Below are 144,179 nucleotides of genomic sequence, written 5' to 3' on the forward strand. Positions count from 1 at the left end.
ATATAAAGTTATTTAAAAACTTACTCCTAGACCACATCACATTGGAGAGAATGTCTGCTTGTAGGAAAAATCAGTCGGCTCAATTTGAGTTGACATGGTCCCCAATAATTGAATACACCATGTAGCCCTGTGGGGGGGTGGTAGTTCCGTCTCGGGGCTCTTGAGGCCATCTGTGGCTGGGGCGTTGTGGCTTGGGTGGTTGGCGGCCCTGTGATCTGGGGGGGTGCTGGCATCTATCCTGGGGGGTGGCGGCCCGGGCTGGGGGGTGCCGGGGGGTGGGTGTGGGGGGGGTCGGCTCTGGGTGGGGGGTGGTTCTGCTGGGGTGGGGTGGGGGTGCTGGGCGTCGGGCCCCGGCCGGGTTGCCTGGCCGGGGCGGGCGGGTGTGGGGCCTCGGGGCCTTGGGGGCTGGGTGCCCTCCCGGTCCTGGTGGGGGTGCCCGCTGCGGCGCCGGGGGTGGGTCCTCCCTCCGCCTCCCTCCCCTCGCTGGGGCGGGGGTGGCCCCTGCTGCCGGGCTCCGGGTCTCGCTCACCCCTGGATCAGGGGGAGATGGAGGGCAGTAGGGGCTCCGGGTTTGGATGGACAGCTGACTGGAGATGACCCCTGGGGGGGTTTTTTATGGGACAGGGGCCGGGTGTGTGTGTGTGTGTGTGTGGGGGGGGGGGGGGGGGGATGTGAGCGTAGGTGTATGTGCGTGTGGGGGTGTGTAATTTATATATAAGTATGGGTGTGTGTATGTGTATGAGAGTATGTGAGTGGGGGGGGGGGGGGGGGGGGGGGGGGGGGTTTACGCTCCCTAGCCGCTGGTCTCCAGCCGGGCTCGTGCCGGGCCATGCGGGTCTTAGACTCTGCTCTTCGGCCGTCGGGTGGGGTGGGGGGGCTTCCTGTCCGGGTCCTCTTGTGGTGCCTTGTCGGAGTGGGTGTTGGTCCCCGTGTTCCAGACCGGCCGCTTCGGGGTGGGGCGGGATGGCGCGGGGGGTCCAGCTGGGCTAAGTTCTAGCGACGGGGGGACCTTCTCCCTCTCAGCCCCTCCTACCTTACCATACCATACCTCATTCAACAATAGGGGCCAGTGGACGGGGCCTAGGGTGGGGGGTCCAGGCCACTTAACTGTGGTCTGCCCCTCCCCCGACTTTGCACCGCCCACAATTTTAACTACACTTAGTCACGCAGGGTCTTGAGGGGATCAGCTGGCTTTCGGGGTTCTGCCGCTGGGCAGCGGTAGAACACCCGGGCCCCCGCTACCCCTCCATTTTAAACCGCACCCTAGACACACACATTGCACCACCTCTTCAAAACACAAATACACACATCCACATGCACCCAACACCCCACAGGGTGGAGGGGGGGGTGGGGGCTCCCCCCAGCACCTCCCGCTGTGGTCCCACCGTGTTCCGGGGCGGGTGCGGCTGGAGTGCGGGGGGCACGCTAGCTCGGGCGTGGCGCCTCCGGGGGGGCTGGGTAGTGGTCCTCCCTCCCTATTCACAGTTGTGTTGGTGGAGGACAAGATCCCGTAGTGGCCTGGTGGGGGCCTGGCTGGCGGTCTGGGGAGTGGGGGGCACCCCCCTCCCAACCAAATAAATGTATGTACGTATGTCTGTATATATGTAGATATGTATGTCTGTGTGTGTATGTGTATGCTTGGTGTGTGTGTCTGTGTGTATGTATGTCTGTGTGTGTGTATGCGTATGCTTGGGTGTGAGTGTGTGGGTGGGCTGGGATTAGGTGATGGGGTGGGGGGGGGGGGGGGGGGGTGGCTGTCCTCCGGCCGGGCCTGGCTGGGCCTTCGCTCTTCCTGGTCTGGGGGGGGGGGGGGCTGGTCTGGGGCTCGGCGGCTGGGGCCTTCTCTGTCCCGCCGGGGGTTGGGGGGGTGGTGGGGGGATGGCCCCCGGGGGTGCGGCGGGCTCCGCTGTCGGGGCCGGGGGGGCTCCCTGCCTGCGTGGCCTGGGGGCGCTGCACTGGCTGGTCCCGGCTTGGCGGCTCGGTCGGGGCCCGGGGCTCTGCGCCCTTTATCCTTCTCCTGTGGGCCCCTCTGGCCTGGGGGGGGTCCTCTCTCCGCGCTCCGTCTGGTGCCTTCCGGGTTGGGGCGTGGCTCTCCGGGGGGGTTTGTCGGGGCCTCCCTGGATCCGGTGGGTCGCTGGGTGCCGGAGTGGCGGCGTCCGGCCCTGGTGGCCTTGGGCTCCGGGGTGGTGCTGCGGCCCCCCCACAACAGTTCCATTCACATCCAGAGGACAAACCACACACACACACACACACACACACACACACACACACACACACACACACACACACACACACACACACACACACTCCTCATTGACGAGATTGTTCTGTTAATTATCAAAACCAAGTTGTTGTTTGCTTTTGTTGTTGTTGTGTTTGTTTGTTTGTTTTATTTATTTATTTATTTATTTTTGTTCTATGTCCTTTTGCTTTTTGCTTTTGTTATAATTGCTGTCATTATTTAGGTCTTTTGCTCTGTTGTTGCTCAGGCTGGTCTTAATCTCATGGCAGTTGGAAAATATTTAGATCACTGTGGTTAATGTATTATCAAAAAAAACAACAACAAAAAAAAACAATTGTATGTAGCACTAACAAGGGTATTGTATGTATTTTGTATTTTGTATTTTTTGTATTTATTTTGTTTCACCAAGCCTTTCTCTGTCTCTCCTCTCCTCTCCTCTCCTCTCCTCTCCTCTCCTCTCCTCTCCTCCATCCTCTCACCCCAACCGGTCTGCAGAATGCCGCCACCTCTGAGTCTGGTTTCTGCAAAGGTTTCTATTTAAAAATTAAAAAAAAAAAAAAAAAAAAGAACACGTCACCTTGTCTTTGAGCTGCTGGCACAGCTGCAGGGAGATGGTGAAGAACACCAGCGTGCCGTTGAGCCAGGGCACCACACACTCCACCTTGTGGACGTGGCTCACCTGGAAGCGGTTGTTGTTCAGTTCACTGCAGGGGGCGAGACCAGGTGTGGATCAGGGTGTGAAGCGTACGGCCCGGCAGAGGGGGAACCTTACATTCACACTGTTTGTAGGAGGAGAACAACACTGACTACAGAACAAACATGAAGGACGTGTGGCGGCGACCAGCGTGAAAGAATTGATCAAACATGGACGGTTTCTCACCAATATTTGTCTGGACTTAACATTTATTTTTATTTCAGTACTCTAGTGACCCCTGACCTCTGACCTCTGACCTCTGAGTTTAAACATGGGATTCAGGACTTACAACATGGCTCCAGGGTTGTGCAACACCGAGCTCCCGGCTGGTTTGAAGTTCTGCAAAGAACAGTCAGAAGAAGAGTTTGGTCACAGTCACATTCGACTACACGTTGCTACTTTTTAATTTGATCATGAAGGTGTCACTACTCTATAGGCTAGGCTACTCTTGTAGCCAATCAACTGGCTACAATATAGTGTATAATTGAGTATGTATGGTATATAGTTTGGAGAATATTAGAGATGCAAGACGAAACTGACAGAAAGGTGGGGCTGAGAGAAAATTGTGAAATTACAAATGGGTCTATGACTTCAGCACCACAGACAGCGCTATCCCGTCGGTGGTGCTGAACCGCGGAACTAAAGCCATAAAATGCGCCATAATATAGCATTCTGTTTTTTCAGGATTTAATCAAATATAGGCCTACTGTATGAATTGGGACCAATTTGCTGTATATTTGCGTTATTAGTCATGTTTAATTCATAACTGAATCAATGTACTTTGTCATTTAGACTCACTGTCGCCTTATCGTTTGACATACCACTTTATCACAAATCCAAGCACACATTTGTTTCCCTCTGCTCCCTAGAACTCATTAACATCGATCAATGAATAGCCTAGAAATACCGTGTTACAAAGATATCTGTTCATGTTTGTGCTTTAACACCACACATTCATCATTCTGTTGTAGAGATGGAAGAGAAGTCCACACAAGCAATCGTCTTTCCTCAGCCTCACCTGAATGATGTTCCGAAAGCACAGCTGCACAAGTGATTTGTCCAGGTCGTCACCAACAAACAGGCCCTCGTCTTTAAGTTGGCACAGAAGCTGTATCCAGTATTCCATTCCTTCTCTGCGCAGCATCCCCCACCAACTCTCAATCCTTTGGTTTGTGGTACTTGCTCCTGCAATGTAGCTTTGTTCACCAGATCTACTGTCACCATCACTGCGACGGAGGTAGGTCTGGATGTCTCGGACAACCACATTCTCCGTTCCCAGATCTGTCCGGACGATCCGGGGACAACCACCAAACTGCTCCACGGCCTCCATAAAGTAGCCCCCAATGACGTGGGGGTCGCTGCTTGTGTATGCAGCTTTCAACCAAATGACTTTGCGGGAAAAGCCATCAATGCAACCGTTTATGCAGATTCCATATGGTTTTAACTGATCATAAGAATCTACATGCCAGATATAGTTAGGTCCTTCAGCAAAGCACTGCCTACGGTTAAGTCGCCTGGAGCGCCGCATGGCTGAGGCATGAGGGTCCAGAGCTGCAAGAATCAAACGCAAATCTTCGTTTTTTGCATGAATGCCATTTTCCAAGCATTTGCTGTACATCCACCTGTAGCCATGTAGTCTTCCAGGTCCTTCCAGCTGGTGCATGATGAAATCTATGACTTCCCCGGTGTCCGCATACTGTTTGCGTGTGAGCCTATGCTTTTTGAGCAGCCGGATTAAGTGTCTCTTGCTAAGAATGACTCCATGCCTAACTGCAAGCGCCTGAAGAATATCATTGTAATTCATTCCCAGATTGAAATAAAACCAAATGTATTCAAACTCGTCCATGTTTGCAAGCAGCTAAATGATGATGTACGGAGCCCCTATATATCTCACGCCTTAATAACGCGTGGCCACGACTTATTTATCTCGTTCCCACGCCTTAATAACGCGTGGCCACGACTTATTTATCTCGTTCTCACGTCTTAATAACGTGTGGCCACGACTTATTTATCTCGTTCCCACGCCTTAATAACGCGTGGCCACGACTTATTTATCTCGTTCCCACGCCTTAATAACATGTGGCCACGACTTATTTATCTCGTTCCCACGCCTTAATAACGCGTGGCCATGACTTATTTATCTCGTTCCCACGCCTTAATAACATGTGGCCACGACTTATTTATCTCGTTCCCACGCCTTAATAACGCGTGGCCACGACTTATTTATCTCGTTCCCACGCCTTAATAACATGTGGCCACGACTTATTTATCTCGTTCCCACGCCTTAATAACGCGTGGCCACGACTTATTTATCTCGTTCCCACGCCTTAATAACGCGTGGCCACGACTTATTTATCTCGTTCCCACGCCTTAATAACGTGTGGCCACGACTTATTTATCTCGTTCCCACGCCTTAATAACGCGTGGCCACGACTTATTTATCTCGTTCCCACGCCTTAATAACATGTGGCCACGACTTATTTATCTCGTTCCCACGCCTTAATAACATGTGGCCACGACTTATTTATCTCGTTCCCACGTCTTAATAACGCGTGGCCACGACTTATTTATCTCGTTCCCACGCCTTAATAACGTGTGGCCACGACTTATTTATCTCGTTCCCACGCCTTAATAACGCGTGGCCACGACTTATTTATCTCGTTCCCACGCCTTAATAACGTGTGGCCACGACTTATTTATCTCGTTCCCACGCCTTAATAACATGTGGCCACGACTTATTTATCTCGTTCCCACACCTTAATAACGCGTGGCCACGACTTATTTATCTCGTTCCCACGCCTTAATAACGCGTGGCCACGACTTATTTATCTCGTTCCCACGCCTTAATAACGCGTGGCCACGACTTATTTATCTCGTTCTCACGCCTTAATAACGCGTGGCCACGACTTATTTATCTCGTTCCCACGCCTTAATAACATGTGGCCACGACTTATTTATCTCGTTCCCACGCCTTAATAACGCGTGGCCACGACTTATTTATCTCGTTCTCACGCCTTAATAACATGTGGCCACGACTTATTCATCTCGTTCCCACGCCTCAATAACGCGTGGCCACGACTTATTTATCTCGTTCCCACGTCTTAATAACGCGTGGCCACGACTTACTTATCTCGTTCCCACGCCTTAATAACGCGTGGCCACGACTTATTTATCTCGTTCCCATGCCTTAATAACGCGTGGCCACGACTTATTTATCTCGTTCTCACGCCTTAATAACATGTGGCCACGACTTATTTATCTCGTTCTCACGCCTTAATAACATGTGGCCACGACTTATTTATCTCGTTCTCACGCCTTAATAACATGTGGCCACGACTTATTCATCTCGTTCCCACGCCTCAATAACGCGTGGCCACGACTTATTTATCTCGTTCCCACGCCTTAATAACATGTGGCCACGACTTATTTATCTCGTTCCCACACCTTAATAACGCGTGGCCACGACTTATTTATCTCGTTCCCACGCCTTAATAACGCGTGGCCACGACTTATTTATCTCGTTCCCACGCCTTAATAACGCGTGGCCACGACTTATTTATCTCGTTCTCACGCCTTAATAACGCGTGGCCACGACTTATTTATCTCGTTCCCACGCCTTAATAACATGTGGCCACGACTTATTTATCTCGTTCCCACGCCTTAATAACGCGTGGCCACGACTTATTTATCTCGTTCTCACGCCTTAATAACATGTGGCCACGACTTATTCATCTCGTTCCCACGCCTCAATAACGCGTGGCCACGACTTATTTATCTCGTTCCCACGCCTTAATAACGTGTGGCCACGACTTATTTATCTCGTTCCCACGCCTTAATAACGCGTGGCCACGACTTATTTATCTCGTTCCCACGCCTTAATAACATGTGGCCACGACTTATTTATCTCGTTCCCACGCCTTAATAACGCGTGGCCACGACTTATTTATCTCGTTCCCACGCCTTAATAACGCGTGGCCACGACTTATTTATCTCGTTCCCACGCCTTAATAACGTGTGGCCACGACTTATTTATCTCGTTCCCACGCCTTAATAACGCGTGGCCACGACTTATTTATCTCGTTCCCACGCCTTAATAACATGTGGCCACGACTTATTTATCTCGTTCCCACGCCTTAATAACATGTGGCCACGACTTATTTATCTCGTTCCCACGTCTTAATAACGCGTGGCCACGACTTATTTATCTCGTTCCCACGCCTTAATAACGTGTGGCCACGACTTATTTATCTCGTTCCCACGCCTTAATAACGCGTGGCCACGACTTATTTATCTCGTTCCCACGCCTTAATAACGTGTGGCCACGACTTATTTATCTCGTTCCCACGCCTTAATAACATGTGGCCACGACTTATTTATCTCGTTCTCACGCCTTAATAACATGTGGCCACGACTTATTCATCTCGTTCCCACGCCTCAATAACGCGTGGCCACGACTTATTTATCTCGTTCCCACGCCTTAATAACGTGTGGCCACGACTTATTTATCTCGTTCCCACGCCTTAATAACGTGTGGCCACGACTTATTTATCTCGTTCCCACGCCTTAATAACGCGTGGCCACGACTTATTTATCTCGTTCCCACGCCTTAATAACATGTGGCCACGACTTATTTATCTCGTTCCCACGCCTTAATAACATGTGGCCACGACTTATTTATCTCGTTCCCACATCTTAATAACGCGTGGCCACGACTTACTTATCTCGTTCCCACGCCTTAATAACGCGTGGCCACGACTTATTTATCTCGTTCCCATGCCTTAATAACGCGTGGCCACGACTTATTTATCTCGTTCTCACGCCTTAATAACATGTGGCCACGACTTATTTATCTCGTTCTCACGCCTTAATAACATGTGGCCACGACTTATTTATCTCGTTCTCACGCCTTAATAACATGTGGCCACGACTTATTCATCTCGTTCCCACGCCTCAATAACGCGTGGCCACGACTTATTTATCTCGTTCCCACGCCTTAATAACATGTGGCCACGACTTATTTATCTCGTTCCCACACCTTAATAACGCGTGGCCACGACTTATTTATCTCGTTCCCACGCCTTAATAACGCGTGGCCACGACTTATTTATCTCGTTCCCACGCCTTAATAACGCGTGGCCACGACTTATTTATCTCGTTCTCACGCCTTAATAACGCGTGGCCACGACTTATTTATCTCGTTCCCACGCCTTAATAACATGTGGCCACGACTTATTTATCTCGTTCCCACGTCTTAATAACGCGTGGCCACGACTTACTTATCTCGTTCCCACGCCTTAATAACGCGTGGCCACGACTTATTTATCTCGTTCCCATGCCTTAATAACGCGTGGCCACGACTTATTTATCTCGTTCTCACGCCTTAATAACATGTGGCCACGACTTATTTATCTCGTTCTCACGCCTTAATAACATGTGGCCACGACTTATTTATCTCGTTCTCACGCCTTAATAACATGTGGCCACGACTTATTCATCTCGTTCCCACGCCTCAATAACGCGTGGCCACGACTTATTTATCTCGTTCCCACGCCTTAATAACATGTGGCCACGACTTATTTATCTCGTTCCCACACCTTAATAACGCGTGGCCACGACTTATTTATCTCGTTCCCACGCCTTAATAACGCGTGGCCACGACTTATTTATCTCGTTCCCACGCCTTAATAACGCGTGGCCACGACTTATTTATCTCGTTCTCACGCCTTAATAACGCGTGGCCACGACTTATTTATCTCGTTCCCACGCCTTAATAACATGTGGCCACGACTTATTTACCTCGTTCCCACGCCTTAATAACGCGTGGCCACGACTTATTTATCTCGTTCTCACGCCTTAATAACATGTGGCCACGACTTATTCATCTCGTTCCCACGCCTCAATAACGCGTGGCCACGACTTATTTATCTCGTTCCCACGCCTTAATAACGTGTGGCCACGACTTATTTATCTCGTTCCCACGCCTTAATAACGCGTGGCCACGACTTATTTATCTCGTTCCCACGCCTTAATAACATGTGGCCACGACTTATTTATCTCGTTCCCACGCCTTAATAACGCGTGGCCACGACTTATTTATCTCGTTCCCACGCCTTAATAACGCGTGGCCACGACTTATTTATCTCGTTCCCACGCCTTAATAACGTGTGGCCACGACTTATTTATCTCGTTCCCACGCCTTAATAACGCGTGGCCACGACTTATTTATCTCGTTCCCACGCCTTAATAACATGTGGCCACGACTTATTTATCTCGTTCCCACGCCTTAATAACATGTGGCCACGACTTATTTATCTCGTTCCCACGTCTTAATAACGCGTGGCCACGACTTACTTATCTCGTTCCCACGCCTTAATAACGCGTGGCCATGACTTATTTATCTCGTTCCCACGCCTTAATAACGCGTGGCCACGACTTATTTATCTCGTTCCCACGCCTTAATAACGCGTGGCCACGACTTATTTATCTCGTTCCCACGCCTTAATAACGTGTGGCCACGACTTATTTATCTCGTTCCCACGCCTTAATAACGCGTGGCCACGACTTATTTATCTCGTTCCCACGCCTTAATAACGTGTGGCCACGACTTATTTATCTCGTTCCCACGCCTTAATAACATGTGGCCACGACTTATTTATCTCGTTCTCACGCCTTAATAACATGTGGCCACGACTTATTCATCTCGTTCCCACGCCTCAATAACGCGTGGCCACGACTTATTTATCTCGTTCCCACGCCTTAATAACGTGTGGCCACGACTTATTTATCTCGTTCCCACGCCTTAATAACGCGTGGCCACGACTTATTTATCTCGTTCCCACGCCTTAATAACGTGTGGCCACGACTTATTTATCTCGTTCCCACGCCTTAATAACGCGTGGCCACGACTTATTTATCTCGTTCCCACGCCTTAATAACGTGTGGCCACGACTTATTTATCTCGTTCCCACGCCTTAATAACATGTGGCCACGACTTATTTATCTCGTTCTCACGCCTTAATAACATGTGGCCACGACTTATTCATCTCGTTCCCACGCCTCAATAACGCGTGGCCACGACTTATTTATCTCGTTCCCACGCCTTAATAACGTGTGGCCACGACTTATTTATCTCGTTCCCACGCCTTAATAACGCGTGGCCACGACTTATTTATCTCGTTCCCACGCCTTAATAACATGTGGCCACGACTTATTTATCTCGTTCCCACGCCTTAATAACATGTGGCCACGACTTATTTATCTCGTTCCCACGTCTTAATAACGCGTGGCCACGACTTACTTATCTCGTTCCCACGCCTTAATAACGCGTGGCCACGACTTATTTATCTCGTTCCCATGCCTTAATAACGCGTGGCCACGACTTATTTATCTCGTTCTCACGCCTTAATAACATGTGGCCACGACTTATTTATCTCGTTCTCACGCCTTAATAACATGTGGCCACGACTTATTTATCTCGTTCTCACGCCTTAATAACATGTGGCCACGACTTATTCATCTCGTTCCCACGCCTCAATAACGCGTGGCCACGACTTATTTATCTCGTTCCCACGCCTTAATAACATGTGGCCACGACTTATTTATCTCGTTCCCACACCTTAATAACGCGTGGCCACGACTTATTTATCTCGTTCCCACGCCTTAATAACGCGTGGCCACGACTTATTTATCTCGTTCCCACGCCTTAATAACGCGTGGCCACGACTTATTTATCTCGTTCTCACGCCTTAATAACGCGTGGCCACGACTTATTTATCTCGTTCCCACGCCTTAATAACATGTGGCCACGACTTATTTATCTCGTTCCCACGCCTTAATAACGCGTGGCCACGACTTATTTATCTCGTTCTCACGCCTTAATAACATGTGGCCACGACTTATTTATCTCGTTCTCACGCCTTAATAACATGTGGCCACGACTTATTCATCTCGTTCCCACGCCTCAATAACGCGTGGCCACGACTTATTTATCTCGTTCCCACGTCTTAATAACGCGTGGCCACGACTTATTTATCTCGTTCTCACGCCTTAATAACATGTGGCCACGACTTATTCATCTCGTTCCCACGCCTCAATAACGCGTGGCCACGACTTATTTATCTCGTTCCCACGCCTTAATAACATGTGGCCACGACTTATTTATCTCGTTCCTACACCTTAATAACGCGTGGCCACGACTTATTTATCTCGCTCCCACGCCTTAATAACGCGTGGCCACGACTTATTTATCTCGTTCCCACGCCTTAATAACGCGTGGCCACGACTTATTTATCTCGTTCTCACGCCTTAATAACGCGTGGCCACGACTTATTTATCTCGTTCCCACGCCTTAATAACATGTGGCCACGACTTATTTATCTCGTTCCCACGCCTTAATAACGCGTGGCCACGACTTATTTATCTCGTTCTCACGCCTTAATAACATGTGGCCACGACTTATTTATCTCGTTCTCACGCCTTAATAACATGTGGCCACGACTTATTCATCTCGTTCCCACGCCTCAATAACGCGTGGCCACGACTTATTTATCTCGTTCCCACACCTTAATAACGCGTGGCCACGACTTATTTATCTCGTTCTCACGCCTTAATAACATGTGGCCACGACTTATTCATCTCGTTCCCACGCCTCAATAACGCGTGGCCACGACTTATTTATCTCGTTCCCACGCCTTAATAACATGTGGCCACGACTTATTTATCTCGTTCCCACACCTTAATAACGCGTGGCCACGACTTATTTATCTCGTTCCCACGCCTTAATAACGCGTGGCCACGACTGATTTATCTCGTTCCCACGCCTTAATAACGCGTGGCCACGACTTATTTATCTCGTTCCCACGCCTTAATAACGCGTGGCCACGACTTATTTATCTCGTTCCCACGCCTTAATAACATGTGGCCACGACTTATTTATCTCGTTCCCACGCCTTAATAACATGTGGCCACGACTTATTTATCTCGTTCCCACACCTTAATAACGCGTGGCCACGACTTATTTATCTCGTTCCCACGCCTTAATAACGCGTGGCCACGACTTATTTATCTCGTTCCCACGCCTTAATAACGCGTGGCCACGACTTATTTATCTCGTTCTCACGCCTTAATAACGCGTGGCCACGACTTATTTATCTCGTTCCCACGCCTTAATAACATGTGGCCACGACTTATTCATCTCGTTCCCACGCCTCAATAACGCGTGGCCACGACTTATTTATCTCGTTCCCACACCTTAATAACGCGTGGCCACGACTTATTCATCTCGTTCCCACGCCTCAATAACGCGTGGCCACGACTTATTTATCTCGTTCCCACGCCTTAATAACATGTGGCCACGACTTATTTATCTCGTTCCCACGCCTTAATAACGCGTGGCCACGACTTATTTATCTCGTTCCCACACCTTAATAACGCGTGGCCACGACTTATTTATCTCGTTCCCACGCCTTAATAACGCGTGGCCACGACTTATTTATCTCGTTCCCACGCCTTAATAACGCGTGGCCACGACTTATTTATCTCGTTCCCACGCCTCAATAACGCGTGGCCACGACTTATTTATCTCGTTCCCACGCCTTAATAACGCGTGGCCACGACTTATTTGTCTCGTTCCCACGCCTTAATAACGCGTGGCCACGACTTATTTATCTCGTTCCCACGCCTTAATAACGCGTGGCCACGACTTATTTATCTCGTTCTCACGCCTTAATAACATGTGGCCACGACTTATTTATCTCGTTCTCACGCCTAAATAACATGTGGCCACGACTTATTCATCTCGTTCCAACGCCTCAATAACGCGTGGCCACGACTTATTTATCTCGTTCCCACGCCTTAATAACGCGTGGCCACGACTTATTTATCTCGTTCCCACGCCTTAATAACGCGTGGCCACGACTTATTTATCTCGTTCCCACGCCTCAATAACGCGTGGCCACGACTTATTTATCTCGTTCCCACGCCTTAATAACGCGTGGCCACGACTTATTTATCTCGTTCCCACGCCTTAATAACGCGTGGCCACGACTTATTTATCTCGTTCCCACGCCTTAATAACGCGTGGCCACGACTTATTTATCTCGTTCCCACGCCTTAATAACGCGTGGCCACGACTTATTTATCTCGTTCCCACGCCTTAATAACGCGTGGCCACGACTTATTTATCTCGTTCTCACGCCTTAATAACATGTGGCCACGACTTATTTATCTCGTTCTCACGCCTAAATAACATGTGGCCACGACTTATTTATCTCGTTCCCACGCCTTAATAACATGTGGCCACGACTTATTTATCTCGTTCCCACGCCTTAATAACGCGTGGCCACGACTTATTTATCTCGTTCCCACGCCTTAATAACGCGTGGCCACGACTTATTTATCTCGTTCCCACGCCTTAATAACATGTGGCCACGACTTATTTATCTCGTTCCCACGCCTTAATAACATGTGGCCACGACTTATTTATCTCGTTCCCACACCTTAATAACGCGTGGCCACGACTTACTTATCTCGTTCCCACGCCTTAATAACGCGTGGCCACGACTTATTTATCTCGTTCCCACGCCTTAATAACGCGTGGCCACGACTTATTTATCTCGTTCTCACGCCTTAATAACATGTGGCCACGACTTATTTATCTCGTTCCCACGCCTTAATAACATGTGGCCACGACTTATTTATCTCGTTCTCACGCCTTAATAACATGTGGCCACGACTTATTCATCTCGTTCCCACGCCTCAATAACGCGTGGCCACGACTTATTTATCTCGTTCCCACGCCTTAATAACGCGTGGCCACGACTTATTTATCTCGTTCCCACGCCTTAATAACGCGTGGCCACGACTTATTTATCTCGTTCCCACGCCTCAATAACGCGTGGCCACGACTTATTTATCTCGTTCCCACGCCTTAATAACGCGTGGCCACGACTTATTTATCTCGTTCCCACGCCTTAATAACGCGTGGCCACGACTTATTTATCTCGTTCCCACGCCTTAATAACGCGTGGCCACGACTTATTTATCTCGTTCCCACGCCTTAATAACGCGTGGCCACGACTTATTTATCTCGTTCCCACGCCTTAATAACGCGTGGCCACGACTTATTTATCTCGTTCTCACGCCTTAATAACATGTGGCCACGACTTATTTATCTCGTTCTCACGCCTAAATAACATGTGGCCACGACTTATTTATCTCGTTCCCACGCCTTAATAACATGTGGCCACGACTTATTTATCTCGTTCCCACGCCTTAATAACGCGTGGCCACGACTTATTTATCTCGTTCCCACGCCTTAATAACGCGTGGCCACGACTTATTTATCTCGTTCCCACGCCTTAATAACATGTGGCCACGACTTATTTATCTCGTTCCCACGCCTTAATAACATGTGGCCACGACTTATTTATCTCGTTCCCACACCTTAATAACGCGTGGCCACGACTTACTTATCTCGTTCCCACGCCTTAATAACGCGTGGCCACGACTTATTTATCTCGTTCCCACGCCTTAATAACGCGTGGCCACGACTTATTTATCTCGTTCTCACGCCTTAATAACATGTGGCCACGACTTATTTATCTCGTTCCCACGCCTTAATAACATGTGGCCACGACTTATTTATCTCGTTCTCACGCCTTAATAACATGTGGCCACGACTTATTCATCTCGTTCCCACGCCTCAATAACGCGTGGCCACGACTTATTTATCTCGTTCCCACGCCTTAATAACATGTGGCCACGACTTATTTATCTCGTTCCCACGCCTTAATAACATGTGGCCACGACTTATTTATCTCGTTCCCACGCCTTAATAACGCGTGGCCACGACTTATTTATCTCGTTCCCACGCCTTAATAACATGTGGCCACGACTTATTTATCTCGTTCCCACACCTTAATAACGCGTGGCCACGACTTATTTATCTCGTTCCCACGCCTTAATAACGCGTGGCCACGACTTATTTATCTCGTTCTCACGCCTTAATAACATGTGGCCACGACTTATTTATCTCGTTCCCACGCCTTAATAACATGTGGCCACGACTTATTTATCTCGTTCTCACGCCTTAATAACATGTGGCCACGACTTATTCATCTCGTTCCCACGCCTCAATAACGCGTGGCCACGACTTATTTATCTCGTTCCCACGCCTCAATAACATGTGGCCACGACTTATTTATCTCGTTCCCACGCCTTAATAACATGTGGCCACGACTTATTTATCTCGTTCCCACGCCTTAATAACATGTGGCCACGACTTATTTATCTCGTTCCCACGCCTTAATAACATGTGGCCACGACTTATTTATCTCGTTCCCACGCCTTAATAACGCGTGGCCACGACTTATTTATCTCGTTCCCACGCCTTAATAACGCGTGGCCACGACTTATTTATCTCGTTCCCACGCCTTAATAACGCGTGGCCACGACTTATTTATCTCGTTCCCACGCCTTAATAACATGTGGCCACGACTTATTTATCTCGTTCCCACACCTTAATAACGCGTGGCCACGACTTATTTATCTCGTTCCCACGCCTTAATAACGCGTGGCCACGACTTATTTATCTCGTTCCCACGCCTTAATAACGCGTGGCCACGACTTATTTATCTCGTTCCCACGCCTTAATAACGCGTGGCCACGACTTATTTATCTCGTTCCCACGCCTTAATAACATGTGGCCACGACTTATTTATCTCGTTCCCACGCCTTAATAACATGTGGCCACGACTTATTTATCTCGTTCCCACACCTTAATAACGCGTGGCCACGACTTACTTATCTCGTTCCCACGCCTTAATAACGCGTGGCCACGACTTATTTATCTCGTTCCCACGCCTTAATAACGCGTGGCCACGACTTATTTATCTCGTTCTCACGCCTTAATAACATGTGGCCACGACTTATTTATCTCGTTCCCACGCCTTAATAACATGTGGCCACGACTTATTTATCTCGTTCTCACGCCTTAATAACATGTGGCCACGACTTATTCATCTCGTTCCCACGCCTCAATAACGCGTGGCCACGACTTATTTATCTCGTTCCCACGCCTTAATAACATGTGGCCACGACTTATTTATCTCGTTCCCACGCCTTAATAACATGTGGCCACGACTTATTTATCTCGTTCCCACACCTTAATAACGCGTGGCCACGACTTATTTATCTCGTTCCCACGCCTTAATAACGCGTGGCCACGACTTATTTATCTCGTTCCCACGCCTTAATAACGCGTGGCCACGACTTATTTATCTCGTTCTCACGCCTTAATAACGCGTGGCCACGACTTATTTATCTCGTTCCCACGCCTTAATAACGCGTGGCCACGACTTATTTATCTTGTTCCCACGCCTTAATAACATGTGGCCACGACTTATTTATCTCGTTCCCACGCCTTAATAACACGTGGCCACGACTTATTTATCTCGTTCCCACACCTTAATAACGCGTGGCCACGACTTATTTATCTTGTTCCCACGCCTTAATAACGCGTGGCCACGACTTATTTATCTCGTTCCCACGCCTTAATAACGCGTGGCCACGACTTATTTATCTCGTTCCCACGTCTTAATAACGCGTGGCCACGACTTATTTATCTCGTTCTCACGCCTTAATAACATGTGGCCACGACTTATTTATCTCGTTCCCACGCCTTAATAACGCGTGGCCACGACTTATTTATCTCGTTCTCACGCCTTAATAACATGTGGCCACGACTTATTTATCTCGTTCCCACGCCTTAATAACGCGTGGCCTTAATAACATGTGGCCACGACTTATTCATCTCGTTCCCACGCCTTAATAACGCGTGGCCTTAATAACATGTGGCCACGACTTATTCATCTCGTTCCCACGCCTCAATAACGCGTGGCCACGACTTATTTATCTCGTTCCCACGCCTTAATAACGCGTGGCCACGACTTATTTATCTCGTTCCCACGTCTTAATAACGCGTGGCCACGACTTATTTATCTCGTTCTCACGCCTTAATAACATGTGGCCACGACTTATTTATCTCGTTCCCACGCCTTAATAACGCGTGGCCACGACTTATTTATCTCGTTCTCACGCCTTAATAACATGTGGCCACGACTTATTTATCTCGTTCCCACGCCTTAATAACGCGTGGCCTTAATAACATGTGGCCACGACTTATTCATCTCGTTCCCACGCCTTAATAACGCGTGGCCTTAATAACATGTGGCCACGACTTATTCATCTCGTTCCCACGCCTCAATAACGCGTGGCCACGACTTATTTATCTCGTTCCCACGCCTTAATAACATGTGGCCACGACTTATTTATCTCGTTCCCACGCCTTAATAACGCGTGGCCACGACTTATTTATCTCGTTCTCACGCCTTAATAACGCGTGGCCACGACTTATTCATCTCGTTCCCACGCCTCAATAACGCGTGGCCACGACTTATTTATCTCGTTCCCACGCCTTAATAACATGTGGCCACGACTTATTTATCTCGTTCCCACGCCTTAATAACGCGTGGCCACGACTTATTTATCTCGTTCCCACGCCTTAATAACGCGTGGCCACGACTTATTTATCTCGTTCCCACGCCTTAATAACATGTGGCCACGACTTATTTATCTCGTTCCCACGCCTTAATAACGCGTGGCCACGACTTACTTATCTCGTTCTCACGCCTTAATAACGCGTGGCCACGACTTATTTATCTCGTTCCCACACCTTAATAACGCGTGGCCACGACTTATTTATCTCGTTCCCACGCCTTAATAACGCGTGGCCACGACTTATTTATCTCGTTCTCACGCCTTAATAACATGTGGCCACGACTTATTTATCTCGTTCCCACGCCTTAATAACATGTGGCCACGACTTACTTATCTCGTTCTCACGCCTTAATAACGTGTGGCCACGACTTATTTATCTCGTTCCCACGCCTTAATAACGCGTGGCCACGACTTATTTATCTCGTTCCCACACCTTAATAACGCGTGGCCACGACTTATTTATCTCGTTCCCACGCCTTAATAACGCGTGGCCACGACTTATTTATCTCGTTCCCACGCCTTAATAACATGTGGCCACGACTTATTTATCTCGTTCTCACGCCTTAATAACATGTGGCCACGACTTATTTATCTCGTTCCCACGCCTTAATAACGCGTGGCCACGACTTATTTATCTCGTTCCCACGCCTTAATAACGCGTGGCCACGACTTATTTATCTCGTTCCCACGCCTTAATAACATGTGGCCACGACTTATTTATCTCGTTCCCACGCCTTAATAACGGGTGGCCACGACTTATTTATCTCGTTTTCACGCCTTAATAACATGTGGCCACGACTTATTTATCTCGTTCCCACGCCTTAATAACGCGTGGCCACGACTTATTTATCTCGTTCTCACGCCTTAAACACATGTGGCCACGACTTATTTATCTCGTTCCCACGCCTTAATAACGCGTGGCCACGACTTGTTTATCTCGTTCCCACGCCTTAATAACGCGTGGCCATGACTTATTTATCTCGTTCCCACGCCTTAATAACATGTGGCCACGACTTATTTATCTCGTTCCCACGCCTTAATAACGCGTGGCCACGACTTATTTATCTCGTTCCCACGCCTTAATAACGCGTGGCCATGACTTATTTATCTCGTTCCCACGCCTTAATAATGCGTGGCCACGACTTATTTATCTCGTTCCCACGCCTTAATAACGTGTGGCCACGACTTATTTATCTCGTTCCCACGCCTTAATAACGCGTGGCCATGACTTATTTATCTCGTTCTCACGCCTTAATAACATGTGGCCACGACTTCTTTATCTCGTTCCCACGCCTTAATAACGCGTGGCCATGACTTATTTATCTCGTTCCCACGCCTTAATAACGCGTGGCCACGACTTCTTTATCTCGTTCCCACGCCTTAATAACGCGTGGCCACGACTTATTTATCTGGTTCCCACGCCTTAATAACGCGTGGCCACGACTTATTTATCTCGTTCCCACGCCTTAATAACGCGTGGCCACGACTTATTTATCTCGTTCCCACGCCTTAATAACGCGTTGCCACGACTTATTTATCTCGTTCCCACGCCTTAATAACGCGTGGCCACGACTTCTTTATCTCGTTCCCACACCTTAATAACGCGTGGCCACGACTTATTTATCTCGTTCCCACGCCTTAATAACGCGTGGCCACGACTTATTTATCTCGTTCCCACGCCTTAATAACGCGTGGCCACGACTTATTTATCTCGTTCCCACGCCTTAATAATGCGTGGCCACGACTTATTTATCTCGTTCCCACGCCTTAATAACGCGTGGCCACGACTTATTTATCTCGTTCCCACGCCTTAATAACGCGTGGCCACGACTTATTTATCTCGTTCCCACGCCTTAATAATGCGTGGCCACGACTTATTTATCTCGTTCCCACGCCTTAATAACGTGTGGCCACGACTTATTTATCTCGTTCCCACGCCTTAATAACGCGTGGCCACGACTTATTTATCTCGTTCCCACGCCTTAATAACGCGTGGCCACGACTTATTTATCTCGTTCCCACGCCTTAATAACGCGTGGCCACGACTTCTTTATCTCGTTCCCACGCCTTAATAACGCGTGGCCACGACTTATTTATCTGGTTCCCACGCCTTAATAACGCGTGGCCACGACTTATTTATCTGGTTCCCACGCCTTAATAACGCGTGGCCACGACTTATTTATCTGGTTCCCACGCCTTAATAACGCGTGGCCACGACTTATTTATCTCGTTCCCACGCCTTAATAACGCGTGGCCACGACTTATTTATCTCGTTCCCACGCCTTAATAACGCGTGGCCATGCGTTATTGAGCAATAATTTTTTTTTCTCCGGGGCTCCGTAGAAATGGTATTATGCTTTTGCCGTGTCGAATGATGACGCGCTGTCCAGCTTCTTCATCTTCATCCAAACCACCGTGTATGGCATCGATGTCGGCAAAGTGAAAGAGAGTCCTCGGGTAAAAGAAATCAGAGCAAGGCTTCTTCACTGTGAGGTTTGAAGACCGATACATTTTGACCAGAAATGTACACATGCTACATTTGCAAGGTACACCACACCAGTTGTTCAACGTTGTTTAGACATTTGAAGTTTAAGCATGGATTGTATCCTGGAAGGTCTCTGCCTGGTTGTTCATTTGTTTTTTGTACATATTCCGGTTACCAACGTCACCTATCTCGAGCACATAAAGACTGTGCAATTTTCATATGACACCGATGACCAAGTGTACCTTGTTCCATACTGTAATTATATGTGAGTCCATGCAGACTGTTAATGTGGTGTGGTGGCCATTTAACAAGACTATTTTTCTAAAGAAGTGTTTGCCTTGTGTATTTTTTGTGATAAGTTTGGCGGGTGGTTGTGTTGGTTAAGGGTGGGTGGGTTTATTGGTAGTCAAATTTTACACCCATTGGTCTGAATGCATTGGTATTCAGTGTAACATTTTATTAAAATGACACTAATGTAGAGTACTATTGACACTTCACAAGTGTTGGCCAGTGTTAATTTTGAACTCCCTACAGTGTTGAAATAACTAGCTGAGTGTAAAATCATTAACACTAGTGTTAGTGTTAAATTAACACTGAAAAGAGTGGACGCATATACACACTTTCTTGGTGTTAAATTTAACACTCTCAGAGTTGATCTAACACTGGCTTTTTTGCTGTGTACTAACATCCAGCTTATAGAGCATCTTCCTCCTCCTAACATCCAGCTTATAGAGCATCTTCCTCCTAACATCCAGCTTATAGAGCATCTTCCTCCTCCTAACATCCAGCTTATAGAGCATCTTCCTCCTCCTAACATCCAGCTTATAGAGCATCTTCCTCCTCCTAACATCCAGCTTATAGAGCATCTTCCTCCTCCTAACATCCAGCTTATAGAGCATCTTCCTCCTAACATCCAGCTTATAGAGCATCTTCCTCCTCCTAACATCCAGCTTATAGAGCATCTTCCTCCTAACATCCAGCTTATAGCGCATCTTCCTCCTATCATCCAGCTTATAGAGCATCTTCCTCCTATCATCCAGCTTATAGAGCATCTTCCTCCTATCATCCAGCTTATAGAGCATCTTCCTCCTACTAACATCCAGCTTATAGAGCATCTTCCTCCTCCTAACATCCAGCTTGTAGAGCATCTTCCTCCTCCTAACATCCAGCTTGTAGAGCATCTTCCTCCTCCTAACATCCAGCTTATAGAGCATCTTCCTCCTCCTAACATCCAGCTTATAGAGCATCTTCCTCCTCCTAACATCCAGCTTATAGAGCATCTTCCTCCTAACATCCAGCTTATAGAGCATCTTCCTCCTCCTAACATCCAGCTTATAGAGCATCTTCCTCCTCCTAACATCCAGCTTATAGAGCATCTTCCTCCTCCTAACATCCAGCTTATAGAGCATCTTCCTCCTCCTAACATCCAGCTTATAGAGCATCTTCCTCCTAACATCCAGCTTATAGAGCATCTTCCTCCTCCTAACATCCAGCTTATAGAGCATCTTCCTCCTAACATCCAGCTTATAGCGCATCTTCCTCCTATCATCCAGCTTATAGAGCATCTTCCTCCTATCATCCAGCTTATAGAGCATCGTCCTCCTATCATCCAGCTTATAGAGCATCTTCCTCCTACTAACATCCAGCTTATAGAGCATCTTCCTCCTCCTAACATCCAGCTTGTAGAGCATCTTCCTCCTCCTAACATCCAGCTTATAGAGCATCTTCCTCCTCCTAACATCCAGCTTATAGAGCATCTTCCTCCTACTAACATCCAGCTTATAGAGCATCTTCCTCCTCCTAACATCCAGCTTATAGAGCATCTTCCTCCTACTAACATCCAGCTTATAGAGCATCTTCCTCCTCCTAACATCCAGCTTATAGAGCATCTTCCTCCTCCTAACATCCAGCTTGTAGAGCATCTTCCTCCTCCTAACATCCAGCTTATAGAGCATCTTCCTCCTCCTAACATCCAGCTTATAGAGCATCTTCCTCCTACTAACATCCAGCTTATAGAGCATCTTCCTCCTCCTAACATCCAGCTTATAAAGCATCTTCCTCCTACTAACATCCAGTTTATAGAGCATCTTCCTCCTCCTAACATCCAGCTTATAGAGCATCTTCCTCCTCCTAACATCCAGTTTATAGAGCATCTTCCTCCTCCTAACATCCAGCTTATAGAGCATCTTCCTCCTCCTAACATCCAGCTTATAGAGCATCTTCCTCCTCCTAACATCCAGTTTATAGAGCATCTTCCTCCTCCTAACATCCAGCTTATAGAGCATCTTCCTCCTACTAACATCCAGTTTATAGAGCATCTTCCTCCTCCTAACATCCAGCTTATAGAGCATCTTCCTCCTCCTAACATCCAGCTTATAGAGCATCTTCCTCCTACTAACATCCAGCTTATAGAGCATCTTCCTCCTCCTAACATCCAGCTTATAGAGCATCTTCCTCCTCCTAACATCCAGCTTATAGAGCATCTTCCTCCTCCTAACATCCAGCTTATAGAGCATCTTCCTCCTCCTAACATCCAGCTTGTAGAGCATCTTCCTCCTCCTAACATCCAGCTTATAGAGCATCTTCCTCCTCCTAACATCCAGCTTATAGAGCATCTTCCTCCTCCTAACATCCAGCTTATAGAGCATCTTCCTCCTCCTAACATCCAGCTTATAAAGCATCTTCCTCCTACTAACATCCAGTTTATAGAGCATCTTCCTCCTACTAACATCCAGCTTATAGAGCATCTTCCTCCTCCTAACATCCAGCTTGTAGAGCATCTTCCTCCTCCTAACATCCAGCTTATAGAGCATCTTCCTCCTCCTAACATCCAGCTTATAGAGCATCTTCCTCCTCCTAACATCCAGCTTATAGAGCATCTTCCTCCTCCTAACATCCAGCTTATAGAGCATCTTCCTTGGTGTTTCGGTCAGGGCCAGCAGTGACAAGCCCCATCCGGTGTGCTGTTAAATTAGCCGCCATCGCCACCTGCCCATGAGCCAATCAGTCAAGCTTGAACATTTGAACTCTGGTAATTGTTCGTCATAGAATTAAAAAAATAAAAAAATAAATAAAAAATACAGTGTGAAAGTTGCTGACGGTGTGACGTTTTCCCTCTGCAGCCTCGCAGGAAGAAGGTCGGCATCGGCAACTTTGCTCTGGAGCCGTGAAAGTGGGAAGAAAAAGGCGAAAAGCTCTGGAAACCAAAAAAAATCAATAAAAAAATCTCTGCACTGAGAATAAAGCGAGCGGCGTGGACGACGACACGCCGGGCTTCGTGTTTTACTGTTTTACCAGCAATTTTTTTAAAAATGTAGCGTTTGCACTTTGTACATTTGTTCCAGTACTTTCCCTCTAAATGAAGTTGATCAACTTCATTTAGAGGGAAAGTACTGGAACAAACACTCTTTCAAAATAAATGTGTGTCTCCAGTGGTGAAATTGTCAGAACTCTTCCATTTTCTTTTTCCTGTGTTACACAAAATGTAGACAAATCAAACACATTTCAATTACACTGCAAAAAAAAAATCCTCGGACAAAAAAAATACCAAAACAAGAGAATTAATACTTAAAATGAGCAAAATGATCTGCCAACGGAACAAGAAAATTATATTTGACAAGATTTTCACAAATAAGACTAATACTAAACCCCATATGACCCACAGTGATCTTGAAAATCACTTTTTTTTTGGACTCGAAACAATTGTTCTTTTTAATAACGGAATATTATTTCAAATTATTTTCTTAAAATCTAGACCTATTCACTGATATTTTCTTTTTGTCCAAATTAGACCCGAGGACTGGAAATAACAAAATGAGCTTCGTGAATATGACTTGAAAGTGGAGCCGCAATAATAAATACCGGCATATTTGACTTAATTATGATGATTTAAACAAGATAGAAATGCTTAAAATAAGAGTTTAAGGCTGTGCAAATGATCCTGAAATATGAATTTAAACCTCACAGTACTTCTGACTAGTTTTTAATACTCAACGCCAAGAAAAAAAAGTAATAATCCTCTTAAAACTAGAATAATAATCTTAGTAGACAGTTTTATTTGAAGCAAAAATGACTTATTAGTCAAAAACAAGTCATTTTTCACTTAATTGAAGAAATATCTTGCCTAGATTGCACTTTTTACAGTGTACAGCTCCGTCCACACTATGAAGTTTGCATCCACACGACCAACATTGAGGTTTTTGTTTCGCAAACGCCGGCTCTCAGCAGGTTCCGTGTTGGAGGAGGTTACAATTACAAGCTACTTGTCAAAACATGGAATCAGTAACTCACTCCAAGTACTAAAATTTAAAAAAAGTAGTGTACCAGAGTACTTTTAGTTACTTTTGGATGACTTCACCAGCAAACATAAGAAATAAAGACAAGAAAGAATAGTGTGTTGACACGTCTTAAGACACAGCAGATACAAATTGCACTGAACAGAACAAGTTGTGAACTAAAACTCAGCAGCCAATCCGGTGCCTCTCTCTCTTCTTCGTTGGTTTTAATGTTTATTTTCGTTTGATAGGTTTGAGAGGCTGTATCTGGCAGCATAAAGCACCGATTGATAATAACTGAATCCAATTCGAGAGCAGCCGGCTGCAGTATCCATGGCAACGCGTCAGTGCCGGCCAGAAACGGACTTTTCGCCCAGTTAAAAAAAAAAAATCTGATGTGATTATTTAATACATGGATGATTGATTTCACAGAGTATTAACAGCATTTTAATTTTCAATGTAAAACCATATCATCCAGTGTTTCCGCCCATCGGTAATAAAAGAGGCTTGGTCAGAGGCCGCGAGGACGTCACAATGGTTTTATTGCACAGTTGAATCACATTTCATACAACAGGCAGCTCTTTCAGACACGTTCACACTTACTGGAATGGAGGCGTTTGTTCACGGTGGGACTATACTTCTTCACAGGGAGTCATCGCACACGTCAGACCCCAATCAAATAGATAGAAACACAAAGACACGAGACACGTAGCTTATCGATCAATAGGAATGTGAGTGGGGTTGACCCAACCGGGACAAAACGGGAAGAAAAATCAAAAGAGGAGGAGATGTGCCCAGCTCCCAACGGTTTCATACATCCTGACACCATCGTCGTACAGAAAAACATCATCATCATCGGCGTGTTGGGAAGATTTCTGTCTGTGTGACAAAATCTACAGTGGTTCAAATTTAAAATTGATGTTGGGCAGCGTTCTAAATTCATAAAAGCTGAAAAAAACTAAAACAAAATGTCAAAACTAATAAAAAAAATAAATAAAAAAAAAACAGCCACGATTACATGTGTTGTATCAGTTGTGATGTTAGCATGCTAAGCAGTTAGCATGTTGTATAAGTTGTGACGTTAGCACGCTAACCAGTTAGCATGTTGCATCACTTGTAATGTTAGCATGCTCAGCAATTAGCATGCGGCATCAGTTGTGATGTTAGCACACTAAGCAATTAGCATGTGGTATCAGTTGTGATGTTAGCACGCTAACCAGCTAGCACATTGTATCAGTTGGGATGTTAGCATGCTCAGAAATTAGCATGCGGTATCAGTTGTGATGTTAGCACGCTAAGCAATTAGCACGTTGCATCAGTTGTGATGTTAGCATGCTAACCAGTTAGCACGTTGCATCAGTTGTGATGTTAGCACGCTAACCAGTTAGCACGTTGCATCAGTTGTGATGTTGGCACGCTAACCAGTTAGCACGTTGCATCAGTTGCGATGCTAGCACGCTAACCAGTTAGCATGTTGCATCAGTTGTGATGTTAGCATGCTAACCAGTTCACAACCAAGCAAGATAATCCAAAATGATTCTACTTCAGTTGAATTTAAAAGAAAGTGGAGTTCCAGTACAAAACGTGGACTGCAGACAAACTGGCTCCTGCAGTGACTCACTGCTGCCCCCTAATGGTAAGAGTGCAATTAGATCTAATGTACATAACTCCACACTGCGTTTATTTAACGCAGTTCTGTCAGAATTCTTTTATTCAGGTGTCAAATACAGACCAAAGAAGATTCCACTGGTTAAAACAAACAAACAATCAACTACAAATGTTTCATTTTTTTAGAGAAAAACAAAAAGTAACACATAAGGAAGGTTTAATATCACTTCACAGAATCTGATAATATTAACATTAGAATTGAAAAATGACACAATTTCAATATGTAGCTATTCTCAATAAGTGCAAATGACAATGAAATGTTGAAAAACGAGGTCTCCAGATGCAGCATGTGGTTTGATTGACAATCAGCCAGTAAATTCCCAGAATTAGTCTTTGGTCACCTGACTCTGCAGAAAGTCCTGTGTAATAGTGTTTTTGTGCAGTTTAATGCCAATACAGGTCAAACACAAGTCATAAACCCCCCGTCTTGTGGTATCGTCTTAGAGAGACCTCACACATGTGGGAGGGTGGAGGTGAGCCACACACACACACACACACACACACACACACACACACACACACACACACACACACACACACACACACACACACACACACACACACACACGTACACATAAACACGCACACACACGCACACAGACACGTACACATAGACACGCACACACACGCACACACGCACACACACACGTACACATAAACACACACACACACGCACACACACACGTACACATAAACACGCACACACACGCACACACACACGTACACATAAACACGCACACACACACACACACGCACACACACACGTACACATAAACACACACACACACGCACACACACACGTACACATAAACACGCACACACATAAACACGCACACGTACACATAAACACGCACACGTACACATAAACACACACACACACACACACGTACACATAAACACGCACACACACGTACACATAAACACGCACACACACACGTACACATAAACACGCACACACACGCACACAGACACGTACACATAAACACGCACACACACACACACACGCACACACACGTACACATAAACACACGCACACACACACGTACACATAAACACGCACACACACGCACACACACACGTACACATAAACACGCACACACACACACACACGTACACATAAACACGCACACGTACACATAAACACGCACACGCACACGTACACATAAACACACACATACACGTACACATAAACACGCACACACACGTACACATAAACACGCACACACACACGTACACATAAACACACACACACACATGTACAAATAAACACGCACACACACACACACACACGTACACAAAAACACGCACACACACACGTACACATAAACACGCGCACACACACACGTACACATAAACACACACACACACGTACACATAAGCCCACAGACACACACACACACACACACACACACACACGTACACGTAAACACACACACACACACACACACACACACACGCACAGCCGAGCCGTTTTCCCATAAGACCTGATCCCTGATATGTACGAGCTGATCGACCCACTGAGGTTGTGTTTCACATGAAGCAGCTTTTGTTCAACTTGGAAACGTCGTATCTCATAACTGACCTGGATCTCATCAGCGTGACTTACTTCCCTGTGACAACCTGACGTGTGTCGTTAAGATTCAACCTCAGAGGGTCACTCATTCTCCCTTATCTTCTGGAATTGATGAAATGTTTGCTGTCAAACTTCAAGCTTCTTTCCCCAGCAGTGTGTGAGTGGACCTCCTGGATCTCCTGGACCTCCTCACACACTGGCTCAGTTTCCTGCTCCGTTTCTAGTGTTTTCCCTCAACAAACATCAAAGTCGCCCACAATAACCTAACTGTCAGTGTGTGTGAGGTCTGACCTGGACCTGGAGGACCAGGGGTGAAAACATGGGAGGCTGAACGTGAAGCTTCTCCACTCGCCACACAAATCAAGCCGGTTCTGAGACGTGACGGAGCGGGTTGGTATATATCTTCGCCATGCAAACACTGGAGACTGATCAATATGTACAAACGTCCTCTGGAGCGGCCGGACGGGGATTAGAAGGGCCGGTAGTTCCAGAAACTGGAGAAGACGGAGATCTGAGGGGAGGAAGCGCAGCTCGGTGAGTTTCCACAGGAGTGACGGCGACGCATTTGAAAAAGCAAACAGCTCAGGGGTCATGTGACCTGGGTTCAGTGTAAAGCATTGTGGTTAGGACACTTCAGGCCCAGACAGACCCCGTCCCTGAAAACCAAGCAGCCCCGGAACCTCCCAACCAGCTCGCCATGCAAGTCCATGTAAGGCAGTGCTTCTCAAATGGTGGGGCGCGCCCCCCTGGGGGGGCGTGGTGGGGTGTCAGGGGGGGCGTGAGGCGGGCGCGACTTTCAGTATTAGTGTCTTTATTCATGCTTGAAGGATTAAAAAAAGGGCCTCCAGCCACTAGGTGGCAGCAGTGCTCAAACTAATCAACAGGCTGCCTGTTCAACCAGTAGAGTAGAAGAAGTACTACACATGAACACCGGTGTACAGAGCTGGCGGAGGAGGAGGAGGAGGAGGAGGAGAAGTTTCTGACAGGAGTAAAAAGAAGAAAGGATGAGGTGTCAGAGGAAAAGAAAACAGGTGAGAGTAAACATAAAGCTAGTAAGAGCAGGAGATATGACGATGCTACATCGCCCTTGGGTTTACCGTGAACACGTCGGAAACCAGGAAACACCCGTTTGTGTTTTATGCCTAAAAACTCTGGCAGCGGAGCATGAAACCAAATAAATGAAGACGGCACCTGGAGACCATACACCATACACCTGGAGACCATACACCATACACCTGGAGACCATACACCATACACCTGGAGACCATACACCATACACCTGGAGACCATACACCATACACCATACACCTGGAGACCATACACCTGGAGACCATACACCATACACCTGGAGACCATACACCATACACCTGGAGACCATACACCCCAGTTACTGGAGTTGTTTCATGGTAAACTCCATGAGTATGGCCAACAAGCCGGTCATTGTGTCAGCGCGGCATCAGTAAACAAAAGAGCCTGTTAGCCTCTTACAAAGTTGCCCACCACATCGCAAGGTGCATAAAACCTCACACCATAGAGATTTATTTTGATAATCAGGCGATTGTATGCAGAATGCTGGTGCCAGCAACTCATACATGGTTTATACAGATAAATAAATAAATATTATCAAGTTCTCAATGGTAGTACAATTCGGGGGGGGGGGGGGGGGGGCTGAAAAAAACTCTGTCCTCTAGGGGGGGCGTGACAGAAAATAATTGAGAACCACTGGTGTATGGTGAGGCAAGGCCGACACAAGGACCCAGTCTACCACCACCAGGTCAGAGCAAACAGAGGCCGTGAATTGCATCTGCATTTTATTGAAAAGTGTCGCCTCACACTGTAACACAAGGTGATTTTGACAAATTAAGCCTCATTTTAAATGTTGATTTTGCTTTTAATAGTAGAGGATTTTCTATTGGTTGTTATTATTGACGATTATGCGCTTGTGAATGACTATGATGCTGGGACCACTTTATCCAGGACGACTACTCCGGTCAGAGAGCAGATATGGACACCGGGTGTTGACTTTATCCCTTTTAATAGAATCAGCTGGCAGTACAGAACGTGGATTCCCCACGAATGATAAATAAGTGAATGTATAACGAATGAACGATGATTAATGTAGAATGATGATGAATGGCGAATGTAGAATGTAGAATGGTTTTCTGTAACACATAAAGAACGTACAAATCAATAACCAGTGGTAAGAATACTCCATAAACTGAATTAAATCCCTTATAGTGTCACACACGTGTAGACAGAGCTAGCCGATTAGCATTAGCGTCATTTACATCCGAGCTAAATGACACAGAACTGTTACCAAACACACATCTACCGACCTATACACTGAATATGAACACTTGTAGGCATGCTTGATGACTATTAAAGACTTACTTCTTCACGAACACATTCAACATGTAACGAGGGGTTCAGGACCGTCTTATTATTACCAGAAAAACTCTGTTCGCCGGGACGTAACACGAGGACCCCATCACCTGACTGGGCTGTCCAAAATAATGCCTGGCGAAAAACCCCTATTCTAACACAACACACAATGCACTTCACAGGGAATTTGTAACAGTTATTTTATTGACACTTTGTCTATTTTGTCTTTAGTATCTATATTTTTAAAATAGACAACATTTTGTCATTTTTAAAAAATTATTTCACTCAAGTATTCCACTGAGATATTCCTGCTGTCAAAGCTTCAGGTGCAGGAAAAACAACAAAGTGGGTGATGGAGATATTCAATCTGACCCCAGAACAGTTTGTTCGCCTATCTGCATTAGGGGAATTCCAAGGGGAATTCGGGGTAAACCTGTCCTTTGATCCTTTGATCCTTTGATCCTTTGACCCGAGACCAGTGAGAGCAGCCTGCAGACGTCTATCTGCACTCAGTCCTTCAGAGACACGAGCGAGATCACAGCCATTTCCCAGCATCTGATACAGCTTCCCAGTTTTGGACAGTTCTTGTTTTTCAAAAATGGAGAACAACCAAGCCAGTGAGACTTCCCCGAGGATCAAGTCCCTGCGCCAGGCGCTCTTCTACTACAGAGACGCCTGCATGCAGCAGATGGTGGACTTCACCAGACTGCACAAGGAGAAGGACAGTCAGCTGAGCGCCATGGAGGCAAAACAACGGCTCATGGCCTCCCAGCTGGAGGAGAAGGACCGCCAGCTGAAAGACGCCCTGGCAGCCAGAGACACGCAGGTGAAGCGTTACGGCCAGATGAAGGCTCTGAGCGAGAAGCTGAGGGCGGACAGCAACAAGCACTGGGAGGTGCGCTGGGACATGAGGGAGAGGGAGGCGGCTGTGAAGGTGGAAGCTCTCCTGCAAAACCACCAGCTGCAAGTGTCCCGGCTCAGTGCAGAGCTGAACACCGTCCAAGCGGCCCTGCATGACAAAGAGCTCCAGCTGAAAGAAGCTCTGGCGGCGAAAGACTTGAAAGAGAGACGCTGCGTCCAGCTGAAGGCCGTCGGCGAGAAGCTGAGGGCCGACAGCAACAAGCACTGGGAAGTGCGCTGGCACATGAGGGAGAAGGAGGCGGCCGCGAAGGAGGAGGAGCTGGTCCAGAAACACCGGCAGCAAGTGGCCCGGCTGAAGGCCGAGAAGGAGGCTCTCTCCAGAAGCCTCAAACCAGCCCGGACCACCGAGGCCCAGTCTGGGGACTGGGGGCTTCAGGAGGAGGAGGAGGCCTCAACGACCCAGACCAACGGGGGGAATCTGCCCAACATCCTCAAGGTAGAGATCCAGTTTCCCCACTTTTGTTTGCTTTCCAGCGTTTCACCTTGTTGCTTGAAATGACGAGTTGCAGATGAAAGTTTATGGGTTTTAAGATCCCCCTCAATGACCCTTTTTCAAAAATGTTTTCCAGCTTCCAGAGGAGGGCGCAGGACAACGGCGCAAACCGGAAGCCGGTCAAGCTGGTTGGAGGTGGGGCTGCTTCACCAGGCCAGAGGAGAGAGGAGACACCAGGGTCCTCCAGGACGGGATCCCCCGCTCACGTCCAGCATTAACCCCCGCCCACGAGATGGAAGGAGGGTGACGGAGAGGGCGGCAAATTCAAATTCAAATAAATGTCTTCATATGACTAAATCCTGAAGCGATTGTTTGTTGATGTTTAGTCTGGTTTCATTACAAAAACTAACAACAGCGTCAAAAAAACCACAATGTTTTCAGTGTTTCTCCCGTTTCCATGCAAACAGACGTCGTTTTCAAAACGTTGCAGTGTAAACTCGGAACCTTCTTTAGGTAGAAATTTTTAAAAAAACAACACGTTTTCACTCAGTTTGATTCTTACTGTTCGGCTCCTGAGCTGTTTTCTCATGCTTCTATTTGGAAACCACATCATTTTGTTGGAACACAAACAGACACCTTCTCAGTTGAGATCCAACAGGACAGGAGATAAATGATCACCAAGCATTAATAAAGGCTTCATATTCATTCCAAACAAGCCCATGCTGGTGCCGTCACAAGTCCTCCAGAAAGTCTAAAAGGCCACATTAGAAAGAGAGACAGAGACATCGCATTGGAGGACAGTAGTGGGACAAATATTCATGATTCAATAAGCAGACAGCAGCTCCACCAACACCAAACTATTTGTCCTGAAGGTGGATGAAGACACTTTAAAACACTGGTTGGAATCCTGCCTGGTCTTCGCTACACCTTCTTCTCCAGGGACTGGGAGACAAATCCTCCTTGATCAGGCGTCATGAAGACATCTGAGTGGAAAACGGCTGCTTAACGTACAAGATGTGGTTTTGGTGCAGTGCCAGGTGGTTTGTTAATGACAGTGTTGGTTTCACACGCCAGGGTTACAGGCCAATTACAATTTGCCTCACGTTAAATACATCCGACACTCATGCAGGCTGCCTGTGTGACCAGTAATACCTCAAAACTGCTCCTGGTCAAGTCCTGATCACTTTAGAATGCTGAGAAAAAATCCTAGTGATGGAATTTTGCTTTAACTGGATAGACTCGTCTTAAACGCCACTGTTTCTAGAAAGAGTGTGTGTTTTTTTGGTCTACAAAAAAATGAATTAGAAGACCCTGAAAAGTAACAAATTATACCTTTAAAGTGGAAAACAATTCAAGTTCTTACTGTCAGTACACGGTGGGAACAAAACCCACAAGACGACGTTGTCCACCGTCCACCTGCTCAAAGTGAATAGTTCACTGCTCCAGTTCCACCGACTGTGTCCAGAACAATGTTTAACTAACCTGCTGACAACCCTCGCTACTCCTCCATCGCCACTTCCTGCAGTCAGAGCATGATGTGATTGTTTTCTTTCCAGCAAGATAAGCATTGTGCGGCAATAGACTTTAGAACTTCTTCATGTATCCGGGGTGGCGAGGAGTAATGTCGCGAGGCTGGAGGAGCTCAATTATGTGTTTAAACCCCACGTTACTCGCCACCGACGGAGGGGCCGGTCGTCCAGGACGATCGGAGCGCTTAGATCCCAGTTTTTAAATGCAGTCCGATAAAATGTGAGTCGTTTTCTTGGCTGATATCTGACCGATATGGATATCGGATATCTAAAGATGCTTTACATTTAGCCTGACAGTGTCAGGAGGCCTCCTACAGCACCTCCACATTACACCACGGTACAGCCACTGACTGAGACCAGTGTGTAGTTCTAGATACGTTCTAGGTAGATAAGTCAGAACCGGTTGAAGATTCCCAACTCCAGTAGTTGGTTTGACAAAAATCAGGTGAGATGAATGAAGTGTGTGTCATTTGGTACAGAAGTTTGATTTTGATCGTTCTGTATGGAGTTTAGGTTGGAGGGTTGATGGAGAACATGTTGGTGGAGAACATGTGTTGGTGGAGAACATGTGTGTTGGTGGAGAACATGTGTGTTGGTGGAGAACATGTTGGTGGAGAACATGTTGGTTGATGGAGAACATGTGTGTTGGTGGAGAACATGTGTTGGTGGAGAACATGTGTGTTGGTGGAGAACATGTGGGTTGATGGAGAACATGTGGGTTGATGGAGAACGCGTGTTGGTGGAGAACATGTGGGTTGATGGAGAACGTATGTTGGTGGAGAACATGTGGGTTGATGGAGAACATGTTGGTGGAGAACATGTGGGTTGATGGAGAACATGTTGGTGGAGAACATGTGGGTTGATGGAGAACATGTGATGATGGAAAACATGTGATGCTGTAGAACGTGCGTTGATGGAGAATGTGTGGTGCTTGGAGAACATGTGTTGGTGGAGAACATGTGTTGGTGGAGAACATGTGTGTTGGTGGAGAACATGTGGGTTGATGGAGAACATGTGGGTTGATGGAGAACGCGTGTTGGTGGAGAACATGTGGGTTGATGGAGAACGTATGTTGGTGGAGAACATGTGGGTTGATGGAGAACATGTTGGTGGAGAACATGTGGGTTGATGGAGAACATGTTGGTGGAGAACATGTGGGTTGATGGAGAACATGTGATGATGGAAAACATGTGATGCTGTAGAACGTGCGTTGATGGAGAATGTGTGGTGCTTGGAGAACATGTGTTGGTGGAGAACATGTGTTGGTGGAGAACATGTGTGTTGATGGAGAACATGTGGGTTGATGGAGAACATGTGGGTTGATGGAGGACGTATGTTGGTGGAGAACGTGTGTTGGTGGAGAACACGTATGTTGGTGGAGAACATGTGGGTTGATGAAGAACATGTGGGTTGATGGAGAACGTGTGTTGGTGGAGAACACGTATGTTGGTGGAGAACATGTGTGTTGATGGAGAACATGTGGGTTGATGGAGAACATGTGGTTTGATGGAGAATGTATGTTGGTGGAGAACATGTGGGTTGATGGAGAACATGTGGGTTGATGGAGAACGTATGTTGGTGGAGAACGTGTGTTGGTGGAGAACATGTATGTTGGTGGAGAACATGTTGGTGGAGAACATATGGGTTGATGGAGAACATGTTGGTGGAGAACGTGTGTTGATGGAGAACATGTGTGTTGATGGAGAATATGTGTGTTGATGGAGAACATGTGTGTTGGTGGAGAACATGTATGTTGGTGGAGAACATGTTGATGGAGAACATGTATGTTGGTAGAGAACATGTGTGTTGGTAGAGAACATGTGTGTTGGTGGAGAACATGTGTTGGTGGAGAACATGTGTGTTGGTGGAGAACATGTGTTGATGGAGAACATGTGTGTTGGTGGAGAACATGTGATGATGGAGAACATGTGTGTTGGTGGAGAACATGTGTGTTGAGGAGAACATGTGTTGGTGGAGAACATGTGTGTTGGTGGAGAACGTGTGTTGGTGGAGAACATGTATGTTGGTGGAGAACATGTGTGTTGGTGGAGAATGTGTGTCGGTGGAGAACATGTGTGTTGGTGGAGAACATGTGTTGGTGGAGAACATGTGTTGGTGGAGAACGTGTGTTGGTGGAGAACATGTGTGTTGGTGGAGAACGTGTGTTGGTGGAGAACATGTATGTTGGTGGAGAACATGTGTGTTGGTGGAGAACGTGTGTTGGTGGAGAACGTGTGTGTTGGTGGAGAACATGTGTTAGTGGAGAACATGTTGGTGGAGAACGTGTGTTGGTGGAGAACATGTATGTTGGTGGAGAACATGTGTGTTGGTGGAGAACATGTGTGTTGGTGGAGAACATGTATGTTGGTGGAGAACATGTATGTTGGTGGAGAACATGTGTGTTGGTGGAGAACGTGTGTTGGTGGAGAACATGTATGTTGGTGGAGAACATGTGTGTTGGTGGAGAACATGTGTGTTGGTGGACAACATGTGTTGGTGGAGAACATGTGTTGGTGGAGAACGTGTGTTGGTGGAGAACATGTGTGTTGGTGGAGAACGTGTGTTGGTGGAGAACATGTATGTTGGTGGAGAACATGTGTGTTGGTGGAGAACGTGTGTTGGTGGAGAACGTGTGTGTTGGTGGAGAACATGTGTTAGTGGAGAACATGTTGGTGGAGAACGTGTGTTGGTGGAGAACATGTATGTTGGTGGAGAACATGTGTGTTGGTGGAGAACATGTGTGTTGGTGGAGAACATGTATGTTGGTGGAGAACATGTATGTTGGTGGAGAACATGTGTGTTGGTGGAGAACGTGTGTTGGTGGAGAACATGTATGTTGGTGGAGAACATGTGTGTTGGTGGAGAACATGTGTTGGTGGAGAACATGTGTGTTGGTGGAGAACATGTGTGTTGGTGGAGAACATGTGTGTTGGTGGAGAACATGTGTGTTGGTGGAGAGCATGTTGGTGGAGAACGTGTGTTGGTGGAGAACATGTGTTGGTGGAGAACATGTGTGTTGGTGGAGAACATGTTGATGGAGAACGTGTGTTGGTGGAGAACATGTGTGTTGGTGGAGAACATGTTGATGGAGAACATGTTGGTGGAGAACGTGTGTTGGTGGAGAACATGTGTTGGTGGAGAACATGTGAGCATCTAGAACACGTCACCTTGTCTTTGAGCTGCTGGCACAGCTGCAGGGAGATGGTGAAGAACACCAGCGTGCCGTTGAGCCAGGGCACCACACACTCCACCTTGTGGACGTGGCTCACCTGGAAGCGGTTGTTGTTCAGTTCACTGCAGGGGGGGAGACCAGTTGTGGATCAGGGTGTGAAGCGTACGGCCCGGCAGAGGGGGAACCTTACATTCACACTGTTTGTAGGAGGAGAACCACACTGACTACAGAACAAACATGAAGGACGTGTGGCGGTGACCAGCGTGAAAGAATTGATCAAACATGGACGGTTTCTCACCAATATTTGTCTGGACTTAACATTTATTTTTATTTCAGTACTCTAGTGACCCCTGACCTCTGACCTCTGACCTCTGAGTTTAAACATGGGATTCAGGACTTACAACATGGCTCCAGGGTTGTGCAGCACCGAGCTCCCGGCTGGTTTGAAGTTCTGCAAAGAACAGTCAGAAGAAGAGTTTGGTCACAGTTTAGTCCCCCCCCCCCCCCCACCACCACCACCTCCTCCATGCTTTCTGATCTGACCTTGGTGGTGTTCGGGGGCATCGTGTGCAGCTGGTACACCGTCAGGCACAGTTTACTCAGGTTGATGTAGAAGTTGACCATGACGTCCCCGGGATGGGGGAGAACATTTTGTGGAGGAGAAAGGATTTGACTGATTAACACGGCCCGATGAGGAACAATGGTACAGTTTAAAGTCCAGCTGTTTGAAGCCTCTGATATCGAAGCTTATCGAAGTCACTTTATTCAGTCCACCAGCTGATGGAGGTTCTGGGTCCTGGAGGTTCACCCTAGAGGTTCACCCTAGAGGTTCACACTAGAGGTTCACCATAGAGGTTCACACTAGAGGTTCACACTAGAGGTTCACCATAGAGGTTCACACTAGAGGTTCACACTAGAGGTTCACCCTAGAGGTTCACCCTAGAGGTTCACACTAGAGGTTCACACTAGAGGTTCACCCTAGAGGTTCACACTAGAGGTTCACCCTAGAGGTTCACCCCAGAGGTTCACACTAGAGGTTCACACTAGAGGTTCACCATAGAGGTTCACTCTAGAGGTTCACACTAGAGGTTCACCCTAGAGGTTCACACTAGAGGTTCACACTAGAGGTTCACCCTAGAGGTTCACACTAGAGGTTCACACTAGAGGTTCACCCTAGAGGTTCACCATAGAGGTTCACCATAGAGGTTCACCATAGAGGTTCACACTAGAGGTTCACACTAGAGGTTCACCCTAGAGGTTCACACTAGAGGTTCACCATAGAGGTTCACACTAGAGGTTCACACTAGAGGTTCACCCTAGAGGTTCACCCTAGAGGTTCACCCTAGAGGTTCACACTAGAGGTTCACCATAGAGGTTCACACTAGAGGTTCACACTAGAGGTTCACCCTAGAGGTTCACCCTAGAGGTTCACCCTAGAGGTTCACACTAGAGGTTCACCCTAGAGGTTCACACTAGAGGTTCACCATAGAGGTTCACCCTAGAGGTTCACCATAGAGGTTCACCCTAGAGGTTCACCCCAGAGGTTCACACTAGAGGTTCACCATAGAGGTTCACTCTAGAGGTTCACCCTAGAGGTTCACCATAGAGGTTCACACTAGAGGGTCACACTAGAGGTGAACCTCTAGGGTGAACCTCTAGGGTGAACAGGAAATCCTTCCTCCCCACAGCAATAAGACTTTTTAACTCTTCTACCTCCGTCAGAGCCTCAATCATCACCACCTGGACTAAATTACATTGAGACTTATATTATATCATGTATTTCAGATGGCACATTGCATGTACATATACATATATTTATACATGTGCAAGTACACTATTACCATTGGTATTATTATTATAAGTATACTATTACTATTGTTATTATTAATTGTGCCTGCCTCTTTAAGAGGCGTCGCACAATATCCGAGAAGCCGTCGGTGGGGAATCCACCGCCGCCATCTTGTTCGGCCATTTTGATCCGAATCACCACCCCAGCGCCACTGTTGGTGGGAGGCAGTACTACATGCAATGTTTTGTTCCGACGCACAATTACAGCGTCACTGTCGGTGGGAGGCAAGACAACATGATCCGCAATGCAACCGTGCTCCTCCAGACTTGAAACCTCGCCAGTGCGGTATAAAAATGGCGGTGCACGGCCGCTGACATGCTTGTTTGTGGACGCCACCATGCGTGTTTGTGGACGCCGCCATTATTGCTCACGGTCAGCGCCATACTACTCTCAAAACGCAAACCTCGCCACTGCGGTATCACAATGGTGGCTTATGGGCACCGACATACTTGTTTTGGCCGCCGCCATGCGTGTTTGTGGTCGCCGCCATATTTAAAAGGACAACTTACGTCACTGCTTCACTTACGTCACGGTTTCATGGGTCATGTTCAGTTTGAAGAAGCACAAGAACACTGGCGGAACATCCAGGTAGATATTATGTGAATAAAGCTCAGAGTATTTATAAGGTCCAGAGCCAAGTGGATTGAAGAGTGAGAATCTTCCCCCCCCCCCCCCCCCCCCCCATCATATTCCATATTCAATATCTCTCTGAACCTATTCAGCAAGACACTGCAGCTGGAACCACATCTGTAGAGTTCATCTACTAAACTGATCTGCCTACTTCATTCATCCAGTGACAATGTGTGGTGCATTAAGCAAAACTAACTACAAGAATGGAGAGTAACTGTAGTTACTTCAGAGTAAATGTCCATGACAAACCTTCAAAAAGTACCTCTGACAACTTTAAAAGAATAAAACCATCATGAATCATGTCATTGTTCTTTATTATATTTACAAGCACTTTAAAAGAGAAAACCCAACAAATCCACATGAGCAAGCGTGAGCGACTGTGGAAAGGGAAAAAGTCCCTCTAACAGGATAAATCTTTGCAGAAACCAGACTCAGAGGTGGCGGCATTCTGCTGGCCGGTTGGGGTGAGAGGATAGAGGAGAGGACAGACAGATATATAAAAGATACACTCTGAAAATCGGACAGGAGACTTCAAACCACTATATTGATAGACATCCGGCAGGGAGGATGAGAGCACAGACGACAGGAGCTTGCTAGAACTTTCTCCCACTGGCTATGATGACCTCTGCTTGAAGCCTTGTGTGACCTTCAGCCATCAGGATGTTGATGATGATCTGAAAAAGATCGACAAGGTGCATGCAGATAGGTTTCAAAGACACTAAATATTGACCACGACTTCTATGATGTCCTCCATTCGATTGATCATCTTAATTCTGGAAGCACAACATCAAAAATGTAATCGATGAGTCTCAGGTCCCCCTTCTTGATTTCCGTGACCTCCTCGATCTCTTTCAGCATCTCGAAGATCTGTTGCAATACAGATGAATAAAAATAAACAAATTGAGCTTATGTTACATAAAAAATCTCAAACTTGATTGATGAGTCATAGGAGTGTTCTGCATGCAGACATGTGACACTCAATTCCTTTACGGTCTCTGGATCCGTGGTCAGCACAGATGCTGTGTGCATTGTTGGTGTGCATATGAATGCTCTATGCCCAAGCATTCGCTGCTACGATGACGTGACATTCTGATTGAACACTGCGTCTGAAAAAATATTAAATCAGAATCATTAGTATTTGTTCAAATGTACTGATCTCTCATTGATGAATGCAAACTGACAAGCATCCAAGTGATTCATTGCAGTATGTTATATATAAGATATTCAATCTCCCTCATAACCATTAAACTTTCTCTAATTTGGATGCACTGATAATAACACAGAAATCCCAGTCAGGTTGTAAAAATCCAGTAATGCAGTATGATAAAAAGTACGGGTCTAAATAAATCAACACATGGAACAAAGATAAAAAAAGAGCAACATAAACTTTGAGCTGATCTTACTTGAATTGCTCCCAACATAACTATACAACAACTCTTCCTCTCACTAATACTCATATAATGACACCTATCAACCATGTCCTACTTATTAGTGCAGGCTGATGCACACCGTTTTGAGGCTTTTCACCCACCACGTGACAAAATTCAGCCATTTAGGACGTAAACGCAACTAAATGTTGTGATGAAACTGCAGTTAGCAGGAGTGATGAGTGAAGGCACACAGTAAACTGTGAGTTGTCTGGACGGAGAAATAAAGCAGCAGAGATATGTGGACAGACGGACACAGTTGGGGATAGATGAACATATCTGTTCCCTCATGGAAGCTTGTGAAGCTGATCTGGCTACGGTCTTCCAGTGCGAGTATAAACATAGTCTCTAAATACTGGTAGAACTCCACCTACCATTTCATTCTTATTAGTGCAGGCTGATACTTTACACATAGAAAAAAATGCAATTATTTACCTTAGCAGAAGACAATCCTTTACTCTGTTGAGCTTCCAGTACACGTGTGAAGAAAACAATGCAATGGGAACAAATGTGCGTTTGAAGCGCGGCGCACAGTTTTTTTCCGGCGAGTGGGTCCTCCTACGTCATTTCCGGTGGGTGGGCCTCTGAAAACGTAATTCCCGACGTTCCTGCGGGGTCTGATACGTCACTTCCTGTATGTCGCTTCTGTAAACGTCACTTCCGGTACGCATATTTCAAATGGCGGCGACCGGTAAATAAGTATGGCGGCGCCCGCAACACCGCCATTTTTGATTCCCCACCGACATCTCTTGCAATATCCCCAAAGTTCAGCCATTTGTTTCAAGTCCTCACGGGGAGACGGAACCTCTTGAGGACACGAAAACCACACCGCACGTCCTTCAACTTCTCCCGACGCCCACGGTGAAGGAATTTTTCACCCAAGTGTCACGGTTCTCCAACTATAAGCAGTTGTTCGGGACCTGCGTTTGTGCTTAAACCCCTTCTTCCCTCAGATAAGGTCTCATAGTCTCTGCCACCTGCAGCAGCCTGTCAATCAGAGCCGGCTCCATGACATCACACAAGCTGCTCCAAATCTGCCTGGCAACACACACGGCTCCTCTGATTGGCTGGACCAGTAACATGATGGCTGACCACACAGTGCTCACACACACACAGTAGCTTAGGCACCATACTTTTCAATGCATTTTAATGCTGATGGCAATGACTCAGCATCAACACTTGTTAGCATGCCAATTAGCATGCTACAAAGTTTGTTCAATTGACCTGAAATTTGGAGGGTGGCCTCATGGGGGTGCTGCGATCACGGCGCACTAGCTAGTTAGCCGCCGCGCTAAGCTAATTGGCCTACCATCTCAGAATGTCATAAAACTCCAGATTCCAGGTCAGCCACACCTGGGAGGTAACTTCTGCGCTTTTCAGGCAAATCGCAGGTGTTAGCATCTCATGCTAACAAGTTTGTTCAAATGAGCTCAAATTTGGAGGGTGGACTCGTGCTGGTGCTGCAATCGAGAATCACTAGCTAATGACATGGTTTCCACGTACTTAAATCGCTGGTGTTAGCATCGCATGCTAACAAGTTTGTTTAAATGAGCTGAAATTTGGAGGGTGGCCTCGTGGTGGCGCTGCGATCGAGAATTAGTAGCTGACCACATGGTTTCCACGCACTTAAATCGCTGTTTGCTGTTAGCATCGCATGCTAACAAGTTTGTTCAAATGACCTGAAATTTGGAGGGTGGCCTCGTGGTGGCGCTGCGATCGAGAATCACTAGCTAATGACATGGTTTCCACGTACTTAAATCGCAAGTGTTAGCATCGCATGCTAACAAGTTTGTTCAAATGAGCTGAAATTTGGAGGGTGGCCTCATGGTGGCGCTGCGATCGAGAATTACTAGCTGACCACATGGTTTCCACGCACTTAAATCGGTGTTAGCTGTTAGCATCGCATGCTAAAAAGTTTGTTCAAATGAGCTGAAATTTAGAGTGTAGCCTCGTGCTGGCGCTGCGATCGAGAATCACTAGCTAATGACATGATTTCCACATGTTTTTCACACTACCGCGGCCTCGCTCGGCAGCAGGGGGCGGCAGGTGGCAGGCACAATAAAATTTCCGCGGGAATTTTCTAGTTATTATTATTACTGATATACATATATATTCTTATTGTTTGTTATTTTATTGCTACCATTATTAGTAGTACTATACACAAGTATTATACACTATTACACATTGTTATTATCTGTATTATTGTCAGAGTAATTTTATATATAGTTGCCATATTCGTGCTTAATTATATTCATATTCAAGTTCTATCTTATTTCTGTGTATTCTCTCTTAGCAGCGCCTCTCAGACGCTGCTCACTAATCACATGTTCTGAGCAGGTCAACCTGACCGAGGCTGATAAACAAGATGAGCCACGTCTTCCACACAGCTGCCATCTCCACGTCCCATGCGCGGGATGTCCTTTGATTGTATTCATAGTTGATAAACTGTTAAAACTCACAGAATGTTTTGTTACTATGATGTGTATCCTGTAAACCCTCCCCTTCAGGACTGTTTCCAATGCACAGACTGGCAGGTCTTCAGGGAGGCAGCCACATACGAGGGAGAGGTGGACCTGGAGGAATACACCTCCTCTGTCCTCGGCTTCATCTCCAAGTGTGCTGATGACGTCTCCACCACCAAGACAATCACCTGCTACCCGAACCAGAAACCCTGGCTGAACGCTGAGGTGAAAACCTTACTGAAGGCTAGGGATGCTGCATTCAGGGCAGGAGAGGCACCAGCACTCAAAGAGGCAAGGAAAGAGCTGAATGCAGGCATCGCGAGGGCCAAAGCCACATACTCCCAAAAGATTGAGGGTCACTTCACCACCAACGACCCACGGCGCATGTGGAAGGGCATCAAGTGCATCACAGACTACAACACCAGGAATGCACAATGCCCAAGTGACCCCTCCCTGCCAGACACACTCAACAATTTCTACGCCCGATTCGAAGACCCGGACACCCCCCCCCCCAGCACTAGACTCACACCACCGCCTGGTGACACACCCCTCACTGTGACCACAGCAGATGTGAGGAAGACCCTACAGGGAATTAACCCCCGCAAAGCTGCTGGCCCGGATAACATCCCGGGGCGGGTACTGAAGGACTGTGCACACCAGCTGTCCGAGGTGCTGGCAGACATCTTCAACACCTCACTCTCACTGTCATCTGTCCCCACCTGCCTAAAGACTGCCACAATTGTCCCCGTCCCCAAATGCTCCACAGTGACAGGCCTAAACGACTACCGGCCGGTCGCCCTAACCCCGGTAGTCATGAAGTGCTTCGAGAGGCTGGTCATGACTCAGATCAAGGACTCCATCGACGTCACTGTGGACCCCCACCAATACGCATATAGGAAAAACCGCTCCACCGATGACGCCATCTCATCGGTGGTCCACACAACCCTCACCCATCTGGAGAGCAAAAACTCCTATGTCCGTCTGCTCTTCCTGGACTTCTCCTCAGCCTTCAACACCATCATCCCGCAGACCCTGGTGCAGAAGCTCCACTCCCTTGGACTGAGCCCCACACTGGGGAACTGGATCCTGGACTTCCTGACCAACAGACCACAAACTGTCAGGATCAACGACACCGTCTCCTCCCCCATCATCCTCAGCACCGGCTCACCTCAGGGCTGTGTGCTGAGCCCCCTCCTGTTCACTCTGCTGACATATGACTGCACGGCAATACACCCCAGCTGTCATATAGTGAAGTTTGCGGACGACACAGCAGTAGTGGGACGCATCACAAATAACGATGAGTCCAAATACAGAGAGGAGGTGGAACACCTGATGCAGTGGTGCAGTGGAAACAACCTCTGCATCAACGGGGAAAAGACCAAGGAGATGGTGGTGGACTTCAGGAGGGTCAGGTGCCCCCCCGCTCCCCTGCACATCGGAGGAGCAGCTGTGGAAGTGGTTTCCAGCTACAAGTACCTGGGGGTACACTTGTCCAAGGACCTCACCTGGAGCGCCAACACTTCCCGTCTGGTCAAGAAGGCCCACCAACGCCTCTACTTCCTCAGGAAGTTGCGGAAAGCAGGTCTGGGAAGCTCCGTCCTGAGGAGCTTCTACCACTGTGCGGTGGAGAGCGTCCTCTGCAGCTGCATCACTGTGTGGCATGGCGGATGCACCGCCGCTGAGAGGAAGGCTCTGCAGAGGGTGGTAAAGGCCGCTCAGAGGACTGTCGGGAGCGGCCTCCCCACCACCTCAGACCTCTACACAGCACGATGCAGGGGGAGGGCTCTCCGCATCATGAAGGACTCCACCCACCCAGCACATGGACTGTTTCAGCCCCTCCCCTCAGGAAAGCGGCTGAGGAGCATTAGGAGCAAAACCACCAGGCTCAGGAACAGCTTCTTCCCCGAAGCTGTGAGACTTGTGAACTCGAGCCATGTTCCGTAGACTCCCATCTTCCTGCACTACAAACACTTCACACTTCACACTTACATTCTGCTCTTGTATATTTGTATATATTTTACGCTCTATATATTTTATTACTATATATTTTATTACTGGCTCACCGGGACCTGAGTCCAAATTTCGTATCATTCTTTGATATGACAATAAAGAATCCTTGAATCCTTGAATCCTTGAATCCTTTGTTTAATGAAATAAAACCGCAGGAGAAATGGTCTGAAGCTCAGAGTGGGTAGGAGGTGTAATCTGAACACGCTCCTAGGCCATTCTCCTCGCGAGTAACCAAAGCTCATTCGTGTTGTCTTCTTCTTTCTTGCAGATTTAATAAATGTCTGTAGCCTAAACCTGACAATTATTGTTATTATTATTGTATAATGTCTACTTCTAATGGCTCTGCCACTGCACCTTACTATTTATCTTGCTTTTATCTCCTGCTTATTTCTAAGTGCTCATGTTCCGTTCTGTGTTTTACTTCATGTCTTATCCCCAGATATTTTTATTTTTTATTTTTTATTTTTATTTCTATTCTATTGTATTTTATAATATTCGTATGTACCAGATTGCTGCAACAAAACAATTTCCCTTCTGGGATGAATAAAGTAATAATCTATCTATCTATCCATCTATCCATCTATCCATCTATCTATCTATCATCTATCTATCCATCTATCATCTATGTATCTATCCATATATCTATCCATCTATCTATCTCTCTATCTATCCATCTATCCATCTATCTATCTATCTATCTATCCATCTATCCATCTATCTATCTATCATCTATGTATCTATCCATATATCTATCATCTATCTATTCATCTATCCATCTATCCATCTATCTATCTGTCTATCATCTATCTATCTATCCATCTATCTATCATCTATGTATCATCCATCTATCCATCCATCTATCCATCCATCCATCCGTCCATCCATCCATCCATCCATCCATCCATCCATCCATCTATCATCTATCTATCTATCTATCTATCTATCTATCTATCATCTATCTATCTAGGTGCACCGTCCTCGAGGTTCCTGCATGGTTCAGGTCTCTCCAGCTGACGGCTCTGGGATTCTCTTTACTCGCTTTTTGGTTTGTTTTTTTTCCAAACACGATGAGACGCCCACGTTAGATTGAGGCGTGCCGAAGCAGGAGACCTGTAAAACCTCCAGGACCAGGACCAGGACCAGGACCAGGACTGGACGCCCCGCCCCCCCAACCTTCCCGCGTTACCATCAGTCCGCTGGTGGCGAGCTCGGGCAGCGTGAGGGAGGCCGGCGTGGTGAGGCGGTTTCGCGCTCGCGTCAGCTGCAGCATCACAGCGTCCATCAGCTGCAGAAGCAGAAGAGACAGAACTTTAGAGGACAGACACAGAAACCCGGCGGGGGGGACGGGGTCTCCTGCTTACACACACCTTGTTGACCTCAGCGCCCGTCTTGAAGTGGTCGCTGTCGTCATGGCTGCTGAGGAGCAGCAGAGCCTGGTTCACGTGGATCTGATCCAGAAACAACAGTCAGTGGGTGTTGGGCCGGGTCCCTGCAGTAGCCACGCTTCAAGGCCCTCAAATATTTGGTCTTTCAACTGAACATTAACCAACTTGTATATCACCAGGGAGGGAGGGAGGAGCTCTGGAACTGGAAATGGCCTTTGAGCAAAACGTGCATCAGGAACTACCGCCGGTTAAAGTTCTGCGAGGGTTTGCTCGAAGACACTGGGCTCTTTTCTAACATGACCCGAAACTAAATCAACACATTTATGTGATCTTCTCGGGGAATTCAAGAGAAACCTGACGGAGTGCTGTGAAAAGTGAAAAATGATGCGGCAATAAGCCTGTCAAGCCTTAAAAATCCACAGAATGGTAGCTGTCGTCATTGTATTATCCACAGGGATCATAGCGCGTGAAAAACGTAGTGGCTTCTAGTCCAGACATTACGGTATCTACCAACATTACCGTCTAAGAAGCACCATTCTTTGCCGTTTTAGGTTCAAATTCAGCTTTAATCCAGCTGAGAGTGTTTTTACTTAAACCATGTTTGTACGAAGTAAAGAATGGAGGAACTATACTGGGGGGGGGACGGGGGGCGGGGGGGGGGGGGGGGACGGGGGGCGGGGGGGGGGGGGGGGGGGGGCGTTCAGGGACGCATTAATTAATTCTGACCAAGGGCGGTTTTGAATGTCATTTTTGCCAATCTAGTGTTTTTAGATCAGCCTCTGTCAGTTTTCATATTTATACTTAAAAATTTGTTTTAGAAAAATCACATGGCGGCCGGATTAGATTGTCTGGCGGGCCGCTTCTGGCCCCCGGGCCGCATGTTTGACACCCCTGGTCTAGAGGATAGAAGTGATTGATTATCAGTTGTGACAAGGTGTGTAACAATCAGTTTAATTTCAATTGAAGTTTTTAAGACTGTAAAAAAAGACGGCAGATAAAACGGCACTGGAGATGAGTAACCGTGGGTTACATGTCAAACAAAGGAGTTCCAGCTGTGACATCATGTCCCCGTGTCTCCCAGCCATGACTCCCAGAGACGTCCAGCAGGACCTGGAGGACCAGTTCAACCACGTGGTCTCCAGGCTGCAGTCCAAACACTTCTTCCAGTCCGACTGGGACGTGGCTTCCTGCGCCGTCTTCTTCATCTTTGTGGGTGAGCTGCAGCTTCACTGCAGGGAGGGACTCTTCCTCTTTGTTTTTCTTTCTTTCTTTGTTTTGTCCTTCAGCGTTCTGCTGCTCGTGGCAGACAAATTGCAATTTCAATATCTTCTCCGACTGCACGCAAAACACCGTCGCGTCTCCAGAAGACAAGTCTTCTGTCGTCTTCTAATTCTTTACGTTTTGATTCAACAGGACGACAAACAACTTTAAGGAAACAAATTGGTTCTTTTCTTTTTTTCTGTCCAGTCGTGTCAGCATTCATTTCTTTATATCAACACAATGATGAAGTTTAGTCGCTTTTCTTCTGAAAGTCTTTAATCACGCAGGTTATCCTAATTGTGGCGCTGAAATAAATATAATGAAACCATTACATTTTTTTTCCCCATCAGTTGTGGGATCATAAGTAAAATAAGACGGTTCAGGTTGTTTATTTTATTTTTATTTTTTTAATGACAATTTCTCCCCCAGCTTTTGTACATAATCTCAATTAAAGCCACATTTAATCTCAAATGCACAATATAATCATGTAAATAAACAATATAAACTGATGACAAAATCACCAGCAGAGCTGCTCATGTAAATGTTTGCTTCAGGTGAGAGGATGCTTTTTCTCAGCATCTGGGTGTGATCACACATCTGTGTGTGTGTGTGTGTGTGTGTGTGTGTGTGTGTGTGTGTGTGTGTGTGTGTGTGTGTGTGTGTGTGTGTGTGTGTGTGTGTGTGTGTGTGTGTGTGTGTGTGTGTGTGTGTTCTTCAATGATGTCAATCCCCCATGTGAGGGACATTCCCTCACTTCCCTTTCTCCAGCATGAAACATTTGTAAAAAGGAGCCAAAGAAACTTCCAGTGTCCTTCTCTTCTCTCCGTCAGACGGAGGTGACGGAGGTGACGGCGCTCGGTCGAACCTCCAGTCGTCCCCTCATTTTCTCATCTCGTCTTTCAGCCTCCGTAGAGCCAAATAAGGGCAAAAAGCCACGGCAGTGAGCACCAGTGAGGCCTCGGTATGTGTGTGTGTGTGTGTGTGTGTGTGTGTGTGTGTGTGTGTGTGTGTGTGTGTGTGTGTGTGTGTGTGTGTGTGTGTGTGTGTGTGTGTGTGTGTGTGTGTGTGTGTGTGTGTGTGGAATGCTACGACACTCGGATGTGTGTGAGGCGGCTCCTGGGCGGAGCCGCAAGGCCTTCCTGACAACGCCTGCAGTGGTTACACACCCACACACACACACACACACACCCACACACACACACACACACACACCCCACATGGAAAGAACCTATATAAACATATATGTTTTAATATAGGTTTTGATATAGGTTTGGCATATATGTGACATATATAAAATTGGCCATTTTCCTATATGTTATGTACATATATGTACATATATGTGTGCGAAAAGAAAGCTTTTGTCAATCTCTAGTTGCAGACGTAACAATCTATACAGTTAACGGAGACCAACGGTTATACACGCACAGACGAACGGACAGAGTCGTTCATCGCAGCCGTAACAGAAAATATATATATATATATATATATATATATATATATATATATATATATATAAAATATGTACCTATCTGTGCATATAGGTCCATATATGTGCATAAAATATAGGAAAATGGCCAATTTTATATATGTCACATATATTCAAAACCTATATCAAAACCTATATTAAAACATATATGTTTATATAGGTTCTGTCCATGTGGGACTTTCCATATATGCAACATATATATGCAGCATTTATGTGCATATATGCAGCATATATATTGTCATATATGTGCATATATGCTGCATATAGGTTTCATATATGTGCATATATCCTCATATAGGTTCTTTCCATGTGGGACAGAGGTGGAGGCGTGCAGAGTGATAGCTGTGGTTTCTACGTCTCATTTGGTTTTCCAACTGTCTTCAAACCAGCGCCTGTCAGCCGCGGCCCTCGGTGTGTTTTGGGAGGATTTGAATAACTGCAATTCTCAAAAATGGTTTTTCACTTCACTTTTTGTTAGGGAACGAACGCACGCACACACACACACACACACACACGCGCGCACACAGTGAGATGTCCAGATTCTGTTGCATTATGGGTGTTTTTAACTCTCTGGCAGCACGGCTTTGAGGTTAGTTGATGTGAATTCCAAAAAAATTAAAAAATCTTCTGTGTGATTTGCGACGATAAAAGGGTAAAGGAGTCGGATTAAAAAAGTTACGCTTCTTCCTTTAAACCCCCCCCCCCCCTTTTCAACATGTAACACACATATTGTAAAAATTGGAGTGTGTGTGTCGAGTGATGACTGATTACTCATTTAGATGAGTGTATTTTGTTCCAATGTTTGTTTCTCTTTCTATTCTTGTACATGTTTGGAAATAAATAAAGAGGTTTGATAGCAATGAGGCTGTTATCTTTCTCAGCAGCATCACGACCTCTCAGCTCGGGTCTCAGTGTTTTGTTTTGTCCGCTAAAAAAACTACATCTGTTTTGGTTTTGAAATTTGAATTAAAATAAGTCCATAACTACTAAACCCAACCCTGCTGCAGATCCTTGTACTCACAGTATTACAATGGATAACGGTGTCATATTTGAATGTTTTTTTTTCTTAAATAACGGCGTGTGACGACGCTGGTTATGTATAAAGAATTATTAGAAAACAAGGAAATCTTTTGTAAAAGCAGGTGTTCAGAAGCAGTGAGTAACCCTATATAGTCACATTTACGTGATTTTTGTAAGAAGGCAGGCCCTCCGTTTTATTCGGGGACCAATACAAATGAGCGCCAAAGACTACGGCCGTGATTCAGAAAAGTTGCTTTTTTCCCCCCCTGCTTAACAGAATCGTTGCTTTTCTACAAATTTCCACCTTGGGAGTGGTTTTCAAAAAGTTTCAAGCACCATACAACACTAATATTTCTGTATTTTACCTGAAAATGCCTAAATCAAGGGATTTAATTAAGATACTTATGTTTAATAACAGAGAAATCTATTTTTACATAAACTATCAAAGAGGATCATTGCAGAAAAATGAGGCACTTGCTTGATTAAAGGTTAAAAAAAACAGAAACGTTTGTGCAACGTACTTTTATCGAAAACTACTGTGACTACTTGCCTCCTCAACAGCAGGTTTTTTTTATGTGACACTTAAAAGGAATAAACACAAAAGCTGAACAAAGGGTAACATTTTTAAAAGGTATGCAACTTTAATTCCATTAAAATGAGAAAAGTGTGAGTTCCACCTGCGACAATGAAGTGAAAAGAGCCACGTGAACGTGTAGCAGACGTGTGATATTTATCGTCTCGCGTTTCCCCGCCGTTGCACATCGACACACATGCGACCCAGATGCAGCGTATTGGAGAATCTGTCTCCTCTCACGCCGTTTCATTGTCTCTTTCAATCGGGTCACACGTTGGACGTCATCGCAGCCTCTTCCTCCCTTGTTTCTCCTCCTGGAAAACACAGAGGGAAGTTTTCCCCGGGCGGAGATCCCGGATCTCGTATCACCGACACGTATGGACGCTGGTAACCCTCGTCCTTCAGGTCGCGGTGAAGTCACACAACTCTAAATGGGATTTTGTACCTGATAAGTCAATTTGTACTTCATATTAAATATTAGTACTTGGTATAATGGGAATGAACATTTTGCAAGTGATCGTTGATTCATGCATGTTTGTGTTGTTGGCTGCTTTACGCCTGCCGGGCCACGAGTCATTGTACCTTGTACTGATGAGAAGATATTTTAACGGCGCCGCTCTGAGACGTCTTCAAGGTCTCTGGAGGAATATCTTATCTTATAGCGTTCCTACCTTCTCAGCTCACATAGAAGCATACTTACACACACACACACACACATACACTAGTGTTAACCTTGCTTTGTTGTATCATGGAATAAGAATGTAACCGCCTACTTCGACATTGGGAATAAAAGCGGGCAGCAGAGGGAAGAACGGCGCAGATTGATGAACGAGCTGTGACTTCACTCTCTGCCCTTGTGCAAGAATCTTGATTGTTTGGACTATTATTGCTCTCGATACTGGGGTTGTCTCTTTTCTCTCATTCTGGCAGGTTTTTCACCTCACAGTACCCAAACACCATCACACAATGGAGACGAGAGACGCTTCCTGTGAACAATGAGAGGGTCACACTGTGGTTAGCGGCTGAAGACTGAGCGAACAGCGCCACCCTGTGGCTCTGCTCTGTAATTGGCCCCAAGTGATTCCAAACCTGGTCAGCCCAGCAGATGATACAAGGTCTCTCCAGAGCTGCTCTGCGTTCTCCACAGCAACTCGTCCGTAGCGGCGTGGAGCCACCGGGGGCGGAGTTTACCTCGTGGTCGTCTCCAACCTGCGGCCCTTGGGTCAAACTGGAGAATGGCGCTGGAGGACGTGGCCGAGCCAGCTGCCATGTGCGGCTCTCAACACTTGGTTGGAAACCCGCTGGGGCCACCTGATGCTCTCGTACATACGTGTACAGATACAAGTGTGGCAGTGAAATGCAGCGACTGTCCACTGGTACCAAAGCTAAGTCAATAGCTTCAAGCATTGAGACTCCTTGTGACACTACTGGGTTGGGATTTAAAAGACAACATACAGTACATCGACTTAAAATAACTTTACATTCTCTTCCTACTAAGTTGAAAACAGCACCTGCTAAATGAAAGTTTTTGGTGTTGCTTCATATTCAAACCTATGATATTTATTTGACACTCATTACCATATGATGCAAAACATTTTTTTTTTGTCCTGGAATTTTTTTTTTTTTGATAGCTAGATTTTCAAATAATTGATGACACGTGTATCTGACGTGTGTTGAGGGTCTGTTGTCCTGCCCAGTGTCCTGCCAAAACCGTAAACAAGCTTTTTCTTTGAACCCACTGTATGTGGGACTGTGTGTTCTCATTCCTCCCTGGTGAACAATTGGAAGCAGCAAGACAGACAGAAAAGAAACAGACCCTTCACATCCTGGGCCTCACACTAGGATAGAGCTCTTTATACCAGTTGGAGTGAATTTGTGGACGGACAACCCTCTTTCACAAAAATGGCTGCAGGCCCAATGGTCAGTCCTGAGTGTGGTTGTGTCGGTGGAGGGGCTCCATCATTATTAGACTGTTCACTGATGCTTTCATATGGCGAAACCACAACTTTTAACCTTTGTTGCCTTTGACTTTGTCTTCCTCTGACAACCCTGTGGACACTGGAGACACAGGGACGTCAACAATTGTCCCAATGTTTTCCTCACAGCAGCACTTTATCTTGAAAATAAGCCAGGAACTAAAATAGTGGGATCCACTGGGGAGTGCAGCTCATGCTGACTCCACTTGACACACAAACTACAATAATACCAAATACAAAAAAGTGAGTTTTTTTAAAATTTTTTTAATAATAATAAACAAAACCCTTGAGGTTGTGGTCGGGGAAGAGATGGTTTCCTGCAGGGGAACAAAAAGCGAGAGATGATCAATGACTTGAACACTAACAAGACCAGCTTTTATCAATGAGTGTGTCTGAATTCATTCAGCAGCCACTCTCAGAAGTGTCTATTGTTGTAAATATTCTGCATGATATGGCAACAGATTCTCACCTCCTCATCCTGCGACGCGTCTCCAGTTGGTGTGGAGCCTCCCACTGCCTGATGGGAATCTGTTGTCCCGCCGCCTCTCTGACTGATGGGCCAGCCGGCGTTGATTGTTGAGCCTTCTTTGTTCGGCCTGCTCAGCAAGGAGACGGTCCTCAGCTTCACGAAGCTGCTCCACCCGACGTTGTTTCTCCTCCTGGTCATCCAGACGACGATCAATGTTCAGCCGTCGCTGTCTGGCCTGCTCCGCGAGTCGCCGTCGCTTCTGTACTTGTTCGTCCAGCCAACGTTCATTATCGGACAACTTGTGTTCTTTGTCTCGACGACGCTGCTCCACCTGGTGGCGCTGCTCCGCCTCGTCAGCCACCCGAAGTTTGTGGTTCAGCCCCTGCTGTTCGTCCTGCTCAGCCGATCTGTGCTGCTCAGCTTGGTTATGCTGATCAGTCTGGCAGTTGTTGGCGCGATCACAGATCTCATGCTCCTCGGCCTTCTTGTCTTGGGCCACTTGAAGCTGCTCGGCCCCCTGGTCCTTCACGGAGTATGACTGGAACGTCTCCTGCTATTTGAGGTAGAAAATGAGATGAAAGACACCGTTAATGTCCACAGAAGGACACAGAGAGGAAGAAGTCACAGCGATCACCTTCAAAATCAAGGGAAGGCCTGGTTTGGGCTTTTTTTTACTTCATTTTATTTTATAAAGTTCTAATTAGCACAGCATGTTTTATGATACCCCATCATTTATTTAAGGGTGTATGAAATGTTCATTTAAGCATTTATAATACTGGTCTACATTCTGTCTTGAGCTATCATACTTGTCATGAGTTGTAATTCCTGGTCATTATTCAAATTCTAAACAGAACTTACCAGTGGAGCGGGAGACTGTGCTTCCTCCGTGACCTTCTGCTGAGCGGAATGCGAGGACGATTGCTCAGCAGACTCGGGGATGCAGCATTCAGCAGACTGAAAGTAAGAGAAAGTCATGGTTACCAACATTGTCATGGATTGTTGACTGTCTATTCTATACTATTGAAATTCTAAACAGCACTCACCTGAGGAACATGAGACTCTGCTTCATTTGTGACTCTCTCCTCACCAGAATCTGCACACGAGCCCTCAGCAGACTGGGGGACCCAGACTTCAGACTGGGAGCCCCAGTACTCAGACTGGGACACCCAGACTTCGGACTGGGGGACCCACCACTCACACTGGGGTACCCAGCATTCAACACACTGAAAGTAAAAGAAAGTCATGGTTTCCAGGGTTGTCATGTGTTGTTGACTGTCTATTCTATACTACTAAACATCTAAATAGCACTTACCTGCGGGACACGAGACTGAGCCTCCTCTGAGATCCACTGCAGAGCAGAATCTGGGCATGAGCCCTCAGCAGACTGGGGGACCCAGACTTCAGACTGGGAGCCCCAGTACTCAGACTGGGACTCCCAGACTTCGGACTGGGGGACCCACCACTCACACTGGGGTAGCCAGTATTCAGCACACTGAAAGTAAGAGAAAGTCATGGTTTCCAGGGTTGTCATGGGTTGATGACTGTCTATTCTCTACTATTAAAAGTCTAAACAGCACTTACCTGTGGAGCATCAGAAGGAGCTTCAACCGCCTCCCACTGCTGAGCAGACTGAGGAACCCAGAATTCAAACTGGGGGTCCCAGAATTCAGACTGGGGCACCCAGTACTCAGACTGGGGCACCCAGAATTCAGACTGGGTAACCCAGAATTCAGACTGGGGCATCCAGCTCTCAGAGTCAGGGACCCAGAATTGAAACTGGGGGACCCAGAATTCACACTGGGGGACCCAGAATTCAGACTGGGGCACCCAGCACTCAGGCTGGGGGCCCCAGAATTCAGACTGGGGGACCCAGAGTTCAGACTGGGGGGCCCAGAATTCAGCCTGGGGGAACCAGCATTCAGCGGACTGAAAGTCAGTGAATGACATGATTTCCAGCGATGTCGTGGGTATGGAAAGTCTCGGAAGAACGCAGGTGAAGGAAGAACGCAGGTGAAGGTAGAAGGGAGTCGATCGCGCCAGAGGGTTGAACGGACAAAGGTTGAAGGGACAAGCACCATTTATATGCAAGTTACAATCAAAGCCAAAGTTTGTCCTTTGATCTCGCGTATCGCCTTTGTTCTGACCTATGCAAATTAGGTTACCAGCATGTGTAAATTAATCGATATGAATTTGTATCAAGACACAAAAGTGCGAAATATGAGTGTATCGATCCCTTCACTGTGCATTGGTACAATATACTGTGAAATCGATTTTTTTACGTTGTACTTTTTCCAAAAATACACCGTGTAAAATTGTTTTGTACATTGTATTTTTTTCCACGTTGTATTTAATGATATCCTGTGTTTCCGAGGTGCCTTGAATGCACCATCAGCCGGCACGCACTTTTCTCCGTCAAGCTCGTGCCGCAGCACGGAGGTCCACGAGAACAGCATAAAGCATAAATATGAGATCTTTGACGCACCGAAACACTTAAAATCAGGCGTTTAGGAGGACTTTGGCTTTTACAAGAAAGATGGTAAACTTGACGAGACGCAGGCGGTTTGTAAAGACGTCATGCTGCTAAACCTACACTGGCAACAAGTGTTTCTGTGAAGTACTGTTTAAGCACAGCAGGTACTATTGACATTATCACTACATTATTGTGACAGCAGAGGCAGTCTGCTTCTTCCTGAACATGTGGACTAACTCATCTTCCTGAAAAATAAAAACACACATGAAATAAACCACCAAGTTATGTATTAGCAGTGAGTGGCATTTACAGAGATATCTGTTTTCAAGTGTTATTTACATTGAACATGACTCAGTGATTCAGATTGTGAAAGACCTACCATGATTATGAAAGGCTATTATTATTTGTCTTATATCTATTTGAAATCTTAGTTTAGTATCTGTCTGGCAGACAGGAATGTGGACATTGCACTATTGAAAGTGTCACATTAAGCTTCTCATTGATTCTGAACGCTGTTCACAAAGTTTCAACTTTCACCAATTTCATCCATTAATACTCTACAAATGTAAATTCATTAATAATAAACAAGTCATTCAAAATGCTTTTCACTACTTCTTCATCCTATCATCAGACATTCAGACCAACGAGTAACTCCATCATCTCTTCGTCGTACAGCCAAACATCACCTCTTCATCGAATTTCTGGAAGGACAAATCAATTCAAATACTTTCTTCTTTGGCTCTTTTTAAAGCTAAATAAACGATCTGGTGTCCAAACAGCAACCCACTGATTCTGAGTTGATGTGTTTTGATCACTTTTATTTCATTCTTTTAGGTTTTTGTTTTGAATATATTTTCATGACAGTAATGTTTATTGATGTGGAGGATATCATATCAACTTGCTGGACTTCGTTCCTCTCCTTTGTTTTGGTTTTAGCTCTACTAATTATTAATATGTTCTTTTTTTGGATGAATAAAAGATTAAGAGTTTTTAGTGAAACTTGTGTTTCACAACGAGGATGCGGGCAGACTGTGTCCATGCATTTTGTATATTCTAGAACTATACTTGTCTACTTGTATGAAGGCTGCTGTACATGATAGACATGATAGATGCTCAGAATCACGTAGCAAACACAAAGTTTGTTTTGCTATAAAAGTGACGTTTATTTTCATTTGCCCAAAGAAGTAAGAAATATTGATGCTAAGGATTCTAATCTCAACAGAAATGAACAAGACAGGACATGACAGCCGGGAAGCAGCGGCCTCTGCAGCTTCACGTCTTCACTGCCGTGTCTCTGGATTTGTAGATGACTCCTCGGCTCTTCAGCTCTCTCACCACACCTTCGGGGGGGCGATCAAACACACAACAGGTCAGTAAACACAACAAAAAGAGACACTTAATATTCACTGCTATGCTATATTTAGGGACCTGGAGGGAGTCTGCCGGACACAGATACTGCGTATACGCCGGGTTGGAAGTTTGCTGTGTGACGAAGCAGAGAAACAATCAAGGATGTGAATGATCACAGTGATGTGTACTTTAATTGAAGAGTTTAACATGATACAGTTGGAAAAAATGGTGCTGCAGTCCCTGAAATAAAGTGAGTTTAACACCCTTGATGTAAAGTAGAAATCACACTATATTTAGAAACAGGCAGTAGTTGGGGCACCTGAACATTCAGAGGAAAGGCAAATGTATTTCTATAGCGTAAAGGTGTTAAAATGGACAAAATGTATTGTTTAGTGAAAAGTCTGAGCAACCTCTTCTGGTGTGGATGTTTCCACAAATACATCTGAGATGCATTTTGAGGCAGTTTGCGCCACTTTGGAGGAAACAAATGAAGAAAAAACCCTCCTGTGTTTCACTCTGGATTTTAAAACTGGGAGAAGATGTTGGTCAGCTGACCTGAGAAAACCAGACTGTCCTTGAGGTGGAACCAAATCAGACCAAACAAGAGAACATTTCAGATTATAGAGCCTCTTTCTCCCTACTAACATCCAGATTATAGAGCATCTTCCTCTTACATGAGATTATAGAGCATCTTCCTCCTCTAACATGAGATTATAGAGCATCTTCCTCTTACATGAGATTATAGAGCATCTTCCTCCTCTAACATGAGATTATAGAGCATCTTCCTCCTCCTAACATCCAGTTAATAGAGCATCTTCCTCCTCTAACATCAGATTATAGAGCATCTTCCTCCTCTAACATCAGATTATAGAGCATCTTCCTCCTCTAACATCAGATTATAGAGCCTCTTTCTCCCTACTAACATCCAGATTATAGAGCATCTTCCTCCTCCTAACATCCAGTTTATAGAGCATCTGCCTCCTCTAACATGAGATTATAGAGCATCTTCCTCCTCTAACATCAGATTATAGAGCATCTTCCTCCTCTAACATCAGATTATAGAGCCTCTTTCTCCCTACTAACATCAGATTATAGAGCATCTTCCTCCTACTAACATCCAGTTTATAGAGCATCTTCCTCCTCTAACATGAGATTACAGAGCATCTTCCTCCTACAAACATCCAGCTTATAGAGCATCTTCCTCCTGTTTGACACCCTCTGTGGTGGACTCCAGAGGACTTGTGCTGAGGAGACCCCTGACCTCGGAGACCCCCTGACACAGGAAGAACTGCTTGCTGCTCTGCAGAGCATGCAGGGGGGCAAATCTCCGGGGATCGATGGGCTCCCAGTGGAGTTTAACAGGGCTTTCTGGAAGGAGCTCGGGGGGGGGGGGAGGTCCTGACAGAGAGCCTCAGGGACGAGACGCTGCCCCCGAGCTGCAGGAGGGCGGTGATCACGCTGCTGCCCAAGAAAGGAGACCTGAGAGACATGAAGAACTGGAGGCCGTCTCCCTCCTGTGTACCGATTCTAAGATCCTCTCCAAGGCCCTGGCCAACAGGCTCAGAGGGGTGCTGGACGACGTCCTCCATCTAGACCAGACCTACTGTGTGCCCGGCAGGTCCATCAGAGACAATGTGTCTCTAATTCCTGATGTTTTGGACGTCTCTAGTTTTTTGGGAGCAGATGTTGGTCTCATTTCGTTGGACCAAGAAAAAGCTTTTGACCGGGTTGAGCACCTCTATCTGTGGAACGTTCTGGCCCAGTTTGGTCTCAACCCAGGTCTGATAGCAATGATCAAAGTGTTGTACCAGGACATTGAGAGTGTACTGAAGATCAACGGGGGGCTGAGTGCTCCTTTTAAGGTCAGGAGGGGGGTCCGGCAGGGCTGTGCTCTCTCAGGTATGCTCTACGCCCCGTCTATTGAACCTCTGCTCCACAACATCCGGTCCACTGTCAGCGGCTTCAGTCCTCCAGGTTTTAAAAAGGTTTTATCTGCATATGCTGATGACATCATTGTTTTAATATCCACTCAAGAAGACGTTGACCTTTTAGATAAGTGTGTGTGTTCTCTTAATTTACTGACGGGGGCAAAGGTCAACTGGGGAAAGAGCTTCTTGGCAGTGGGGGGGTGGACCGGAGGTCTGCCAATATTACCAGCCGGATTATTGTGGAGGAGAGGAGGGATTAGATATTTGGGGGTGTACCTGGGAGAGGACGCTTTTATGGAGAAGAACTGGGAGGGGTTATTGGACAAGGTGCGGGGCAAACTAAACAAGTGGAGGTGGGTGCTGCCCAACATGTCTTTCAGGGGGAGAGCCTTGGTGATCAATAACCTGGTGGCCTCCACTTTGTGGCACCGGGTGGCCTGCATGGCGCCCCCCCCCCCTGGACTGATAAAGGAGACACAAAGGGTTTTATTAGACTTTTTTTGGGACAAACTGCACTGGGTCCCACAATGTGTTCTCTTCCTCCCTAAAGAGGAGGGGGGTCACGGCCTGGTGCACATCGAGAGCCGAGTGGCAGCATTCCGGCTGCAACACATCCAACAATATTTATTGACTGCGAGTAGTTTTTTAGTTTGGAAGGATGTGATGAGCACGGTTTTACAGAGAGTCAATGCTCTTAATCTTGATGCCACTTTGTTTTTAATGGATTTTTATTTTTTAAACCTTCGCAATATGTCATTGTTTTATAAAAGTGTTTTTAGAGTCTGGGACTATTTTCGATGCACTGTGTTGCCCCCTGCTGTGTCTCTACACTGGCTGCTGGAGGAGCCTCTGGTGGGGGGGTCCAGGCTGGACATCCAGGACCAGTCCACACCAGGCCTCACCAGCACACTGTACAACAGGGGGGGGGTCACCCTCAAGACCCTGATCCACAAAGTCGGGTGGAGGCTGGTGGGTGGAGGTGCTGCTGCTCGACTTCTTGGCCTGCAGTCGAATCGCCATGCGGGCCAGCTTCTGAGGAAGTGGGCAGAGCGGCTCTCTGAGCAGGAGAGGAGCCTCCTGAAGATGTACGTGGTGGGGGAGGAGGTGCCGGATCCGGAGGACCCCTTCCCAGATCTGAAGATCTACCCCAACCTCAGGAACTGCTCTGGACCACTACTAAAGGGGGGTGACCACCAACCCATTGATTTTTACTCCCAAACTGGGAAAACTTTGTACAACTGTTGTGTTAAAGTGATGAACTGCAGAGACCTGGACGGGAGGATGGACTGTGTGTGGAGGGGGGAATGGACCCTGGGCTCTGGTTGTGGACCTTCATGGAGGGTCCTCTATAAACTCCCCTCCAAAAAGAGAACTGGTGATCTGCAGTGGAAGATCCTCCATGGTGCGGTGGCTGTCAACAGCCTGGTGAACAAAATGAATCCCACTGTGTCCGCGGCCTGTCCTTTCTGCGGCGAGGAAGAGACTCTTGTTCACTGTTTTTTGAAATGTCACAAACTCACAGCTTTGTTCACTGTTTTACAAATGTTATTCTCTGTTTTTGATGAAACCTGGTCTGATGGGGTTTTTATCTTTGGGGCGGGGTACAGGAAGAGGGAGGCCCAGAAGTACCTCCTGCTGAATTTTATACTGGGTGAAGCAAAGCTGGCACTGTATCTGAGCAGGAAGCACCAGGCTCAGCAGGGGGTGGACCAGGATCTGCTCAGTGTGTTCTTATCTTTGGTCAGGGCCCGGGTCTGGGTTGATTTTAATCTTTTTAAAGAAATGAAGGACCTGCTCAGTTTTAACGAGAGGTGGTGTTATAAGAACACCATCTGCTCTGCGGTGGAGGAACGACTGGAGTTCAGCTCTTTATTTGGAAGGAAATAGATGTTGTGTTAAACTGTGAACTGGCTTTGTGAACTGTTTTTATAAATGGTGAAAAAAGGGACAACCGTTTTTGAACTGATAAATAAAGGTTGTTTTAAAAATCAAAAATCTCTCTGTGTGTGTGTGTGTGAGACTCTCCAAACCTTTTTCGCTGTGGATTTATTTACTTTTTCTTTCTTCTGATCTTCACGGTTTTTCACTTCATGATCGGCTTCTGTCAAAATTTAACGATGCAGTGTGCTATTTCCGCCAGCTGATTTCAAAATAAAACCTCCAATCCCTACGGAGACGCCTGCTTTACCGACTGACAATAGAGACTTTGGTTGATGAATATATCAATATATCAATATAATCTAATATATTACATGCCTTTGCACTGCGGGTCTGAGAGGACTGTAATTTCATCTGTGCTGTATGTCATGCATATCAACACATTTGACAATAAAGCTGACTTTGACTTTGGGAAAGATGGATAGATTTTGTATATTTGTTTTGCCCTGACACTGGAACTCCAATCACCTCGCCTGGAATGGTTCTTAATTTCTATAAAGAATGATTTATTCAAGCTAAAAACTACTCATTAAAGGTTCTGAATTGATATGTATAGAATGAAGGTTTATTTCATGTGTGGACACACATTTGATTATTCAAATCTGTAACAACAAATTAAATATATTTAAATAGAAGCACACAAAACATAATAGAGCAAAGCAAAGCCAAATGTAAGTCATTAAATTAATAATGCCAAGCCAAATGAGAAAAAGTGGGACAAAAGGTTAATTTAATTAAAGTTGTGTGATATTAGGTAAAACTTTATTTTTATTTCTATTTTTGTTAATATGATGATGCATTTCAAAATAAAATACCTTTTCAATTTTTTATATATCAAACAATCATTGATTTTGAGTGATAGTACACGTTGCTAGGATGCCACTCTGTCAGTATGAAGGAATTCTGAAGTATAATTTCAAAATTAAACAACTTTGAATATTGGACTATGACGTCCTTTCACCTTACTTTGAGGTGGAATATCTCAGAAATCCCTAGTTGTCCCGGGGTCATTCCACCTCACAGTGATGGTGCACCAGCCCAGCATAGCACTCAGTTAGTTTGGAAGAATTCAGATTTTTCGTTTCAAAATACAACAACTTTGGAAATTTGAAGGAATTGTGATTATTCCTTCATCATTGAGCTGTATAGGTGATTGTTGTGCTGGATCACAGATTTACACCTGGAGGAATGTCAATAAATATACTACCTTTGTTCTGAGATGTCCACAGTACAGTTGAAGTGAAATATAAAGTACTCCATAACCCCACAATACTAAGGAGAAAACACAAAAAGTCTAAACTATTTGATTGTTCTTTATTCAGTCATCTGTGTGGCATTCACAATATCCCAGATAATGTCTTTTGTTGATTTGTTTCCAAAATGTCCGATATTACAGAAAACACATGTAAATGTCTTGAAAAGCGATTCATTTCCTGACTCGTCTCGGAGGACTTCTTTAGACCAGACTTTGTCCTGCTCCTCCATGTCCAGTTCAGACTCCAGGTCATCAGACAGTAAACAGGTCCATGTTCTCCTGAAGCCACTTTGCTGCACGTCTGCAGTCTCCAACAATCCTTGATTCACACGTTTCCTCTGGAAAAGACAGAAACAGGATCAATAGTATTTGACCATCAGAGACTGAAACCAGACTCTTCTACTGTCGTCTCCACCTGGTGGAGGGACGTCCAGTGTGAAAGACACATTAGTGCACTGCTCTTCTTCAAACACACACATTTCAATATTCAAACACATCAAGACACTATGAGGGTTTTTAATTCGTCACACTGACGTTATATTATATTTATATTGATTATATTAGTCATTTCAACAATGATTCATTGTCGGCTTCAAAACCTGACAGACATTAACTCAACATTGTGTAGAAAACCAAGACAACACAACTTATATAAAACTAATAGTTATGCTCATTTAATAATATTTACCTATAAATGAAAATTAAAAGCAGCCACCTTTATCAATCGCTGCTGGATCATTATTATTATTATTATTATTTCACCCATCGCATATACAGTAACTTTATGTCACAGTAACTTTTTTATAAACTGTAAAAAAGGTAAACCTGAGGTGCTTTATTTATCGTCACCATTTGCATTAGTTAGCGTGTTTCACCAGTGGTTTAGTTTACATGTCATTTTAAAGCTCATCATCATCAATATGTGTTAGTTTATAGCAGGTATAGAAACGGCAAACACATGCAAAAAACCATATATTCATAACTTATGTGAAATGTCCAAATAGTTGTGTCCTGCACATATGGGGTGAAGAGTCACCACTTCCTGTCTGCCAGAGAGTTGAGATCCTGCAGCCGCATGCTTTTCACTTTGATAGTCGTCATTTCATCCAGTCCATCCACATTTTCTTGTCAAGACGCCCGAAAGGAAAAATGGTGAAGAGGGAAAAAGGGTCAGTATGTTTTTTTGGTTTAATGACTTAAGTTGTTAGATTCTTAAAAAAACAACAACAAAATACGTGTTTTGCATTGGTATCATGTATCGAGTTGAAACATTAAATGACCATTGCCAAACTGAAGGTATAATTTAAAAATGTTACAAATGCCCTAAATGAAAAGCTTTTATTGTTAAAATAGATATTTCTTTATTCTTCTGTGCCGTTTTGTATACCACGGTGTGGATCGTTAAATATAATTGTATAATAATTGTGCCTGCCTTAATGAGGCAAGGCACAAAGGTTAGTACTATTGCTAGGGTCCTGTTTATTTTTTAATCTGCTTATTATTCTGTCACTTTTCCGCATAACTAGTCCCACACCTTTGGGATCATACAAGATAAATGGTAAAGCAAAAGTATTTTTTTTAACTTAAGTGTTGTAATAATGTATCACACAATGCTGGAATAGTAAAAAAGGGATGATTGATTGTAAAATGTCATAATTAAGAGTAAGTGGTTGCCTCAGTAATGATCGTTATAATACAGTCATTGTTTCTTCCTTATTAAAAAAAGGCTGTGTGTAACACTCGTTCCTTTTACACAGATTGTACCTGTTCACACTGTTTGGGGTGAGTACTAAATCCCACTTTCTTTCATTTAAAGACACTCTTTGAGAGATACAGTATGACTTTTTTTTTTTTAGATGAAAATGTATTAGCTGAGGAACAGTTGTGCTGTTAAACCTTTGTTTTGAACAGAACAAAACCAAACATGTCACAATGTCTGAGATTGTTAAAAAGACTCCATCTTTAAGAGCTTGTGGCCTCATGATTGATGAAACTGCTTCAAAAGCTCCTGGCTTCTGGGGTCGGATGTGCGCCGAGCTTGGATCCCCAATAATCCGACCAATCCAGTGCCATTGTTAAAAACTTATGGACGTCACAAGGTAAGCTTTTCTACATTTCATAGTATGACATGTCTTTTTAAAATGTACATACATCTATCACTCCGTCACATTAGTCTTTTTAAAATGTGAAAAAAAGATTTGCGTTCGTTCCAGAATAATCGAGCACAGCAAGAACATTTAGAGGCAAATGAGCAGTGAGACCAGCAGAGCACTGTGAGGAGTTCTGCTGCTGCTGAGGAGCTCCACATCTCCAATCCTGTGAGTGCTTCAACACATTAAAAACTTTATTCCCTCAAATGTCTCACATACTAACATTAATACACCCCCAAAACTATGTCAAAGCTTAACAATAATATAGTGATTTCCCTTCAGGGCAGCACCACAGAATCCTCCGTCGATGGTGAAGCAGGATTTATTAAAATCAGAGGAGACATTTTTCTTCATGAGCCACAAAGACTGGGAAACTCTGAAAACAAGAACTAACCGAGGATTTGGAACGATGGAGTGGACAAACATAATCTCCACAGGATTAAGGAGCATTAATCCCTACTGCTGTATTGCTTTTAAACGGCACACAGTCAATTATTCACATAAAAAAGAGGCCCTGTATTCTCTTGCCGGGTGCTGCAGGTTTGATGATGGCCCGGTAACTGTCCAAGTTAAAGTGGACAATGAACAGGACTTGAAGGCCACGGTTGGTTTTCACGGGGGGATGTGTGAACAGAACAGGACAGAACTCAAGCGCCGGCCTGTTCCTGCTCTGGACACACACTCTTGGCCAGAGCTTCAAAACTCAGCTCCCACCGTCCATATATCTGAACCGGTTGGCCCAAATCAAGGAAGAGACTATGAAGTCTGGCTGCAGGGATATGGCTCCGACCCCACACGTCTTAAAAAACATTTCCTGGGAACGGAGACAAAAAAGTGTCCAACACAGCAATCAGATATTAAGCCTTGAATTAATGATGAAAAACAAAGAAAACAGTGACGATGAGGTACTTCAAGAAGTAATCCTCCACCCAAAAGCTTCTCCTCTGGTCCAAGAGGAACATTGCAATTCACCATAAAAGATGTGGAGAAGACAGTAGACTCCGATGCTACAGGAAGTATAAAAAGAAAAAGGATCCCCACCATTTTTTTTCTTTCCCTTTCTTTTTTCTCTTCTTTTCTTCTCTCTTTTCTTTCTTTTCTTCCTTTCTCTTCTTGTTTTGCATGTAAATGTGAATTTTTCTGAACCGAAAATTTAAAAAAAAACTGTTTTCCCTTGAAATGTTGTCTTGTCAACATCAGTGTCTATTTCAACAGCCTGCTTATTTTTTTTTTTTTTTTTTTTTACATATTGCAGTTTGTGCCATAAAATTTGCTTTTAAAATGTAATTGTCAAAATATCACAAAACTTTTGCTTTTGTTAATTCAGAAAAAGTAAATAAGTAAAAGGTTCTGCTCTGAGCAAACTAGTTCCTTCAGCCATTTAGGCACACAAGGTTTTTTTAATTGTTCAATATTTTCCAATATCTGTTGCTAAATATGTTATTTCATAGCCCACCACATCTATTTCCCAGCAGATTGTTTCCTCCAACTAGTGTACAGCCATGTAAGTAGGCATTATTACCCAGATCAGTTGGTTGAAACCAACTAAGTTATCTCAAAGAACCTTTTCCCAGACAGAATTAAAAAACATTTCAGCAATGACATTTTTGCAAGGAGCAAAACCTGGTCAGTAGGTTCTAGTTGACGTGGTGTTAAAATGTGGCCAGGTCTGCAGTATTGAAATCTAATGGTTGGCAGGTGCTTTCTGGTACTCTGAACCCTTTTAAATACATTTTACATTGCTGTTTTTTTCCTCAGGTGTAAAAATGTGCAAACAGCGTTTCATGTCTATGAGCTTGTGGTCAGAAACCCCAGAAGAGCGCTTCCCCACTACCTGTTCCACTATGTGACGTGTGACCACACCACAGCTTCAGCCACATTCTTCCTCCAGGCTTTCTTCACCCAGGTAAAAAGGCACTTTGGACACAAGGGAGCATCTCCAATGATGGTGGTCTGTGATGCTCAATGCTTTTAATGCAGGCAATATGCTTTTCATTTGCAAAGGAAAACCTGACAGACACCATAAACCACTACTTCAGGATTTCCACTGGAAAAGCCTCAAAAGAAGATCTTGAATGGCCAATTCTTCATCGATGCCTGAGCCACATTATGAAGAATGCAAAAGAAATCTGCAGAAAATAGTAAGTATTTACTCTTTTTACTACAAATGTGAAGGACTCTTCAGATTTCCCTTCAAGAAAACCCTGATTAGCATTCTTTACAACATGGTGCATTTGAAGCTTCACACTTTGTGATTTCTTACAGCGCACACAACAACTAGCATGTGGCGATGCACATCATTGGGCTTCTCACCACAGCATCATCACTGAAGGACATGACCACATGTTGTCCTTTCCAGTCCACCTTCAGCAGTGGTGCTGTTGTGGAACCACATTTCAACATCTGCAGCAGTGGCTGAGGAATAGCGGGTTGCAACAGGTGACTGCAGACAGCTGGACAAGTTCTCCGGACCACTTTCAGGTAAATGCTAATGACAAAACTGAATGACTAAAATGGTTATGTATCAAGGGAAGAATAAAAGATCAACTCAAATTTCACTTGGAAGAATACATTTCCTGATTTGAAAAATCACATTTTGTTGTTTGCATCAAAATCAGAGCAATTATAAAAGAATGATATTCACTGAATTGTATTTTCTATTCACAAATATGTTCTAATTTAACAGCACTCAAAAATATGGAAATGGTTTTAAAAATGTGTAGTGCTATACTCCACATCCGTTGGGAACAACTTGGGGTTCACACACACACACACACACTTATGTCCTCTTTGGGGGTGCACATTTTAACACACCCCCCCTTAGAGGACACCACTTTCTGAATGGTTTAGAGAGATGCTGGCAAGTGGAATATATTACTGGGAGTCTCCAGGTTATGAAAATCACTTGAGATTTTAGTTTTAAACATCTTTTGTCCATACAGAATTTCTACCTTGAGATTGGGGACAAATAATTTTAATGTCACATTTGGGGTCTTCAGCTATGCACAAATACACAGACTGATAAAAGTCACTTTTGGGTGCCTCACTTTCCTTTGGGGACAAGACTCATTAAATGTCATTATCTGCATGCACGTTCAGCTATGTTCAGTAAGGAGAGCATATTCTAATGAAATATGAAATTCAATCTTTGTTTTTTTTTTTTTTTTTATGAGCGAACTGCTATATAAGTAAACTCCGTTATGCAGATCTCACAAACTAAACCACAGACACTCTTTCTTCACCCAGATTCTGCACATGTCTTCCTCCTTGTTGTGACCGTGAGCAGGGCCTGAACCCAGACACCACCCACCCAGACTTCAGACTGTGGCTGACCAGCTACCCGTCCCCCACCTTCCCCGTGGCGGTGCTCCAGAATGGCGTGAAGATGACCAACGAGGCTCCCAAGGGCCTCCGCTCCAACATCGCACGCTCCTTCCAGATGGACCCCATCTCCGACCCGGAGTTTTTTGGCAGCTGCAGTAAGCCGGTCAGTGCCTCTGCGTGTTTTCATGCCTCGCCGGTTCATGGCGCATACTGTTCATTCCTGCACCTGCAGGAGCGTTGCAGTGTTTGCTTTAACAATACAACACCACCGCTGTTGATCTCCCATGCCTTTCATCTGTGCTTACGCCTCACCCAGGCTGTGTTCAAGAAACTCCTGTATGGCCTGTGCTTCTTCCACGCCCTGACCCAGGAGAGGAGAAAGTTTGGACCATTAGGTTGGAACATTCCTTATGAGTTCAATGAGACTGACCTCCGCATCTCCGTTCAACAGCTGCACATGTTCCTAGAACAATACCAGGTACTTCTTGCTCTCAGTGAGTGAATTTACGTGATTGCCAATCTTACTGAGAGGAATTCTAGAATGCAACGAGTCAGATACACTGAAATGTTTAACAAAGTGGAGTTTTGGGGGCCAGGTGAAAACACCAACACAGCCATATTGTGTCACACGTGCTCTTCAGGAACTTACTTTATCTCATAAAACCCTTACATGCATATTCACAGACATAATTCACCTCTATGTATCTAAGCATCTAAGCCCATAATAGAAATTCTTGCTGCTACAAGAGGCTTCTGCTTGGCTCATACTTCTCTTTCATATGTCATATTCAAAACCCACTTGACATTTTTCCATAAACAGATAGCACTCAACAAGCCACCGTTCCCAGTTTCTTCGCCGCAGCCGAGAGAAAGTGGCAGAAATAAACCACTGAGATCTTTTTTGAACGCAGTGACATTTTCAGCTTGTAACCAAGTGTTGCTGAGTGAATGTGGATGTGAAATCCTCCTCCAGCAAATGCCACAGTGGTCATAACCTCACTCTGCTACAGTCCAAATTTTCAACTCAATCACAGCGAAAGTTTCTGTTTTCAACAAAGTTTTGCTCTGCAGAAAATAAAACTATTTTATATATGAATGAATCACCCACATTGTTCTTTAATCTGTAAATGAGGTTGCCTTATAGAAGTCATGTTTTCTCGTTTCCTGCAGGACGTGCCATTTGACGCCCTGCGCTATATGACAGGGGAGTGCAACTACGGAGGGCGAGTGACTGACGACTGGGACAGACGAACTCTACGCAGCATCTTGTCCATCTTTTACACCTCCAAGATCATTGAGGACCCTGGCTATACGTTTGACCCCAGTGGGCTGTACTACGCACCGGCAGAGGGCGATGTAAGAAAACAATTAGACCCTGTTTAGAAGACGTGTCAAGTTTTTGCATTTTTGTTTCAGAAGCGTTTTGTTTTTACATGCCAACGTTTTGAAAACAATACCAGCTTGAAATTCAATCTTTGATCGAGTAACACTGGTCTCGTCAGGCCGAACAACGCCCCTTAGCCGTGATATAATCCCAACATACCACGGCCTATCAGAGCTATTGCTTAGTTAACACACACCTGTCGGCCAATCAGAAAAGAGTACTCACCCAGACCATGGAATAATGCAGATTAAGAGGTAGACTGGATATGTCATAGTAGCACCACAATGAAAATCTGCATGAAATAATAATACACCAGACTTGCATTTGCTGTTAACTTGTGTTTTAGTAACATAATGCATGGACATCATGTACAAGTGCCACACAGCTCAAATGGAATGTCATTGAAAATTACAGGTCGCCTCAAACTTGGCTAGCTTTCAAATGAATGCATCTGGACAGCAGTCAGTTAACATACTTGAATAGAGAACATTCAGAGAAACAATTTCTTGGGCTCACTAGCAACATGATAATAACAGGCTGTGCTCCAAACTACAACCAAGATCTTTGGCTATATAAAAAGAAAGAAGGGCTTTGTGCACAAACAAACTTAACTTCAGCCTCTAAAATCAGATAACAGACATACTTCACACAGGTATACTTCAACAAATAACTATCGGGAGTCCTGAGAACAAGCCTTTCTCTTTAAGGCAGTGATCCGATTTCGGACATCATTTTTCACTCCAGTCCAGATTTGGTCTTTGAGCGCATTGGGTTCTGCATTGATACACCGAATGCGGTCCATCTTTTGAGGTACCTTGCATGTGTGGATGAAGCGCATCATGTGTCTTTCAACTGCACGCACCTCACTGTCTTCCCACTTACGTTTGGAGTTACCTCTGTTGTCTGCGAAGAAAAGATAGAGGTGTTGTCAATATCTCATTACTAAAAGCATTTTTTGCAGTCCATCCAAAACAGCATTCACAACCTCTGCTTTCTTTTAGTACTACTGTTCAAAGTACAAGGACAACACCAAGGTAAACTGATCAATTATGGAAGACCATGAATGCTAGATATCGCTACAAAGGTTTTTAATTATTTCAACACAATCCCAAATAGGCATCACTGTAAAATGTGTTTATAAAAAAAGGAGGCTCCCTGCTCCACTGAGATTAGCCCTTTTTGGGAGCAGAGCTCAGGTCCTGACGATGTCATATACTGTACAGACATGAACAGAAAGAAAAATCTTCACGATATCGACCAATAGCTCTTAGAGGGTTATGCCTTTATTCATAGAATCTGGAGTTACAATACGTAATGTTTTAAGCACTTTTCAAAGTGTTACAGTGTTACTACTTAAACTTAAGATTCTTCTACAAACTCACTTGTTAGTTGCATTTGTAAACACTTTTTAATCAAAGATTTTAGTATCAAACAACTTTTTAACAGAATTTGAACCTTTAGATTGAGGACAAATCATTTTAATGTCACTTTTGAGATCTTCAGCTATACACAAATACACAAACTGATAAGTCACCTGTGGGTGCCTAACTTTCCCAGTAGGGACAAGAGTCATTAAACGTTATTATCTACATGCACTTTAAGCTATGTTTAGTAAGGAGAGCATATTCTAATGTGAATATGAAGTTCAGCCTTTGATCATAACATAACGCTGCTCAACAGAGGCTGTAGTGCAGATTCTGCCATAATGCCCTTCTTTAGGCTATCACTGGACACATTGCTGTCATTATGTAAGGACAAATAATGTATCCTATTAATCCTAATCTGTCATATTAGTAGGTATGGGTATCGCTAGGATTTTATCGATACCAATATCAGTAATACTTATCGACACTGATGCTTATTGATATTTTTATTGATACTACTCTCCATAATTTGGTACAATTATGAATTAACGTTACATAAACACTGATAGCAGCAATATTTCTTTACTGACTAGTCAGGAACTGGTACCAAATTAGTCCTGTTTCTCGTACCCCTCCCTACATATTACTGATCAGTATTTAGTGATTAGTATGTTTTTAGTATGGCCATTTATCATTAAATAACCTGAGAAGTTGAAAAAAGAAGCTCTGAATATGTGCCTTTATTTTGATCACAATTCAAAACCTTATCCACAGTGCCAGAGTGGCTGGGATGGTTTGGCTGCAAAATTACTTGAAGGGCTCAGTATTCAGCTGTAAGACCAGGTTTATTAAGTTAGGTTTATATTGCAGATACTAACTTTCTTCCGTTAAAAAAAGATCTAACCCAACCCAAAACAAACCTTGATTGAGAAAAGCACTGGGAGGAGTGGAACTGGAAGCAGTGGTCGGAAGTAAAGGTGTAGTCTCTGGTGGCTCCTGGTCGTTTTCGCCTGTTGCCTCAGTGGTCGATTCAACATACTCATCCTCATCACTTGACGCGTCCTGATCTTGTGAGGAATCAAGTTTTTCTGAGGAGAAAATGTAAGAGAATATTTTTTTAAAATATGGCATAGCCTCAGCAGTTGTAGCCTTAAGATGAAAAACGAACAGTCAATTCTGAATGCATTGCCCACATTATTGCAGTTGCACATGAAATCAAAAATAATCTAGTATAATGTAGTGTTAAACATCAATTGAACATACATGTATGCAACATCTAAGGAGAAAGTAATCCATATTTGACCATATAGACATTTACATTCTTCCAATTTGAAACAGATTGATATGGTTCTTCATTTCTAGACTTCAATTACCAAATACAGCATAAACATTACCTCACTGTTAAAGAGTACTGATGATGAATTTCTCATGAGGCAATAACCATGGGTTGCCCCAGCATCTGAACTAAATATATTATACTAATATACACTAAGATGCACACATGTATCCATACCTTCGGGGTCAATCTCAATGTCATCAAGGGTTTGACCTTTATACTGTGATAAAGTCCCCTTCTCCACTGCCAAAAGCATTTTGCTCATTTTGGCGAGCTGAAGTGTTCCCTGCGGAAGGCGGTAATACTGCCTGTGCACACGAATGTCATGACCCCGAAAGTCAGCAAGTTGGTCTGCTTCATTTTCTTGAAGATTAAGAACTTGAGACATCGTTGCTATGTGCTTCCGCAGCCTTGTTGAGGTTAAGACCTCGGGATGTTTGGCACCACTCTCCCTTGCAAACGTTTGGATGCATTCTCCTCCTCTGTAAGCTGATGATGCTCCTGGTCGAGCAAACATGTAGATGTTCTCTTTGGAGACTCCACACAGTTCACGAGTGTCAGCTAGAAGCTCCATAGCTGACACCATTGATGGTTTTAGGAGCACAGGGACTCCTCTTCCTCGTTTACCCCTGATTTCTAATCTGGTGAAGAAATCACACATCTTGTTCTCAAGTGGGGTAAGACATAGGGCCATGTCCTCATTGAGCTCGGACTTTCCCCTTGCTTTGAAAGTGGCCAACTCCATTCTTGACACCTCTCCTTCTCTTCTTCTGTTGAAAATGATCAGCTGAGCAAGTGTCACTTTGGCAAGTGTTGCATAGTTCTTTGCAGAGGGACACAGTCTCAGCATTCTTTCAGCAACAACTTTAACATTCTCCATGTGAGTGTCCAAAAGTTTGACATCTTCAGTGAGAGGTATAATCTGTGGTGCATTCCACTTTGACTCTCTCAGAGAGGTTGTTGCTCCTCTGGTAATCAGTCCCTTCCATCTGAATTGTTTAATGGTCTTGAATTCTCGAGCAAATTGTACAAGGCTCCAGTCTCTGTCAACTGTGGACAAATTATCACTCTCTACAAGCTCACAGATTATCCCCAGGCTGTTGCCAATTTTGAGGGCTAAGGAAGGTGTGCAGAATATGTTGTTCTCTGCATTGTACCCAGCCAACTCTTTCACTGCAGATATCAAATGATCAAAGTTTACAGGATAGATGAGTTCCTCTGCCTTCCGGATGGGAGTATTCTTCTTAGCTACAAGTAATAGTCGCCCAAGTTCTCTAAGTCTTTGCCTTATGTAGTCATGTCTGTTCTTTCTTGACCCATTTAGATCAAACAGGTGTTGTCCAAACTGCAAGAGAAGTTTGTCATTTTGAATCAGCTGAGTGACCTCATCATAGTTCATGGAGGAAATCACATTCTTCAAGCCCTCACTAATCTCACGCACAATGGCACTTTTAAGGGCACATTTGGATCGAACTCGCCTCTGCCCACTGCTGGATTCATCACTAGTTTCTTTCTTCGCTGGGCAGATTTTCATGTGCTTCCACAATGTTTTCTTGGCATAAAGTCCTTGACAATGAAAACAATGAATAAATTCAGAGGCACGTCTACACTCTCGTGGTCTGTAGCAGGCCTGGAGCTCTCCAGCTCCCTCCCTCACAACATTGGCGTTGTGGGCAAAGTTTCCACGTCTTCTAAGAATGTTCAACTTTTTGCGTCTCTCTTTTGAATTCTTTGGATGCTGAAATGCTAGGGCAACCTCTGCTTCATCCTCATGTACAGCTTCCAGGTGTCGTGAAATTTTTGATGTGGGACGGAGGCAAAAGAGACAGTAGTTCCTCTTGTTGTACACTCGACGAGTTTCAGAATTTGAGGGAGGCAATACTCTAATTGAGCCACAGATTTGTTGGATTCTGCTTTTCTCAGGAGTGTTTGAGTTGCTCTTTAGTGGACTGGGGGATGAGATCTTTCTCTTCTTTTGAGTAATCAAGTTCCTCTTCTTAGGGCTGACTGCAGTGTCTCTTTTTTCTGAGCTTCCTGAATCAATATCTTGTTTCGATGGAGATAAAATGGGATATCGCAGAGATGGCAGGGGCCATTTCGCAACTGGATACAGTGGTGTGTCTTCATCAGGCTCAGAGGAACTTCCTGCTTCAGAGTCTGGGACATAGTCACGATCACTATAGTCTGTGAGATCGGATTCATCAAGGGATGTTTCCATATATGAAGTGGCCTTGGAAAAAAAGAAAAAAGATTCTGTTTAGTAACATAGGTCATCTTTTACTATACTGAGTGTCACGTACTGTGTTGATGCATTGGACTTTTATTACAGGAACATTATCTCTTTTAGCTTCGGGATATGACATATAAAGACTACATTTATCAATGTTTATTTAATGAAGAGACACATAATAATAGTTTTATATATACATCAAAATGTACATGACTGTTATTAGACTGTAGGAAAATACCCGTCTTTGTCTTGAGGAAAGTCCTTTTTGAGTCATCCACTGAACAATTCCAAGATCTTTGACCATCTGACGATGTAGCACACGTAAGAGGAGCTGTTGTCTTAAAATAGAAAAAAGGACAGAAAGATAAAAGCATTCCATTAAGTACAAATTACTTATTAACATAATAAATAATAAACACGATCCTTGATGATCCACAATGATACTGATGTTTTGAGGATGGGATTTATGACATATTCCACTCCCTATAATGATCAAGGAGTGATCAACCTTCACTCTTTTTCAGGGATAATAAATTGGTAAATTAACAAACTATATGAGGTGTATTTTTGAAGAGCATCATGAAAATTATTGGATTAACGATGGTTTATTTAATGATGCCAAATGAAAATAGTGATATTATCCACACTGAATATACTTGTACAATTGAAAAGTAAATAATGGGCTATTGTTCAAATGCAGCAAGCAATGCAGTGTTACCTGTGTTTTTGTTGCTGTCTCTCCATCTTCCAACGGATCACTGGTTATCCTTGATTCATCCAGGGACGAGGTATCTGATGAGGCTAGTGCCTAAAAAGACGAATCCAACATATGTGCAATATTCAAATTCAATTGGCATTTAAAAAACATGCCAAATAATTGCACCCCTATCACTGCTTGATGTACACAGTGGCTTCCCTTTTAAAACTTGCCCCTGTTTGAAGTTGTAGACATACCTGAATATCATCATGCAATGGGGATTGTGAAGTTAGCTAAGGGAGGAAAAGAAAGAAAGGCATGTCAAAAGCTGAGAAAGTGATGAAAGGAAACAAGATAGTTGACTCCAGCACAACAAAACAAAATTAGACCAATGGTCATTTGGAATAGAAATGTAGACTACTCATCATTGTGTTAGAGTTATGACGTTTTCTTTGACCTCCGAACTGTGACGCTTCCCGCATAGACTTACTTAAAACTTAAAATGGCGGCGAACTGTTTTGTTATTGAGCTGTAGATGGTGGAAGAATACTGAAATGCATCATGGGTAGCGTAGTTTGTTCAGTCTGTGCGAAGGTCCGCCAATAGGAGATTACGTTGCTTACGCCTCCTTCTAGCGGTGGCCAATGGGAAGAGGGGATTTAGCGGAGCGCGTGTTTTATCTAGCGGAAGCTCCGGCTGCCTCACTCTCTGTCTTTTCCTCCTGTAAGCTGGACCCGTGTGCTATTTTGTGCCGCTTCGACGACTTTAGAATTGCACAATTCTCTGGAAGGCCAGTATTTCTGTCTTTTGTAATAAATTACTGTGTTAATCCAATCTCAAGGTTTGTAGGACTATGACTTACTGTTCGCCGCTCCTTCCTTCCCAAGAGATCTGTCCTCTCTTCTGTGTGGGGAGAGACACGACAGGACAATACATACAGGCCTTACTTCATACATTATGCAAATCAGGACAACAAATAATGTCCTCAATAAATAGCTCTGAATGATGCGACTAGGGCTGCAACTAACAATTATTTTAATAATTTATTTAAAAAATGTATGCTATACACCTGCAAATATGTGGGCAAATTTTGTTTTACAAAGTGCAAAGAGTTATTTTTGTTTAAGGGACATAAGCTGTTGGCACAATAAATGACAAATCAATAAATGCAAATCAGAAAATCCAGTGACATGATTTGTTTGACTTCATCATCCAAACTTTAACACCATTGTGTGGAAGATGTTTATTTAAAGCATATTTAAAACAGCTAACGTTAATAAGTGCATAGTAGAAAGTCAGTCATATATTCCCATCACTCTTAGAGCTAAGTGTTGGTTGCATATAATGTTGTGTGTTTAATGTTTCAATTGTAATCTCACTATTTAAAAGATGAACATATGCACCATGGCGATGCTAATACGATTAGCCTGTCAATGGTATTTCCCATTATATGTTAGCATTAAGCTAGCGCACTATCAGAGATGATTGATCTGATTATATACATACTTTTGGGCCTTCATGTAGTTTTAAATGCACAAACACGTATTACTGTTGCTTCCAAAAGCCGACCAAACATAATAAATGTACTATTTTTTTTTCATTTCAGTCGTGGAAAAGCTGAGGCCTGTTAAGGTCTGGAAACACAAACAGCTAATGTTAGCTAGCTACGATATCAATGAGGAACATCACCTTCCATTAGGCTTATTAACTTACTTGCATGTGGTGGAGTGTCTCCGACACTGGAGATAATGTGAAGCCTTTTGCCACAGCTGCTGCAAAAGTTTGGTGACTCCTCCACCAACTCTTTCCCGCAGCTTGGACAAAACAGTTCCTTGGTATTTTCTCCTCTGGAATCTAAACGCGCCACGAGTGAAATGACTTCCGCTTCATAAAGCGGCAGGGTCCTGTCGTCCAATCAGCGATATCTCTTTCTGCCAACTGGTTCCTACCTTTTCCGTTTAAGTTCATGTGTTGTGTTTTTTCACTTGTGTTGTGTTTTTCAATTTGCAGTTGTGTTTTTTCATTTGTGTTGTGTTTTTTAATTTGCAGTTGTGTTTTTTCATTTGTGTTTTTTCATTTGTGTTGTGTTTTTTCATTTGTGTTGTGTTTTATCATTTGCAGTTGTGTTTTTTCATTTGCAGTTGTGTTTTTTCATTTGTGTTGTGTTTTTTCATTTGCAGTTGTGTTTTTTCATTTGTGTTTTTTCATTTGTGTTTTTTCATTTGTGTTGTGTTTTATCATTTGCAGTTGTGTTTTTTCATTTGTGTTGTGTTTTATCATTTGCATTTGTGTTTTTTCATTTGTGTTTTTTCATTTGTGTTGTGTTTTTTCATTTGCAGTTGTGTTTTTTCATTTGTGTTGTGTTTTTTCATTTGCAGTTGTGTTTTTTCATTTGTGTTGTGTTTTATCATTTGCAGTTGTGTTTTTTCATTTGCAGTTGTGTTTTTTCATTTGTGTTGTGTTTTTTCATTTGCAGTTGTGTTTTTTCATTTGTGTTGTGTTTTATCATTTGCAGTTGTGTTTTTTCATTTGTGTTGTGTTTTATCATTTGCAGTTGTGTTTTTTCATTTGCAGTTGTGTTTTTTCATTTGCAGTTGTGTTTTTCAATTTGCTGTTGTGTTTTTCAATTTGTTGTTGTGTTTAGTGATTTGTTGTTGTGGTTTGCACTTCAGCAAACAGTTATTGAATCAACATTGAAATTTCGTCAGGCTGAAGAGTGAGATCAACGTTGATGTCAGAACATTGATGTAACTGTGATCAACATTGAAAGAATGATTCATCATCTGGGTTCAACATTGAAAGAATGATTCATCGTCTGGGTTCAACATTGAAAGAATGATTCATCATCTGGGTTCAACATTGAAAGAATGATTCATCATCTGGGTTCAACATTGAAAGAATGATTCATCGTCTGGGTTCAACATTGAAAGAATGATTCATCGTCTGGGTTCAACATTGAAAGAATGATTCATCATCTGGTTCAACATTGAAAGAATGATTCATCGTCTGGGTTCAACATTGAAAGAATGATTCATCATCTGGGTTCAACATTGAAAGAATGATTCATCATCTGGTTCAACATTGAAAGAATGATTCATCATCTGGGTTCAACATTGAAAGAATGATTCATCATCTGGGTTCAACATTGAAAGAATGATTCATCGTCTGGGTTCAACATTGAAAGAATGATTCATCATCTGGTTCAACATTGAAAGAATGATTCATCGTCTGGGTTCAACATTGAAAGAATGATTCATCATCTGGGTTCAACATTGAAAGAATGATTCATCATCTGGGTTCAACATTGAAAGAATGATTCATCATCTGGTTCAACATTGAAAGAATGATTCATCGTCTGGGTTCAACATTGAAAGAATGATTCATCGTCTGGGTTCAACATTGAAAGAATGATTCATCATCTGGGTTCAACATTGAAAGAATGATTCACCGTCTGGGTTCATTGAAAATTCAACAAAAATCCACAGAGTTATGAAAAAAAGGACAACTCAACATGGGCCAGGGGAGACAAGGGGGCGAACATCCGATTTTAGTCCCCATGGAACACGTCAGCTCTGTGGCCTCTCATTTCTTGGCACGCCACCACTCCTCTCAGCTACATAGCGCAGCCACTTCTGCATTGCCTCCTGTCAAACTGACGAGCAGCCGCTGTGAAAAAGAAAGAAGGAAACATGGTACTTGTTATAAAAGCAGCAGTGGTCACGCTCCATTCAAAAGTGACAAATGTCCAGTGACCTTTTTATGTGTGCTACTGATTTTCAGGCAACCTTAAAGGACCACCTCACCAATTGTGGACCTCATCTTCATAGAATTTATCCACACTGATGCTCGTACAAAAAATGCCACCATTTCTGTCTAATGTGTCTGGAGAGCATTGGACAGTTCAGAAACCTGACGAGCGATTAAATCACATCAAATACAGAACGACTAGACTTACTGAGCATGACCGAACTGATCTGTGTCATGGTCATTTTAACCATGTTGAACATTATTTTATGCTCTGTCTAAATGGGTCATGTTCCTCTAAGTATTAAAAATAGCAGATATATGAGCTTACAGACAGCAGAGAACCAAGCTGTGAGCTTGTAGATCTGCTATTTTTGAAAACTATTGAAAGTTTGTGGAAAAACTTTGAAAGTGTGTATTTTTGAGGTAAACATTTGCAACTCAAGTCTTTGCTTCAGGGGGTCCATAGAACATATTTGGAGATGGGGTTGGCAGTCAAATATAACTTGACATGAAACACGTTTGAGCAGCAATAGAACCAGTCTAGTAGTGTTTAGGAATATTTTTAAATTTTTTAGAAGTGTTCTCTGGTCTTACTGAATGATTTAGATTCAATATGTCAATTAGCCAAATCCGTAAAGTAGTAAACCTAATATTTGTTAGACTCACCGAAGAGGCAGTCCTGCGTCAGTGTGTCCCTGAAGGCCTCTTGGGGACTTTCCCACCCAGAACCTGCAGGCCAGACCGTTGGTCATGATAGAGGAAAGCACTCTCCTGATCACACTTTCTGGGCTGGTCCCTCCAACCAACGCCAGGCGGCTCATCTGAACACAGAGGGGAAATGTTTAATCATGTATTTCTCATTATACTTCAGTGCTAAAGTGTACAAAGTTAGTAAATCTCTGCAGTGACATAAAGGCATGATGATCGTCTAGTTTCATCGTTACGTGAAACTTTGGCTGAATCGCTGCTCCACACGGCCTCGGCCATCCGCCACCGGAGCCGACAGAACCTCAAGCTCTGGAGATCCGGACCCAGCGAGGACTGGCTCCTTTTCTGTTCTCTCCGTTTGTTAAATAAACTCTCACCAGTGCATACGTCTGTCTCCAGCTGCTTTATCTGCACCTGAGCCTCCGAAGTTGCACAGCCAATGCATAATCCACATGATGCGATGACTGTTACGGTGCAAGCTTTACATTGTTTGACATTTTACTTTTTACATGTTGGAAAATGTTGGGCAGAGTGGGCACACAGGCCTACGTCTTTTATTTGTTGTTTGAATGCTTCATTCATTTTAAATCTATTTCAATGCTGCCAATGGCATTATCACAGAACAAGCTTTGTGGCATGGTAAAAGCCGGTGCATTTTCTGACGTAATTGCCAAATACACTGCTGACTCAATAACATTTATGAATCTGACCGCTATCGTGGGAATTGTCAGAAACGCCCGCATGATGAAAACCATGGTTGGACTATGGCCGTAAAGTGTTTGATGAACTGAGCCCAATATTTGTATGCCAAAAACTCCCTACAATTTCAGACATCATAAGAAAATACACAATTGTTCACCACATTCTGACGGACTGTTTCCTCCTTCAGTGCAGTTTCAGCCTCATCAAACTGCTGCTCAGTGGTCAGTGGTCTTCCCTCTGCCATTCAGGTCCAGCTCCAGGAGGATTCAAGGTATTCTTGGCCATTTCAGCCTTCATGAACTGAATGTCCCGTAACATTTGCCTCACCTCCATCAGTAGCTCTGTGAGCATCCTTGAGTTTCTGTTGGCAGCAATGTCTAGAAGGAAAACAATTGGATTTACATTAAATTTCAAGGAGAGATGAACCACTTTAAATTTAGAATGACACTAAGCAAGTCACTGATGGCTTAAGTGGCTGCACCCAGAACTATAGTAACCATTATGTCTTTAACTTTGAAGGAGTCAGAGGAGTCATTTTCCATGTAAGGCTCCAAGGCTCAAGGTCCCTGCACTGAGCACCAAATGCACAGTCCTGCGGTGTGTGTAACTGTGCAGTTATCCCCCAGTCCAGCTATATATGAGAGAGAGAGAGAGAGAGAGAGAGAGAGAGAGAGAGAGCATTACATTGTGTGTCAGACATTTTTTTTTAAACCGTGCAAATTGCAAATCTTCATTTTTTTAAAAAGCACAGAATGATCTTAAAACACCAGACCTCTTTAAAAGAATTCACATTATTGTTTTGTTTAAAAAAAACGGTTTTCAAGCCAGAGTCTGGATTTGACATTTACTCTTTTTGGAAGTTTTGGAAAAGATGGGCACATTTTCATGAATGGAAATTAAAAGCTGTATTTGTATTGTAGTTTTGATTCTTTAAACAAAATCAGTGTTCGACACCTGATTGGTTACTGAGTTTTCATAGTTCAAAACTTGTGAAGTGAAATGTGTATCTGCTGTGTTTAAGACGTGTCAATACACTGAGCAGACACATTCTATTCTTTCTGGTCTTTATTCTTTATGTTTGCTGGTGAAGTAATCAAAAAGTAACTAAAAGTACTCTGGGATGTTACTTTTTATTTTAGTACTTAGAGTGAGTTATTGATTACATTTTTTTGACAAGTAACTTGTAATTGTAACAGACTACAGTTTTCAAGTAACCTAATCAACCCTGGTGTCAAACGATTAGAACAGCAAAGTCTTGGTTGAAGGGCCATGTACTGTGTTACACAATGTCCATCACCCAGATGTTGCTGTCCAGGATTTCATTGAATTCAGTAGGAGAATCTGGGAACTTTTCATAGCACTCTGCTAGCTCTAGAAACATTCCACATGTTGGTCTTGTGACTTCAGACATTACTATGAACTCCATCATGATACAGTCTGACAGTCAAATCACATCCTGAGCAGAATCTTAAGAATTCCCCCACTTTTGCCTCATCCAGTTCCTTCACATACCATTTGAGATGATGTTCCACCTCTTTTTGCTTTGCTGTCATATCTGCTGGGAACTTCAACAGCCTGGACGTCTTCTGAGTTGTAGGTTCAAGGTCAGCGTACAACAGCGCCAATGGCTTTCCAGGTGTCCGCCTTGAAATGGTGTCTGATGAAGGGTACTTTCAGCGTTGCTCCAAGTGGGCAGGCCTCATAGAAATCCTGGCAAAATGCACTAAAGACATCTCTGAGAAGGCCTGACCCACTACCAGTGTCCTCAGAGTTCTCCGGTAGTAATCGCCTAATGTCCAGTGGCCTGGTCAGAATCTGAGGGTCAGAAAACGCTTCAATCATGTCACTGAAGCAATTTGCATGATGTATTGCAATTACTTTTGGTAAAGTTGAATGATCAGGTGTTTCAGGCTGATAAATCAGTGTCGTCTTGATAGAACTCAGCGTCTGTGTGGACCAAATGTAATTTCAGGGTCAGAATGGTCCTACATCATGTCTCCTTCTAAAAGGAGGTTGATCTCTGAGAAAGCTGGGTGGTCTGCGATGACTGGAGGATTTGCAGCAGGTGACAACAGGGTGATAAAGGCTGCTTGCCTGATCTTGGTCTTGATCTGTGTCGTTGGATGACAGAGATACAGACGGGGTGTCAGACATTTCAATAACTTCATCGTGGCCCTCAAAGCTCAAATCACTGACTTCAGCATTTTCACCTGATTGTGGTTTTGGCTGTGTGGTGATGTAGAATCTCAGCTTTGGAAGTTTGACAGCGTCACATACAGTTCCAATTGAAACCTCATCAGAGAAAGTATTTTGTTTAAAGTCCAATACATCAAATGTGAAGTCTGACTCATGTCTTTTACTTGACACACCTTTTGGGAAAAAAAACTCTTCCCTTCTTTTATTAAATCCAGCATTGATGTCCATAACAACCTTTCTAGTTCCTGCTCTTTGTGGTTGGGTTTGAGCTTTGTTAAAAATAATAACCAAAGGTGAAGCAAACAGGTTAGATCCAAACAGAGAAATTTTCTGGAAAGTTGAATTCCCTGAACCCAGGCCTCGGCGGTGAGAGCGCCGAATCCTAACCACTAGACAACCAGGGAGCTGTTGTTTGACAGGGCGGATAGAAAATTCTGCAATTTCTATGATTTGGAGGTCTCACTATAGCATGGGACTTGTGCTCGTAGTGAGAAGAGGTTTTTGAATGACGGACAGCGCAGTGCCAAGCCCTCTTATAGAGGGAGGAGGCTCCGCCCCCTGGACACTGACACGCTGGATTCCAGCCAATAGTGGCTGGCAGAATGCAATAGGAGCTTCTGATGAGGTCACGCTGAAGGCGTCCCCAATGTGACACAGGAAACGAATGCTATGAAAGAGAAGCTTCTGAAGCCCCTGAGTGCACGTTCAAAGGACAGCACATCACCTGCAGACAAGGTTCTTCCTCCTCTTCAAACTCCTTCCCCTCTGTGTTTCACATCACGTCATTCAATTAGTTCTTCTCCTTCTTCCCCAACTGTTAGCATAGTGCCAAGAAACTCTGTCCATGTAGGTAACGAGCAGAACTGGTGACAAAGGACAGCCCTGCCGGAATTCTTTTAAAGTTATATTCCCTGACCGGGAATGGAACCCGGGCCGCGGTGGTGAGAGCGCCGAATCCTAACCACTAGACAACCAGGGAGCTGATGTACCGTGGCGGGTGTAAAAAGTAGTTTCTGCAATTTTCATGATTTCATAGCCTTCCCTCTGTTACTCATCATCAAAAACTATTTCCACAATTTTGAGCTGTTACTATAGACTTTTTGGGATTTCCTCAATTTAGTGACAGAAATACTTTATTAGTCTCTGGGATATTAATCAGGAATTTGAATTACTGGTTAAATTAATTATAATTACCAGTGTGGCGGCCGCTAGGACTCAGGCCTCTCACCCAGTAGGATGATGGGAAAAGGGGCATGGTTTAGCGCTCCCACTCCTGGGCTGCTGCTGTACTGTTCTGAGTTGAGTTTGGGCGGTTGCAGAATAAAGACGAGTTTCTACCTTCAGCTCCGGCTCATCCTTCATCCTGCCACATCGGTGACCCCGTTATGGACATGTTCGAGGAAGCAGAAGACTGCGACGTTGATTCGTCCGAGTCTCCACAGCTGCGCCAGACGGTAGTTTTCACCGCGGCTTTGAGGCTTCCTGACTTCTGGCAAAATGACCCGGCTTCCTGGTTTGAGCATGTCCATGCGTTCTTCCGACTGCGAGGAATCACTGAAGATGAGCAAAGGTACTACTTGATCGTCGCCGCCTTAGACCAGCAGTCCACTCGGTGGGCCATGCAGCTCCTGCGTGCTCCCCCGCGGCTCGGGAAATTCACCGCGCTCAAACAACTCCTGCTGCAGAGGTTCTGCCTCTCTGCCCCTGAGAGGGTGGACAAACTGCTCTCCCTGCCTGGGTTAGGGGACGGCTCGGCCGTGGACTTGATGGATGACATGCTGTCGTGTTTGGGCTCGGACGAGGGTAGATTCCTTTTCCCCCCAACTGAACATCTCCAAATCATGTAAATTGCAGAAATCCCCCCCCCCCCCCAAAAAAAAAAAAGAAAACAGAGGTAGGGCTACAGTAAGACCTCAAAATCAGAAAAGATACTGAATATTCTATCCCCCACCACCACCCAACATAACAGCTCCCTGGTTGTCTAGTGGTTAGGATTCTGCACTTTCACTGCAGCGGCCCGGGTTCGATTCCCGGTCAGGGAATATAACTTAATCTCCCAAAGATTAATAAAGTATCTGTCACTAAATTGATGTGGTGGTGGGGGGTAGAAACTTTGGTATCTCTTCTGATTTGGAGGTCTTACTGTAGCGTTACCTCTGTTTTCTTTTTTTTTGTGGGGGGGGGGATTTCTTCAATTTACATGATTTGGAGATCTTAAATCCGTTATGTCCTAAATTTGTATTTTTAATTTTTTTGTGCAATTTTCAGCATTTAGATGTTTTACTATAGCCTTCTCTCCATTTTTGTCAGAATGGGACTATTTCACTGTTTGTGAAAATGATCCCTCCAAAGCCAGGTGTAAGCCTTCGTCTTTTTGCTCAGCTCCTTCTTATCGCCCTACAATTGCTGATACAACGTCTGCATAACTGCAGACGCTGCACCGATCAGCCTGTCGATCTCACGCTCCATCTTCCCCCCACTCGTGAACAAGACCCCAAGATACTTGAACTCCTCCACCTGGGACAAGGGTACTCCACCGACCTGGAGGGGGCAAGACACCTTTTTCCAGTGGAGAACCATGGCCTCGGATTTAGAGGTGCTGATCTTCATCCCAGTTGCTTCACATTCGGCTGTGAACTGCGCCAGTGCACGCTGGAGGTCCAGGTTTGATGAAGCTAACAGAACCACATGTTGGGATTTATGGTTGGTAACTAGCATTAATAATTACTGTAAGTAATGGATTACTGAAAGTAATTTAGGAAAAATTGGATTTACTAATGAAGTAAACGGTTAGTTACTCATCAGCAACTCCTAGAGTAATTGAGTAATTACTCAAAAGTTATCAAAAATAATTTATTAATGAAAAATTATTAATTTGAATAAATTAGTTATTTATCAAATAATAATTGAATCGGGGCACCACCAGCTAAGCTGGAAATAGCTAATACTTAAATAACCTTTTGACAAACGAGACTGATATATTTACACCGAAATATTAACTTGCTTAAACAACCTTTCGAGCACAGACTGATCGATTCTTGGTTATCATTGTGTATTTATTGTTGACAATTCACTGGTTTGTAACAATTCAGTTAAAATGCGTTTATTAACAAAATGTATTTATTCAAAAATAATTCATAAATCATTTATTAAAACAACACAATTAAGTAATAAACATCAAACACGGAGATCTAATCTATTAAACAGCAAACACTATGTACAAAGAAAGAGGTGTGTGTGTGTGTGTGTGTGTGTGTGTGTGTGTGTGTGTGTGTGTGTGTGTGTGTGTGTGTGTGTGTGGAAGCCTGAGTGGGGTGTAATGACCACAAGTGTCCACCAGGTGGCGGCGGACCTTGGAGGGTCAGTGTGAGTGGGTGCAATGACCTCGAACGGACACCAGGGGGCGGCAGGCGTCTGGGATAACATAGCTGTCCTCTTAGCAGGTTTTCGAAGTCCACAAACATTCCAGGAGCAGGTTTAAGATCATTAAGATTAGACAGGATCTAGGATTCGGCGGTGAGAGCGCCGGATCCTAACCACTAGACAACCAGGGAGCTGTGGTTTGTTTGGGTGGAGTTTTTCAATTTGCAGTTGTGTTTTCCAATTTGTTGTTGTGTTTAGTGATTTGTTGTTGTGTTTAGTGATTTGTTGTTATGTTTAGTGATTTGTTGTTGTGTTTAGTGATTTGTTGTTGTGTTTAGTGATTTGTTGTTATGTTTAGTGATTTGTTGTTGTGTTTAGTGATTTGTTGTTGTGTTTAGTGATTTGTTGTTGTGTTTAGTGATTTGTTGTTGTGGTTTGCACTTCAGGGCCACCGTAGTTTTCAGCTCCGTCTTGTCAAATGCACCACGTACGTTACAAAACAAGTTCACCAAGTAACTCTAAACATCCTAGAAAGCGAAATAGAGGCGAGCTGAAGAAAACCTGAGGAGTACTGAAGAGAGCAAGGTGTGTGAGAGTGGGGCACAGCTCTGGCTGCAGAGACGTGTCGGGGGGGGGCTCTGTGTGTGACTGGCCAATCACAGAGCCTGAAGACACTCACTGACCAAATGAGCATTTTCCTTCAGGACAGCACGATATTGACCAGTTTTACTCGTATCACGCTCGTACTCATCAAAAATGCATTATCCTTATACTGGTCTGAAAGGAGTATCCTGCACAACACTATGACTTAACTCAGACAATCTTTATTCCAGATTGTTTTCATGAATTGGAGGACTTACCTCCATTATTTGTCGCCAAAATCCATTTCCACAATTTTGAGCTTTTACTATAGGCTTATTGGTCATTTTTCTTTAATCAATTTAGTGACAGATACTTTATTAATCTTGGGGAGATTAAGTTATATTCCCTGACCGGGAATCGAACCCGGGCCGCTGCTGTGAAAGCGCAGAATCCTAACCACTAGACAACCAGGGAGCTGTTATGTTATCTTTTCTTGGAGGTCTTACCTCTGTTTTCTTTTTACTTTTTTTGTTTCTGCAATTTACATGATTTAGAGATCCCAGTTTCTTCACACTCGGCTGTGAACTGCCCCAGTGCACGCTGAAGGTCCAGGTTTGATGAAGCTAACAGAACCACATCATCTGCAAAAAGCAGAGAGGAGATCCTGTGGTGGTCAAACCAGACCCCCTCCGGCCCCTGGCTGTGTCTAGAGATTCTGTCCATAAAAGTAATGAACAGAACCGGTGACAGAGGACAGCCCTGCCGAGGCCAACGTGCACTGGGAACAGGTCTGACTGACTGCCGGCAATGTGAACCAAACTCCTGCTCTGGGCGTCCAGGGACTGGACAAGTCGCTCTCTCAGGACAAACACGGAAGTTACGGCTGCAAAATGTAACAGTTAACTAAACAACAAGTGCAAAGTGGAGGATGTAAACAACAACAGAGGATTCATAAGATCCAGATCTGCAGCCAAGCTGAGACGACTGTTGTAACGTCACATATCTGCAGAGCTCTTAAGCCCCGCCCACTTTTAAAGTTCCTCTCTGCAGTGGAAACAGGTACCAGACCCACTGTACTGCTCTGTTCCTGCACTTTAGTGTGGTGGAAATGGGGCTTTAGTGAGAGATTTTTTAAAGTTGTATTCCCTGACCGGGAATCGAACCCGGGCCTCGGCAGTGAGAGCGCCGAATCCTAACCACTAGACAACCAGGGAGCTGTGGTTTGATGGGATTGATAGAACATTCTACAATGTGTATGATTTGGAGGTCTCACTATAGCCCTACCTCAACACTGGTGGTGATGGAAACGTGTGCAGTGAATTTCATTCTGAAGAGACGGTCCCTCCTTCGGAGCACTTCCTGTGACCCACTTCCTGTCGTCTCTGGGCCAATCCCTGCCCGCGCTGCACTGGTCGGTCCCGGCTTGGTGGCTCGGCTCGGGGCCCGGGGCCCTTTATCCTTCTCCTGTGGGCCCCTCTGGCCTGGGGGGGTCCTCTCTGCGCGCTCCGTCTGGTGCCTTCCGGGTTGGGGCGTGGCTCTCCGGGTCCGGTGGGTTGCTGGGTACCGGAGTGGCGGCGTCCGGCCCCGGTGGCCTCGGCCCCCGGGGTGGTACTGTGGGCCCCCCCACAACAGTTCCATTCACATCCAGAGGACAGAGGACATTGTTTTGGTTTTTGCTCTGTTGTTGCTCAGGCTGGTTTAATCTCATGGCAGCTGGAAAATATTTGGATCACTGTGATTATTGTATTATAATGAAAAATAATGTAGTAGCACTAACAAGGGTATTGTATGTATCTCCCCACCCAGTCTAGCTCTCCGTCTTTCCTCTCCTCCATCCTTTCACCCCAACCGGTCCGCAGAATTCCTCCACCTCTGAGTCTGGTTTCTACAAAGTTTCTCCCTGTTGGGGAGTTTTTCCTTTCCAGTCACAAACACACCTGCTGCTCATGTGGATATGTTGGGCTTTTCTATTTTCTCTAGAAAAGCACATTGGAATGACTGTAATGTATTTAAAAATGTCTTTCTTTTAATAAAAAATCCCCCAAAAAACATCATTATCCAGCATCTGAGCCCATTAAAGGTTTTTCCTACAGATTAAAAAGAAAAACAAAAAACAAACCTTAAACATTCAGTTTCAAATATTTTTTTCCTCAAATTAACAAACCTTCTGTAAACAGATCTAGAGCTGGTACAGCAGATGTGAGGAACCTTTATTTCTCTGTGAAACTGATGATCAACCTCATCAAGCTGCAGTTTCCTCCCAGATGAACTCCAGAGACAAATCTCCCAGTTTCTCCTGAAGGAGTCCTTCCACTCGTCGACTCTGTTCAGCAGAGAAATAGTTCCTCCAGTCGCCGATCTGACCTGAAATCAAAGCCAAAGGATTTTTCTCAGAAAGATAATTCAGTGAAAACTCTGAGACACGACGTCCTGAAACCTGATCAGGCCTGGTTTACCTGACCTTTACCTGACCTGCCTTTATGACCACTGCTCGGTACACAGAGACCATTGTGTCTTCCCCCATCTGCCCAGATGATGTGTCTCCTACTTCCACTCCTCCTGTGCTGATGGTCTGGACAGTACTGCACCATTTAGGTGTCAATCTGCTCAAATCAAACCAGACCTGTGGATCAATGAGGGAAGCGAGTCCTGAGGCAGCGATGCAGACAGGCTGAGTGCAGGTCCAGGATGGACAAGCTTCAGGTGTCTGTGGACACCCTGAGAGGCTTCACGCCACCAAAAGACTGTCAATATTGTCTCCTCCAGCAATCCAGGATGTTATTTAACCCCATACAACATGTTGTTGACAAAGTGGCCTCAGTGGGGATTAGCATTAGCTGGAGTGCTCACTGTGTTGACGTTTATACTCCTCTACTGCCCCCTGCTGTTCGTGAAGAGTTTGAGCCTGAGACACTGCCTCTCCTCTCTGAGGTGGTCCAGAACAGTGTTTTTCAACCTTTTTTGAGCCAAGGCACATTTTCTTCTTTGGAAAAATCTGGAGGCACACCACCACCACCCGGAAATGTTAAAATGTGAAACTCTGATGAGAATGACTTTATATTGTTAATAGAGGCTACAAAGTTTTATCAACAGGAATCAAATAAATACAGAAAAAAAGTAAAAGAGCTCCAAATTGTGGAAATAGTTTTTGATGATGAACAATGGAGGGAAGGCCTCCAAATCATGAAAAATATGGAAAAAAGTTTTTCTGACAAAAACGGACCTGTAAACCATAAAATTTGCAGAAATGACCCCCCCCCCCCCCAAAAAAAAAAGAAAAATAAGGTGAGGCTATAGTGAGACCTCCAAATCATAAACATTGAAGAGTTTTCAATCCCTCTCCACAAATGAAAGCTCCCTGGTTGTCTAGTGGTTAGGATTTGACGCTCTCACCACCGCGGCCCGGGTTCAGAATCAAAATTTAAAAAAAATGTCTCAGTCCAAATATGTATGTCCCTAACTGTATGTCTCTGTCCTTTCCTCTCCTCTGTCCTCTCACCCCAACCAGTCAGCAGAATGCCGCCACCTCTGAGTCTGGTTCATGCAAAGTTTCTTCCTGTTAGATGGAGGTTTTCTTTTCCAAATAAATCTGTTGCTCCTGCGGATATGATGAGTATTTTTCTGTTAAAAGCACCTACAAATGACTGTGTTGTATTTGGTGCTATATAAATAAAGTTGAATTGAATTGACGATGTGACTTCCAGCTGGATTCAAGATCTAAATAATATTTCTTATTATCAAAACCTTCCCAGAAAGTTCAAACTGAGCAAAGAGCTGAAGGAAACTTCAGGTCAGGATAGAAGCTGGAGATAAAACAGGCTTCAACGTTTGGTTAAAAATGTTTAATATCGAATAGGATGACATCCAAAAAAATCAAAAGCTGATGACATGACAGGGTGAGAGAAGCGACTTCCAATATGCAACTGTGACACACAAAGGAAACTCCGTCGCTTATATGGTCAGCAACACATGCAGCTAATTAGTTCACGACAATAAACATCACTGATGCCATAGCCTCTGGTCTCACTGAGGACATCTCCTAACTTCCACAAGTCCAAACAGAAGATGACATGGTCTAACATTTGACCTGACCTTTGACTCTGTCCGGACTCCTTGGAGCCGCCTGCATGCTACAAAGAAGAGCAGCATGATAGCAAAATAAGAAATAAAACATATATGAGACGATATAAGAAAATATACTTCAGAGCCTCTTTGAAGAACAGAGCAGCCCAACTTATTGACATTTTCTTATTCACGGTGATGAATTTCACATAAAACTGTGAAGAAAAGTCCACTTCTGCGTCTCTAAAGTGATTTCACCGTCTTCTGCTGTACATGTTGGAGTTACAGTATGTTTGACCTTCAAACTAAATGCTTTTATTTGACTGGAAACTTGAACATATGAAAATAGCAGGACTGGCAGCTGAAGGAGACAAAATGGTTCAAAAGAAAAGATGTTATCAGACGACTCCTTCTATATACGGTATATATTCCTTTGTTGCACGGTCGTTCAAATAGGAAGTTAGTTTCTCATGAGACGCTGTGGTCACATTGGGCTGCTGATCAAAATATCCATCAGTGAAAAGACCTCATCCAGATTGTTCTCCACAAACAGCTGGAGTCAATTCACTGCACCAACACAAGGTTCCACTTCATTCTTGCTGTAAATGAGACGAAACGTTCATACTGGGGGTTTTGTTTTGTCAAGCTATTCTTTTTTTTTAACTCTTTATTTTCATTTTTCCATTTTTCTTCTTGACAGTAAACACAAAGAAAGAACAAAACAGCAACACCAACACAATAAAATAAAATAAAAATTACTAAAAAAAATGGCACAGAAAAAGCAAACAATTAACAATAATAATAATAATAAAAAATAATAATAAATTGTGCTCACATTGACAATATGAATAAGACAAGGTCATTTAGCCTCATTTATTATTATTATTATTATTTATTTATTATTTATTTTATTGTTTTTGCTTAAAATACATCAATTATCTATTATTTGTTGTATTTGTTTTGTTTTTGCTTGTTATTAATTAACACTTTTTGCAGTTTAAGCATCATCAGACCACAGACCATATTCATGGGGGGGGGGGGGGTTCCAATAACTGTTCACAGCTTGTTTTCAGTCCATATTAATACATGTTATTGTCTGACATTCACGTCCACAACAGTCTTTAAGGGGAGACCAGTCATTTACGAAGGTGTCCAGGGTTCCATCCAGTGCATTATGCAGTCTTTCATATGCAACAGTGTCAAGAGTTTCTCGCACCAAAGAGTTAAAGTAGGAGAGTGTTCTTTGATCCAGACTTGGAGTATGGAAAGGCGAGCGGCATTCAGCATTGTAGACATTGTTTTTGTTTCCGGAACACAATTATTTACATCCAGAATACACAATTTGGGATCCAGTGGCACTTTAATCCCCAAAGATCTTTCAATTTCCTGAACAACCGAAGACCAGAATGATGCAACTAGAGGACAGGTCCACATTAAGTGGAAGTAAGTTCCTGTGTCCTTTTTACATTTCAAACAAAATGTTGTACATGTGTCATCATATTTACTCCGAGTTAAAGGAGTCACATGCAGCTTGTTAATGATTTTATATTGTACTTCATGTGATTGGTTTGATTTAGTCATTCGTCTTGCATGGTCTAATACTTTGCTCCATATCTGGTCTTCCAGTTGAACACCAGAATCAAGTTCCCAGCTTTGTTTAATACTTATTAAACCTTTGTTGTTTGCTGTAATTTGATCATAAATGTGTGTCATTGTTTTACTTTTCAATGCAGCTGCCTTTAATAAGATGTTATCTAGCACATTGGTTTTTCCACCTTGTTTGTAGTATTCAATAGAACTAAGGTAACTTCTCATTTGTAGATATCGAAAGAAGTGGGCTTGAGAAATATTAAACTCGTGCTTTAATTGTTGAAAAGACTTAAGAGTATCGTCTGCATAAACATCCAAACTTCTTATGATGCCAGCTTCTCTCCACTCGTTAAACCCAGCATCAGTACAGGAATGTCTAAAATCTGGATTATTAGCAACAGGAGCCAAGAATGAATATTTGTCAAGCCCAAAATATTTACAAATAGCACTGAGAGATCTACAGATATTTTTCAATATATAATTTTTCTTAATGTTGGTATATATTTCAGTAAAACATAAAAACGGAAGGTGTTCTAACTGAACCCTATCCAAACCTAGACCTTCTAAATCTGGGAAACAGAATTGGCTTTTTTTAACCCACTCTGCCATGAATTTTAGTCGTGCAGCCCAATGATGAAATTAGAAATTTGGGATGCCAAGTCCTCCTTGTTTGATTGGAAGCTCTTCTGACCTGAGCGTCTCCATGTGCTGCTCTGACGTTTCGCTTCAGGTTTTCACACAAAGGTTTTTGTAACGTAAACATGGACCCAGTGAGTGACGTCCACCTAAAGGATGAGAACCGAGAGGAAGAGCCTCTTGAGCCCCCCCTTGAAGAGAGGATGACTGCGGTCAGGAATCCTCCACAGGGATTGGCCCAGAGACGACAGGAAGTGGGTCACAGGAAGTGCTCCGAAGGAGGGACCGTCTCTTCAGAATGAAATTCACTGCACACGTTTCCATCACCACCAGTGTTGAGGTAGGGCTATAGTGAGACCTCCAAATCATACACATTGTAGAATGTTCTATCAATCCCATCAAACCACAGCTCCCTGGTTGTCTAGTGGTTAGGATTCAGCGCTCTCACCGCCGAGGCCCGGGTTCGATTCCCGGTCAGGGAATACAACTTTAAAAAATCTCTCACTAAAGCCCCATTTCCACCACACTAAAGTGCAGGAACAGAGCAGTACAGTGGGTCTGGTACCTGTTTCCACTGCAGAGAGGAACTTTAAAAGTGGGCGGGGCTTAAGAGCTCTGCAGATATGTGACGTTACAACAGTCGTCTCAGCTTGGCTGCAGATCTGGATCTTATGAATCCTCTGTTGTTGTTTACATCCTCCACTTTGCACTTGTTGTTTAGTTAACTGTTACATTTTGCAGCCGTAACTTCCGTGTTTGTCCTGAGAGAGCGACTTGTCCAGTCCCTGGACGCCCAGAGCAGGAGTTTGGTTCACATTGCCGGCAGTCAGTCAGACCTGTTCCCAGTGCACGTTGGCCTCGGCAGGGCTGTCCTCTGTCACCGGTTCTGTTCATTACTTTTATGGACAGAATCTCTAGACACAGCCAGGGGCCGGAGGGGGTCTGGTTTGACCACCACAGGATCTCCTCTCTGCTTTTTGCAGATGATGTGGTTCTGTTAAGCCCCGTCTCCAGCGCACACAAGTGCCGGGCCGGAGCGGAGCGGTTCGGAGCGGTTCGGAAGCACTAACCCCGACCGTCTCCACTGCAGAGAGGAGCGTCAAAAGTGGGCGGGATGTTGAGCGCCGCGTTACGACGCAGGGGGTGACGTCATCACGCAAGAACGAAGCGTGGAAAAGGATTGTGGGAGAAGCTCGGAGCAACATGGAGGATAAGTGGTGGTCGTTGTTGTGCTTGCATGGTTGTTGTTTTACGTGCAAGAACACGTTTTGCTGGAGGAAGCAGTGCTGCGTGCTCACAGGAGAAGAATGACATTGCGGTCGATAGCGTTCCCGACACACGTGGTGGACAGGAGAAGAAGAAGGAGACGCAACAGGGTAAGCAGCCTCACGACAAACAAACATTCTCTGTGACTTTCCAACAATGTAACTGCTGCTATAATACATGTTTAACCTTTAATGTGAGCCAGACACAGCTTATGAAGTGTAATATGACCTCGTGATAAACGTAGTGAGTTCATAGAGTTGCCGCTACAATTCACAAAAGTGAAATCTTCATGACATGTGACTAGTTTCATTACCTGATTATAGCACGTTGGCTCCTGTTTTTACAGTCATTACCTGATAATCTAAAGAATGAGGTTGTTATGACCATTGTGGCTCGTCCACAAGTTGTGCATGTTTGTTGTTCCATGTTTCTTTGTAGTCATGTCCGTGCATCAGCGTCATTTTCACGTGTTTTGTCCATTTCGCGTGTTGTCCTCCACATCATTCGACCAAGTGTTTGTTGTATTGTAATTGTACAAAGCAAATTGGAGTAGTTGCGTGTTCAGACATTTTGCATGATTGTGCAGCTTATAATATGTTGTTATGATATGAAAATATGTGCTCTGTGTGTGTTTCAGCTCATGTTGTTGCTCCGGAGTCGCCGCAGAGGACCTGCAGTGTGGAGTGTGAACCGAAGCCAGGAGTGGTGGGACATGATTGTCCCTGGGTTCATCCATCCACCTGACTGCAGAACAGCAGGTGTACAACCGGAAGATTCCACGAGCTGGGGTGGTGGTGGAGAACGCCTTTGGCAGGCTGAAGGGTCGTTGGCGCTGCCTTCTTAAGAGGAACGCAGTGACATCAGCCTGGTGAAGTCGATGGAGGTGGTGTGTTGTGCTCTGCACCACCTGTGTGAGTCCCATGGAGAGGACTACAGCGACCAGTGGGACACACCAGCAGCTGCAGCAGACCAACCTGCAGAGGCACTGGCTCCAGGTGCAGATGAGGATGGCAGGACGTCAGAGAGGCTGTAATGCAGTATTTAAATGCATAAAGACCTCCTGCAATGTACATAGTTCCTGTAAATATATGTTCCAACCACAGTTGCCTCCTTGTTGTCCCTCCTTATTTAAAGTGTTTATCCTTTCTGAAGACAGCTTGTAATATTTCAGCTTATAGCTACTACACAGAATATTCCAATATTTACATTGACACTGGCTAACACCATGCTCAGGAGCCATTATTAGGGAGTTCATTTGATTCTGCACATTCGGACTTGGTATGTATAGTCAATATAATTATAATAAATGTGTTTCACATAATGGGGGGGGGGGACAATATCTTATGGAGCAAAGTGCAAGACCTTATTACATTAATACACTTACCTTTACTTAACATATTCAGCATCACAAATAAAGGACATGTCAGTTTCACTGTTGGCACAGTGCCATATCTGTATTAATGGCATGATATGGAAAGTTGCTACTTCTGTGCTGATATTGATTCAATGAACACAAACACGTATGGAAAATCAAAATTGTATTAACAGAACACAATAACAACTATTTACAATATTTACAACTGGCTGCTTCAGTCAGGGGTGGTGGTGGTGATGGAGCAGACGGGGAGGGTGATGGAGCAGACGGGGAGGGTGATGGAGCTGACGGCGTCGGGGACAGAGGGAACTGTGGCGCGGCACTGGTGCCGGAGGAGGTGGAAGCTGCCTCTCCCACTTCCTGAAATGTAGCATAGCCCACATGCTAAAAACACGACAGGCTAGCGTTAAGACCGCGCTAGCGGCTGAAGCTAACCAAAACAAACAGCATTTGGCATTGTTTTCAATGCAATTGTTAAAAGAAAGGCTCTGAGGAAAGCCGCGGATGAATGCATAGTCACAGGGTTTATTAACTACAATGAGCAGAGGTTGTCAGCACATTTTGGAGCATTTAACTCACCATTCTCCTCCATCAGCGACTCCAGCAGCGCCGTTGCAGTGTCCACGCCGCCTTCACGTCCCTGACTCGCCGGTCGGTGGCCATAAATAGCATCCATGGCTTCATACCACCGTCAGTGCTTCCGCTGGGATCCACTCCTGCCGTTGTGGTCCTTCAGCCGGCGGTAGTCGCTGCGCAGCTTCTTTAGCTTGCAGCGACATTGCGCTGGCGTGCGGACGAAGCCATGTGCCGCCATCCGTTCCACCACCACTCGAAACACCTTCTCATTCCGCACCGCCCCGTCAAGCTCCTGCTGGACCCCCTCCTCTCCTATAATGGAGAGGAAGAGCTGGACCTCCGCACCGGTCCACGTATTTTCTTTCGACATCTTGTGAAATGAAACCCGTGTGTTGCCGTGTGTAGAGGCGGGACTTCCGAGAATGACGTAAATCACTGACCAATCAGCAGACAGCAGCTCAAGTTCAGACCCGTTCCATGGTCCTGGTACCCCAACGGAAGGGTAACGGAAAAGCGGTCGCCTTTGGAGCGGTCTGGAGCGGTTTAGACTGCATTCCTGTCGTGAGACGCGAACCGGAGCGGTTTAGACCGGTCTAGGCTGGTACTTTTTGTGCGGTGGAGACGGGGCTTTTGTGCGGTGGAGACGGGGCTTATGATGCTGGGACCACTTTATCCAGGATGACTACTCCGGTCAGAGAGCAGATATGGACACCGGGTGTTGACTTTATCCCTTTTAATAGAATCAGCTGGCAGTACAGAACGTGGATTCCCGACAAATGATAAATAAGTGAATGTATAACGAATGAACGATGATTAATGTAGAATGATGATGAATGGCGAATGTAGAATGTAGAATGGTTTTCTGTAACACATAAAGAACGTACAAATCAATAACCAGTGGTAAGAATACTCCATAAACTGAATTAAATCCCTTATAGTGTCACACACGTGCAGACAGAGCTAGCCGATTAGCATTAGCGTCATTTACATCCGAGCTAATTGACACAGAACTGTTACCAAACACACATCTACCGACCGATACACTGAATATGAACACTTGTAGGCTTGATGACTATTAAAGACTTACTTCTTCACAAACGCATTCAACATGTAACGAGGGGTTCAGGACCGTCTTATTATTACCAGAAAAACTCCGTTCGCCGGGACGTAACACGAGGACCCCATCACCTGACTGGGTTGTCCAAAATAATGCCTGACGAAAAACCCCTATTCTAACACAACACACAATACACTTCACAGGGAATTTGTAACAGTTATTTTATTGACACTTTATCTATTTTGTCTTTAGTATCTATATTTTTAAAATAGATAACATTTTGTCATTTTTTAAAAATTATTTCACTCAAGTATTCCACTGAGATATTCCTGCTGTCAAAGCTTCAGGTGCAGGAAAAACAACAAAGTGGGTGATGGAGATATTCAATCTGACCCCAGAACAGTTTGTTCGCCTATCTGCATTAGGGGAATTCCAATGGGAATTCGAGGTAAACCTGTCCTTTGATCCTTTGATCCTTTGATCCTTTGACCCGAGGCCAGTGAGAGCAGCCTGCAGACGTCTATCTGCACTCAGTCCTTCAGAGACACGAGCGAGATCACAGCCATTTCCCAGCATCTGATACAGCTTCCCAGTTTTGGACATTTCTTGTTTTTCAAAAATGGAGAACAACCAAGCCAGTGAGACTTCCCCGAGGATCAAGTCCCTGCGCCAGGCGCTCTTCTACTACAGAGACGCCTGCATGCAGCAGATGGTGGACTTCACCAGACTGCACAAGGAGAAGGACAGTCAGCTGGGCGCCATGGAGGCAAAACAACGGCTCATGGCCTCCCAGCTGGAGGAGAAGGACCGCCAGCTGAAAGACGCCCTGGCAGCCAGAGACACGCAGGTGAAGCGTTACGGCCAGATGAAGGCTCTGAGCGAGAAGCTGAGGGCGGACAGCAACAAGCACTGGGAGGTGCGCTGGGACATGAGGGAGAGGGAGGCGGCTGTGAAGGTGGAAGCTCTCCTGCAAAACCACCAGCTGCAAGTGTCCCGGCTCAGTGCAGAGCTGAACACCGTCCAAGCGGCCCTGCATGACAAAGAGCTCCAGCTGAAAGAAGCTCTGGCGGCGAAAGACTTGAAAGAGAGACGCTGCGTCCAGCTGAAGGCCGTCGGCGAGAAGCTGAGGGCCGACAGCAACAAGCACTGGGAAGTGCGCTGGGACATGAGGGAGAAGGAGGCGGCCGCGAAGGAGGAGGAGCTGGTCCAGAAACACCGGCAGCAAGTGGCCCGGCTGAAGGCCGAGAAGGAGGCTCTCTCCAGAAGCCTCAAACCAGCCCGGACCACCGAGGCCCAGTCTGGGGACTGGGGGCTTCAGGAGGAGGAGGAGGCCCCAACGACCCAGACCAACGGGGGGAATCTGCCCAACATCCTCAAGGTAGAGATCCAGTTTCCCCACTTTTGTTTGCTTTCCAGCGTTTCACCTTGTTGCTTGAAATGACGAGTTGCAGATGAAAGTTTATGGGTTTTAAGATCCCCCTCAATGACCCTTTTTCAAAAATGTTTTCCAGCTTCCAGAGGAGGGCGCAGGACAACGGCGCAAACCGGAAGCCGGTCAAGCTGGTTGGAGGTGGGGCTGCTTCACCAGGCCAGAGGAGAGAGGAGACACCAGGGTCCTCCAGGACGGGATCCCCCGCTCACGTCCAGCATTAACCCCCGCCCACGAGATGGAAGGAGGGTGACGGAGAGGGCGGCAAATTCAAATTCAAATAAATGTCTTCATATGACTAAATCCTGAAGCGATTGTTTGTTGATGTTTAGTCTGGTTTCATTACAAAAACTAACAACAGCGTCAAAAAAACCACAATGTTTTCAGTGTTTCTCCAGTTTCCATGCAAACAGACGTCGTTTTCAAAACGTTGCAGTGTAAACTCGGAACCTTCTTTAGGTAGAAATTTTTAAAAAAACAACACGTTTTCACTCAGTTTGATTCTTACTGTTCGGCTCCTGAACTGTTTTCTCATGCTTCTATTTGGAAACCACATCATTTTGTTGGAACACAAACAGACACCTTCTCAGTTGAGATCCAACAGGACAGGAGATAAATGATCACCAAGCATTAATAAAGCCTTCATATTCATTCCAAACAAGCCCATGCTGGTGCCGTCACAAGTCCTCCAGAAAGTCTAAAAGGCCACATTAGAAAGAGAGACAGAGACATCGCATTGGAGGACAGTAGTGGGACAAATATTCATGATTCAATAAGCAGACAGCAGCTCCACCAACACCAAACTATTTGTCCTGAAGGTGGATGAAGACACTTTAAAACACTGGTTGGAATCCTGCCTGGTCTTCGCTACACCTTCTTCTCCAGGGACTGGGAGACAAATCCTCCTTGATCAGGCGTCATGAAGACATCTGAGTGGAAAACGGCTGCTTGACGTACAAGATGTGGTTTTGGTGCAGTGCCAGGTGGTTTGTTAATGACAGTGTTGGTTTCACACACCAGGGTTACAGGCCAACTACAATTTGCCTCACGTTAAATACATCCGACACTCATGCAGGCTGCCTGTGTGACCAGTAATACCTCAAAACTGCTCCTGGTCAAGTCCTCATCACTTTAGAATGCTGAGAAAAAATCCTAGTGATGGAATTTTGCTTTAAGTGAATAGAGTCGTCTTAAACGCCACTGTTTCTAGAAAGAGTGTGTGTTTTTTTGGTCTACAAAAAAATGAATTAGAAGACCCTGAAAAGTAACAAATTATACCTTTAAAGTGGAAAACAATTCAAGTTCTTACTGTCAGTACACGGTGGGAACAAAACCCACAAGACGACGTTGTCCACCGTCCACCTGCTCAAAGTGAATAGTTCACTGCTCCAGTTCCACCGACTGTGTCCAGAACAATGTTTAACTAACCTGCTGACAACCCTCGCTACTCCTCCATCGCCACTTCCTGCAGTCAGAGCATGATGTGATTGTTTTCTTTCCAACAAGATAAGCATTGTGCGGCAATAGACTTTATAACTTCTTTATGTATCCGGGGTGGCGAGGAGTAATGTCGCGAGGCTGGAGGAGCTCAATTATGTGTTTAAACCCCACGTTACTCGCCACCGACGGAGGGGCCGGTCGTCCAGGACGATCGGAGCGCTTAGATCCCAGTTTTTAAATGCAGTCCGATAAAATGTGAGTCGTTTTCTTGGCTGATATCTGACCGATATGGATATCGGATATCTAAAGATGCTTTACATTTAGCCTGACAGTGTCAGGAGGCCTCCTACAGCACCTCCACATTACACCACGGTACAGCCACTGACTGAGACCAGTGTGTAGTTCTAGATACGTTCTAGGTAGATAAGTCAGAACCGGTTGAAGATTCCCAACTCCAGTAGTTGGTTTGACAAAAATCAGGTGAGATGAATGAAGTGTGTGTCATTTGGTACAGAAGTTTGATTTTGATCGTTCTGTATGGAGTTTAGGTTGGAGGGTTGATGGAGAACATGTTGGTGGAGAACATGTGTTGGTGGAGAACATGTGTGTTGGTGGAGAACATGTGTGTTGGTGGAGAACATGTTGGTGGAGAACATGTTGGTTGATGGAGAACATGTGTGTTGGTGGAGAACATGTGTGTTGGTGGAGAACATGTGGGTTGATGGAGAACATGTGGGTTGATGGAGAACGCGTGTTGGTGGAGAACATGTGGGTTGATGGAGAACGTATGTTGGTGGAGAACATGTGGGTTGATGGAGAACATGTTGGTGGAGAACATGTGGGTTGATGGAGAACATGTTGGTGGAGAACATGTGGGTTGATGGAGAACATGTGATGATGGAAAACATGTGATGCTGTAGAACGTGCGTTGATGGAGAATGTGTGGTGCTTGGAGAACATGTGTTGGTGGAGAACATGTGTTGGTGGAGAACATGTGTGTTGATGGAGAACATGTGGGTTGATGGAGAACATGTGGGATGATGGAGGACGTATGTTGGTGGAGAACGTGTGTTGGTGGAGAACGTGTGGGTTGATGAAGAACATGTGGGTTGATGGAGAACGTGTGTTGGTGGAGAACATGTGGGTTGATGGAGAACATGTGGGTTGATGGAGAACATGTGGGTTGATGGAGAACGTATGTTGGTGGAGAACGTGTGTTGGTGGAGAACATGTATGTTGGTGGAGAACATGTTGGTGGAGAACATATGGGTTGATGGAGAACATGTTGGTGGAGAACGTGTGTTGATGGAGAACATGTGTGTTGATGGAGAATATGTGTGTTGATGGAGAACATGTGTGTTGGTGGAGAACATGTATGTTGGTGGAGAACATGTTGATGGAGAACATGTATGTTGGTAGAGAACATGTGTGTTGGTAGAGAACATGTGTGTTGGTGGAGAACATGTGTTGGTGGAGAACATGTGTGTTGGTGGAGAACATGTGTTGATGGAGAACATGTGTGTTGGTGGAGAACATGTGATGATGGAGAACATGTGTGTTGGTGGAGAACATGTGTGTTGAGGAGAACATGTGTTGGTGGAGAACATGTGTGTTGGTGGAGAACGTGTGTTGGTGGAGAACATGTATGTTGGTGGAGAACATGTGTGTTGGTGGAGAATGTGTGTTGGTGGAGAACATGTGTGTTGGTGGAGAACATGTGTTGGTGGAGAACATGTGTTGGTGGAGAACGTGTGTTGGTGGAGAACATGTGTGTTGGTGGAGAACGTGTGTTGGTGGAGAACATGTATGTTGGTAGAGAACATGTGTGTTGGTGGAGAACGTGTGTTGGTGGAGAACGTGTGTGTTGGTGGAGAACATGTGTTAGTGGAGAACATGTTGGTGGAGAACGTGTGTTGGTGGAGAACATGTATGTTGGTGGAGAACATGTGTGTTGGTGGAGAACATGTGTGTTGGTGGAGAACATGTATGTTGGTGGAGAACATGTATGTTGGTGGAGAACATGTGTGTTGGTGGAGAACGTGTGTTGGTGGAGAACATGTATGTTGGTGGAGAACATGTGTGTTGGTGGAGAACATGTGTGTTGGTGGACAACATGTGTTGGTGGAGAACATGTGTTGGTGGAGAACGTGTGTTGGTGGAGAACATGTGTGTTGGTGGAGAACGTGTGTTGGTGGAGAACATGTATGTTGGTGGAGAACATGTGTGTTGGTGGAGAACGTGTGTTGGTGGAGAACGTGTGTGTTGGTGGAGAACATGTGTTAGTGGAGAACATGTTGGTGGAGAACGTGTGTTGGTGGAGAACATGTATGTTGGTGGAGAACATGTGTGTTGGTGGAGAACATGTGTGTTGGTGGAGAACATGTATGTTGGTGGAGAACATGTATGTTGGTGGAGAACATGTGTGTTGGTGGAGAACGTGTGTTGGTGGAGAACATGTATGTTGGTGGAGAACATGTGTGTTGGTGGAGAACATGTGTTGGTGGAGAACGTGTGTTGGTGGAGAACATGTGTGTTGGTGGAGAACATGTGTGTTGGTGGAGAGCATGTTGGTGGAGAACGTGTGTTGGTGGAGAACATGTGTTGGTGGAGAACATGTGTGTTGGTGGAGAACATGTTGATGGAGAACGTGTGTTGGTGGAGAACATGTGTGTTGGTGGAGAACATGTTGATGGAGAACATGTTGGTGGAGAACGTGTGTTGGTGGAGAACATGTGTGTTGGTGGAGAACATGTGCGCATCTAGAACACGTCACCTTGTCTTTGAGCTGCTGGCACAGCTGCAGGGAGATGGTGAAGAACACCAGCGTGCCGTTGAGCCAGGGCACCACACACTCCACCTTGTGGACGTGGCTCACCTGGAAGCGGTTGTTGTTCAGTTCACTGCAGGGGGCGAGACCAGGTGTGGATCAGGGTGTGAAGCGTACGGCCCGGCAGAGGGGGAACCTTACATTCACACTGTTTGTAGGAGGAGAACCACACTGACTACAGAACAAACATGAAGGACGTGTGGCGGCGACCAGCGTGAAAGAATTGATCAAACATGGACGGTTTCTCACCAATATTTGTCTGGACTTAACATTTATTTTTATTTCAGTACTCTAGTGACCCCTGACCTCTGACCTCTGACCTCTGAGTTTAAACATGGGATTCAGGACTTACAACATGGCTCCAGGGTTGTGCAGCACCGAGCTCCTGGCTGGTTTGAAGTTCTGCAAAGAACAGTCAGAAGAAGAGTTTGGTCACAGTTTAGTCCCCCCCCCCCCCCACCACCACCACCTCCTCCATGCTTTCTGATCTGACCTTGGTGGTGTTCGGGGGCATCGTGTGCAGCTGGTACACCGTCAGGCACAGTTTACTCAGGTTGATGTAGAAGTTGACCATGACGTCCCCGGCATGGGGGGGGAACATTTTGTGGAGGAGAAAGGATTTGACTGATTAACACGGCCCGATGAGGAACAATGGTACAGTTTAAAGTCCAGCTGTTTGAAGCCTCTGATATCGAAGCTTATCGAAGTCACTTTATTCAGTCCACCAGCTGATGGAGGTTCTGGGTCCTGGAGGTTCACCCTAGAGGTTCACCCTAGAGGTTCACACTAGAGGTTCACCATAGAGGTTCACACTAGAGGTTCACACTAGAGGTTCACCATAGAGGTTCACACTAGAGGTTCACACTAGAGGTTCACCCTAGAGGTTCACCCTAGAGGTTCACCCTAGAGGTTCACCCCAGAGGTTCACCCCAGAGGTTCACACTAGAGGTTCACACTAGAGGTTCACCATAGAGGTTCACCATAGAGGTTCACTCTAGAGGTTCACCCTAGAGGTTCACACTAGAGGTTCACACTAGAGGTTCACACTAGAGGTTCACCCTAGAGGTTCACACTAGAGGTTCACACTAGAGGTTCACCCTAGAGGTTCACCATAGAGGTTCACCATAGAGGTTCACCATAGAGGTTCACCCTAGAGGTTCACACTAGAGGTTCACACTAGAGGTTCACACTAGAGGTTCACACTAGAGGTTCACCCTAGAGGTTCACACTAGAGGTTCACCCTAGAGGTTCACACTAGAGGTTCACCATAGAGGTTCACACTAGAGGTTCACACTAGAGGTTCACCCTAGAGGTTCACACTAGAGGTTCACACTAGAGGTTCACCCTAGAGGTTCACCATAGAGGTTCACCCTAGAGGTTCACCCTAGAGGTTCACCATAGAGGTTCACCCTAGAGGTTCACCCTAGAGGTTCACCATAGAGGTTCACACTAGAGGTTCACACTAGAGGTTCACCCTAGAGGTTCACACTAGAGGGTCACACTAGAGGTGAACCTCTAGGGTGAACCTCTAGGGTGAACAGGAAATCCTTCCTCCCCACAGCAATAAGACTTTTTAACTCTTCTACCTCCGTCAGAGCCTCAATCATCACCACCTGGACTAAATTACATTGAGACTTATATTATATCATGTATTTCAGATGGCACATTGCATGTACATATACATATATTTATACATGTGCAAGTACACTATTACCATTGGTATTATTATTATAAGTATACTATTACTATTGTTATTATTAATTGTGCCTGCCTCTTTAAGAGGCGTCGCACAATATCCCCAAAGTTCAGCCATTTGTTTCAAGTCCTCACGGGGAGACGGAACCTCTTGAGGACACGAAAACCACACCGCACGTCCTTCAACTTCTCCCGACGCCCACGGTGAAGGAATTTTTCCCCCAAGTGTCACGGTTCTCCAACTATAAGCAGTTGTTCGGGACCTGCGTTTGTGCTTAAATCCCTTCTTCCCTCAGATAAGGTCTCATAGTCTCTGCCACCTGCAGCAGCCTGTCAATCAGGAGCCGGCTCCATGACATCACACAAGCTGCTCCAAATCTGCCTGGCAACACACACGGCTCCTCTGATTGGCTGGACCAGTAACATGATGGCTGACCACACAGTGCTCACACACACACAGTAGCTTAGGCACCATACTTTTCAATGCATTTTAATGCTGATGGCAATGACTCAGCATCAACACTTGTTAGCATGCCAATTAGCATGCTACAAAGTTTGTTCAATTGAGCTGAAATTTGGAGGGTGGCCTCATGGGGGTGCTGCGATCACGGCGCACTAGCTAGTTAGCCGCCGCGCTAAGCTAATTGGCCTACCATCTCAGAATGTCATAAAACTCCAGATTCCAGGTCAGCCACACCTGGGAGGTAACTTCTGCGCTTTTCAGGCAAATCGCAGGTGTTAGCATCTCATGCTAACAAGTTTGTTCAAATGAGCTCAAAATTGGAGGGTGGACTCGTGCTGGTGCTGCAATCGAGAATCACTAGCTAATGACATGGTTTCCACGTACTTAAATCGCTGGTGTTAGCATCGCATGCTAACAAGTTTGTTTAAATGAGCTGAAATTTGGAGGGTGGCCTCGTGGTGGCGCTGCGATCGAGAATTAGTAGCTGACCACATGGTTTCCACGCACTTAAATCGCTGTTTGCTGTTAGCATCGCATGCTAACAAGTTTGTTCAAATGACCTGAAATTTGGAGGGTGGCCTCGTGGTGGCGCTGCGATCGAGAATCACTAGCTAATGACATGGTTTCCACGTACTTAAATCGCAAGTGTTAGCATCGCATGCTAACAAGTTTGTTCAAATGAGCTGAAATTTGGAGGGTGGCCTCATGGTGGCACTGCGATCGAGAATTACTAGCTGACCACATGGTTTCCACGCACTTAAATCGGTGTTAGCTGTTAGCATCGCATGCTAAAAAGTTTGTTCAAATGAGCTGAAATTTAGAGTGTAGCCTTGTGCTGGCGCTGCGATCGAGAATCACTAGCTAATGACATGATTTCCACATGTTTTTCACACTACCGCGGCCTCGCTCGGCAGCAGGGGGCGGCAGGTGGCAGGCACAATAAAATTTCCGCGGGAATTTTCTAGTTATTATTATTACTGATATACATATATATTCTTATTGTTTGTTATTTTATTGCTACCATTATTAGTAGTACTATACACAAGTATTATACACTATTACACATTGTTATTATCTGTATTATTGTCAGAGTAATTTTATATATAGTTGCCATATTCGTGCTTAATTATATTCATATTCAAGTTCTATCTTATTTCTGTGTATTCTCTCTTAGCAGCGCCTCTCAGACGCTGCTCACTAATCACATGTTCTGAGCAGGTCAACCTGACCGAGGCTGATAAACAAGATGAGCCACGTCTTCCACACAGCTGCCATCTCGACGTCCCATGCGCGGGATGTCCTTTGATTGTATTCATAGTTGATAAACTGTTAAAACTCACAGAATGTTTTGTTACTATGATGTGTATCCTGTAAACCCTCCCCTTTGTTTAATGAAATAAAACCGCAGGAGAAATGGTCTGAAGCTCAGAGTGGGTAGGAGGTGTAATCTGAACACGCTCCTAGGCCATTCTCCTCGCGAGTAACCAAAGCTCATTCGTGTTGTCTTCTTCTTTCTTGCAGATTTAATAAATGTCTGTAGCCTAAACCTGACAATTATTGTTATTATTATTGTATAATGTCTACTTCTAATGGCTCTGCCACTGCACCTTACTATTTATCTTGCTTTTATCTCCTGCTTATTTCTAAGTGCTCATGTTCCGTTCTGTGTTTTACTTCATGTCTTATCCCCAGATATTTTTATTTTTTATTTTTTATTTTTATTTCTATTCTATTGTATTTTATAATATTCGTATGTACCAGATTGCTGCAACAAAACAATTTCCCTTCTGGGATGAATAAAGTAATAATCTATCTATCTATCCATCTATCCATCTATCTATCTATCATCTATCTATCCATCTATCATCTATGTATCTATCCATATATCTATCCATCTATCTATCTATCTATCTATCTATCCATCTATCCATCTATCTATCTATCATCTATGTATCTATCCATATATCTATCATCTATCTATTCATCTATCCATCTATCCATCTATCTATCTGTCTATCTATCTATCTGTCTATCATCTATCTATCTATCCATCTATCTATCATCTATGTATCATCCATCTATCCATCCATCCATCCATCCATCCATCCATCCATCCATCCATCCATCCATCCATCCATCCATCCATCCATCCATCCATCCATCTATCATCTATCTATCTATCTATCTATCTATCTATCTATCATCTATCTATCATCTATCTATCTATCTATCTATCTATCTATCTATCTATCTATCATCTATCTATCTATCTATCTATCATCTATCTATCTATCTATCTATCTATCTATCTATCTATCTATCTATCTATCTATCTATCTATCATCTATCTATCTAGGTGCACCGTCCTCGAGGTTCCTGCATGGTTCAGGTCTCTCCAGCTGACGGCTCTGGGATTCTCTTTACTCGCTTTTTGTTTTTGTTTTTTTTTCCAAACACGATGAGACGCCCACGTTAGATTGAGGCGTGCCGAAGCAGGAGACCTGTAAAACCTCCAGGACCAGGACCAGGACCAGGACCAGGACCAGGACCAGGACCAGGACCAGGACCAGGACTGGACGCCCCGCCCCCCCAACCTTCCCGCGTTACCATCAGTCCGCTGGTGGCGAGCTCGGGCAGCGTGAGGGAGGCCGGCGTGGTGAGGCGGTTTCGCGCTCGCGTCAGCTGCAGCATCACAGCGTCCATCAGCTGCAGAAGCAGAAGAGACAGAACTTTAGAGGACAGACACAGAAACCCGGCGGGGGGGACGGGGTCTCCTGCTTACACACACCTTGTTGACCTCAGCGCCCGTCTTGAAGTGGTCGCTGTCGTCATGGCTGCTGAGGAGCAGCAGAGCCTGGTTCACGTGGTTCCTGGCATCCTGGATCTGATCCAGAAACAACAGTCAGGGGGTGTTGGGCCGGGTCCCTGCAGTAGCCACGCTTCAAGGCCCTCAAATATTTGGTCTTTCAACTGAACATTAACCAACTTGTATATCACCAGGGAGGGAGGGAGGAGCTCTGGAACTGGAAATGGCCTTTGAGCAAAACGTGCATCAGGAACTACTGCCGGTTAAAGTTCTGCGAGGGTTTGCTCGAAGACACTCGGCTCTTTTCTAACATGACCCGAAACTAAACCAACACATTTATGTGATCTTCTCGGGGAATTCAAGAGAAACCTGACGGAGTGCTGTGAAAAGTGAAAAATGATGCGGCAATAAGCCTGTCAAGCCTTAAAAATCCACAGAATGGTAGCTGTCGTCATTGTATTATCCACAGGGATCATAGCGCGTGAAAAACGTAGTGGCTTCTAGTCCAGACATTACGGTATCTACCAACATTACCGTCTAAGAAGCACCATTATTTGCCGTTTTAGGTTAAAATTCAGCTTTAATCCAGCTGAGAGTGTTTTTACTTAATCCATATTTGTACGAAGTAAAGAATGGAGGAACTATACTGGGGGGGTGGGGGGGGGGGGGGGGCGTTCGGGGACGCATTAATTAATTCTGACCAAGGGTGGTTTTGAATGTCATTTTTGCCAATCTAGTGTTTTTAGATCAGCCTCTGTCAGTTTTCATATTTTTACTTAAATTTTTTTTTTTTTTAATCACATGGCGGCCGGATTAGATTGTCTGGCGGGCCGCTTCTGGCCCCCGGGCCGCATGTTTGACACCCCTGGTCTAGAGGATAGAAGTGGTTGATTATCAGTTGTGACAAGGTGTGTAACAATCAGTTTAATTTCAATTGAAGTTTTTAAGACTGTAAAAAAAGACGTCAGATAAAATGGCACTGGAGATGAGTAACCGTGGGTTACATGTCAAACAAAGCAGTTCCAGCTGTGACATCATGTCCCCGTGTCTCCCAGCCATGACTCCCAGAGACGTCCAGCGGGACCTGGAGGACCAGTTCAACCACGTGGTCTCCAGGCTGCAGTCCAAACACTTCTTCCAGTCCGACTGGGACGTGGCTTCCTGCGCCGTCTTCTTCATCTTTGTGGGTGAGCTGCAGCTTCACTGCAGGGAGGGACTCTTCCCCTTTGTTTTTCTTTCTTTCTTTGTTTTGTCCTTCAGCGTTCTGCTGCTCGTGGCAGAGACAAATTGCAATTGAAATATTTTCTCCGACTGCACGCAAAACACCGTCGCGTCTCCAGAAGACAAGTCTTCTGTCGTCTTCTAATTCTTTACGTTTTGATTCAACAGGACGACAAACAACTTTAAGGAAACAAATTGGTTCTTTTCTTTTTTTCTGTCCAGTCGTGTCAGCATTCATTTCTTTATATCAACACAATGATGAAGTTTAGTCACTTTTCTTCTGAAAGTCTTTAATCACGCACGTTATCCTAATTGTGGCGCTGAAATAAATATAATGAAACCATTACATTTTTTTTCCCATCAGTTGTGGGATCATAAGTAAAATAAGACGGTTCAGGTTGTTTATTTATTAATTTTTTTAATGACATAATTTCTCCCCCAGCTTTTGTACATGATCTTAATTAAAGCCACATTTAATCTCAAATGCACAATATAATCATGTAAATAAACAATATAAACTGATGACAAAATCACCAGCAGAGCTGCTCATGTAAATGTTTGCTTCAGGTGAGAGGATGCTTTTTCTCAGCATCTGGGTGTGATCACACATCTGTGTGTGTGTGTGTGTTTCTGTGTGTGTGTGTGTGTGTGTGTGTGTGTGTGTGTGTGTGTGTGTGTGTGTGTGTGTGTGTGTGTGTGTGTGATGCTACGACACTCGGATGTGTGTGAGGCGGCTCCTGGGCGGAGTCGCAAGGCCTTCCTGACAACGACTGCGGTGGTTACACACCCACACACACACACACACCCCACATGGAAAGAACCTATATAAACATATATGTTTTAATATAGGTTTTGATATAGGTTTGGCATATATGTGACATATATAAAATTGGCCGTTTTCCTATATGTTATGTACATATATGTACATATATGTGTGCGAAAAGAAAGCTTTTGTCAATCTCTAGTTGCAGACGTAACAATCTATACAGTTAACGGAGACCAACGGTTATACACGCACAGACGAACGGACAGAGTCGTTCATCGCAGCCGTAACAGAAAATATATATATATATATATATATATATATATATATATATATAAAATATGTACCTATCTGTGCATATAGGTCCATATATGTGCATAAAATATAGGAAAATGGCCAATTTTATATATGTCACATATATTCAAAACCTATATCAAAACCTATATTAAAACATATATGTTTATATAGGTTCTGTCCATGTGGGACTTTCCATATATGCAACATATATATGCAGCATTTATGTGCATATATGCAGCATATATATTGTCATATATGTGCATATATACAGCATATATATTGTCATATATGTGCATATATACAGCATATATATTGTCATATATGTGCATATATACAGCATATATATTGTCATATATGTGCATATATACAGAATATATATTGTCATATATGTGCATATATGCTGCATATAGGTTTCATATATGTGCATATATCCTCATATAGGTTCTTTCCATGTGGGACAGAGGTGGAGGCGTGCAGAGTGATAGCTGTGGTTTCTACGTCTCATTTGGTTTTCCAACTGTCTTCAAACCAGCGCCTGTCAGCCGCGGCCCTCGGTGTGTTTTGGGAGGATTTGAATAACTGCAATTCTCAAAAATGGTTTTTCACTTCACTTTTTGTTAGGGAACGAACGCACGCACACACACGCACACACACACACACGCGCGCACACAGTGAGATGTCCAGATTCTGTTGCATTATGGGTGTTTTTAACTCTCTGGCAGCACGGCTTTGAGGTTAGTTGATGTGAATTCCAAAAAAATTAAAAAATCTTCTGTGTGATTTGCGACGATAAAAGGGTAAAGGAGTCGGATTAAAAAAGTTACGCTTCTTCCTTTAAACCCCCCCCCCCCCCCTTTTCAACATGTAACACACATATTGTAAAAATTGGAGTGTGTGTGTCGAGTGATGACTGATTACTCATTTAGATGAGTGTATTTTGTTCCAATGTTTGTTTCTCTTTCTATTCTTGTACATGTTTGGAAATAAATAAATAAAGAGGTTTGATAGCAATGAGGCTGTTATCTTTCTCAGCAGCATCACGACCTCTCAGCTCGGGTCTCAGTGTTTTGTTTTGTCCGCTAAAAAAACTACATCTGTTTTGGTTTTGAAATTTGAATTAAAATAAGTCCATAACTACTAAACCCAACCCTGCTGCAGATCCTTGTACTCACAGTATTACAATGGATAACGGTGTCATATTTGAATGTTTTTTTTTCTTAAATAACGGCGTGTGACGACGCTGGTTATGTATAAAGAATTATTAGAAAACAAGGAAATCTTTTGTAAAAGCAGGTGTTCAGAAGCAGTGAGTAACCCTATATAGTCACATTTACGTGATTTTTGTAAGAAGGCAGGCCCTCCGTTTTATTCGGGGACCAATACAAATGAGCGCCAAAGACTACGGCCGTGATTCAGAAAAGTTGCTTTTTTCCCCCCCTGCTTAACAGAATCGTTGCTTTTCTACAAATTTCCACCTTGGGAGTGGTTTTCAAAAAGTTTCAAGCACCATACAACGCTAATATTTCTGTATTTTACCTGAAAATGCCTAAATCAAGGGATTTAATTAAGATACTTATGTTTAATAACAGAGAAATCTATTTTTACATAAACTATCAAAGAGGATCATTGCAGAAAAATGAGGCACTTGCTTGATTAAAGGTTAAAAAAAACAGAAACGTTTGTGCAACGTACTTTTATAGAAAACTACTGTGATTACTTGCCTCCTCAACAGCAGGTTTTTTTTATGTGAAACTTCAAAGGAATAAACACAAAAGCTGAACAAAGGGTAACATTTTTAAAAGGTATGCAACTTTAATTCCATTAAAATGAGAAAAGTGTGAGTTCCACCTGCGACAATGAAGTGAAAAGAGCCACGTGAACGTGTAGCAGACGTGTGATATTTATCGTCTCGCGTTTCCCCGCCGTTGCACATCGACACACATGCGACCCAGATGCAGCGTATTGGAGAATCTGTCTCCTCTCACGCCGTTTCATTGTCTCTTTCAATCGGGTCACACGTTGGACGTCATCGCAGCCTCTTCCTCCCTTGTTTCTCCTCCTGGAAAACACAGAGGGAAGTTTTCCCCGGGCGGAGATCCCGGATCTCGTATCACCGACACGTATGGACGCTGGTAACCCTCGTCCTTCAGGTCGCAGTGAAGTCACACAACTCTAAATGGGATTTTGTACCTGATAAGTCAATTTGTACTTCATATTAAATATTAGTACTTGGTATAATGGGAATGAACATTTTGCAAGTGATCGTTGATTCATGCATGTTTGTGTTGTTGGCTGCTTTACGCCTGCCGGGCCACGAGTCATTGTACCTTGTACTGATGAGAAGAGATTTTAACGGCGCCGCTCTGAGACGTCTTCAAGGTCTCTGGAGGAATATCTTATCTTATAGCGTTCCTACCTTCTCAGCTCACATAGAAGCATACTTACACACACACACACACACACATACACTAGTGTTAGCCTTGCTTTGTTGTATCATGGAATAAGAATGTAACCGCCCACTTCAACGTTGGGAATAAAAGCGGGCAGCAGAGGGAAGAACGGCGCAGATTGATGAACGAGCTGTGACTTCACTCTCTGCCCTTGTGCAAGAATCTTGATTGTTTGGACTATTATTGCTCTCGATACTGGGGTTGTCTCTTTTCTCTCATTCTGGCAGGTTTTTCACCTCACAGTACCCAAACACCATCACACAATGGAGACGAGAGACGCTTCCTGTGAACAATGAGAGGGTCACACTGTGGTTAGCGGCTGAAGACTGAGCGAACAGCGCCACCCTGTGGCTCTGCTCTGTAATTGGCCCCAAGTGATTCCAAACCTGGTCAGCCCAGCAGATGATACAAGGTCTCTCCAGAGCTGCTCTGCGTTCTCCACAGCAACTCGTCCGTAGCGGCGTGGAGCCACCGGGGGCGGAGTTTACCTCGTGGTCGTCTCCAACCTGCGGCCCTTGGGTCAAACTGGAGAATGGCGCTGGAGGACGTGGCCGAGCCAGCTGCCATGTGCGGCTCTCAACACTTGGTTGGAAACCCGCTGGGGCCACCTGATGCTCTCGTACATACGTGTACAGATACAAGTGTGGCAGTGAAATGCAGCGACTGTCCACTGGTACCAAAGCTAAGTCAATAGCTTCAAGCATTGAGACTCCTTGTGACACTACTGGGTTGGGATTTAAAAGACAACATACAGTACATCGACTTAAAATAACTTTACATTCTCTTCCTACTAAGTTGAAAACAGCACCTGCTAAATGAAAGTTTTTGGTGTTGCTTCATATTCAAACCTATGATATTTATTTTACACTCATTACCATATGATGCAAAACATTTTTTTTTTGTCCTGGAATATTATTTTTTTTTGATAGCTAGATTTTCAAATAATTGATGACACGTGTATCTGACGTGTGTTGAGGGTCTGTTGTCCTGCCCAGTGTCCTGCCAAAACCGTAAACAAGCTTTTTCTTTGAACCCACTGTATGTGGGACTGTGTGTTCTCATTCCTCCCTGGTGAACAATTGGAAGCAGCAAGACAGACAGAAAAGAAACAGACCCTTCACATCCTGGGCCTCACACTAGGATAGAGCTCTTTATACCAGTTGGAGTGAATTTGTGGACGGACAACCCTCTTTCACAATAAAATGGCTGCAGGCCCAATGGTCAGTCCTGAGTGTGGTTGTGTCGGTGGAGGGGCTCCATCATTATTAGACTGTTCACTGATGCTTTCATATGGCGAAACCACAACTTTTAACCTTTGTTGCCTTTGACTTTGGCTACCTCTGACAACCCTGTGGACACTGGAGACACAGGGACGTCAACAATTGTCCCAATGTTTTCCTCACAGCAGCACTTTATCTTGAAAATAAGCCAGGAACTAAAATAGTGGGATCCACTGGGGAGTGCAGCTCATGCTGACTCCACTTGACACACAAACTACAATAATACCAAATACAAAAAAGTGAGTTTTTTTTTTTTTTTTTTTAATAATAATAAACAAAACCCTTGAGGTTTGGGTCGGGGAAGAGATGGTTTCCTGCAGGGGAACAAAAAGCGAGAGATGATCAATGACTTGAACACTAACAAGACCAGCTTTTATCAATGAGTGTGTCTGAATTCATTCAGCAGCCACTCTCAGAAGTGTCTATTGTTGTAAATATTCTGCATGATATGGCAACAGATTCTCACCTCCTCATCCTGCGACGCGTCTCCAGTTGGTGTGGAGCCTCCCACTGCCTGATGGGAATCTGTTGTCCCGCCGCCTCTCTGACTGATGGGCCAGCCGGCGTTGATTGTTGAGCCTTCTTTGTTCGGCCTGCTCAGCAAGGAGACGGTCCTCAGCTTCACGAAGCTGCTCCACCCGACGTTGTTTCTCCTCCTGGTCATCCAGACGACGATCAATGTTCAGCCGTCGCTGTCTGGCCTGCTCCGCGAGTCGCCGTCGCTTCTGTACTTGTTCGTCCAGCCAACGTTCATTATCGGACAACTTGTGTTCTTTGTCTCGACGACGCTGCTCCACCTGGTGGCGCTGCTCCGCCTCGTCAGCCACCCGAAGTTTGTGGTTCAGCCCCTGCTGTTCGTCCTGCTCAGCCGATCGGTGCTGCTCAGCTTGGTTATGCTGATCAGTCTGGCAGTTGTTGGCGCGATCACAGATCTCATGCTCCTCGGCCTTCTTGTCTTTGGCCACTTGAAGCTGCTCGGCCCCCTGGTCCTTCACGGAGTATGACTGGAACGTCTCCTGCTATTTGAGGTAGAAAATGAGAGGAAAGACACCGTTAATGTCCACAGAAGGACACAGAGAGGAAGAAGTCACAGCGATCACCTTCAAAATCAAGGGAAGGCCTGGTTTGGGCTTTTTTTTACTTCATTTTAAATTATAAAGTTCTAATTAGCACAGCATGTTTTATGATACCCCATCATTTATTTAAGGATGTATGAAATGTTCATTTAAGCATTTATAATACTGGTCTACATTCTGTCTTGAGCCAACATACTTGTCATAAGTTGTAATTCCTGGTCATTATTCAAATTCTAAACAGAACTTACCAGTGGAGCGGGAGACTGTGCTTCCTCCGTGACCTTCTGCTGAGCGGAATGCGAGGACAATTGCTCAGCAGACTCGGGGATGCAGCATTCAGCAGACTGAAAGTAAGAGAAAGTCATGGTTACCAACATTGTCATGGGTTGTTGACTGTCTATTCTATACTATTGAAATTCTAAACAGCACTCACCTGAGGAACATGAGACTCTGCTTCATTTGTGACTCTCTCCTCACCAGAATCTGCGCACGAGCCCTCAGCAGACTGGGGGACCCAGACTTCAGACTGGGAGCCCCAGTACTCAGACTGGGACACCCAGACTTCGGACTGGGGGACCCACCACTCACACTGGGGGACCCAGCATTCAACACACTGAAAGTAAAAGAAAGTCATGGTTGTCCAGGGTTGTCATGTGTTGTTGACTGTCTATTCTATACTACTAAACATCTAAACAGCACTTACCTGCGGGACACGAGACTGAGCCTCCTCTGAGATCCACTGCAGAGCAGAATCTGGGCACAAGCCCTCAGCAGACTGGGGGACCCAGACTTCAGACTGGGGGACCCAGTACTCAGACTGGGACTCCCAGACTTCGGACTGGGGGACCCACCACTCACACTGGGGTAGCCAGTATTCAGCACACTGAAAGTAAGAGAAAGTCATGGTTTCCAGGGTTGTCATGGGTTGATGACTGTCTATTCTCTACTATTAAAAGTCTAAACAGCACTTACCTGTGGAGCATCAGAAGGAGCTTCAACCGCCTCCCACTGCTGAGCAGACTGAGGAACCCAGAATTCAAACTGGGGGTCCCAGAATTCAGACTGGGGCACCCAGTACTCAGACTGGGGCACCCAGAATTCAGACTGGGGAACCCAGAATTCAGACTGGGGCATCCAGCTCTCAGAGTCAGGGACCCAGAATTGAAACTGGGGGACCCAGAATTCACACTGGGGGACCCAGAATTCAGACTGGGGCACCCAGCAATCAGGCTGGGGGCCCCAGAATTCAGACTGGGGGACCCAGAGTTCAGACTGGGGGGCCCAGAATTCAGCCTGGGGGAACCAGCATTCAGCGGACTGAAAGTCAGTGAATGACATGATTTCCAGCGATGTCGTGGGTATGGAAAGTCTCGGAAGAACGCAGGTGAAGGAAGAACGCAGGTGAAGGTAGAAGGGAGTCGATCGCGCCAGAGGGTTGAACGGACAAAGGTTGAAGGGACAAGCACCATTTATATGCAAGTTACAATCAAAGCCAAAGTTTGTCCTTTGATCTAGCATCTTGCCTTTGTTCTGACATATGCAAATTAGGTTCTCATTAGCATATGTAAATTAAACCACGCCCCCAACAACAATGGAACTTCCCAACTTCTTTTCAGGTTTACACCAAGCATGTGTAAATTAATCGATATGAATTGATATCAAGACACAAAAGTGCGAAATATGAGTGTATCGATCCCTTCACTGTGCATTGGTACAATATACTGTGAAATCGATTTTTTTACGTTGTACTTTTTCCAAAAATACGTGTAAAATTGTTTTGTACGTTGTATTTTTTTCCACGTTGTATTTAATGATATCCTGTGTTTCCGGGGTGCCTTGAATGCACCATCAGCCGGCACGCACTTTTCTCCGTCAAGCTCGTGCCGCAGCACGGAGGTCCACGAGAACAGCATAAAGCATAAATATGAGATCTTTGACGCACCGAAACACTTAAAATCAGGCGTTTAGGAGGACTTTGGCTTTTACAAGAAAGATGGTAAACTTGACGAGACGCAGGCGGTTTGTAAAGACGTCATGCTGCTAAACCTACACTGGCAACAAGTGTTTCTCTGTAGTACTGTTTAAGCACAGCAGGTACTATTGACATTATCACTACATTATTGTGACAGCAGAGGCAGTCTGCTTCTTCCTGAACATGTGGACTAACTCATCTTCCTGAAAAATAAAAACACACATGAAATAAACCACCAAGTTATGTATTAGCAGTGAGTGGCATTTACAGAGATATCTGTTTTCAAGTGTTATTTACATTGAACATGACTCAGTGATTCAGATTGTGAAAGACCTACCATGATTATGAAAGGCTATTATTATTTGTCTTATATCTATTTGAAATCTTAGTTTAGTATCTGTCTGGCAGACAGGAATGTGGACATTGCACTATTGAAAGTGTCACATTAAGCTTCTCATTGATTCTGAACGCTGTTCAGAAAGTTTCAACTTTCACCAATTTCATCCATTAATACTCTACAAATGTAAATTCATTAATAATAAACAAGTCATTCAAAATGCTTTTCACTACTTCTTCATCCTATCATCAGACATTCAGACCAACGAGTAACTCCATCATCTCTTCGTCGTACAGCCAAACATCACCTCTTCATCGAATTTCTGGAAGGACAAATCAATTCAAATACTTTCTTCTTTGGCTCTTTTTAAAGCTAAATAAACGATCTGGTGTCCAAACAGCAACCCACTGATTCTGAGTTGATGTGTTTTGATCACTTTTATTTCATTCTTTTAGGTTTTTGTTTTGAATATATTTTCATGACAGTAATGTTTATTGATGTGGAGGATATCATATCAACTTGCTGGACTTCGTTCCTCTCCTTTGTTTTGGTTTTAGCTCTACTAATTATTAATATGTTCTTTTTTTGGATGAATAAAAGATTAAGAGTTTTTAGTGAAACTTGTGTTTCACAACGAGGATGCGGGCAGACTGTGTCCATGCATTTTGTATATTCTAGAACTATACTTGTCTACTTGTATGAAGGCTGCTGTACATGATAGACATGATAGATGCTCAGAATCACGTAGCAAACACAAAGTTTGTTTTGCTATAAAAGTGACGTTTATTTTCATTTGCCCAAAGAAGTAAGAAATATTGATGCTAAGGATTCTAATCTCAACAGAAATGAAGAAGACAGGACATGACAGCCGGGAAGCAGCGGCCTCTGCAGCTTCACGTCTTCACTGCCGTGTCTCTGGATTTGTAGATGACTCCTCGGCTCTTCAGCTCTCTCACCACACCTTCGGGGGGGGCGATCAAACACACAACAGGTCAGTAAACACAACAAAAAGAGACACTTAATATTCACTGCTATGCTATATTTAGGGACCTGGAGGGAGTCTGCCGGACACAGATACTGCGTATACGCCGGGTTGGAAGTTTGCTGTGTGACGAAGCAGAGAAACAATCAAGGATGTGAATGATCACAGTGATGTGTACTTTAATTGAAGAGTTTAACATGATACAGTTGGAAAAAATGGTGCTGCAGTCCCTGAAATAAAGTGAGTTTAACACCCTTGATGTAAAGTAGAAATCACACTATATTTAGAAACAGGCAGTAGTTGGGGCACCTGAACATTCAGAGGAAAGGCAAATGTATTTCTATAGCGTAAAGGTGTTAAAATGGACAAAATGTATTGTTTAGTGAAAAGTCTGAGCAACCTCTTCTGGTGTGGATGTTTCCACAAATACATCTGAGATGCATTTTGAGGCAGTTTGCGCCACTTTGGAGGAAACAAATGAAGAAAAAACCCTCCTGTGTTTCACTCTGGATTTTAAAACTGGGAGAAGATGTTGGTCAGCTGACCTGAGAAAACCAGACTGTCCTTGAGGTGGAACCAAATCAGACCAAACAAGAGAACATTTCAGATTATAGAGCCTCTTTCTCCCTACTAACATCCAGATTATAGAGCATCTTCCTCTTACATGAGATTATAGAGCATCTTCCTCCTCTAACATGAGATTATAGAGCATCTTCCTCCTACTAACATCCAGATTATAGAGCATCTTCCTCCTCTAACATGAGATTATAGAGCATCTTCCTCCTCTAACATGAGATCATAGAGCATCTTCCTCTTACATGAGATTATAGAGCATCTTCCTCTTACATGAGATTATAGAGCATCTTCCTCCTCCTAACATCCAGTTTATAGAGCATCTTCCTCCTCTAACATCCAGTTTATAGAGCATCTTCCTCCTCTAACATCCAGATTATAGAGCATCTTCCTCCTCTAACATGAGATCATAGAGCATCTTCCTCCTCTAACATGAGATCATAGAGCATCTTCCTCCTACTAACATCCACTTTATAGAGCATCTTCCTCCTACTAACATGAGATTATAGAGCATCTTCCTCCTCTAACATCAAATCATAGAGCATCTTCCTCCTACTAACATCCAGGTTATAGAGCATCTTCCTCCTCCTAACATCCAGATTATAGAGCATCTTCCTCCTCTAACATGAGATTATAGAGCATCTTCCTCCTACTAACATCCAGCTTATAGAGCATCTCCCTCCTCTAACATCAAATCATAGAGCATCTTCCTCCTACTAACATCCACTTTATAGAGCATCTTCCTCCTACTAACATGAGATTATAGAGCATCTTCCTCCTCTAACATCAAATCATAGAGGATCTTCCTCCTACTAACATCCAGCTTATAGAGCATCTTCCTCCTCCTAACATCCAGATTATAGAGCATCTTCCTCTTACATGAGATTATAGAGCATCTTCCTCCTCTAACATGAGATTATAGAGCATCTTCCTCCTCTAACATCAGATTATAGAGCATCTTCCTCATCTAACATCAGATTATAGAGCATCTTCCTCCTCTAACATCCAGATTATAGAGCATCTTCCTCCTCCTAACATCCAGATTATAGAGCATCTTCCTCTTACATGAGATTATAGAGCATCTTCCTCCTCTAACATGAGATTATAGAGCATCTTCCTCCTCTAACATGAGATTATAGAGCATCTTCCTCATCTAACATCAGATTATAGAGCATCTCCCTCCTCTAACATGAGATCATAGAGCATCTTCCTCCTACTAACATCCAGTTTATAGAGCATCTTCCTCCTACTAACATCCAGCTTATAGAGCATCTCCCTCCTCTAACATGAGATCATAGAGCATCTTCCTCCTACTAACATCCAGTTTATAGAGCATCTTCCTCTTACTAACATCCAGCTTATAGAGCATCTTCCTCCTACTAACATTCAGATCATAGAGCATCTTCCTCCTCTAACATTCAGATCATAGAGCATCTTCCTCCTCTAACATTAGATTATAGAGCATCTTCCTCCTACTAACATCCACTTTATAGAGCATCTTCCTCCTCCTAACATCAGTTTATAGAGCATCTTCCTCCTCCTAACATCAGTTTATAGAGCATCTTCCTCCTCCTAACATCAGTTTATAGAGCATCTTCCTCCTCCTAACATCCATCTTATAGAGCATCTTCCTCCTCTAACATGAGATCATAGAGCATCTTCCTCTTACTAACATCCAGTTTATAGAGCATCTTCCTCCTCTAACATCCATCTTATAGAGCATCTTCCTCCTCCTAACATCCATCTTATAGAGCATCTTCCTCCTCTAACATCCAGTTTATAGAGCATCTTCCTCCTCTAACATGAGATCATAGAGCATCTTCCTCCTACTAACATCCAGTTTATAGAGCATCTTCCTCCTCTAACATCCAGTTTATAGAGCATCTTCCTCCTCCTAACATCCAGCTTATAGAGCATCTTCCTCCTCCTAACATCCATCTTATAGAGCATCTTCCTCCTCCTAACATCCATCTTATAGAGCATCTTCCTCCTCCTAACATCCAGCTTATAGAGCATCTTCCTCCTCTAACATCCAGTTTATAGAGCATCTTCCTCCTCTAACATGAGATCATAGAGCATCTTCCTCCTACTAACATCCAGTTTATAGAGCATCTTCCTCCTCTAACATCAACTTTATAGAGCATCTTCCTCCTCTAACATGAGATTATAGAGCATCTTCCTCCTACTAACATCCACTTTATAGAGCATCTTCCTCCTCCTAACATCAGTTTATAGAGCATCTTCCTCCTCTAACATCCAGTTTATAGAGCATCTTCCTCCTCTAACATCCAGATTATAGAGCATCTTCCTCCTCCTAACATCCAGTTTATAGAGCATCTTCCTCCTCCTAACATCCAGATTATAGAGCATCTTCCTCCTCCTAACATCCAGTTTATAGAGCATCTTCCTCCTACTAGCATTCAGATTATAGAGCATCTTCCTCCTCCTAACATCAGTTTATAGAGCATCTTCCTCCTCCTAACATCAGTTTATAGAGCATCTTCCTCCTCCTAACATCCATCTTATAGAGCATCTTCCTCCTCTAACATGAGATCATAGAGCATCTTCCTCTTACTAACATCCAGTTTATAGAGCATCTTCCTCCTCTAACATCCATCTTATAGAGCATCTTCCTCCTCCTAACATCCATCTTATAGAGCATCTTCCTCCTCTAACATCCAGTTTATAGAGCATCTTCCTCCTCTAACATGAGATCATAGAGCATCTTCCTCCTACTAACATCCAGTTTATAGAGCATCTTCCTCCTCTAACATCCAGTTTATAGAGCATCTTCCTCCTCCTAACATCCAGCTTATAGAGCATCTTCCTCCTCCTAACATCCATCTTATAGAGCATCTTCCTCCTCCTAACATCCATCTTATAGAGCATCTTCCTCCTCCTAACATCCAGCTTATAGAGCATCTTCCTCCTCTAACATCCAGTTTATAGAGCATCTTCCTCCTCTAACATGAGATCATAGAGCATCTTCCTCCTACTAACATCCAGTTTATAGAGCATCTTCCTCCTCTAACATCAACTTTATAGAGCATCTTCCTCCTCTAACATGAGATTATAGAGCATCTTCCTCCTACTAACATCCACTTTATAGAGCATCTTCCTCCTCCTAACATCAGTTTATAGAGCATCTTCCTCCTCTAACATCCAGTTTATAGAGCATCTTCCTCCTCTAACATCCAGCTTATAGAGCATCTTCCTCCTCCTAACATCCAGATTATAGAGCATCTTCCTCCTCCTAACATCCAGTTTATAGAGCATCTTCCTCCTCCTAACATCCAGATTATAGAGCATCTTCCTCCTCCTAACATCCAGTTTATAGAGCATCTTCCTCCTACTAGCATTCAGATTATAGAGCATCTTCCTCCTACTAACATCCAGTTTATAGAGCATCTTCCTCCTCCTAACATCCACTTTATAGAGCATCTTCCTCCTTCTAACATCAGTTTATAGAGCATCTTCCTCCTCCTAACATCCACTTTATAGAGCATCTTCCTCCTTCTAACATCAGTTTATAGAGCATCTTCCTCCTCCTAACATCCATCTTATAGAGCATCTTCCTCCTCCTAACATCCATCTTATAGAGCATCTTCCTCTTATAGAGCATCTAACAGAGTCTGGGGAGATCCGGAGGGCAGCAGCCGAGTTCTACACCGAGCTCTATGAGAGCCAGTACCAGGAGGACCAGGCCCTGTTTGACACCCTCTGTGGTGGACTCCAGAGGACTTGTGCTGAGGAGACCCCTGACCTCGGAGACCCCCTGACACAGGAAGAACTGCTTGCTGCTCTGCAGAGCATGCAGGGGGGCAAATCTCCGGGGATGGATGGGCTCCCAGTGGAGTTTTACAGGGCTTTCTGGAAGGAGCTCGGGGGGGGGGGGTACCTCCTGGAGGTCCTGACGGAGAGCCTCAGGGACGAGACGCTGCCCCCGAGCTGCAGGAGGGCGGTGATCACGCTGCTGCCCAAGAAAGGAGACCTGAGAGACATGAAGAACTGGAGGCCGTCTCCCTCCTGTGTACCGATTCTAAGATCCTCTCCAAGGCCCTGGCCAACAGGCTCAGAGGGGTGCTGGACGACGTCCTCCATCTAGACCAGACCTACTGTGTGCCCGGCAGGTCCATCAGAGACAATGTGTCTCTAATTCCTGATGTTTTGGACGTCTCTAGTTTTTTGGGAGCAGATGTTGGTCTCATTTCGTTGGACCAAGAAAAAGCTTTTGACCGGGTTGAGCACCTCTATCTGTGGAACGTTCTGGCCCAGTTTGGTCTCAACCCAGGTCTGATAGCAATGATCAAAGTGTTGTACCAGGACATTGAGAGTGTACTGAAGATCAACGGGGGGCTGAGTGCTCCTTTTAAGGTCAGGAGGGGGGTCCGGCAGGGCTGTGCTCTCTCAGGTATGCTCTACGCCCTGTCTATTGAACCTCTGCTCCACAACATCCGGTCCACTGTCAGCGGCTTCAGTCCTCCAGGTTTTAAAAAGGTTTTATCTGCGTATGCTGATGACATCATTGTTTTAATATCCACTCAAGAAGACGTTGACCTTTTAGATAAGTGTGTGTGTTCTCTTAATTTACTGACGGGGGCAAAGGTCAACTGGGGAAAGAGCGAAGCCCTGGCAGTGGGGGGGTGGACCGGAGGTCTGCCAATATTACCAGCCGGATTATTGTGGAGGAGAGGAGGGATTAGATATTTGGGGGTGTACCTGGGAGAGGACGCTTTTATGGAGAAGAACTGGGAGGGGTAATTGGACAAGGTGCGGGGCAAACTAAACAAGTGGAGGTGGGTGCTGCCCAACATGTCTTTCAGGGGGAGAGCCTTGGTGATCAATAACCTGGTGGCCTCCACTTTGTGGCACCGGGTGGCCTGCATGGCGGCCCCCCCCTGGACTGATAAAGGAGACACAAAGGGTTTTATTAGACTTTTTTTGGGACAAACTGCACTGGGTCCCCCAATCTGTTCTCTTCCTCCCTAAAGAGGAGGGGGGTCACGGCCTGGTGCACATCGAGAGCCGAGTGGCAGCATTCCGGCTGCAACACATCCAACAATATTTATTGACTGCGAGTAGTTTTTTAGTTTGGAAGGATGTGATGAGCACGGTTTTACAGAGAGTCAACGCTCTTAATCTTGATGCCACTTTGTTTTTAATGGATTTTAATTTTTTAAACCTTCGCAATATGTCATTGTTTTATAAAAGTGTTTTTAGAGTCTGGAACTATTTTCGATGCACTGTGTTGCCCCCTGCTGTGTCTCTACACTGGCTGCTGTCAGAGCCTCTGGTGGGGGGGTCCAGGCTGGACATCCAGGACCAGTCCACACCAGGCCTCACCAGCGCACTGTACACCAGGGGGGGGGTCACCCTCAAGACCCTGATCCACAAAGTCGGGTGGAGGCTGGTGGATGGAGGTGCTGCTGCTCAACTTCTTGGCCTGCAGTCGTGTCGCCATGCGGGCCAGCTTCTGAGGAAGTGGGCAGAGCGGCTCTCTGAGCAGGAGACAAGCCTCCTGAAGATGTACGTGGTGGGGGAGGAGGTGCCGGATCCGGAGGACCCCTTCCCGGATCTGAAGATCTACCCCAACCTCAGGAACTGCTCTGGACCACTACTAAAGGGGGGTGACCACCAACCCATTGATTTTTACTCCCAAACTGGGAAAACTTTGTACAACTGTTGTGTTAAAGTGATGAACTGCAGAGACCTGGACGGGAGGATGGACTGTGTGTGGAGGGGGGAATGGACCCTGGGCTCTGGTTGTGGACCTTCATGGAGGGTCCTCTATAAACTCCCCTCCAAAAAGAGAACTGGTGATCTGCAGTGGAAGATCCTCCATGGTGCGTGGCTGTCAACAGCCTGGTGAACAAAATGAATCCCACTGTGTCCGCGGCCTGTCCTTTCTGCGGCGAGGAAGAGACTCTTGTTCACTGTTTTTTGAAATGTCACAAACTCACAGCTTTGTTCACTGTTTTACAAATGTTATTCTCTGTTTTTGATGAAACCTGGTCTGATGGGGTTTTTATCTTTGGGGCGGGGTACAGGAAGAGGGAGGCCCAGAAGTACCTCCTGCTGAATTTTATACTGGGTGAAGCAAAGCTGGCACTGTATCTGAGCAGGAAGCACCAGGCTCAGCAGGGGGTGGACCAGGATCTGCTCAGTGTGTTCTTATCTTTGGTCAGGGCCCGGGTCTGGGTTGATTTTAATCTTTTTAAAGAAATGAAGGACCTGCTCAGTTTTAACGAGAGGTGGTGTTATAAGAACACCATCTGCTCTGCGGTGGAGGAACGACTGGAGTTCAGCTCTTTATTTGGAAGGAAATAGATGTTGTGTTAAACTGTGAACTGGCTTTGTGAACTGTTTTTATAAATGGTGAAAAAAGGGACAACCGTTTTTGAACTGATAAATAAAGGTTGTTTTAAAAATCAAAAATCTCTGTGTGTGTGTGTGTGTGTGTGAGACTCTCCAAACCTTTTTCACTGTGGATTTATTTACTTTTTCTTTCTTCTGATCTTCACGGTTTTTCACTTCATGATCGGCTTCTGTCAAAATTTAACGATGCAGTGTGCTATTTCCGCCAGCTGATTTCAAAATAAAACCTCCAATCCCTACGGAGACGCCTGCTTTACCGACTGACAATAGACACTTTGGTTGATGAATACATCAATATATCAATATAATATAATATATTACATGCCTTTGCACTGCGGGTCTGAGAGGACTGTAATTTCATCTGTGCTGTATGTCATGCATATCAACACATTTGACAATAAAGCTGACTTTGACTTTGGGAAAGATGGATAGATTTTGTATATTTGTTTTGCCCTGACACTGGAACTCCAATTACCTCGCCTGGAATGGTTCTTAATTTCTATAAAGAATGATTTATTCAAGCTAAAAACTCCTCATTAAAGGTTCTGAATTGATATGTATAGAATGAAGGTTTATTTCATGTGTGGACACACATTTGATTATTCAAATCTGTAACAACAAATTAAATATATTTAAATAGAAGCACACAAAACATAATAGAGCAAAGCAAAGCCAAATGTAAGTCATTAAATTAATAATGCCAAGCCAAATGAGAAAAAGTGGGACAAAAGGTTAATTTAATTAAAGTTGTGTGATATTAGGTAAAACTTTATTTTTATTTCTATTTTTGTTAATATGATGATGCATTTCAAAATAAAATACCTTTTCAATTTTTTATATATCAAACAATCATTGATTTTGAGTGATAGTACACGTTGCTAGGATGCCACTCTGTCAGTATGAAGGAATTCTGAAGTATAATTTCAAAATTAAACAACTTTGAAAATTGGACTATGAAACCTGATTTTGAAGTGAAATAATTCCAAAATTCCAAGTTGTCCCGGGGTCATTCACGTCACAGACATACTACACCATCCCAGGATGCCACTCTGACAGTTTGAAAGAATTCTGATCTGTCGTTTCAAAATAAAACAACTTTGAATATTGGACTATGACGTCCTTTCACCTTACTTTGAGGTGGAATATCTCAGAAATTCCTAGTTGTCCCGGGGTCATTCCACCTCACAGTGATGGTGCACCAGCCCAGCATAGCACTCAGTTAGTTTGGAAGAATTCAGATTTTTCGTTTCAAAATACAACAACTTTGGAAATTTGAAGGAATTGTGATTATTCCTTCATCATTGAGCTGTATAGGTGATTGTTGTGCTGGATCACAGATTTACACCTGGAGGAATGTCAATAAATATACTACCTTTGTTCTGAGATGTCCACAGTACAGTTGAAGTGAAATATAAAGTACTCCATAACCCCACAATACTAAGGAGAAAACACAAAAAGTCTAAACTATTTGATTGTTCTTTATTCAGTCATCTGTGTGGCATTCACAATATCCCTGATAATGTCTTTTGTTGATTTGTTTCCAAAATGTCCGATATTACAGAAAACACATGTAAATGTCTTGAAAAGCGATTCATTTCCTGACTCGTCTCGGAGGACTTCTTTAGACCAGACTTTGTCCTGCTCCTCCATGTCCAGTTCAGACTCCAGGTCATCAGACAGTAAACAGGTCCATGTTCTCCTGAAGCCACTTTGCTGCACGTCTGCAGTCTCCAACAATCCTTGATTCACACGTTTCCTCTGGAAAAGACAGAAACAGGATCAATAGTATTTGACCATCAGAGACTGAAACCAGACTCTTCTACTGTCGTCTCCACCTGGTGGAGGGACGTCCAGTGTGAAAGACACATTAGTGCACTGCTCTTCTTCAAACACACACATTTCAATATTCAAACACATCAAGACACTATGAGGGTTTTTAATTCGTCACACTGACGTTATATTATATTTATATTGATTATATTAGTCATTTCAACAATGATTCATTGTCGGCTTCAAAACCTGACAGACATTAACTCAACATTGTGTAGAAAACCAAGACAACACAACTTATATAAAACTAATAGTTATGCTCATTTAATAATATTTACCTATAAATGAAAATTAAAAGCAGCCACCTTTATCAATCGCTGCTGGATCATTATTATTATTATTATTATTATTATTATTATTATTTCACCCATCGCATATACAGTAACTTTATGTCACAGTAACTTTTTTTATAAACTGTAAAAAAGGTCAACCTGAGGTGCTTTATTTATCGTCACCATTTGCATTAGTTAGCGTGTTTCACCAGTGGTTTAGTTTACATGTCATTTTAAAGCTCATCATCATCAATATGTGTTAGTTTATAGCAGGTATAGAAACGGCAAACACATGCAAAAAACCATATATTCATAACTTATGTGAAATGTCCAAATAGTTGTGTCCTGCACATATGGGGTGAAGAGTCACCACTTCCTGTCTGCCAGAGAGTTGAGATCCTGCAGCCGCATGCTTTTCACTTTGATAGTCGTCATTTCATCCAGTCCATCCACATTTTCTTGTCAAGACGCCCGAAAGGAAAAATGGCGAAGAGGGAAAAAGGGTCAGTATGTTTTTTTGGTTTAATAACTTAAGTTGTTAGATTCTTAAAAAAACAACAACAACAAAATACGTGTTTTGCATTGGTATCATGTATCGAGTTGAAACATTAAATGACCATTGCCAAACTGAAGGTATAATTTAAAAATGTTACAAATGCCCTAAATGAAAAGCTTTTATTGTTAAAATAGATATTTCTTTATTCTTCTGTGCCGTTTTGTATACCACGGTGTGGATCGTTAAATATAATTGTATAATAATTGTGCCTGCCTTAATGAGGCAAGGCACAAAGGTTAGTACTATTGCTAGGGTCCTGTTTATTTTTTAATCTGCTTATTATTCTGTCACTTTTCCGCATAACTAGTCCCACACCTTTGGGATCATACAAGATAAATGGTAAAGCAAAAGTATTTTTTTTAACTTAAGTGTTGTAATAATGTATCACACAATGCTGGAATAGTAAATAAGGGATGATTGATTGTAAAATGTCATAATTAAGAGTAAGTGGTTGCCTCAGTAATGATCGTTATAATACAGTCATTGTTTCTTCCTTATTAAAAAAAGGCTGTGTGTAACACTCTTTCCTTTTACACAGATTGTACCTGTTCACACTGTTTGGGGTGAGTACTAAATCCCACTTTCTTTCATTTAAAGACACTCTTTCAGAGATACAGTATGACTTTTTTTTTTTTAGATGAAAATGTATTAGCTGAGGAACAGTTGTGCTGTTAAACCTTTGTTTTGAACAGAACAAAACCAAACATGTCACAATGTCTGAGATTGTTAAAAAGACTCCATCTTTAAGAGCTTGTGGCCTCATGATTGATGAAACTGCTTCAAAAGCTCCTGGCTTCTGGGGTCGGATGTGCGCCGAGCTTGGATCCCCAATAATCCGACCAATCCAGTGCCATTGTTAAAAACTTATGGACGTCACAAGGTAAGCTTTTCTACATTTCATAGTATGACATGTCTTTTTAAAATGTACATACATCTATCACTCCGTCACGTTAGTCTTTTTAAAATGTGAAAAAAAGATTTGCGTTCGTTCCAGAATAATCGAGCACAGCAAGAACATTTAGAGGCAAATGAGCAGTGAGACCAGCAGAGCACTGTGAGGAGTTCTGCTGCTGCTGAGGAGCTCCACATCTCCAATCCTGTGAGTGCTTCAACACATTAAAAACTTGATTCCCTCAAATGTCTCACATACTAACATTAATACACCCCCAAAACTATGTCAAAGCTTAACAATAATATAGTGATTTCCCTTCAGGGCAGCACCACAGAATCCTCCGTCGATGGTGAAGCAGGATTTATTAAAATCAGAGGAGACATTTTTCTTCATGAGCCACAAAGACTGGGAAACTCTGAAAACAAGAACTAACCGAGGATTTGGAACGATGGAGTGGACAAACATAATCTCCACAGGATTAAGGAGCATTAATCCCTACTGCTGTATTGCTTTTAAACGGCACACAGTCAATTATTCACATAAAAAAGAGGCCCTGTATTCTCTTGCCACGGGTGCTGCAGGTTTGATGATGGCCCGGTAACTGTCCAAGTTAAAGTGGACAATGAACAGGACTTGAAGGCCACGGTTGGTTTTCACGGGGGGATGTGTGAACAGAACAGGACAGAACTCAAGCGCCGGCCTGTTCCTGCTCTGGACACACACTCTTGGCCAGAGCTTCAAAACTCAGCTCCCACCGTCCATATATCTGAACCGGTTGGCCCAAATCAAGGAAGAGACTATGAAGTCTGGCTGCAGGGATATGGCTCCGACCCCACACGTCTTAAAAAACATTTCCTGGGAACGGAGACAAAAAAGTGTCCAACACAGCAATCAGATATTAAGCCTTGAATTAATGATGAAAAACAAAGAAAACAGTGAGGATGAGGTACTTCAAGAAGTAATCCTCCACCCAAAAGCTTCTCCTCTGGTCCAAGAGGAACATTGCAATTCACCATAAAAGATGTGGAGAAGACAGTAGACTCCGATGCTACAGGAAGTATAAAAAGAAAAAGGATCCCCACCATTTTTTTTCTTTCCCTTTCTTTTTTCTCTTTTTTTTCTTCTCTTCTTTTCTTCTCTCTTTTCTTTCTTTTCTTCCTTTCTCTTCTTGTTTTGCATGTAAATGTGAATTTTTCTGAACCGAAAATAAAAAAAAAACTGTTTTCCCTTGAAATGTTGTCTTGTCAACATCAGTGTCTATTTCAACAGCCTGCTTATTTTTTTTTTTTTTTTTTTTTTACATATTGCAGTTTGTGCCATAACATTTGCTTTTAAAATGTAATTGTCAAAATATCACAAAACTTTTGCTTTTGTTAATTCAGAAAAAGTAAATAAGTAAAAGGTTCTGCTCTGAGCAAACTAGTTCCTTCAGCCATTTAGGCACACAAGGTTTTTTTAATTGTTCAATATTTTCCAATATCTGTTGCTAAATATGTTATTTCATAGCCCACCACATCTATTTCCCAGCAGATTGTTTCCTCCAACTAGTGTACAGCCATGTAAGTAGGCATTATTACCCAGATCAGTTGGTTGAAACCAACTAAGTTATCTCAAAGAACCTTTTCCCAGACAGAATGAAAAAACATTTCAGCAATGACATTTTTGCAAGGAGCAAAACCTGGTCAGTAGGTTCTAGTTGACGTGGTGTTAAAATGTGGCCAGGTCTGCAGTATTGAAATCTAATGGTTGGCAGGTGCTTTCTGGTACTCTGAACCCTTTTAAATACATTTTACATTGCTGTTTTTTTCCTCAGGTGTAAAAATGTGCAAACAGCGTTTCATGTCTATGAGCTTGTGGTCAGAAAGCCCAGAAGAGCGCTTCCCCACTACCTGTTCCACTATGTGACGTGTGACCACACCACAGCTTCAGCCACATTCTTCCTCCAGGCTTTCTTCACCCAGGTAAAAAGGCACTTTGGACACAAGGGAGCATCTCCAATGATGGTGGTCTGTGATGCTCAATGCTTTTAATGCAGGCAATATGCTTTTCATTTGCAAAGGAAAACCTGACAGACACCATAAACCACTACTTCAGGATTTCCACTGGAAAAGCCTCAAAAGAAGATCTTGAATGGCCAATTCTTCATCGATGCCTGAGCCACATTATGAAGAATGCAAAAGAAATCTGCAGAAAATAGTAAGTATTTACTCTTTTTACTACAAATGTGAAGGACTCTTCAGATTTCCCTTCAAGAAAACCCTGATTAGCATTCTTTACAACATGGTGCATTTGAAGCTTCACACTTTGTGATTTCTTACAGCGCACACAACAACTAGCATGTGGCGATGCACATCATTGGGCTTCTCACCACAGCATCATCACTGAAGGACATGACCACATGTTGTCCTTTCCAGTCCACCTTCAGCAGTGGTGCTGTTGTGGAACCACATTTCAACATCTGCAGCAGTGGCTGAGGAATAGCGGGTTGCAACAGGTGACTGCAGACAGCTGGACAAGTTCTCCGGACCACTTTCAGGTAAATGCTAATGACAAAACTGAATGACTAAAATGGTTATGTATCAAGGGAAGAATAAAAGATCAACTCAAATTTCACTTGGAAGAATACATTTCCTGATTTGAAAAATCACATTTTGCTGTTTGCATCAAAATCAGAGCAATTATAAAAGAATGATATTCACTGAATTGCATTTTCTATTCAAAAATATGTTCTTCCAGTGTTTTAGCTTTCAGTTTCTCTTCCAGTGTTTCCAGCTAAACACAGCCTTCCAAAATGTGGCCTTACCCATGTCCAGCTCTCTGTTCAAGTCCATCAACGCGACCCCATCTGAACCACCAGGAACCTCCTGTTGCTCTCCCACCACATACCGACCATCATGGATCCAACTCTTGCCAAAGATGCATGTCATTCTACGACACCTTTGTGGCCATTGATGGCAAGAGGTTAGAGGAGGCAACTGGGGAGCAGAGCAGGTCCCAGCTCTGGCATGATTCACGAAAATTAAGAATCACCGCAAGCTCAGCCAAAAAAGTCCCTATTAGAACCAGCCCGGATGCATTTCTAGAAACACATGTACTGTATATCCCCGGTTTCAAGGGAGTGCTGCTACCAGGCATGTGGTGGTGGGTGAAGGTCCAGCAGTGAAGTGGTTGGAGCAGCAAGGCTGTACCGTTGCGCAAAGGGGTACGATGCTGTGTCCTGGAGAGCCTTGGCTGTCAGCAAGTCCTGACGGGATTTTATACCCCAATGTCCTTCTGGAAGTTAAGTGTCCCTTTCTGAAGGCTGGGGAAACGCTGACCGATCTGATGGAGAGAAGGAACTATGACGTGAAGTTGGTGGATGGGGTGCCTCAGCTTCAACTAAATGGTCCTCGTGGTTTTTTTATGCAGGTCCAACTCACCATGTTGTGTGTAGGGTTAACAGCATGCAAGCTCCTCGTCTGGTCGTCTTCACAACAGGCAGTGGTGGATGTTCCCTTCAATGACCAGTTCTGCTCAGTAACTGTTGCCAGGCTCAAAAGATTTTATTTCCAGAATCTTCTGCCTTGTGTAGCTGCTGAATCTCAGGAGGGTCGTTTGGTGCTTTGTGCACGATATGTGAAATTTTGTTAAGGTTGGGGCCATGTGGTAGGGCTGTCGTTGACTTATACAAATCAAAGAATATCTATAGAACATACGTTCATATTCTGTTATTAACAAATACTTTTCTGATATTCTACATTTTTGTGGTAATCTTTTGTAAATGGAATTTGTTATTGTATTTAGGTTCATATGCTTTTTGTACCAGGTGTTCTATTGTAAAATATTTTCATTTAAACGACAAGCAAAATAATTCACACTTTATATGAGAGGTTAAAAATTATTTTATTGTACAAATAAACAAAGCCTACATTGTTACAATGATATGTTACGTATTTCCAAGTGGTGTTGCCAAAGTTTTTACAAATATTTACAAATATCAACAACTAATCTTCTTCATGAATCATCTCCCCACGTAAGTTGCATAAAGCGGCGCAAATTCTCAAGATTTTGTCAAATTTGGGAGCCAGGTTAATCGGTACAGTCTGTGAAATGACTCTGAAGTTTCTCATACGACGGATGACCCGTTCCACATGGACACACACATTGGCAATGCGTCTGTGAGCGAAAAGTGAAGCTGATCATGCAGCATTCACCAAAAAAGGGATGCAACTGTCTGAAGAGCACGCAACCAACACCAAAGGAGATCTGCAATTACAAATCCTCTGTCCGCCATGACCTCATCTCCTGGGCGCAGGTACTCCAAGATGAACTTGTCACTGCATCTGCCTCCATATGCAGCGGACACAAACATTATTAGACCACAGGGAGCAATTGCCACCAGGTATTTGATTGTACTTTGGCCGTAATAATGACTGTAAGACTCCCTCTTGAGTCAAGATTATGGGCTTTCTGTAGGGGTTTCAGAGCAGTCAATGATACAGGTTGTTGTCGGATAGTGATCTTTAAAACACTGGCATTGTTGCTTGAATTGTCTCCCTGGGCAGCCAAGGGATGGAACTCCTCATCTTCTCCTCCATGATGTCGAACCACAGTGATGTAATCTTGCTGACTTGTGACTGTGACACATGAAATCTTTCAGCAAGGTCGTCCTGCAGCAAATTTAGGCGGAGCTTCATCAGTGACATAAAGATCTGTTCACGAGCGTCCATCTGAAAGGAATTTTCGTAATCTTTTGTCAGCTGATCAGCCAAAAAACCAAAACCTTCCAAGGGCAAACCAGTGTACAGCAGGCTTCAGTGATCAGAGCGTAGCAGTTGTCTGTACAGTTCGGGGACCTGAACACTGTGTTGCCTGATCACATTTAAGTGGCTGGTCTAATATTGGCCCAGTAGCTGTATAGTGGTGGTCAGGAGGAAGTGAAGGTGTTTCTTCTTCATGGGTATCGTCTTCCACAGCACAGGTGGCAGATGCAGCTGAAGACACAGACAAATTCAATTAGTTTTTAAGAAATTATACAACATTCAGGGCCAAATTCTAGTTTCTATTGACAAAGCACACTGACCAGAGTAGTTTTTTTATTTATTGTTTTACCAGAGGTGGGTAGGGTAGAGTATAAAAATGTATACTTAAGAGTAACGTTATTACAAAACAATAGTCGGGGTTACTCACTGTTTTTCTTGCTTTGGTGGTGGTGTCACAATCATTTTGGAAGCAGTGCAAGACACAGAAGTGGTTTTATATTGTCAAAATAAAGCTTATTAACAAAAACGTTGACAGTTGAAAAATATTATTCAAATGCATTACAAGTATATTACTTTAGGGTGTCAGAAAATGTTGCTCAAGTTAACTGTAGCTAGCTCGTGTGAATGTAGCTAGCTAGCAGTGTACAGCCCACCTCTGGTTTTCATAGTTTCACAAAATGTTACATAAAACACATCACATAGTAACATAAATTTAACAAATCAAAGAATGAAGTTATGAAGTAGTTTTTGATTCGAGATCAGGCCTCGTCAAACGGCTTGTTTACAGTCGATATCAACTTACAAACACCTGACGAGGTTTCTTCAGAGGAGCGACGTCCCACATGGAAAGAACCTATATAAACGTATGTTTTAATATAGGTTTTGATATAGGTTTTGAATATATCGGTTCATCTCTACCGGATTCCAAGATGGCGCCGGTGTGTCTGGTACGCCGCTTGGCTCTGCTCAGTCTTATTTGTTTTATTTGTTTTATGCTGCTTTTAACTTCTGTCACAAGGACCATCGACTCACTGCTGGTGTATAATCGTCAAGAACTACTAAAAATAAAACAAACGGTGCAATCGTGTACAATTTGTGACGCAAACAACAAGTCAAATGCTTTCTACCTGGCCGACCTGCCTGAGCACCTGCGCCGGGTGAATGCACCGCTTCCCAAGAAACACAAACGCCAGGGAGTGCGATCCGGTCGGCTCGTGAAGCTGAAAGCCTGGCTGGCTCTTTCTCCCGGCGCGGTGTGGTCCTCGGATCTTCCACGAGACTACAGAGACTGCTTTCGCCGCTATGTTTCGCGACGGACACTCGCTCCAGTTGGCACTTGGTTGGTGCCCATTCTTGGACACCGGGAGGATTTCTGCGTGCTGCGCCCTCACCGCTCTTCTTTCCGGGGCTCTGGCGGTGTGTCCCCGGCTAACCTCAGGCTGCTGAGCCGGGCAGCTCACACGGCTACCACAGCTTCTACGAGGTGTTCACTGGTGAACGCGAGGTCTGTGGTGAATAAGACTTTCATCCTGCAGGACTTCTTCACATCGTGCACTTTGGATGTACTATTTTTAACAGAGACTTGGATCAACACCGGTGAGTCCAGCGCTTTCTCAGAGCTACTACCTCCAGACTGTACTTTTATCAACGCACCGAGAACCACTGGTCGTGGCGGAGGTATAGCTACTATTTGAAAGAACTGTTTTTACCACAAAGTGGTATCTGAGTGGTCGTTTTCTTCATTTGAACTGAGCTGTTTCGAGCTCCGCCAGACTGACCCAGTACTGTGCGCTGTCGTCTACAGACCACCGAAGCACAACAAGGATTTTATTAGAGACTTTTATGAATTCATTGCTTGTGTGCTCACGCGTTATGACAGGGTTTTAATTGTCGGAGATTTTAATGTGCACGTATGCTGTCCCTCTAAGCCAATGGCCAGCGAGTTTTTGGACTTGGTGGAAGCTTTTAATTTGACACAGCACGTCACTGACCCAACACAAGTGCACGGACACACGCTGGACCTTGTGTTGTCTTGTGGTTTTACTGTTGACCATGTCGTTGTCGGAGATGCCATGTTCTCTCACCACAGCCCTGTCACCTTCGATTTTATTTTGGACTTGGAGGTGACGCTGTCTCCCGTGCGTCATGGTCGTGTTATCAAGCCTGACACGGCCGTTGCTTTTTCTCCTCTTTTTACTGCATCGGGACTGGATCTTCAAAACGCCGCTGCATTTATGGACACGGAGCAATTGATGAACTCTTTTATTTCCACCTGCTCTGAAGTCCTGGACAGTGTTGCTCCACTTAAAGCCATTTGTCCCAAGCCAAAGCAGGAACCGTGGCTCAATGACACTACGTGCGCAGCTCGGCGTGAGTGTCGGAGGGCGGAGCGTAGGTGGAAGAAGGATCGTTTGGAGGTTTCGCACCAGATTCTTAAAGAGTGCTGGAGAAATTATCAGAGTGCTGTTAAAACTGAAAAAACTAAATATTTCTCAGACTTGATTTTGAATAATATCAGTCAGCCTCGAGTTTTTTTTTAAACTATTGGTTCTGTTTTTAGTCCGAGTCCGTCCACTTCATTGGAGATGTCAAAGAAAACGTGTGAACAATTCCTCTCCTTTTTTAATGAGAAGGTTGCTGCTATTAGGGCCAACATATCTCCCTCCTCATTGTGGTGTTCTGTGTCCACTCAGTGCTCAGCTGTTTTCTGTCAGTTTGGGTCTGTGACACTGTCTGTGCTCACAGGTATAGTTTCTAATCTAAAACCTTCCTCCTGTCCTACAGACCCAGTCCCTCCTCGCTTTTTAAAAGAGGTTTGTGGCACCATTGGCTCTTCTGTTAGGGAGATCATCAACAGCATCTTGGCTTCTGGCATAGTGCCCTCCTTTTGTAAGAAAGCTGTTGTAGAGCCTTTGATTAAAAAACCTGGCCTTGACCCTGCAGTTTTAGCAAACTACCGTCCAATCTCCAAATTACCTTTAGTGTCTAAAATTTTAGAGAAATGCGTTTTTGCACAGTTGCAACCTTTTTTAGATTCAAATGGCACCTTAGACCCATTTCAGTCAGGTTACAAAGCTTTGCACAGTCCTGAATCTGCACTTTTAAAGGTTTTTAATGACCTGTTTTTAATGACTGATTCTGGAGGCTCTGCCATTTTAGTGCTTCTAGACCTCACGGCTGCTTTTGACACAGTCGACCACACGACTCTTTTAAACCGCCTAAGAGATTGCGTGGGTGTACCAGGGGGACCGCATTGGAGTGGTTTAAGTCCTACCTGTGGGGGAGGTCCTTCTCTGTCAGGCTGGGGGACTCCACCTCTTCTTCTGCCCCGCTTCACTGTGGAGTCCCCCAGGGATCTATCCTGGGACCCATTCTTTTTGCTTTGTATCTCCTCCCACTTGGAGAGATTTTTAAAAAGCATGGCATGTCTTACCACTTTTATGCAGATGACTACCAAATTTACATGCCCATTGCCAAGAATGAGCACAGCCCCCTGACACCCCTGCTCCACTGTCTAGGTGACATTAAGGCTTGGTTAGCCCAGAATTTTTAAAAACTGAATGAGGGAAAAACCGAACTGATGGTATTTGGATCAGCCCTCACGGACTTGGGATCACTCAAATTATTAGCATCCCAAAGTCACCAGCCTTGGCGTCACCATAGACAGTGATTTTAGATTTGATAAACAGATAAATGGCGTTTTAAAATCAGGATTTATCATCTTCGACTTTTATCTAAGGTTAAGCCGTTTTTATCTTTTAATCTTTTTGAGCAAGTCGTGCACGCTTTTATTTCTTCTTGTCTGGACTACTGCAATGCACTTTATTCTGGCGTTAGCCACAAAGCACTTTCCCGCTTGCAGTTAGTCCAGAACGCTGCGGCACGACTTTTAACAGGGACCAAAAAACGCGAACACATTACCCCTATCCTTGCATCTTTGCACTGGCTCCCTGTTCATTTTAGAATTGATTTTAAAATTGTGTTTGTTTTTAAAGCTTTGAATGGACTGGCCCCTCACTACATTACAGAGCTCATCAAAATGTACCAACCCCCCCGCGCTCTGAGGTCTGAGGGCTCCAGCTCGTGGGTCCTGTTGAGCCGCATTTTGTAATAACGGTGCATTTTATAATAAACCTCCAAAATGTAATAACTTTTTCATTTCATTTTGTAATAAAGCCGCATTTTGTAATAAACTGCCCCAACGCACTTTGTAATAAATTTTGCCGCATTATGTAATAAGTTATTACATTTTGAGAAGATTATTACAAAATGCACTTGCAACCTTTTTTATTCTCTAGGAAATGTAATAACATGGCGTTATGTAATAATACCTATTATTGTTGTTTGTTAAACAATGAATTTATACAAGAGTGACTTTTTGTTGTTTTTTTATGCAATTTCCCTGAGAGCTATGTTGCCCAATAAATCTATGTATGACAGAACACGTTTTGAATTATATAGGCCAATAACTTGTGGCCAAATTCAAAGCTCTACATGGTCTGTCACTCAGCCAGGGAGGGGAGGGCGGGCTGTAATCTGATTGGCTGCTGCATCTGTTCTACAAAGCCAACAGAGTTCAACATGATGCCAGGTATGAAAAAACTGTGTCAAATATTATCTGTGTAATTGAATATATGGAAGTATAAAGACATTTTGCAGTTGATCTAAAGTTATGTAGATGTTTTGCCCTTGATAAGAAATTACATGACTGTTTTTCATGCAGTGAGCATAACTTGGACAATGCAGGTTTAAATTCAGTTTGTAAAGTAAAACTGAAATCTATGCGTCTAAGTACATATTAAAAGTTAATAACTTTTAATGACCGACAGGTAATAACACATTTGAAGGAAAACTGTGCATGTGCAAAAAACCACACACACACACACACACACACACACACACACACACACACACACACACACACACACACACACACACACACACACACACACACACACACACACACACACACACACACAGCTCAAAAAATAAAGTGATCATTTAAACACATCCCAGATCACAATGAATGTCATAATATGCTAATTAGATTGGTAAATTTACTTCCATCACCAACGTAGGGTTGTGGTTAAGGTTTATCTCATTTACAGTATAATTTTATCTCTTACCAGTTTCAAGTTAGCCTTTTGGAAAATTAATATTAATATTTCATACATTTTTGGAATATCTTTGCGGCCAAAGGGTTAACAGTCATAAATAGTAAGCATCGAAATAGCTATTAAAAGGCTTAAAATGTTACAACAGGTGTGAAAACAATAGATTTGTTAAAACCTTGTTTTTCAGTATTCCTACAAAAGCAGCGTCCTCTTTAATGATAGAATCCTTTATTGAGACAATAACATAAGATCAATATTCATAAAGCAATTTGAATTACTGTGATGCCGCAGGTGGGTTATCAAAATTGTAATAATTAAAATACCTTCTTAAATATGAATTCAAGATAAAATATTTTAGTACTTGAAATGAAATTCCACAAATAAAATAAAAGTGCAAAAAAAAAAAAAAGGCACAAAATGCAGTTTAGTTTTGGGAGTTAAACATTTTCCCTCTTTTGTCCCCCTTGTAGGTCTGCTAATTACAACCCTGACCTGCACCCTGCTGGGGCTCATTGTAGGCCATGGGCAAAAGCAAGCAATGACCGAGGAAATGTACAATGTCATAGTTCGCAAGTTGAGAGGAGAGTTTCATGTTCCAGTTTCTGAACGCACAGGAATTCAACAAAATGCCTTGCGTCAAAATTTATTACAAAATGCGTTGGGGCAGTTTATTACAAAATGCGGCTTTATTACAAAATGAAATGAAAAAGTTATTACACTTTGGACATTTATTACAAAATGCACCGTTATTACAAAATGCGGCTCAACAGGTCCTAAGACCAAGTGCAAAACAAGAGGGGACAGAGCGTTCTCCGTTGTCGGCCCTAAGCTGTGGAACGTTCTGCCCCTCCACGTCCCAACAGCCCCCCCACTTTAGACTGTTTTAAATCTCGTCTTAAAACCCACTTTTATTCTCAGGCTTTTAACGCCGCGTGAGTCGTGTGGTCCCCTGTGTCTTTTACTTATTGTTTTATTTATTGTTCTCATTTATTTTATTGCTTTTTAAGCGTCTTTATATTTCTATTTATTCTTTTGAATTGTTTTATTCTTATTTGTAGTTCCTTAATGTGTTTGTAGTTTTTCATCTGTTTTTATTTTTATTTTATGGTTTTATACTTATTTAGTGTTGGACTGTTTAGTTTTATGTGCAGTATGTGAAGCACTTTGTAAACGCTTCGTTTTTAAAATGTGCTATATAAATAAAGTGGATTGGATTGGATATATGTGACATATATAAAATTGGCCGTTTTCCTATATGTTATGTATACATAGGTACATATATGCACACAGATGTGCATATATGTACATAAAATATAGGAAACTGGCCAATTTTATATATGTCACATATATTCAAAACCTATATCAAAACCTATATTAAAACCTATATGTTTATATCGGTTCTTTCCATGTGGGTTAGCATCAACACGGTTCCCATTTCACTAGAAAACTCCGGTAAAACTTACGTTAAGGATAATATTGTGTGAGTAAGGAGTCGTAAAACTGTTACAACCCAGATAATATGCTTTACATTTGTGAATCTTAAGTATTTACCAACCTGTGATAAAGAAAAGAGAGAGAACATGCGTTGAAGCCGTTTACGTCCCGACATGCGCCGTCTAATGGACAGTATAGGAATTACACTTGACTCAAAAGAGCTTGTATTTGAACCAAATGATTCTAAACAAATAAAATAAAAATATGTTATAGAAAGTGTTAGAGTTATGACGTTTTCTTTGACCTCCGAACTGTGACGCTTCCCGCATGGACTTACTTAAAACTGTTAAAATGGCGTCGGACTGTTTTGTTATTGAGCTGTAGATGGTGGACAAATACTGAAATGCATCATGGAAATAGACACCCCACCCGTAAAACGTAACTATATTAAAGCCTCTCCACATTTGGTGGGTATAACGGTGAATATGTATGAGCTGTAATGTGAATCTGGAAGTGACTTGAAATTGTAAAAAAGGCTTGATCGACAAACCATTTTGTTGTTTTCCAGAAACATTTATAAGGACAATTCTTTCTTGTATGAAGATGGTGGAAAAGAAGGAAATGTACATGTAGACATCATAGCTTTCCATAACATACCAATTACATGCGATACCAATTTCACGTGTTCGCACATACATAAGTTCTTCTTGCATAATTGTTTTTTAGTGAGTTCTTTGTTATTGCCTTGATATGACAGTTGGCAAAGTGAGATATGGGCTATATATATATATATATATATATGTGGAAATAAAGAAGCAGTACAGGAGACCTATATGGCCTGTATATTCACATATATGCACCTCAATTTTGCCTATATGTGCATGGTAAACCTACACCTGAACATCCTTACCCAAAGTGAAAAGAGCAGACGGAAGGACACTTCGGCAGATTCTTTAAATTCAGCGCCTTCAGCCAAGCTTGCCGATCCTCGTCCTTGGTAGGGGGATGGTGCAAGGTAAACAAAGGATCACAACACTCAGAACTCTTCTTCTGATGCTCAAAACAAAGCTGCGACAGAGTTCGGTTCCTTTTTCTCCAGCTATTATGACAACCACGCACTGCGCTATTAACGCCGGCCATCTCTGTTGAATTGTTTCCAATTTTAAGCTAATTTAAAGCTATCAGATTGGTATCGCAAATCAAGTAGCGCGGAGCTAAACGGGAAGTGTGATTACGCGTATGGCGCCGCCCACGCAAACTTCCATTCTCGTCATAGACTCACTCGGCATCCTTTTCAGGTTGACTACTTTCGGTCCAGCACAAACGCTCAAGCAGCAGTGAATCACCTCACTGCTGCGTGTGCTGCGATCATTGAGGCTGAAAAGAACCAGAGTACGCCCGTCCCCGTCCCTCCCACCTCCTCCAACCCCACAAGGTACAGTTTGTGTTGAAGTGCATCAAACAGTGACCAGGTTCTCAGCATATTCTCACAATATCTTAACTCTTATTTTTGACGTAAGGTGGTTTTATTTAGGGAAAGGATTTTTGTTATGTCCCAAGAGTATCTTTTACCAGTTTCTAAGCACCACTTCCGCCCCTAGTACTCCCAAGTCACAAGATTGTAAACCTAATGGATAGAATTGATGTACAATGCAAACATCAAGAGGTCACAAGCAAAGGGAGATCACACCATTGTGGCCATTAAGTACAGTTTAGCCCCGTTTCCACCGCACAAAAAGTACCGGCCGAAACCGGTTTAATCCGCTCCGGTTCGCGTGTCACGACAGGAATGCAGTCTGAACCGCTCCAGACCGCTCCAAAGGCGACCGCTTTTCCGCTACCCTTCCGTTGGGGTACCGGGGACCATGGAACGGGTCTGAGCTTGAGGAGCTGTCTGCTGATTGGTCAGTGATTTAACGTCATTCTCGAGACTCCCGCCTTTGGAGTTGCTAACGGCTACACACGCGGTTCCATTTCACGGTGAATATGGCCAGAGACAATTCAACGTGGACCGGTGCGGAGGTCCAGCTCTTCCTCTCCATTATAGGAGAGGAGGGGGTCCAGCAGGAGCGGTGCGGAATGAGAAGACATTTCGAGTGGTGGTGGAACGGATGGCTTCCCATGGCTTCGTCCGCACGCCAGCGCAATGTCGCTGCAAGCTAAAGAAGCTGCGTAGCGACTACCGCCGGGTGAAGGACCACAACGGCAGGAGTGGATCCCAGCGGAAGCACTGACGGTGGTACGAAGCCATGGATGATATTTATGGCCACCGACCGGAGAGTCAGGGACGTGAAGGCGGCGTGGACACAGCAACGGCGCTGCTGGAGTCGCTGATGGAGGAGAATGGTGAGTTGAATGCTCCAAAATGTGCTGACAACCTCTGCTCACTGTAGTAAATAAACCCTGTGACTATGCATTCATCCGCAGCTTTCCTCAGCATTTGGCATTGTTTTCAATGCAATTGTTAAAAGAAAAGCTCTATTTGTTTTGGTTAGCTTCAGCCGCTAGCGCGGTCTTAACGCTAGCCTGTCGTGTTTTTAGCATGTGGGCTATGCTACATTTCAGGAAGTGGGAGTCTGGGAGAGACAGCTTCCACCTCCTCCGGCACCAGTGCCGCCCGAGCCGCGCCACAGTCCCCTCTGTCCCCGACACCGTCAGCTCCATCACCCTCGCCGTCAGCGCCATCACCACCACCAATCGCACCATCACAGGCTGGGTCATCCAACACGCTGCAGCGTCCAGGATCAGGTAAGAAATAAGCGTGGAAATGAATCCAACTTTGTCATTCTATAGTTAAGTAGAAACGTTCGTGTTATTAGCATTGGCATATTTAGTGGCAACCCCGTGGAAGGCCATAAATATAGGCAAAACCAAAACATGTGGAATAGGATATTAACTAATAACCCCGAAATAACCCTGAACTGCTGCTGTGAATGCAGCTATGTTGTGTTTTTATGTCATCAGAAGTTGTGCAAGTGCTCTGTTGTTTAACAGCCCGTCTGCTTCCTGTTTAGCCTGGAGAAGGAGGGATGAAGCCAGCAGTCCCTTGGGTGCATGCCTGCGGGACATGCATGCCTCTGAGAGCTCTCTGGCTGAAAGGGCCCTGGAGATGCAAGGCCGGGCGCTGCAGGTGATGGAGCAGGAGTCCATTGCAATGAGGGAGTACCTGTCCACTCAGAGGGCCAATTTGGGGGACAGGTTTATTGAGGGAATTGCGATGCTTGTCCAGGCCCTCAAGCCACAGCGACACCAGTCCGGCGAGCCCACTGATTGAAGCAGCCGGTTCTAAAGATTGTAAATAGTTGTAAATGATTGTTTTCTGTTAATACAATTTTGATTTTCAATACGTGTTTGTGTTCATTGAATCAATATCAGCACAGAAGTAGCAACTTTCCATATCATGCCATCAATACAGATATGGCACTGTGCCAACAGTGAAACTGACATGTCCTTTATTTGTGATGCTGAATATGTTAAGTAAAGGTAAGTGTATTAATTTAATCAAATTTTGCACTTTGCTCCATAAGATATTGTCCCCCCCCCCCCCAAATGTGAAACACATTTATTATAATTATATTGACTATACATACCAAGTCAGAATGTGCAGAATCAAATGAACCCCCTTATAATGGCTCCTGAGCATGGTGTTAGCCAGTGTCAATGTAAATATTGGAATATTGTGTGTAGTAGCTATAAGCTGAAATATTACAAGCTGTCTTCAGAAAGGATAAACACTTTAAATAAGGAGGGACAACAAGGAGGCAACTGTGGTTGGAACATATATTTACAGGAACTATGTACATTGCAGGAGGTCTTTATGTATTTAAATACTGCATTACAGCCTCTCTGACGTCCTGCCATCCTCATCTGCACCCGGAGCCAGTGCCTCTGCAGGTTGGTCTGCTGCAGCTGCTGGTGTGTCCCACTGGTCGCTGTAGTCCTCTCCATGAACCTCCGCGCATGCGCAGGAACCAACCCTCCGCTTCTTTTTTTTTTTTCAATGAGCCAGCGGAGAAACCCTCACACACGCTCACCTCAACATCGCCATGCAGAACTCAGGACTCAGCGATTCGGCGAACCCGCCGTGGAGCATCGGTTACGACTCGTCAGATTCGGAGGAGCAGGAGTGCACGCAGATATGTTTTGTACCACCGAACTCGCCGTATTACAATGCTTCGCTACCGACCCTGGCAGGAGCAGAATCACCCACGACGACGTCGCCGGAACCGCCCGCCGTCCCTGAATCACCCCTGGACCTGGAAGAAGCTGACGGATGGATTCCCACGAGGCTCATGCAGACCGTGAAGCAGGCCTTGGTCTACCTACTTAGGTGTCCATTATGTGTGCTCTCAACGCATCCTTGTCACGGTTGTTCGATAAACCATCCGAGCCAGCTCCAGCATCCTTGCTTATTCCCTGTGGATGAGTATTTTCTGGACCAGAACTTTAACGCCGTGACGAAAAAACTGTTCACCCCGCGCCTGATCCCCGCAATCGCGGATCTGCTGGAGAGCCGTGATCTCAGCACGTCAGATGTTACGATCCGCGCCATCGCTGAGACTCTGTTGGATTCTGACAAGACGGTTGATTTCGCAGCTGTACTGTACTGTGTTTTAAAAAAATTAATTCTAGTGATGCATTAGTCGTGTGCTGATAGCTAGCCTATTAATGGTTTTTACGATACACCCTTCATTAATAAGTGATGAATGTTTTTTCTGTCTTTTTTTTTGTTTTTCTTCAATAAAACCGGCCCGAGACCCCCTACACAATCGCCCTCATTGATCAGCCACTTCCATAATAAAACGTATCCAAGGCCCTCACCTCCAGACACCCGCATAACACACCGCACCATAATAATAATAAACGATTCCGGTAGTATAAGGGAAGTATTTCGGCTACGTGGTCATACAGAGTCTCGTTGAAAGCGACCCCCAAACTGCCGATCATACGTAATACACATCTCACCGTTTGTTTTCTGTCTGATTGTTTTTTCCTTCAATTAAACCTGTCTGGCAGTTGCGAGGAAACCGCACTTAGCACTTTAAATTAAATCCGCGCATCTGGCCTCAAACGAACGTGGGGGTAGAAACCCCGACATTATGACACACACACACACACACACAGTGCTATCGTATCGGGCAGGGCCTCTGAGAATGGCATGCGAGTTCCCCTTTTCGTTATTAAATAATTTACACCATGAGAGACAGATTTAACGCAGAACCGTCTTTATTTATTTATTTTTTTTCTGTTTTGAAAAAGCGCAGCAGGATTTCTTTGATGATTGCGGCTTCACGCAGGAAGATTTCGGTAAATGTTCTGATTATTTATGTATTTATTTTTTAAGACGTACTATCTCTGAATCGTCACATATCTGTAGTTAAAGCTCAAGATACTTAAAACATCCACACACCTCGCTCCGGATCCTCACGGACACTCCTGCAGGTAATCAGCTAATTGGTTGCTCCGAGCTCTTAGCCCTGCAGTGAGGTGGGTCCGGTGCCAGAGGATTGTCGACTGTCTATTGTTAGTCGGTCCAAGATGCCCGAGAGTCCCCGGGTCCAGTCCGAGATGTGTGTATGTGTTCCTCCCC

The 144,179-nt window shown here is 44.2% G+C and overlaps 1 protein-coding gene across 1 annotated transcript; it reads right to left on the reverse strand.

Annotated features, from left to right (window-relative positions):
• Positions 1 to 27,961: 27,961 nt before the first annotated feature.
• LOC308141087 (protein rogdi homolog) lies at positions 27,962 to 106,899 on the reverse strand (the record flags this gene model as incomplete). The annotated part of the gene is made up of 7 exons (XM_080511090.1): positions 27,962 to 28,003; positions 101,406 to 101,532; positions 101,812 to 101,861; positions 101,953 to 102,063; positions 106,225 to 106,323; positions 106,406 to 106,501; positions 106,891 to 106,899. The coding sequence occupies 7 exons, from the start codon at positions 106,897 to 106,899 to the stop codon at positions 27,962 to 27,964; spliced, it is 534 nt and encodes a 177-aa protein (XP_080367216.1).
• Positions 106,900 to 144,179: the final 37,280 nt, after the last annotated feature.

The sequence above is a fragment of the Blennius ocellaris genome (assembly GCF_963422515.1).
Source record: "Blennius ocellaris genome assembly, chromosome: 16".
NCBI lineage: Eukaryota > Metazoa > Chordata > Actinopteri > Blenniiformes > Blenniidae > Blennius > Blennius ocellaris.